General features: G+C 48.8%; 1 protein-coding gene across 2 annotated transcripts; it reads right to left on the bottom strand.

Moving 5' to 3' along the window:
• Positions 1-48,441: 48,441 nt before the first annotated feature.
• On the bottom strand, positions 48,442-136,851 carry LOC141078052 (phospholipid scramblase 2-like). Of its 2 annotated transcripts, XM_073564858.1 has the most exons (8): positions 136,705-136,851; positions 87,063-87,116; positions 83,966-84,132; positions 61,215-61,242; positions 60,778-60,959; positions 60,353-60,514; positions 59,535-59,663; positions 48,442-48,794 (listed from the first exon to the last, which is right to left on the bottom strand). In XM_073564858.1, the coding sequence occupies exons 2-8, from the start codon at positions 87,073-87,075 to the stop codon at positions 48,735-48,737; spliced, it is 741 nt and encodes a 246-aa protein (XP_073420959.1). In that variant the 5' UTR covers positions 87,076-87,116; positions 136,705-136,851; the 3' UTR covers positions 48,442-48,734. The 2 variants fall into 2 exon arrangements, with proteins under 2 accessions (XP_073420959.1, XP_073420958.1); XM_073564857.1 differs by lacking the exon at positions 87,063-87,116 and having other exon boundaries at positions 136,705-136,841.
• Between the last annotated feature and the right edge of the window lie 7,328 nt (positions 136,852-144,179).

The following is a 144,179-nucleotide window of genomic DNA, read 5'->3' as shown; positions in this document are numbered from 1 at the left end:
AAAATTGGACACAATATTCCAGATGAGGTCTGACCAAAGAGGAGTAGAGGGAAATAATTACTTCACGTGATCTAGACTGTATGCTTCTGTTAATACATCCTAGAATTGCATTTGCCTTTTTTGCTGCTGCATCACACTGTTGACTCATATTCAGTCTGTGATCTATTAGTATACCCAAGTCTTTTTCACATGTGCTGTCACTTAGCCCTATTCCTCCCATTCTGTATATGCTTTTTTCATTTTTATTGCCCAGAAGTAGTACTTTGCATTTCTCCCTGTTAAAAACCATTCTGTTAGTTGCTGCCCACTTCTCCAGTTTATTTAAATCTTTTTGAATCCTCTCTCTCTTCTCTAGTATTAGCTATCCCTCCTAGCTTTGTGTCATCAGCAAATTTAATCAGTTTACCCTCAATTCCTTCATCTAAATCATTGATAAAGATGTTGAACAATACAGGGCCCAGGACAGAGCCCTGTGGTACCCCACTTGAGACATTCTTCCAACTGGATGTGCAGCCATTTACAACCACTCTTTGGGTCCGATCACTAAGCCAGTTATGAATCCACCTAACAGTTGCCTTGTCCATTCCATACTTAGTCATTTTTTCAATAAGGATTGTATGAGAGACTTTGTCAAATGCTTTGCTGAAGTCAAGATATACTATATCTACAGCATTTCCTTGATCCACCCAATCAGTAATACCGTCATAGAAGGAAATTAAATTAGTCTGACATGACTTATTAGTTACAAACCCATGCTGAGTCTGTTTAATCACTTCATTCTTATCCAGGTATTGACATACATGTTGTTTAATAATTTGTTCAAAGATCTTTCCTGGTATAGAAGTCAGACTCACCGGCCTATAGTTGCCTGGGTCCACCTTCTTCCCCTTTTTGAAGATAGGAACAACATTTGCTCTTCTCCAGTCTTCTGGCACTTCTCCTGTTCTCCAAGAATTTTCAAAGATTATGGAGAGGGGTTCCAATATTTCTTCTGCTATCTCCTTCAGTACTCTGGGGTGTAATTCATCTGGACCTGGAGACTTGAATTCATTTAGGTTAGCTAAGTGTTTCCTCACTATCTTTCTGTTTATAGATATCCTGGATATCCAGGTTACCTTCCTGCATTGTAATAGCTCCAAAAAGTTAGTGATACTATCCCTTTCAAATCTTTGGTCACATCCTTTTAGTTTTGTTTAAAAAAACAAACAAAATAAAGTTCACCAAACACTCCATTTGACAGTTGTGTAGGCCACATTATCTCCTATTAAAGTGTAGTCCACACACACACTTCATAAAATTAGTGTTTCTTATACCTGTAACCAGCTGTTCAGGAATAAGCACACTAAGGCCCCCCTTTGTACTTTTCTGCCTATCTTTCTCAGTCTAGCAAGATGAAGAAGGCAGGGAGTAAGGCACGAGGCCGTGGGCGTGGAGTTTCAGCAGGGAGAGGACGTGGGGATTCTGCAGGGAGAGGACGTGGGGATTCTGTGCCTGCTGTTGGCACCAGTGAGTCAGCAGCCCCCACTTTTACCAGGCAACAGTCCTTTATGCGCAGCTTTGTAGGACCTCGCCGTACCCCACTGCTGCGGGAGGAACAAATTGAAGCCGTTGTCGGATGGATGGCAGCTAACGCATCGACTTCAATGACTTCCACATTCTCTCAGGGCCAGAGCACTGAAGAGCAACCATCTATCTCTTCACCACCTGCCAAAGTGCCTAGGCAGTCAGAGAGCCCTGGACAGGAGCTATCACAGTCTCTACGTCTGTTCTCTGAATCTGTTGGCTTGGAAAGAGGGGGCCAGCCAAGCAGCATTCAAGAATGTGAAAAAGAGGGAGTATGCAGTGATGCGCAACTTCTTTGTCCCTCAGAATCTGAAGAGGCGGGTGGGCCAGTGCCTATGGTCAGCACACCTCAGTACGCATCAGATGATGACGACACTCAGGTGCCACTTTCTGGTGCATACGGTGCTGGCGAGACAACCCAGGAGAAGCAGGTGTTTGAAGAGGGGAGTGTAGATGATGAGGTCCTTGACCCATCATGGTGTGAGGAACAGGGAGGTGGTGGGAGCAGCTCTGAGGAAGAGATTCCCCGAACGGCCAAAACAGGAGGGAGAGGGAGGGGGCAGACTTGGTTGCCTGTAGCCTCCACTTCGGCAACCGTTAGGAGCATTCCTCTTTCAAAAGACAAAACGGGCGCTCCCAGGACTTGCAGTGCGTGGTCCTTTTTTGACACAATTGCAGATGACATTTGCTTTGTCAAATGCAAGCTGGGTCATCAGAAAGTCAAAAGAAGGAAAAATGTCAGCAACCTCAATACCACAAATATGTGGAAACATGTGCGGACCAAGCACGAGGTAGAGTTACACAGACACACTGAAGACGTAGGCCATCCTACAGCACCACCTACCACCTCTTCAGCTCGTGTTGGGGCCTCTTCCTCCAGCTCACACACAGCTGGTTCGGCTTCCTCACAGGATCGCCAAGGAAGAACCTCTGGCACTGTTGTCCAGAGACCCAGTGACATTCCACCCACAGCACCATGTTCCCAGTCATCCTCACACTCCCAGGCCACTCTACAGCCATTGGTAGCACAGGCATGGGAGAAAAGGCGGCCATACTCGGCAAACCATCCCTGAGCACAGGCTCTGAATGCTGGCATTGCCAAACTACTGGCCCTTGAAATGCTCTCACTCAGGCTGGTGGAGACTGACACCTTCCGGGACTTCATGGCATTGGCATACAAAACACAAGCTGCGGAGACACCATCACATGTTTCTCAACGCAAGCAATGACTAGCCAGGTCTTTCTCCGGGAAGGAACAACCACGGGAAGGGCAGTCTCCAATGAAGGAAACCACCTATGCCAAAACATGGTATCCATCCACAGACAGCTGTTTCGGGGTATTGCCCCTCATCAGTGTGGAGTAGGAAACTGGCTAGTAGGAGCAATGCCTAGTAAAGACTGTGAAAAATGAGGATGAATGACCTCATGGAGATCAACATCCAACACTGCGGAGACACCATCACATGTTCCTCAACGCAGTGATTCTAGGGCAATGCCCCCATCCCTTATGGGAAATATGCAAAAACATACAAAACACAAGCTGCGGAGACACCATCACATGTTTCTCAACGCAAGCAATGACTAGCCAGGTCTTTCTCCGGGAAGGAACACCACGGGAAGGGCAGTCTCCAATGAAGGAAACCACCTATGCCAAAACATGGTATCCATCCACAGACAGCTGTTTCGGGGTATTGCCCCTCATCAGTGTGGAGTAGGAAACTGGCTAGTAGGAGCAATGCCTAGTAAAGACTGTGAAAAATGAGGATGAATGACCTCATGGAGATCAACATCCAACACTGCGGAGACACCATCACATGTTTCTCAACGCAGTGATTCTAGGGCAATGCCCCCATCCCTTATGGGAAATATGCAAAAACATACAAAACACAAGCTGCGGAGACACCATCACATGTTTCTCAGCGCAAGCAATGACTAGCCAGGTCTTTCTCCGGGAAGGAACACCACAGGAAGGGCAGTCTCCAATGAAGGAAACCACCCATGCCAAAACATGGTATCCATCCACAGACAGCTGTTTCGGGGTATTGCCCCTCATCAGTGTGGAGTAGGAAACTGGCTAGTAGGAGCAATGCCTAGTAAAGACTGTGAAAAATGAGGATGAATGACCTCATGGAGATCAACATCCAACACTGCGGAGACACCATCACATGTTCCTCAACGCAGTGATTCTAGGGCAATGCCCCCATCCCTTATGGGAAATATGCAAAAACATACAAAACACAAGCTGCGGAGACACCATCACATGTTTCTCAACGCAAGCAATGACTAGCCAGGTCTTTCTCCGGGAAGGAACACCACGGGAAGGGCAGTCTCCAATGAAGGAAACCACCTATGCCAAAACATGGTATCCATCCACAGACAGCTGTTTCGGGGTATTGCCCCTCATCAGTGTGGAGTAGGAAACTGGCTAGTAGGAGCAATGCCTAGTAAAGACTGTGAAAAATGAGGATGAATGACCTCATGGAGATCAACATCCAACACTGCGGAGACACCATCACATGTTTCTCAACGCAGTGATTCTAGGGCAATGCCCCCATCCCTTATGGGAAATATGCAAAAACATACAAAACGCAAGCTGCGGAGACACCATCACATGTTTCTCAACGCAAGCAATGACTAGCCAGGTCTTTCTCCGGGAAGGAACACCACGGGAAGGGCAGTCTCCAATGAAGGAAACCACCTATGCCAAAACATGGTATCCATCCACAGACAGCTGTTTTGGGGTATTGCCCCTCATCAGTGTGGAGTAGGAAACTGGCTAGTAGGAGCAATGCCTAGTAAAGACTGTGAAAAATGAGGATGAATGACCTCATGGAGATCAACATCCAACACTGCGGAGACACCATCACATGTTTCTCAACGCAGTGATTCTAGGGCAATGCCCCCATCCCTTATGGGAAATATGCAAAAACATACAAAACACAAGCTGCGGAGACACCATCACGTTTCTCAACGCAAGCAATGACTAGCCAGGTCTTTCTCCGGGAAGGAACAACCACAGGAAGGGCAGTCTCCAATGAAGGAAACCACCTATGCCAAAACATGGTATCCATCCACAGACAGCTGTTTCGGGGTATTGGTTTCCTACTCCACACTGATGAGGGGCAATACCCCGAAACAGCTGTCTGTGGATGGATACCATGTTTTGGCATAGGTGGTTTCCTTCATTGGAGACTGCCCTTCCCGTGGTTGTTCCTTCCCGGAGAAAGACCTGGCTAGTCATTGCTTGCGTTGAGAAACATGTGATGGTGTCTCCGCAGCTTGTGTTTTGTATGTTTTTGCATATTTCCCATAAGGGCTGGGGGCATTGCCCTAGAATCACTGCGTTGAGAAACATGTGATGGTGTCTCCGCAGTGTTGGATGTTGATCTCCATGAGGTCATTCATCCTCATTTTTCAGTCTTTACTAGGCATTGCTCCTACTGGCCAGTTTCCTACTCCACACTGATGAGGTGCGAAGTTTCCTGAATACGTTGAGTGCTGTCTCTTGGCCTTCCGGCATCGCCACTTCGGTGGATTAAGCCGGTCGCTGCTTTTGGGAGATAGCCAGGAGGTTTCGGGGAGGAAATCCTTGGAGCTGTGGACGATGGGAGTCCGACTTCAATTCTCTGGGACTGGTGATAGCCGGGTCAAAAATGGATTCAGGATTGACATCACTGAAGATAAGAAGTTGCATTTTTCCCTGGGATATTTGGTCAACATGGTGCTTTATGAAATCCTGAAGATTCGGAAGTCCGATATAATATGCCTGCAGGAGTTTAGGAGAGAAGGCAGGTATGTACTGGTGCTATCTTCTATGGCGGCTTGCCAGAATTTGTTTACTGCCCTGAAAAATGGAGTGGCAAATCCTTTGCTGGAAGGTCTTACCTTTACTGTGCTGTACTCTAAGGGAGATATCCCACTTGTAGTTTTCATGCACATCCCTTTTGTTTCCCTGGAGGACATTGCTTTATTTTTGAAAAGACATTGCATTTATGTTCAGTACTCCCACAGGGTCCTGAATGGAGAAGGGCTCTGGACTGGGAAGTACAAATTTTTTGTGAGATTTGGGATGGATCCCCATGGCCCGGGAAGCATCCATTACCCCCCTCTTAATTTTTCAATTGGGAAAAATACTGTTTTTTTGTTCTTTCCAGATGCCCCGATGTATTGCAGGAGGTGTAAAAATTTCGGGCATACCAAGGATAGTTGCAAGGAGATGCCAACTTGCAGGAATTGCAATGCTTCTGGCCATATGGCAAAAGACTGCACAAATCCTGTTATGTGTAATGCTTGTGGTGAGGAGGGCCATAAGTATCGGGACTGTAAGGCCAGGATCAGTCCTCGGTCTTACGCTGAGGTCTCAGGTGGGGCAGCTGCACCCCCTGCTGCTGTTGTTGACATTCCACAGGTTTCAGACCCGGAACTTTTTGAGGAACCTGAAATCATGGATGCACATGAGGAGGCCCTGCCCCAAACGGAGTCTCCCAGCCCAGAGGTGGCAGTTTTGGAAACTACTGATGTTGAATGTGAGCTCCCTCTTCAGTCTGATGTCTGAGGGGAGGGGGAGTTGGAGAGTACTCTTGGCAATACCCCCAGTGTATCTTGGTTTGCTACTGAGGAGGAGTTGGCCAGTTGTGGAGATCAAGGTGACTTCACTCTTGCGAGGTCCTCTGAGGATGAGGAGCCTGGAAATTCCTGTAAGAAGCCCAGAACAGATTTGGCAGACTCCGGTGAAGTTGGTTTAAGTCCGGTGAGCGAACGTAGTTACCCTCAGAATGTCTTCTCTCCTGACACCATTGCTTTTTTAGGCATTCCCGCAGACGTAAACAGATTCAAGGAGTTGCAGTTCCAGATGGAAGACGAAAACGGCTGAAGAGGAAGTGGCGTGTTTGTCGTCATGTAAATAACACAGTCATGTTATGGCTCCCCAAGCTGGTTGGGGCATTGCGTCCCTGAATGTCAGGCAAATTAGATCCAAATTCAGGAGGGCAATCGTTCTAGATTATATTAAACAGATGAATGCTCACATCTTTCGTCTTCAGGAATGTGGGATTGTGGACGCTCCAAGCGATAAGGACTGGCCTTACGGACAGCATGCATGGTCTGGCTCATGTGTTAATAGGAATGATGGTGTAGGGATATTAATGGGTAACAGGGAGATTAGTTTAGATAGCTACATGGTGGTAGAGGTGGGTAGATGTATAATTACACATGTTAGCTATAGGGGGTGGCGGGCTAGAATTATTAATGTGTACTGTCCATCAGTACACGACAGGAAAAAGGAGCGTCTGGCTCTTTTGGAAAAATTAAGTTTGTTTCTTCCGGGCAAAATGCCTACAGTTTTAGCTGGAGACTTTAATTGCACCACAGATGGGAATTGTGACATAACTGGTAAAAAGTTATCCAATCTTATTTCTGATTTTTCCCTTCTAGATGCTGCTGCTCTGAAATTTGGCATCCCACCACTGCCAACGTACCATGCTGATAGGGGTGGTATTGCATCCAGGATAGATAAAATGTTGTTTTCCAAAAATATGTTGTGTATGAATTTTGAACAAAATACTGTACCTTTTTCTGATCATGAGTGTTTGAGAGGTGCGTTTAGTGCGATTGATGACCGTGTGTATGGGGATGGGGTTTGGAAGCTGAATGTAAGATTGTTAGAAGATGAGGATGTGATGAATGAATTAAAAATAAAGTATAAAGAGTGGAGAGTATGTAAGAGGGATTTTGCGTGTGTACTGGAATGGTGGGACTGGGTTAAGGTGTGCTGCAAAAAATTCTTCAAAAAGTGGGGCTATAAAAAAGCTGCTATTTATCGGAGTAGATTTAATGATTTAAACAGGCGCTTAGACTGGTTAAGGAAGTGTGGAGAAAGTGGCATGGATGTGTCTGATCTGCTGGCTGAGACAAAGAGTGAATTAAAGAGTGTTATGGATGAAAAAGGGAAAGAAATCATCTGTCGCACCAAAATAGAACATCTTGAGAAAGATGAAAAGTGCACGAGGTTCTTTTTTAAGAAAATGAATGGGAGAAAGGTTGATATGGATGAAATCCTGGATAGGAATGGTTTGTGTGTGTCAGGTGACAATGTGATAAAGGAGGTGAATAGGTTCTATAGCAAGTTATATGATAAAAAATGGATTGATTCTGGTCTTGTCTCAGAAGTGCTGAATGGGTTAGAGAACAAGTTGGATAGTGGAGAATGTGATATTTTGAATGAGGACGTAATTATGGAAGAAGTAGAAAATGTGATGAGGAGTGCTAAAAAGAATAAGACTCCAGGTAAAGACGGATTGCCGGTAGAATTCCATGTGAAGGCGTGGGATATTCTGGGTGCTGATGTGACTGAGATATGTAAGTATATGTGGGAGAGTGGTAAGTTGTGTGAATCAATGAAAGAGGGGGTGGTTGTGCTTGTGCATAAGAAAGGTGAGAGAAAGTGTTTAGAGAATTGGAGACCTATAACATTGCTGAACGCAGATTACAAAATCTACAGCAAATTGTTGGCGCATCGTATGCGTGAGGTGATTGGTAGTGTTGTGGATGAGGATCACGTGTGTGCTGTGCCTGGAAGAAGTATGAGTGATAACTTATTGTTATTAAGGGATTTGATTGGAGACTGCATGGGAAGGAAACGGAAGTGTATGGTTCTGTCAATTGATTTTGAGAACGCGTTTGATAGGGTCTCGCATTTGTTTTTGTTTAAAGTTCTGGATAGAATGGGATTTCCTCAAAAATGTGTGAATGGGATAATGTCTTTGTATGATTGTGTGTCAAGTGAGTTTCTTGTTAATGGGTGGTTGAGTGAGAAAGTGAATATAAAGTCTGGTGTAAGGCAGGGGTGTCCCATGTCCCCTGTCTTGTTTGTTTGTGTGATTGAACTTTTGTTGTGCTTGGTGAGACGTGATAAAATGATGCGAGGTTTGTTGGTACCTGGGAGTGGTGGGAAGCATGTGAAAGTTCTTGGATATATGGATGATGTTGTGGCTGTGAGTGAAAGTGTTGCGTCTATGAGTAGGGTTACGTTGCTTCTGGAGTTTTTCTGTGGTGCATCTGGCTTTAGAGTGAATTGGAATAAATGTAGTTTTAAATGTTTTGGGGATGACAGGGTTAAAATGGAGGGGGTAAAGTGTGAGGAGGGTGCTATCAATGTGCTGGGAGTATTATTTAATAAGGACTTGGAAGGTAAGGAGAGCTGGGAAGAGTGTGGATTGCGCATAGAGCGTAAGTTACATTTTTGGCGACTGAGAGACTTGACCTTGAGTGGTAAGATTTTGGTCATAAAAGCGGTGATTCTTCCGATTTTGCTTTTTATTGCAACAGTTTTTCCACCATCATGTAGGAAAATAAAAAGAGTGGAAAAGTTAGTTTTTACTTTTTTCTGGAGCAGTAAAATAGAGAAACTTAAGAGAGAGAGTCTTTTCAAGGCGTGTCACCATGGTGGCATGGCCTCTCCAAACATTGAGATTTTTCTGGGGCTTCAGTATATCAAAACTGTTGTTATTTTGCTGAATAAAGGAAATAAGGGAGCGTATATGGCAAGTTATTCTGCTGGCTGGATGTTCTATGGCTTATGTTGGAGAAAGAGGGATGCGAGAGTGCCTGTTGCTTTCCAGTGTCCGGTCTGGTATGAGGTGATTGAGAAGTTTGTGAGGAAGCATGATTTGCTGAGTGTGCCGATGAATGATTTTAGAATGGCTAAGAATGTGATGAAAATAATAAGTAAGAATGATGTGGAATGTAATATTGTGGGGTTGAGAGGGAATGAAGTTTCGGTTGCATGGAAGAGCTTGGAAACGCACGGGATGTCTAATAGACAAAGGGATATTGTATGGATGTCCTTGCACAATATTTTGCCTGTGCGACAGGTTCAGAAGAGACGAGGTCTGACCAGAGCGGATGGGTGCCCGAGGGAAGGATGTGGTGGATGTGAGACTGTGTGGCATACTATGTGGGATTGTGATTACGCGTGCAGTGTGTGGAAGTGTGTAGGTGGGTTGTGTAAGGAGTTAGCAGGTGTGAGTTTTATTGACTGGCGTGTTGCGATGTTTGGAATTGGTGCATGTGGTCGTGTGAAAAATAGAATCCTATGGTTAATTATGACTTGTGTGATGCAGAGCTTGTGGGATGTGAGGAATTTAGGAATTTTCAAAGAGAAGCATGTATCTGTGAATAAGTGTGTCGGGCTGATCCTTTCTAGATTATACTTGATTTATAAATTAGACAGTGAAGGCGGTGGTGGTTCTGATGCAGAGGGTGTCTGGAAATTTCAAAAATGGCAGCACCTGATCAAATATCAGTGAATTTTAGTGATGTTTATTGATGTTCAGGATGTCTGTGTGTATACCCTTGGTTTGTTATACTAAAATAAATATGAACCATGATGATGAGAGTTGAAACAACGACGTTTAAGTTGATGAGCTTATATTGAGTTGTTTATAACTAACCTGAATGGTTTAAAAAAAAAAAAAAAAAAGAAACAGCTGTCTGTGGATGGATACCATGTTTTGGCATAGGTGGTTTCCTTCATTGGAGACTGCCCTTCCTGTGGTTGTTCCTTCCCGGGGAAAGACCTGGCTAGTCATTGCTTGCGTTGAGAAACGTGATGGTGTCTCCACAGCTTGTGTTTTGTATGTTTTTGCATATTTCCCATAAGGGATGGGGGCAGTGCTCTAGAATCACTGCGTTGAGAAACATGTGATGGTGTCTCCGCAGTGTTGGATGTTGATCTCCATGAGGTCATTCATCCTCATTTTTCATGGCATTGGCAGTCCCACAATACACCGTGCCCAGCCGCTTTTATTTCAGCAGGCAAGCCGTCCCTGCCCTGCAAAAATGTGGAGGGAAAAATAAAACATGCGCTACTAAACGCCGTCAGTAGCAAGGTCCACCTGACCACCGATGCGTGGACCAGTAACCATGGACAGGGACCCTCACTGCCCATTGGGTCAATGTTGTGGAGCCGGGTACAGATCTGGAGAGTGGTGCTCTACGTGTTCTGCCAACTCCACGGATTGCAGGAATCCAGTCTGTACACATTGACTCCTCCTCCTACTCCAGTTCCTCAGATTCAGCGCAGCAGGAGCCTGTTATGACCGATATGAGCACAGCCGTGGCCAAACGTCAACAGGCCGTACTCAAATTAATTTCTTTGGGGAATCGAAGCCACACAGCGCAGGAGCTCTGGAATGCCATCAAGCAGGAGAGCGACGTGTGGTTTGTGCCAGCAAATCTCCAGCCGGGCTGGGTAGTGTGTGACAATGGCCGAAATCTGGTGGCAGCTCTGGGCCTAGGCAACCTCACTCACATCCCATGTCTGGCACATGTGCTCAACTTGGTAGTGCAGAGCTTTCTGAGGGACTATCCGGATCTTGATGCACTGCTGCACAAGGTCTGCATAGAGTGCGCTCACTTGCGGCGTTCCAGCACGGCAAGATCGCGCCTCGCTGCTCTGCAGCGACGATTTGGCCTTCCGGAACATCGCATCATATGTGACCTACCCACCAGGTGGAATTCAACGTTACATATGTTGGAGCGGTTGTGTGAGCAGCAGGCAGCAGTCATGGAGTACCAGCTGCATCAGGCGCAAAAAGTCGCACTGTGCGCTGGTCACACTTCAGCACCACTGAGTGGGCCTCTATGAAGGACATCTGCCTCGTTTTGCGTGCCTTCGATGATTCCACGCGGATGGCGAGTGCAGATGATGCACTAGTCAGCATGACTGTCCCCCTTATCTGCCTGCTTCAAAAAACACTGCAAGCACTAAGGGAGGAGGTTTTGGAAGAGGTGGAGGAAGAGGAGTCACAAATGCCATCTGCTTCTGGACAGTCTGCACTACGTGGTTCCTCACAAAGGCCATGACAGGGGACACTTTGTAAGGAGGATGAGGAGGACTCAGTGGAGGAGGAAGACATCTCTCCAGAGGAGGGAGGTACACAAAGCTCTATTCAGTATGTACAGCGAGGGTGGGGTGATGCAGAGCAGGCAGAGATGACGACTCAAGCAGGGGACATCGTTTCTTTGGCAGTTGGGAGTCTGCAGCACATGGTTGATTTCATGCTGCAGTGCCTGAGAAACGACCGCCGCATCGCCCACATTCTCAACAGGACTGATTATTGGGTGTACACCCTCCTAGATCCTCGCTACCGGGACACCTTACAAAGCTTCATACCACCGTTGAACCGGGAGCGTAAACTGCGGGAGTACCAAGATACACTGGTGCAGTCCATCAAGTTTTCCATTCCACCCGACAGCAGTGGTGCTAGTGCTTTACAAAGAAGCTCTGTGCGTCGAGGCAGTGGAGGAACCTCGGCACAAAGAGGGAGCAGAGGCAGCGCCTCAGCACAAGGCAAGACCAGAATTTGCCAGTCCTCTACCAGAATAAATAATTGGTTGGCAACAGTATCCAGGTCTCCTGTTGTGCTCATGTTTCTACCACCTGAACTGTAATCCCTGGGCTTCAACACAGCCAGTTGTCGCTCAGAAGTGCCATCTGCACAGAGAAAAACACTTGCTCCTGTGTTAGTGGGGTTCAGTAACGCCAGCTGCTCCCCTGCTGTGTAGACGGCAAAGTCTCCTGCTCCGTCCACATTCAAACTACTACTGATTTTTAAACGTGCTCCACTATGGCCTCTGGTTCCACTGTCTCTAGTTTTTCCCATGGCCTCCAAACCCGCCAGTTACTGCTCAGAAGTGGCGTCTGCACAATCCACACTTGTTCCTGTGTTACTGGGGCTCAGTCACGTCAGTTGATCCACTGATATGTGTCCGGCAATGTCTCCTGCTCTGTCCACATTCCCATTACTAGTAGTGGGAATGTGGACAGAGCAGGAGACATTGCCGGACACACATCAGGGGATCAACTGACGTGACTGAGCCCCAGTAACACAGGAACAAGTGTGGATTGTGCAGATGCCACTTAAGAGAAGTAACTGGCGGGGTTGGAGGCCAGGGGAAATACTAGAGACAGTGGAGCCAGAGGCCATAGTGGAGCACGGTTACAATCAGTAGTAGTCTACAACCTATATAAAACTTGCTGCAAGTTGGCCTCCGCCTGCTGCATGATTGATCCTGGGCTTCAACACAGCCAGTTGTCGCTCGGAAGTGCTGTCCGCACAGAGAAAAACACTAGCTCCTGTGTTAGTGGGGTTCAGTAACGTCTGCTGTTCAACTGCTGTGTGGAGAGCAATGTCTCCTGCTGCCTGTACATTCAAAAACCATCAGGCCTCTGCCTGCTCCATGCTTGATCTTGGGCTCCAACAACGCCAGTTGGTGTTCAGAAGTGCCGTCTTCACAGAGAAAAACGCACTAGCTCCTGTGTTAGTGGGGTTCAGTAACGTCAGCTGTTCCCCTGCTGTGTGGACGACAAAGTCTCCTGCTGCATCCAAAATCACACTACATCTTATTTTCTTCTCGCTCCAAGTAGGCCTCAGCCTGCTGCATGATTGACCCTGGGCTCCAACATCGCCAGTTGCTGCTCAGAAGTGTCTTTGGCACGGGTACTCCCTCCTGCCCAGCCTGGTTCCAGCACGCCTGCTGTTTCCGGGTAGTGTCAACGTCACTTTGCCACCAATACGTTGTCTTGTCGTGTTGTGGTCGGGTTAGCCGAGTCTATGGTGCCTGCAGTTTTGGTGCTTCCTATGTGGGCTGCGGGTTCTGGTAATAAAGGCTGGTTCCGTAGTGCCAATAGGACAAGCACCCCCTGTTGGACTGTGGGTTTCGGTAACTGAGTCCTGCTCGCGGCCTTGCAACTTTGTTTATTATGGGTACCTTGTGCCACCCATCCGGGTTCCAGCACCGTTAGCTGGTTCTCGGCAGTGCCTTTGGCCTAGGTGCCTCCTTCTCAGTATCCGAATTCCAGCACCATCAGCTGGTCCTTGGTAGTGCTTTGTAGCACAGGTACCTCCCGCTTATTAACCGTGTTCCAGCACCGTCAGCTGGTCCACGGTTGTGCCATTGGCTCTTGTTCCTTCAGCTGCCACTCTGGGTTCCAGCAGCGTCAGCTGGTTCTCGCTAGTTCCATTGACTCTTGTAGCTTCTGCTACCCATCCGGGTTCCAGCACCGTCAGATGGTTCTCGGCAGTGTCTTTGGCACGGGTATCCCCTCCTGCCCAGCCTGGTTGCAGCACACCTGCTGTTTCCTGGTTAGTGTCAACGTGACTTTACCACCAATACGTTGTCCTGTCGTGTTGTGGTCGGATTAGTCGAGTCTATGGTGCCTGCAGTTTCGGTGCTTCCTATGTGGGCTGCGGGTTCTGGTAATAAAGGCTGGTTCCGTAGTGCCAATAGGACAAGCACCCCCTGTTGGACAGTGGGTTTAGGTAACTGCGTCCTGCTCGCGGCCTTGCAACTTTGTTTATTATGGGTACCTTGTGCTACCCATCCGGGTTCCAGCACCGTCAGCTGGTTCTCGGCAGTGCCTTTGGCCTAGGTGCTTCCTTCTCGGTATCCGAGTTCCAGCAACGTCTGGGTACCTCCTGCTTAGTAACCGTGTTCCAGCACCGTCAGCTGGTCCACGGTTGTGCCATTGGCTCTTTTTCCTTCTGCTGCCCCTCCGGGTTCCTGCACCGTCAGCTGGTCCTCGCTAGTTTCATTTGCTCTTGCAGCTTCTGCTACCCATCCGGGTTCCAGCACCGTCAGCTGGTTCTCGGCAGTGCCTTTGGCCTAGGTGCCTCCTTCTCAGTATCCGAGTTCCAGCAACGTCTGCTGGTCCTTGGTAGTTCCATTTGCTCTTGTAGCTTCTGCTACCCATCCGGGTTCCAGTACCGTCAGCTGGTTCTCGGCAGTTCCTCAGCCTTCTTGTACCTTCTGCTACTTTTGTCAAGTTCAAGCTTGTGGAAATGGTTTTTGGTTCTCACTCTGGATCTCCCTGATGATGACCCTGAAGACGAGGACCCTGAAGACCACACTGAAGAATACCAAAAAGATGACCCTGAAGAAGATGACCAAGAGGACAAAGAACATGAAGACAACCACCAAGATGCGGAACAACAAGAGACAGAAGACCAAGAAGCAGAAGAACATTAAGCATAAGACTAATAATCAGAGCAAATGATATTATCTAAATTATAAGCAGAAGAAGACTAAGCAGTGTATGGGGTGAGTCCGTTCCTCCTCGTGGTGCCCCCGGAAAATGGCTGCTGCTGCAGGCCAAACTGAACGCGGACAAATCCTGTTGTAAATCTTTTGTGACAGGCAGAACGGAAGGTGTAATCTTCAAACTGTTATAGATAACAACTACAGGAATGCCTGACACAAATAAGAATATGATGAAGAAGAAGAATAGGAAGAAGATGAAGAAGTAGAATATGAAGAAGAATAATCGTTGAATAAGAAGAATATGAATAATGTACAAAAAAAGAATAATAGGAAGAAGGTGAAGAAGAAGAAGATGAATAAGGTGAAGAAGAAGTTGATGAAAAAGATACTGCTGCTTCTGAGGATCAAGAAGGAGAAAGTGTGGGAGAAGTAAAAAAGAAGGTGAAGAGCATGGAAGTAGTGAAACATACATATCTGACAAAATATAAAAGAGGTTAACATAGTCAATATCTTTGTAACTCCGAACGTCTTTAAAAAAAAAAATTAATTCCTGCTATTCCATTTGATTGGGCTAAACCTCTATGCCTTTAATGTCTCCTCCACCTCCCCCAATACAGTCTACATTATTATTAGTTGTTTTTCTTCATGTAGAATTAACCTACAAGGAAAGAAAGGTTTTTTTTAATTCCGATATTTCTGTTCCATTGACTTGAATGGGACTTCCGGGATCGGAATTGGCAATACCCGATACTTTTTTTTATATCGGCCGATCCAATCCGATCCGATATTTTTCAATATCGGGTGGTATGGCTCAACACTACACATGATATTAATGCAAGTGTGATTGCTGGCTCTGCTATAAAAGAGTCACAGGTGTTGCAATCAGTGTTGGTGATAGTGTTCATTTCAACCATCCTTGGTGGAGGAAGGATCTAGAGAGAGGTCCTGGCAGCACTGTCTTAGCCCTGGTGTGAAAAGAGTCATAGGGGATTTCCTTAGCTCTGACAGAGCTTGGAGGCAGCGATTCAGGAGGAGAGCTGCATGCTGGTGGTGGACTCTGTTGCCAGGAGCAAGTGCAACAGAGTAAAGCTAAGTGGTGTTTCCCTGTTTGCGTTTTTCCTTAGTGTGTATTAGTGCAGCGTTGGGGCCAGTGCCTGCGCCACCCAGCTCCCTAGCAAGGGATAGGTGTAGGGTGTGCTAGGGCGACAGGTTCGTCATCGGCGCCCGGTGCAGAACCGGCATAGGGAACGTTAGGAGCGTTAGGGATACTGACTCAGGGGAGTGGAGGAGGTCTCCACGTCCCCTTTCCCTATCGCAGGGCCCACCGTTGTAACTGTTTCCCTACCCCTTGTCTTGTTTTAGTTACCGGCCTACGAGCCGTGTCACACAGGACAATATCACGTGCCGCGTCCTGTTGTTTTAGATACCGGCCTGCTGGTCACGTCACACAGGACGGGTCCACATGACAGGGTCCCAATTAGGAATGGTCCTCTGTATGTGACAGAGGACATTATTCAACTCACTTTGAGCTGAATTAGGTGCAGTGATTGAGATAAGGGATTTTTGTTATCTTCTCTGTGTAAAATCAAATGACCACTGAAAAGTGAAAGAAAAAAAAAATCCCTGAATGAGCAGGCATGAATGAATCATCACACATCATTTTGTGTCAAGAGATTGTTACCTTTCTAGTTCTTGTGGGAGATCCCGGACAGATGCGTTATAGATATTTCAAATCTACATCTGAGACTGAATTGAGTAATGATATAGTTCTGTTATATGTGGCATTACATTGTAAAGTTTCCTGGATGCATTTGGCCAGTAAAGGGCAAGGCTCGGTTACTCACATTATACAGTTACCTGCTCTTATAGTGAAATCCCGTGATTTTGAGGGTTTTTGTAGAAATTGATTTTGATTAAGTCTAAAGAACTACTGCATTCTGTTAGAGTGAAGGACACTACTTTTCTAAAATTCTGATGGGAGGGGGGAATGAAAGAGCTGCGTGGTTCTCCTCTCCTCTCCGTTCTTATCTCCGCTCAAGGTCTAATGGGAGGATTCACGGAGCTGCGCTCAAGAGTCTCTGTGTTTCTGTCCTTGGCGTAAATACTCACTAGGAGATATGTGCATTTTAAAGCAACAGTACTTAATTGAATATGCCATACAACAAGGCCTAAAAAGACTTCAAACAAAAAGATAAAGGAAGTATGAGCCACAATTTCATAACAGACATTCAATTAAAACCAACATTTATTTGGTCATGAATAAAATACATACTCATTGTATAAATCACAAAAGATAGAGATACACGGTGCACAATATAACCACTAACAAGGGTTTATTTATGTCTTGTCTTTATTTAACTTTGTTGGTTTTAATTTTCACTTTTTTTTATTTTTTAGGACTCTTATTATTTTTCAAATATGGAGAAACTTGTACCTGTCTTGTCCGAAGAATTGAGGGACTCTATCTAAGGGCACCTTTAACCTTATTTGAAGGAGGATTAAGAAGAGGAGAAAGAAGGAAAATATGGAATTTTTTGCCAAAAAATGTTTTTCCCTCCTGTCTTCACAGGAGGATCTTTTAAGTGTATAAAGAAAATATTTCCCTATTCTATCCACTATATTGTGGGACCTTGTTTTTCGGATAGTATGCTAACAATGGGGCAATATTCTTGTAGAGCTGGTTTCAGTTCTTTTTTTAAAAAATAGCGAAAAAAATTTTTTCCTCCTGTTTCACAGGGGGATATATGTAAGCAAATGTACACTTATATATACACATGTATTAGATTTTTTGTCTTTTCTTATGTTGCTTATATATTTTTTTTGTGGGACCCTATGTTGGGTAGTATGTCACTAATGGGGGTGATATTTTTGCAATGTGAGGTAGTAAGAATTTTTCAAAATTATTCATTCATTCATTTTGGCACTTTTTGGTGTCATAATACTAAATTTATTGCACTACAAGACTAGAACACAGTATATTTGTGGATTTTTTATTTATTTTTTTCAAAAAAAAATTTCAAAAATATTTTGTATTATTTATTCACAGTTTATTTCATGCACACATGATTTCGTATTTTCACATAATTTGGTTGAAATTAACACATTTGATTTCACCTACACTGAGAAGTACTTTCACTTATTATTGTATGTGCAGCACTTATGTACATTGCATACTTATCAAACACAAGCTTATCATTTCATGGTGATGGAATGAACTTCCCATGTTGCGGTTAATCTGCTTTAGCACTGTGCACTTTTACACAATCTCTGTCATCCTTCTTTTTTCACCTCCTTCCTTCAGCTCATGGCGGTGTGCGCTTGTAATCATTGCCGGTCAGTGCGTCACTATGACAACGCGTCCTAAGCGTGGCCCTCCCCCTTCCTTGCCCTGACGAGTCGGGCCGAGGAATCATGGTTTGATCACGTGGGACGCTGAGTCCTCTGACGTCACCTCACCGGCGATGTGAAGCAAGTGTCACTACAGACCACCCAGGTAATAGGAGACATGACTATAAATAGATCATAAAGCAACACTTGACATATACTTACCCCCCTATTGAAGAAGCTCATGCGAAACGCGCGTCGGGGAACGGCTGCCACTAACAGGTCAGGTATTCACATCAAGCTGCCATGTTTATTTAATGTGCTGGTTCTTCACTGTTATTATGGGCTTTTCCATACAGAGACATGCTTTACCATGGTTGAAGACGATTGAGTTTAACTATATCTGAGGCTGTTTATTTGTATACTGCCACTAGGCAATTTATACATAATCACATTAATGATATTTATATCTCATTGCACTTTGCACATAGCACTTTAAGAAAGAGATATATATATTCCTTTGACAAACAACTCTCAGCCTGTTCATTTTTGCCCTTAAGCAGTTGTCCTGGGTAACTTCAGCTTGCAGCCCATATTTAACATATTTTTCTGGCAGTTTCTTTTATTAGTCCTTTTGGAATCAAATGCCAAATATTGATCACAGTATCTGGGGACAATATCATTAATTTTTATATTTAAGAGTGGTGCACAAGTGTCATAAGCATATCGCATGATGTTATCATTAGTGCATATTTTCTGTAGACATACATCCTGTGCAATATAGTAATACTATATAAAATTACATTTTTCCCTGAATTTGTCCATTGTGATACCCTTGTTAGTGGTTATATTGTGCACCGTGTATCTCTATCTTTTGTGATTTATACAATGAGTATGTATTTTATTCATGACCAAATAAATGTTGGTTTTAACTAATTGAATGTCTGTTATGAAATTGTGGTTCATACTTCCTTTATCTTTTTGTTTGAAGTACTTAATTGAAGTGGAATGAAATTTTGTAAGTTGAATAAAATATGGTGCCTAATTTGGAAGGAAATTGTAAGTGATTGCTTGGTCATTAATGTGGTTGAACCTGCTTCTAGTTGTGTGATTGATTTATAGCAAATTGTGGATCAACAGAGGAGGTAGCCGACTGTATGGCTGATAAAGTAGGTTAGAGGCCTATCACACCTGGGCCTTCTTACTTTAGTCAGCGGGGTTTTTTGTTGTGGGTGAGAGGTGAGGGCAAGGAGCCTTCTGGATACACATTGGCAGGCTCACTCTGACTTGCTATGCATTTCAGAAGAAAGGTGAGCTGTCTAAGTTGAAGCAGCCTTCCCACAATTCATGGAGCTGGGCTGGAAGGTAAAAGGCCTATTCCTATTCTAGCCATCTGATCTAACGGGTGAGAGGCAGAGAGCCTTCTTGTTACATCCTGTGGGTTTACCGGGTGAGAGGCAAGGAGCCTTCCCGCTACACCTTGGCAGGCTTGCTAAGTGTGGCCTGTAAGACAAAGGTCCAGGCACACAGAGGGGCATTACAGCAGAAAGGTGAGCTGTCGGGAGAAAAGGTTGAAGCCATGGCAACTTTTTCGGTGTATAGTCGGTGCCCCCAATGGGATCCAAAACAGCTATGTAAATTGAAAAAGACAGAGAAGAAAGGAAGCAGTGAAAACAAGTGGGACCAATATTGAAAAAGGCAAAAATACCAGAGTGTGAATGTTTGGATGTACAAAAAAGCACAGACTAGGGAAGAAAATAGCAAGTGAATGAATGATGTTTGAGAATGTGCAGCAGTGTGGAAGGTGTATTATGAATGTTTTGATTGACAAAGTGTAACCAGAGACCCAGACAAAAGAGATGGACTTGTAAGCACTGTGACCAGACTCAGACAAACCCAGACTGAATAGCTACTTGTGTGACCTGTGCTACTGACCTAAGCGAGTTGCGCTAAATCCTGTCCAGACAAGATCATAAGAAGCTGACATAATAGTGTGGATAGTGGGGACATTGACCTTTGAGGAGTAAGCTGACAGTAGACATCAGGCGACCAACCGCATCAGGACCTAGAAGGGCGACTAGAATAAGAAAGATACAGGTGTATTATCCCTGGAGCCCCTCTGACCAGCTAGCTTTGTTGAAGCAGTTGCCTGACCCTGAGGACCAATCATTCCCATTTTACAGACACATAAAGGAAGTACAGCAGACATATAAGTGTACCTGGGCAGACCTAGAGAGGTTGGTGAGTTTAAAGGCAGGTGACGCACTAGGACATATAATTAAGACACACTCAGATGTGACAAAGAATCAGGCTTGGGGCATGGATGATAAATCTGCACGATCTGGGGAGACGTACTGTGAGTCACTAAGACAACGGGCTACAGTGGAACAATCAGAGCACTCTGTACTCCTGACTAACGTGACACAGCAAAGAGGAGAGAGTGTAGAGAGGAGAGAGGGTAGAGATGTACTTTGGACGGTTACAGCTGAAATGGGCAGACATGGGGTACATTTGCATAAACCCACTTGATGTTAGAATACTGGTGAATGCATTCATTGACGGTATGAACAAAGACTTACGAGACGCAGTACAGACAGCCAGACCTGAATGGAGACATGTAGATCCAAAAAGACCTCCTTAAGGTAGCTAAAGAAGTTGAGCAAACAAGGACGGTAAGATGACCTGTTATGTATGCTGGAGCACAAGGAAAAAAGTGGAGACGTAATAAGGGACCTAAGGACATAGAAACAGTGAGGTGCAGGAATTGTGGTACTTACAAAACTTATTGTTAGTGGCAATACCCCTATGAATTTACTGTCATGATTACATTGAAAGAAGGAACCACTCCTCCTTGTTTAAAGCAATGCCCCTTGAGCCTAGCCAAATCAATGGCCCCAGCAGAGATATTAGAGAGAATGTTAAGGCAGAGGTTCTGGTGCAAAGATCTTCCCCCTGCAACACCCCTTTGTATCCCATTAGGGAAAAAGGACTCAAGGGTTTGCTGACACTTACAGAAAGGTTCATGACTTAAGGGCTATTAACCCCTTCACCCTCAAGGGTGGTTTGCACGTTCATGACGGGCCAATTTTTACAATTCTGACCACTGTACCTTTATGAGGTCATAACTCTGGAACGCTTCCATGGATCCCGGTGATTCTGACAGTGTTTTCTCGTGACATATTGTACTTCATGATAGTGGTAAAATTTCATTCAAATAACTTGCGTTTATTTGTGAGAAAAACGGAAATTTGGAGAAAATTTAGAAAATTTCGCAATTTTCCAATTTTGAATTTTTATGCCCTTAAATCACAGAAATACGGCGCACAAAAAACTTGATAAGTAACATTTCCCACATGTTTACTTTACATCAGCACAATTTTGGAACCAAAATTTTTTTTTGTTAGGAAGTTATAAGGGTTAAAAGTTGACCAGCGATTTCTCATTTTTACAACACCATTTTATTTTTACGGACCACATCACATTTGAAGCCACTTTGAGGGGTCTATATGATAGAAAATACACAAAAGTGACACCATTCTAAAAACTGCACCCCTTAAGGTGCTCAAAACCACATTCAAGAAGTTTATTAACCCTTTAGGTGCGTCACAGGAATTTTGTTTGAATATTTTAAAAAAAAATGAACATCTAACTTTTTTTCACAAAAAAAATACTTCAGGTTCAATTTTTTTTATTTTACCAAGGGTAACAGGAGAAATTGGACTGCAAAAGATATTGTGCAATTTGTCCTGAGTACGCTGATACCTGATATGTGGGGGGGAACGACTGTTTCGGCGCATGGCAGAGCTCAGAATGGAAGGAGCGCCGTTTGACTTTTTCAATGCAAAATTGGCTGGAATTCAGATCGGACGCCATGCCACGTTTGGAGAGTCCCTGATGTACCTAAACAGTGGAAACCCCCTACAAGTGACTCCATTTTTTAAACTAGACTTACAGAAGTTTATAACGTACAGCGGTACAATTAAAAAATCATATTTTTTCCACAAAAATGATCTTTTCACCCCAATTTTTATTTTCCCAAGGGTAACAGGACACTAAAAGTTATTGTGCAATTTGTCCTGAGTACGCTGATACCCCACATGTGGGGGTAAACCACTATTTGGGCGCATGGCAGAGCTCGGAAGGGAAGCAGCGCCATTTGACGTTTTTGGCTGGAATTGAGATCGGACACCATGTCATGATTGGAAAACCCCTGATGTACCTACACAGTGGAAACCCCCCACAAATGACCCCATTTTGGAAACTAGACCCCCTAAGGAACTTATCTAGATGTGTGGTGAGCACTTTGAACCCCCAAGGGCTTCACAGAAGTTTATAATGCCCGGGCATGAAAATAAAAAAATCGTATTTTTTCCACAAACATGATCAATTAGTCCCCAATTTTTTCATTTTCCCAAGGGTAACAGGAGAAATTGGACCCCAAAAGTTGTTGTCCAATTTGTCATGAGTACGCTGACACCCCATATGTGGGAGAAAACTACTGTATGGGCACACGTCGGGGCTCGGAAGGGAAGTAGTGACGTTTTGGAATGCAGACTTTGATGGAATGGTCTGCGGGTGTCATGTGCGTTTGGAGAGCCCCTGATGTGCCTAAACTATTGAAACTCCCCACAAGTGACCCCATTTTGGACACTAGACCCCCCACGGAACTTATCTAGATGTGTGGTGAGCACTTTGAACCCCCAAGTGCTTCACAGAAGTTTATAACGCTCGGACGTGAAAATAAAAAAATCATTTTTTTCCACAAAAATGATATTTTTGCCCCCAATTTTTTATTTTCCTAAGGGTAACAGGAGAAATTGGACCCCAAAAATTGTTTTGCAATTTGTCCTGAGTAGGTTGATACCCTACATGTGGGGGTAAAACACTGTTTGGGCGCATGGCAGAGCTTGGAAGGGAAGGAGCACCATTTGACTTTTTCAACTCAGAATTGGCTGGAATTGAGATCAGTCGCCATGTTGCATTTGGAGAGCCCCTGATGTGCCCAAACAGTGGAAACCCCCAATTATAACTCCAACCCTAACCCCAACACACCCCTAACCCTAATCTCAGCCCTAACCCTAGCCCTAACCCTAGCCCTAACCCTAACCCTAACCGGAAAATAGAAATAAATACATTTTTTTAATTTTATTATTTTCCCTATCTAAGGGGGTGATAACGGGGGTGTGATTTACTATTTATGGCGGTTTTTATATTTGGCAGCTGTCACACACTAAAAGACGCTTTTTATTGTAAAAATAGTTTTTGCATCACCACATATTGAGAGCTATAATTTTTTCATATTTTGACCCACCGAGTCATGTGAGGTCTTATTTTTTGCGGGACGAGTTGACGTTTTTATTGGTACCATTTTCGGGCATGTGACATTTTTGATCGCTTTTTATTCCGATTTTTGGGACACAGAATGAACAAAAACCAGCATTTCATGAATTTCTTTTGGGGGGGGGCGTTTACACCGTTCCACGTGCGGTAAAATTGATAAAGCGGTTTTATTCTTCGGGTCAGTACGGTTACAGTGATACCTCATTTAGGTCTTTTTTTATGTTTTGTCGGTTTTATGCAATGAATACTATTTTATATAAAAAATAATTATTTTTGCATCGCTTTATTCTGCGAGCTATAACTTTTTTATTTTTTCGCTGATGACGCTGTGTGGCAGCTCGTTTTTTGCGGGACAAGATGACGTTTTCAGCGGTACCATGCATATTTATATGCGTCTTTTTGATCGCACGTTAATACACTTTTTGTTTGGCGGTATGATAATAAATCATTATTTTTTGCTTCGTTTTTTATTTTTATTTTTTAAGGGGTTCGCTAAAGGGGTTAACTAATGGGACAGTTTTATAGGGCGGGTCGTTACGGACGCGGCGATACCTAATATGTGTACTTTTATTGTTTTTTTTTTATTTCCAAAAATGGATTTATTGGGGGAATTTTTTTTTTTTTTTCTAATTTATTTGGCGATTTTTTTAAAATTATTTTAACACTTTTTTTTACTTTTTTTTAAACTTTATTACACTGTCCCAGGTGGGACATCACTGTCCTGTGACAGATCGCTGATCTGTCACATCACAGATCACTATGACAGATCAGCGATCTGTCACAGGCAGTGCAGAAGGCTTCCTCATGCCTGCGCTTTGCAGGCACTGAGGAAGCCAGCTTCCTGCAGGCCCCCGAAGACCCCCGTCGCCATCTTGGATTCGGTGGCCTCCAGGAAAGGAGCCCCTCGCAGCAGCGCTGCACATTGCGCTGCTGTGGGGGGCTCAGGGAAGCACGGAGGGAGCCCCCTCCCTGCCGATGCTTCCCTTTAACCCCCGGTACACCGCGATCATGTTTGATCGCGGTGTGCAAGGGGTTAACGTGTCGGGGGCGGTCACGCATTGTGCCGGGTGTCAGCTGTGATAATCAGCTGATCGCGGTAGACGTACTATCCCGTCCATGGGCATAGGGGTCCGGGTCCCATGGACGGGATAGTACGTCGGATGTCAGGAAGGGGTTAATGATGATACAGTGAGTGTGACCTCAATCGTCCCTGATCCGCACACTATACCGTCACAGATCCCAGTGATGTCAGAATGTTTCACAGTCATTGATTTAGCAGGTGCATTCTTCTCTGTACCCCTGCACCCTGACTGTCAGTATCTTTTTTCTTTACTCAAACGTGAACAATATTGTTGGACAGTCCTCCCACAAAGGGGGAAAGAAATCCCCCGCCATCTATTCAGCAGCGATGGCAGGGGTCCTTGAGTAGTGGCCATCACCTCATCCGCTGATTGTACTATTACAGTACGGGGATGACCTTTTGCTGTTCTGCCCGGACCAGAGGTCCTGCAGGGAAACCACAGTCTCCTTGCTATGTTTTTTTTTAGCAGGAAAGGGCTGCAAGGTGACAAATTACAGTATTACAAACAAAAGGTGACATTTTTGGGACATTATATTGCCGAAGGTACCAGACACCTAACAGGAAACAGGCAATTCACAATCTCCCTCTACCCAGGTCACATCAGCATCTACGCACCTTCCTAGGCTTGGTGACCTCCTGCAGGCCTTGGATAAGCTGCACTACTACCAGGAAAGGCATGTGAGATCACACTGACGTTTCCGTTGACAATCTATTCCCCACATGACATCCATGCCATACTCGTACAAGTTCAGCCAAAACATCTGTCTATGGCCAGACAGCTCTGACTTGAGTGCGCCCTACTAATTCCTGAGTATGTCACCCTCAAAAGGTGTAACGTTCTGAATCCAGCCGCCCTCCTGCCTGTGGATTCAGAAAAGGGGGAATTGGTGACCGCACTAGAGAGTGAGGTCTTCCTCTGACATGACTGCATAGAACTGATGAGTCAGGAGACAGTCGGGTTTGCACACGTTCATGAAAAACCTGTTCCTAATGCAGACTTTGAGGGGTTTTTTTTGTAGATGGCTCCAGATACCACCAGGATGGACGATTCTACACTGGATATGCAGTAGTATCCTCACATGAGGTAATCCGAGCGGAACCACTCTCTCCTCACATGTCGGCGCAGGAGGCAGAGTTGAAGGCACTCACTGAGGCGTGTAGAGCCGCTGCAGGTAAAGTCGCTAATATTTACACTGATTCGAATTATGCATGGGGAATAGCCCATGATTATGGCCCTATCTGGAGAAGCAGAGCGCTCCTTACATCAGCCGGTCAGCCCATTAAAAATGCAGAGCTGGTGAAACAATTGATGGAGGCATTGATGTTACCAGTCCAGGTTGGCATTGTCAAGGTAAAAGCACACACAAAGGTGACTCCGTGGAGGTAGAGGGCAATAGAAGGGCGAACGAGGCTGCTAAAGGAGCACAAGGCGGCCTAGGGAGCAGTGGACGGTGGCGAGGAGTCAGCGTATTCCAGCCACACTGAAATCCCTCCAGCAACTGGCTGCCCAAACAGAGAAGGTACACCGGGGGAGACTGGGAGCAGAGCTGAACTCAAATGGAGTATGGGAGAATATGGATAAAATGTGCCCACCAAAGTCCCTGTTCCCAATCATAGCGCAAGCAGCACATGGCCCCAATCACACCTCAAAAAGTCACATGTGTGCCATGGTAGAAGCCTTCTGGATCGCTCCTGGTTTCAGTTACGCAGCCGCAAAACTTGTACAATCATGCCTCATCTGTGCACAGCACAACCCAGGTAAAACAGTAAAAGTCCCTGAGAAAGCGACACCTAGGCCTCTCTACCCGTTTCAGAGACTGCAGATTGACGACATACAGCTACCAAGGCAGGAGTGTATGCAAATATCCTAGTATGTGTAGATCTCTTCTCTGGTTGGCCGGAAGCCTATCCGGTAAAATGTGCAAATGCTAAAATGACTACAGACAAACTGATGAAAGAACTGATCTGCAGGTATGGTGTCCCAGAAGCCACAGAAACAGATAGGGGTACACACTTCACGGGAGAAATAATGAGGGAAGTCATGCAGGCCCTGGGTGCACAGCAAGCATTTCATACACCATATAGGCCACAAAGTAGTGGGAAAGTGGAAAGACTAAATGGGACACTTAAACTGAAAATTCAAAAGGCCATGGCACACACAGGAAAGAGCTGGATAGGGCCATGGCAGACAGGAAAGAGCTGGGTAGAGCCATGGCACACACAGGAAAGAGCTGGATAGGGCCATGGCAGACACAGGGAAGAGCTGGGTAGAGCCATGGCAGACAGGAAAGAGCTGGGTAGAGCCATGGCAGACACAGGAAAGAGCTGGGTAGAGCCATGGCAGACACAGGAAAGAGCTGGGTAGAGCCATGGCAGACACAGGAAAGAGCTGGGTAGAGCTATGGCAGACACAGGAAAAAGCTGGGTAGAGCCATGGCAGACACAGGGAAGAGCTGGGTAGAGTCATGGCAGACACAGGGAAGAGCTGGGAAGAGCCATGGCAGACACAGGGAAGAGCTGGGAAGAGCCATGGCAGACACAGGGAAGAGCTGGGTAGAGCCATGGCAGACACAGGAAAGAGCTGGGTAGAGCCATGGCAGACACAGGAAAGAGCTGGGTAGAGCCATGGCAGACACAGGGAAGAGCTGGGAAGAGCCATGGCAGACACAGGGAAGAGCTGGGAAGAGCCATGGCAGACACAGTAAAGAGCTGGGTAGAGCCATGGCAGACACAGGGAAGAGCTGGGAAGAGCCATGGCAGACACAGGGAAGAGCTGGGTAGAGCCATGGCAGACACAGGAAAGAGCTGGGTAGAGCTATGGCAGACACAAGAAAAAGCTGGGTAGAGCCATGGCAGACACAGGGAAGAGCAGGGTAGAGCCATGGCAGACACAGGGAAGAGCTGGGTAGAGCCATGGCAGACACAGGGAAGAGCTGGGAAGAGCCATGGCAGACACAGGAAAGAGCTGGGTAGAGCTATGGCAGACACAGGAAAAAGCTGGGTAGAGCCATGGCAGACACAGGAAAGAGCTGGGTAGAGCCATGGCAGATACAGGAAAGAGCTGGGTAGAGCCATGGCAGACACAGGGAAGAGCTGGGTAGAGCCATGGCAGACACAGGAAAAAGCTGGGTAGAGCCATGGCAGACACAGGAAAGAGCTGGGTAGAGCCATGGCAGACAAAGGGAAGAGCTGGGTAGAGCCATGGCAGACACAGGGAAGAGCTGGGTAGAGCCATGGCAGACACAGGAAAGAGCTGGGTAGAGCCATGGCAGACACAGGAAAGAGGTGGGTAGAGTCATGGCAGACACAGGAAAGAGCTGGATAGAGCCATGGCAGACACAGGGAAGAGCTGGGTACAGCAATGGCAGACACAGGAAAAAGCTGGGTAGAGCCATGGCAGACACAGGAAAGAGGTGGGTAGAGTCATGGCAGACACAGGGAAGAGCTGGGTAGACCCATGGCAGACACAGGGAAAAGCTGGGTAGAGCCATGGCAGACACAGGGAAGAGCTGGGTAGAGCCATGGCAGACACAGGATAGAGCTGGGTAGAGCCATGGCAGAAACAGGAAAGAGCTGGGTAGAGCAATGGCAGACACAGGGAAGAGCTGGGTAGAGCCATGGCAGACACAGGAAAGAGCTGGGTAGAGCCATGGCAGACACAGGGAAGAGCTGGGTAGAGCCATGGCAGACACAGTAAAGAGCTGGGTAGAGCCATGGCAGACACAGGAAAGAGCTGGGTAGAGCCATGGCAGACACTGGGAAGAGCTGGGTAGAGCCATGGCAGACACAGGAAAGAGCTGGATAGAGCCATGGCAGACACAGGATAGAGCTGGGTAGAGCCATGGCAGACATAGGAAAGAGCTGGGTAGAGCCATGGCAGACACAGGAAAGAGCTGGGTAGAGCCATGGCAGACACAGGAAAGAGCTGGGTAGAGCCATGGCAGACACAGGAAAGAGCTGGGTAGAGTCATGGCAGACACAGGGAAGAGCTGGGTAGAGCCATGGCAGACACAGGGAAGAGCAGGGTAGAGCCATGGCAGACACAGGGAAGAGCAGGGTAGAGCCATGGCAGACACAGTAAAGAGCTGGGTAGAGCCATGGCAGACACAGGGAAGAGCAGGGTAGAGCCATGGCAGACACCGGAAAGAGCTGGGTAGAGCCATGGCAGACACCGGGAAGAGCTGGGTAGAGCCATGGCAGACACAGGGAAGAGCTGGGTAGAGCCATGGCAGACACAGGATAGAGCTGGGTAGAGCCATGGCAGACACAGGAAAGAGCTGGGTAGAGCCATGGCAGACACAGGATAGAGCTGGGTAGAGCCATGGCAGACACAGGGAAGAGCTGGGAAGAGCCATGGCAGACACAGGAAAGAGGTGAGTAGAGTCATGGCAGACACAGGAAAGAGCTGGGTAGAGCCATGGCAGACACAGGAAAGAGCTGGGTAGAGCCATGGCAGACACAGGAAAGAGCTGGGTAGAGCCATGGCAGACACAGGATAGAGCTGGGTAGAGCCATGGCAGACACAGGGAAGAGCTGGGAAGAGCCATGGCAGACACAGGAAAGAGGTGGGTAGAGCCATGGCAGACACAGGGAAGAGCTGGGAAGAGCCATGGCAGACACAGGAAAGAGCTGGGTAGAGCCATGGCAGACACAGGAAAGAGGTGGGTAGAGCCATGGCAGACACAGGGAAGAGCTGGGAAGAGCCATGGCAGACACAGGAAAGAGCTGGGTAGAGCTATGGCAGACACAGGAAAAAGCTGGGTAGAGCCATGGCAGACACAGGAAAGAGCTGGGTAGAGCCATGGCAGATACAGGAAAGAGCTGGGTAGAGCCATGGCAGACACAGGGAAGAGCTGGGTAGAGCCATGGCAGACACAGGAAAAAGCTGGGTAGAGCCATGGCAGACACAGGAAAGAGCTGGGTAGAGCCATGGCAGACAAAGGGAAGAGCTGGGTAGAGCCATGGCAGACACAGGGAAGAGCTGGGTAGAGCCATGGCAGACACAGGAAAGAGCTGGGTAGAGCCATGGCAGACACAGGAAAGAGGTGGGTAGAGTCATGGCAGACACAGGAAAGAGCTGGATAGAGCCATGGCAGACACAGGGAAGAGCTGGGTAGAGCCATGGCAGACACAGGAAAGAGCTGGGTAGAGCCATGGCAGACACAGGAAAGAGGTGGGTAGAGTCATGGCAGACACAGGGAAGAGCTGGGTAGACCCATGGCAGACACAGGGAAAAGCTGGGTAGAGCCATGGCAGACACAGGGAAGAGCTGGGTAGAGCCATGGCAGACACAGGATAGAGCTGGGTAGAGCCATGGCAGACACAGGAAAGAGCTGGGTAGAGCAATGGCAGACACAGGAAAGAGCTGGGTAGAGCCATGGCAGACACAGGGAAGAGCTGGGTAGAGCCATGGCAGACACAGTAAAGAGCTGGGTAGAGCCATGGCAGACACAGGAAAGAGCTGGGTAGAGCCATGGCAGACACTGGGAAGAGCTGGGTAGAGCCATGGCAGACACAGGAAAGAGCTGGATAGAGCCATGGCAGACACAGGATAGAGCTGGGTAGAGCCATGGCAGACATAGGAAAGAGCTGGGTAGAGCCATGGCAGACACAGGAAAGAGCTGGGTAGAGCCATGGCAGACACAGGAAAGAGCTGGGTAGAGCCATGGCAGACACAGGGAAGAGCTGGGAAGAGCCATGGCAGACACAGGAAAGAGCTGGGTAGAGCTATGGCAGACACAGGAAAAAGCTGGGTAGAGCCATGGCAGACACAGGAAAGAGCTGGGTAGAGCCATGGCAGATACAGGAAAGAGCTGGGTAGAGCCATGGCAGACACAGGAAAGAGCTGGGTAGAGCCATGGCAGACACAGGAAAGAGCTGGGTAGAGCCATGGCAGACACAGGAAAGAGCTGGGTAGAGCCATGGCAGACACAGGGAAGAGCTGGGAAGAGCCATGGCAGACACAGGAAAGAGCTGGGTAGAGCTATGGCAGACACAGGAAAAAGCTGGGTAGAGCCATGGCAGACACTGGGAAGAGCTGGGTAGAGCCATGGCAGATACAGGAAAGAGCTGGGTAGAGCCATGGCAGACACAGGGAAGAGCTGGGTAGAGCCATGGCAGACACAGGAAAAAGCTGGGTAGAGCCATGGCAGACACAGGAAAGAGCTGGGTAGAGCCATGGCAGACAAAGGGAAGAGCTGGGTAGAGCCATGGCAGACACAGGGAAGAGCTGGGTAGAGCCATGGCAGACACAGGAAAGAGCTGGGTAGAGCCATGGCAGACACAGGAAAGAGGTGGGTAGAGTCATGGCAGACACAGGAAAGAGCTGGATAGAGCCATGGCAGACACAGGGAAGAGCTGGGTACAGCAATGGCAGACACAGGAAAAAGCTGGGTAGAGCCATGGCAGACACAGGAAAGAGCTGGGTAGAGCCATGGCAGACACAGGAAAGAGGTGGGTAGAGTCATGGCAGACACAGGGAAGAGCTGGGTAGACCCATGGCAGACACAGGGAAAAGCTGGGTAGAGCCATGGCAGACACAGGGAAGAGCTGGGTAGAGCCATGGCAGACACAGGATAGAGCTGGGTAGAGCCATGGCAGACACAGGAAAGAGCTGGGTAGAGCAATGGCAGACACAGGAAAGAGCTGGGTAGAGCCATGGCAGACACAGGGAAGAGCTGGGTAGAGCCATGGCAGACACAGTAAAGAGCTGGGTAGAGCCATGGCAGACACAGGAAAGAGCTGGGTAGAGCCATGGCAGACACTGGGAAGAGCTGGGTAGAGCCATGGCAGACACAGGAAAGAGCTGGATAGAGCCATGGCAGACACAGGATAGAGCTGGGTAGAGCCATGGCAGACACAGGATAGAGCTGGGTAGAGCCATGGCAGACACAGGAAAGAGCTGGGTAGAGCCATGGCAGACACAGGATAGAGCTGGGTAGAGCCATGGCAGACACAGGGAAGAGCTGGGAAGAGCCATGGCAGACACAGGAAAGAGGTGAGTAGAGTCATGGCAGACACAGGAAAGAGCTGGGTAGAGCCATGGCAGACACAGGAAAGAGCTGGGTAGAGCCATGGCAGACACAGGAAAGAGCTGGGTAGAGCCATGGCAGACACAGGATAGAGCTGGGTAGAGCCATGGCAGACACAGGGAAGAGCTGGGAAGAGCCATGGCAGACACAGGAAAGAGGTGGGTAGAGCCATGGCAGACACAGGGAAGAGCTGGGAAGAGCCATGGCAGACACAGGAAAGAGCTGGGTAGAGCCATGGCAGACACAGGAAAGAGGTGGGTAGAGCCATGGCAGACACAGGGAAGAGCTGGGAAGAGCCATGGCAGACACAGGAAAGAGCTGGGTAGAGCTATGGCAGACACAGGAAAAAGCTGGGTAGAGCCATGGCAGACACAGGAAAGAGCTGGGTAGAGCCATGGCAGATACAGGAAAGAGCTGGGTAGAGCCATGGCAGACACAGGGAAGAGCTGGGTAGAGCCATGGCAGACACAGGAAAAAGCTGGGTAGAGCCATGGCAGACACAGGAAAGAGCTGGGTAGAGCCATGGCAGACAAAGGGAAGAGCTGGGTAGAGCCATGGCAGACACAGGGAAGAGCTGGGTAGAGCCATGGCAGACACAGGAAAGAGCTGGGTAGAGCCATGGCAGACACAGGAAAGAGGTGGGTAGAGTCATGGCAGACACAGGAAAGAGCTGGATAGAGCCATGGCAGACACAGGGAAGAGCTGGGTAGAGCCATGGCAGACACAGGAAAGAGCTGGGTAGAGCCATGGCAGACACAGGAAAGAGGTGGGTAGAGTCATGGCAGACACAGGGAAGAGCTGGGTAGACCCATGGCAGACACAGGGAAAAGCTGGGTAGAGCCATGGCAGACACAGGGAAGAGCTGGGTAGAGCCATGGCAGACACAGGATAGAGCTGGGTAGAGCCATGGCAGACACAGGAAAGAGCTGGGTAGAGCAATGGCAGACACAGGAAAGAGCTGGGTAGAGCCATGGCAGACACAGGGAAGAGCTGGGTAGAGCCATGGCAGACACAGTAAAGAGCTGGGTAGAGCCATGGCAGACACAGGAAAGAGCTGGGTAGAGCCATGGCAGACACTGGGAAGAGCTGGGTAGAGCCATGGCAGACACAGGAAAGAGCTGGATAGAGCCATGGCAGACACAGGATAGAGCTGGGTAGAGCCATGGCAGACATAGGAAAGAGCTGGGTAGAGCCATGGCAGACACAGGAAAGAGCTGGGTAGAGCCATGGCAGACACAGGAAAGAGCTGGGTAGAGCCATGGCAGACACAGGGAAGAGCTGGGAAGAGCCATGGCAGACACAGGAAAGAGCTGGGTAGAGCTATGGCAGACACAGGAAAAAGCTGGGTAGAGCCATGGCAGACACAGGAAAGAGCTGGGTAGAGCCATGGCAGATACAGGAAAGAGCTGGGTAGAGCCATGGCAGACACAGGAAAGAGCTGGGTAGAGCCATGGCAGACACAGGAAAGAGCTGGGTAGAGCCATGGCAGACACAGGAAAGAGCTGGGTAGAGCCATGGCAGACACAGGGAAGAGCTGGGAAGAGCCATGGCAGACACAGGAAAGAGCTGGGTAGAGCTATGGCAGACACAGGAAAAAGCTGGGTAGAGCCATGGCAGACACTGGGAAGAGCTGGGTAGAGCCATGGCAGATACAGGAAAGAGCTGGGTAGAGCCATGGCAGACACAGGGAAGAGCTGGGTAGAGCCATGGCAGACACAGGAAAAAGCTGGGTAGAGCCATGGCAGACACAGGAAAGAGCTGGGTAGAGCCATGGCAGACAAAGGGAAGAGCTGGGTAGAGCCATGGCAGACACAGGGAAGAGCTGGGTAGAGCCATGGCAGACACAGGAAAGAGCTGGGTAGAGCCATGGCAGACACAGGAAAGAGGTGGGTAGAGTCATGGCAGACACAGGAAAGAGCTGGATAGAGCCATGGCAGACACAGGGAAGAGCTGGGTACAGCAATGGCAGACACAGGAAAAAGCTGGGTAGAGCCATGGCAGACACAGGAAAGAGCTGGGTAGAGCCATGGCAGACACAGGAAAGAGGTGGGTAGAGTCATGGCAGACACAGGGAAGAGCTGGGTAGACCCATGGCAGACACAGGGAAAAGCTGGGTAGAGCCATGGCAGACACAGGGAAGAGCTGGGTAGAGCCATGGCAGACACAGGATAGAGCTGGGTAGAGCCATGGCAGACACAGGAAAGAGCTGGGTAGAGCAATGGCAGACACAGGAAAGAGCTGGGTAGAGCCATGGCAGACACAGGGAAGAGCTGGGTAGAGCCATGGCAGACACAGTAAAGAGCTGGGTAGAGCCATGGCAGACACAGGAAAGAGCTGGGTAGAGCCATGGCAGACACTGGGAAGAGCTGGGTAGAGCCATGGCAGACACAGGAAAGAGCTGGATAGAGCCATGGCAGACACAGGATAGAGCTGGGTAGAGCCATGGCAGACATAGGAAAGAGCTGGGTAGAGCCATGGCAGACACAGGAAAGAGCTGGGTAGAGCCATGGCAGACACAGGAAAGAGCTGGGTAGAGTCATGGCAGACACAGGGAAGAGCTGGGTAGAGCCATGGCAGACACAGGGAAGAGCAGGGTAGAGCCATGGCAGACACAGGGAAGAGCAGGGTAGAGCCATGGCAGACACAGTAAAGAGCTGGGTAGAGCCATGGCAGACACAGGGAAGAGCAGGGTAGAGCCATGGCAGACACCGGAAAGAGCTGGGTAGAGCCATGGCAGACACCGGGAAGAGCTGGGTAGAGCCATGGCAGACACAGGGAAGAGCTGGGTAGAGCCATGGCAGACACAGGATAGAGCTGGGTAGAGCCATGGCAGACACAGGAAAGAGCTGGGTAGAGCCATGGCAGACACAGGATAGAGCTGGGTAGAGCCATGGCAGACACAGGGAAGAGCTGGGAAGAGCCATGACAGACACAGGAAAGAGGTGAGTAGAGTCATGGCAGACACAGGAAAGAGCTGGGTAGAGCCATGGCAGACACAGGAAAGAGCTGGGTAGAGCCATGGCAGACACAGGAAAGAGCTGGGTAGAGCCATGGCAGACACAGGATAGAGCTGGGTAGAGCCATGGCAGACACAGGGAAGAGCTGGGAAGAGCCATGGCAGACACAGGAAAGAGGTGGGTAGAGCCATGGCAGACACAGGGAAGAGCTGGGAAGAGCCATGGCAGACACAGGAAAGAGCTGGGTAGAGCCATGGCAGACACAGGAAAGAGGTGGGTAGAGCCATGGCAGACACAGGGAAGAGCTGGGAAGAGCCATGGCAGACACAGGAAAGAGCTGGGTAGAGCTATGGCAGACACAGGAAAAAGCTGGGTAGAGCCATGGCAGACACAGGAAAGAGCTGGGTAGAGCCATGGCAGATACAGGAAAGAGCTGGGTAGAGCCATGGCAGACACAGGGAAGAGCTGGGTAGAGCCATGGCAGACACAGGAAAAAGCTGGGTAGAGCCATGGCAGACACAGGAAAGAGCTGGGTAGAGCCATGGCAGACAAAGGGAAGAGCTGGGTAGAGCCATGGCAGACACAGGGAAGAGCTGGGTAGAGCCATGGCAGACACAGGGAAGAGCTGGGTAGAGCCATGGCAGACACAGGAAAAAGCTGGGTAGAGCCATGGCAGACACAGGAAAGAGCTGGGTAGAGCCATGGCAGACAAAGGGAAGAGCTGGGTAGAGCCATGGCAGACACAGGGAAGAGCTGGGTAGAGCCATGGCAGACACAGGAAAAAGCTGGGTAGAGCCATGGCAGACACAGGAAAGAGCTGGGTAGAGCCATGGCAGACAAAGGGAAGAGCTGGGTAGAGCCATGGCAGACACAGGAAAGAGCTGGGTAGAGCCATGGCAGACACAGGGAAGAGCTGGGTAGAGCCATGGCAGACACAGGAAAAAGCTGGGTAGAGCCATGGCAGACACAGGAAAGAGCTGGGTAGAGCCATGGCAGACAAAGGGAAGAGCTGGGTAGAGCCATGGCAGACACAGGGAAGAGCTGGGTAGAGCCATGGCAGACACAGGAAAGAGCTGGGTAGAGCCATGGCAGACACAGGAAAGAGGTGGGTAGAGTCATGGCAGACACAGGAAAGAGCTGGATAGAGCCATGGCAGACACAGGGAAGAGCTGGGTACAGCAATGGCAGACACAGGAAAAAGCTGTGTAGTGCCATGGCAGACACAGGAAAGAGCTGGGTAGAGCCATGGCAGACACAGGAAAGAGGTGGGTAGAGTCATGGCAGACACAGGGAAGAGCTGGGTAGACCCATGGCAGACACAGGGAAAAGCTGGGTAGAGCCATGGCAGACACAGGGAAGAGCTGGGTAGAGCCATGGCAGACACAGGATAGAGCTGGGTAGAGCCATGGCAGACACAGGAAAGAGCTGGGTAGAGCAATGGCAGACACAGGAAAGAGCTGGGTAGAGCCATGGCAGACACAGGGAAGAGCTGGGTAGAGCCATGGCAGACACAGTAAAGAGCTGGGTAGAGCCATGGCAGACACAGGAAAGAGCTGGGTAGAGCCATGGCAGACACTGGGAAGAGCTGGGTAGAGCCATGGCAGACACAGGAAAGAGCTGGATAAAGCCATGGCAGACACAGGATAGAGCTGGGTAGAGCCATGGCAGACATAGGAAAGAGCTGGGTAGGGCCATGGCAGACACAGGAAAGAGCTGGGTAGAGCCATGGCAGACACAGGAAAGAGCTGGGTAGAGCCATGGCAGACACAGGAAAGAGGTGGGTAGAGTCATGGCAGACACAGGGAAGAGCTGGGTAGAGCCATGGCAGACACAGGGAAGAGCAGGGTAGAGCCATGGCAGACACAGTAAAGAGCTGGGTAGAGCCATGGCAGACACAGGGAAGAGCAGGGTAGAGCCATGGCAGACACCGGAAAGAGCTGGGTAGAGCCATGGCAGACACCGGGAAGAGCTGGGTAGAGCCATGGCAGACACAGGGAAGAGCTGGGTAGAGCCATGGCAGACACAGGAAAGAGCTGGGTAGAGCCATGGCAGACACAGGAAAGAGCTGGGTAGAGCCATGGCAGACACAGGATAGAGCTGGGTAGAGCCATGGCAGACACAGGGAAGAGCTGGGAAGAGCCATGGCAGACACAGGAAAGAGGTGAGTAGAGTCATGGCAGACACAGGAAAGAGCTGGGTAGAGCCATGGCAGACACAGGAAAGAGCTGGGTAGAGCCATGGCAGACACAGGATAGAGCTGGGTAGAGCCATGGCAGACACAGGATAGAGCTGGGTAGAGCCATGGCAGACACAGGGAAGAGCTGGGAAGAGCCATGGCAGACACAGGATAGAGCTGGGTAGAGCCATGGCAGACACAGGAAAGAGCTGGGTAGAGCCATGGCAGACACAGGAAAGAGCTGGGTAGAGCCATGGCAGACACAGGATAGAGCTGGGTAGAGCCATGGCAGACACAGGATAGAGCTGGGTAGAGCCATGGCAGACATAGGGAAGAGCTGGGTAGAGCCATGGCAGACACAGGAAAGAGCTGGGTAGAGCCATGGCAGACACAGGATAGAGCTGGGTAGAGCCATGGCAGACACAGGATAGAGCTGGGTAGAGCCATGGCAGACACAGGGAAGAGCTGGGAAGAGCCATGGCAGACACAGGAAAGAGGTGAGTAGAGTCATGGCAGACACAGGAAAGAGCTGGGTAGAGCCATGGCAGACACAGGAAAGAGCTGGGTAGAGCCATGGCAGACACAGGAAAGAGGTGGGTAGAGCCATGGCAGACACAGGAAAGAGCTGGGTAGAGCCATGGCAGACACAGGAAAGAGGTGGGTAGAGTCATGGCAGACACAGGAAAGAGCTGGGTAGAGCCATGGCAGACACAGGAAAGAGGTGGGTAGAGTCATGGCAGACACAGGAAAGAGGTGGGTGTAGAGCCATGGCAGACACAGGGAAGAGCTGGGTAGAGCCATGGCAGACACTGGGAAGAGCTGGGTAGAGCCATGGCAGACACAGGAAAGAACTGGGTAGAGCCATGGCAGACACTGGGAAGAGCTGGGTAGAGCCATGGCAGACACAGGGAAGAGCAGGGTAGAGCCATGGCAGACACAGGAAAGAGCTGGGTAGAGCCATGGCAGACACAGGGAAGAGCTGGGTAGAGCAATGGCAGACACAGGAAAGAGCTGGGTAGAGCCATGGCAGACACAGGAAAGAGCTGGGTAGAGCCATGGCAGACACAGGAAAGAGCTGGGTAGAGCAATGGCAGACACAGGAAAGAGCTGGGTAGAGCCATGGCAGACACAGGGAAGAGCTGGGTAGAGCTATGGCAGATACAGGAAAGAGCTGGGTAGAGCCATGGCAGACACTGGGAAGAGCTGGCTAGAGCCATGGCAGACACTGGGAAGAGCTGGGTAGAGCCATGGCAGACACAGGAAAGAGCTGGGTAGAGCAATGGCAGACACAGGAAAGAGCTGGATAGAGCCATGGCAGATACAGGAAAGAGCTGGGTAGAGCCATGGCAGACACTGGGAAGAGCTGGGTAGAGCCATGGCAGACACAGGAAAGAGCTGGGTAGAGCAATGGCAGACACAGGAAAGAGCTGGGTAGAGCCATGGCAGATACAGGAAAGAGCTGGGTAGAGCCATGGCAGACACTGGGAAGAGCTGGGTAGAGCCATGGCAGACACAGGAAAGAGCTGGGTAGAGCAATGGCAGACACAGGAAAGAGCTGGATAGAGCCATGGCAGACATAGGGAAGAGCTGGGTAGAGCAATGGCAGACACAGGGAAGAGCTGGGTAGAGCCATGGCAGACACAGGGAAGAGCTGGGTAGAGCAATGGCAGACACAGGGAAGAGCTGGGTAGAGCAATGGCAGAGACAGGAAAGAGCTGGATGGAGTGCTTGCCTCTTGCACTCTTTTCAGTCAGACACACTCCAAATAGAAACACAGGCTTGTCTCCCTTTGGAGTCCTGTTTGGTAGTGCACCAAAGACTGGTCTGTACTTCCCACAGGAGCTGCAAATGCAACACGGTTCTAGGACAGCCTATGTCCAGGCCTTGCAGGAAAACCTTAATGTGGTGCATAAACATGTGTTCTCATCCATTCCAGATCCTAATGAAAGTGCAGATGTGTGTGGGGAAGGTGACTTGATGGACAGACTTGACTGGAAGTAGGAGGGATGTATGCACTACAGACGGAGATTGGTAATGACAGAAAGGTGACAGCAGGGAAAGACAGAAAAGGGAGTGCAGTACCGAAATTTGACCACAAGATGGCAGGGGGGAGTGTAGTTCAGGACTTAACATCAGCTTATGGCTACAGAAACTGCTTAGTCATGATGGACGGGGAGATAGGAACCCAGAAGGGAAATTCCCAGTGAGAGAGGGGATAAATAGGACTGGTTGGGGTTCCAGAGGCTAGGCTAGTCCCGGGAGGAGCTCAACAGAGGAGGACTCAGGACAGAAGACGGAGAACGGTAAAGAGCTCGACCAGGGAACTAACAAGAGAAGACAGTCAGGGCGGTGGCCCTGACATGACATACCGCAGGACAGACGAGGCCCCCGGGGGTACCGATAGGACGACGACCTCGGGCAGGTGAAGCGCTGGCAGTAGATTGGTCTAGGACAGCCCCAGCGAAAGATCCGCAAGGGTCATCACGACTAAAGGAAAGGTGAAAGGTACCCGGGCCTGGAAACGAGGAGCTGTAAAGGAACTGCGGGGCATGGCTATGGTCGTCAGGAGGACGGCCAATAAAATCGGACCTGTTACAACTGAAATCTGCCTCCGTCTCATCTTTGCATCGTCTGGTCGCGGTAAGCAGTGGACCACCCCCCAATCCGGCCCCCTACCACATGTGTATCAGCTGAATCCAGGTGATTGGGTGGTTATACGGAGACACGTGAGAAGGAGCCTGGACCCACGATTTGATGGCCCCTTCCAAGTCCAGCTGACCACATCCACTTCAGTAAAGCTTGAGGGAAAGCCCACCTGGATCCACGCCAGTCACTGCAAGAAGGTCCTGTCAACAGCAGAATGACTGTTCTCCTCATCACCTTGCTGGCAGTGACAGGGTTACTGCACTCTACAGAGACACAGGACAAACTCTTAAATGCTGATTGGGACAACAAACCTATTCGGCATCATGCTCTTCTCATAAAGGACATGGAACCCGAAAGACTGTTGGATCTGTACACACAGCCCAGTATCTGCGAGGACTATGCCGTACTTGGCCTTACCTCTGCAGCCATGGGAGGTATTAACCCCACACTGCATACATAATGAGACTTGGACTCAATCTAGATTTTGGGGAAAAGATGTTCCCCGTGATACATCTGCCTCATTGGCTATAATCGGATGGGCCACTAATCCCTGGTTTCATGGTAGATCAGAGGTAGGGTATCACGCTGATCTGATTACATATGGTAGATCCAGGGCTGCCACTAGGAATTTCGGGGCCCCATACTGGCAAAATTTTCGGGGCCCCTTGAAACTCCGCCCAGGCTCCACCCAGCCCTGTCTCCACCCCTCGAACCTTCCAAAGTCCCACCACTCTCTCTTGGAACAACTCCACTTCTGCACCATGTCCTCACAAATCACACATTAACAGTTCCCATCACCACATACATAGCCAGCAGCTTTTGTTTTGGCCAAAAGATTTTTTAATCCGCCACCACGACAAAGTAGACTCTTTTGGTCGGGCCCTACTCTACTGTAACTTACTAAACATTTGCTAAAATATCCAATACAATTTCGGAATATTTTTATTTATTTTTCCATTTTTAAAAATTACCAATAATGCCAGAAACAAGGGACAAATACCACCGGACCATGACCAGTCACCATATTACCACCACATGGTGAACTAAAATCCCATATACAAGGAACAAATACCATCACGCCATGACCAGACCACATTTTACCACCACATAGTGACCGGGGCCCCACTCCGGGCCCACTCTGCTCATCAGGCCCCATCCAGTAAGGGCAGTAATGCCCTGATAGCGGCCCTGCTTAGGTCAGTGGGTTTGGGAAGGATACTTATATTATAAAGTTTTTGGTAATATTAGGAATTATTAAGGTATATAAAAGAATTGTCCAGCTGAAAAAAGTGTATGGCCGGGGTCACACGAGTGATGATTCTCTCATGTGAGAGAATCAGCTTAATTATACTACTGACACTCAGCTCAAACTCTCATCCAAGTGTCATCTGATTCTCTTGCATGAAATAATCGGAGCACATTGAGAAGACAGGGAACTTAATTTCTCCATCTTCTCCATTGTCTGAGGTCGTGGATTCAGACTGCACTCAGCTGACAGCTGAGTGCAGCCTGATGTTTCACACGCATCCATAGATTTCAATGGGTCCGTGTGATCCGAATTCCAAAGCCACTCACGGCGTGCTGCAGATTATTTTTCCACAGACGAATTCGGTCTGTAGAAAAAATCACAGATCTGCGATGCCCCATAGTATAACACTGTGCTGAGTGTTATGCAGTAAAACATCACATAGCGCTCAGCCGTGTTATACGCTTGTGTGAGCGAGGACTGAGAGCCTTCATTCCCCTGCAGATCTTCTCTCATCAGCCTCTCATGCTGGAGTCCGGCCTCAGTTACTTTTCTGTAATACTGTGGAATTTTTGCAGACTTTTAGGGTCTGTGCACACGTTGCGGATTCTGCTGCGGATTTTTCCACACAAATTTCACTGAATCCGCCAGTAAAATGACCTGCGTTTTACCTGAGGATTTTCTGCAGATTTTGTGCAGATTTCCACAGCGTTTTTACACTTGTGGATTCCTATAATAAAAGATGTGTAAAAATGCTGCGGATCAGCCAAAGAATTGACATGCTGCAGATTTAGAGCCGCAGCATGTGCACAACAGTTTTGGTTTTAGATAGCCTTTTGGGCTATGCGCACACGTAGTGAAACGTGCTGCGGATTTTTCTGTGCGGATTTGGAAAAATCCACAGGTCAAAAGTCCTGTGGTTTACCTGTGGATTAGCCCTGCGGTTTCACACCTCACAATGGAGAAGGTGTGAAACCACTGCGGATTCCGCACAAAGAATTGACATGCTGCGGATTTGAACCCGCGGAAAAATCCGCAGCATGCACACAGCGTTTTTCATTTTCCATTGAAAACAATGGTACTGTACGACGCAGCTTAGCTGCGGTTCCAGAGCCAAAACCCCTGCGGATCCGCAGCAGAATCCGCAACCTGTGCACATGGCCTAAGGGTACAACGCAGCAGAATCTGCAATGTGTGCATATACCCTAACACAGTGGTCCCCAACCTTTTTTGCACCAGGGACCGGTTTCAAGCAAGACCATTCTTCCATGGCCCGGCAGGGCGGGGATGGAGGTGTGGCAGGGGCGGGGCTTTGGTCATAAGGGGGCGGGGCTATGGACACGGTTGTAGTGTAGCAGTGCATACTTATAATTAAATAACATTTATAATGTGACTCAACTCACCATAGGTTTTGAATGAGTGCTCCATCACCCCCTTCTCCCCATCATTGCCTTCACCCCTTCACTCCCCTCTCCCCATCATTGCCTTCACCCCATCACTCCCTTCTCCCCATCATTGCCTTCACCCCATCACTCCCCTCTCCCCATCATTGCCTTCACCCCATCACTCCCTTCTCCCCATCATTGCCTTCAGCCCATCACTCCCCTCTCCCCATCATTGCCTTCACCCCATCACTCCCTTCTCCCCATCATTGCCTTCAGCCCATCACTCCCCTCTCCCCATCATTGCCTTCACCCCATCACTCCCCTCTCCCCATCATTGCCTTCACCCCATCACTCCCTTCTCCCCATCATTGCCTTCAGCCCATCACTCCCCTCTCCCCATCATTGCCTTCACCCCATCACTCCCTTCTCCCCATCATTGCCTTCAGCCCATCACTCCCCTCTTCCCATCATTGCCTTCACCCCATCACTCCCCTCTCCCCATCATTGCCTTCACCCCATCACTCCCTTCTCCCCATCATTGCCTTCAGCCCATCACTCCCCTCTCCCCATCATTGCCTTCACCCCATCACTCCCTTCTCCCCATCATTGCCTTCACCCCATCACTCCCCTCTCCCCATCATTGCCTTCACCCCATCACTGCCGTCTCTCCATCACTCCCCTCATGGCCTTCTCCTCATGTCCCCATCTCCTCCAGGGCCAGGCTACACAAACACAGACCAACACACACACACACACACACATATTATACCTACACACAGACACAGACACCACCTCTCTCCTCTCACCTGCCCGCCGCCCGCGCTTCCTCGCTCTGACACAGCGGCCGCGCTCTCCTCTCTGTGTCAGTCAGAGACAGGAAGCGCGGGCGGCGGGCAGGAAGCTGGACGGGTCCTTGCAGCTCCGCTCCTGCTATTCCCTCTTGCAGGCAGCGGAGCTGCTTGAATCGCTCCCTGCCGCCGCTACACACGCCGCCCCAGCCCCCGCTACGCCACTGACCGCCCCTGGCTCCCCTTGTGTCCGCGGACCGGCAAGGGCACTGCAGCGGCCCGGTGCTGGGCCGCGGACCGGCGGTTGGGGACCCCTGCCCTAACATATGCTGTGTTTGTGATTATAGTGTGTGGTTGTGTTACATAACATCTCTGGGAGATGCTATAAATCCTGATGAGCAGTGTCCTGGCCCCCTGTCCCCTCCAGAGAAGGATAAGGCTGCTGTGCCCCCTCTGCCCCTGACAGGACACCACAGCTCCATTCTGAAGACTGAAGTTTTTTTACATAAGATTAGAGAGTAAATGCAGGGAATCCTGAGAGGGGGCTGCTGTGTCCTGTCAGGGGGCAGGCTGTGCTCAGCGGTCTTATGCTTCTCTGTAGGAGGTGAGGGGGGCACTCAGCTCTGCTGTTATCTTGGTCTATAGCTGATACAGGCAGGGGTCAGACTCAGGACATAGCAGCGTCCTTCCTTGGTGAGCGGCTGCTGTGCTGATAGTGTGACTGACGCTGTCACTGAGCACACAGCCCACTCACTGAGGATCCATCTGCTACAGGGACTGGACTAGATCCTGGCAAGACACTGGCCATACAACACAGGCTCAGACACTCACCGGGGGACTGAGGGCTGCACTGCTGCTCAGTGACTCACTCCAGACTGTGTGATGGGAGAATACTATATCTGCACTGCACTAAGCCCGCGCTCAGCCAGGATTAGTTGCTGGAAAGTCCCACCCTCGTGTTGCTCAGCACTGGCTGCCTCTCCCAGCTGTCTGTCACAGTGACTCCTGCTCCCTCCACACACACAGAACGCCGGTTTATGAAAATTCTGAGCATGGGGCCCCTCCAGCTCCCGGGGCCCCTTACACCAGTAAGGCTAGTAATGCCCTGATGGCGGCCCTGGGTAGATCAGAGGTAGGATATCACGCTGACCCAATTACATATGGTAGATCAGAGGTAGGGTATCACGCTGACCCGATTACATATGGTAGATCAGAGGTAGGGTATCACACTGACATGATTACATATGGTAGATCAGAGGTAGGATATCACGCTGACCCGATTACATATGGTAGATCAGAGGTAGGATATCACACTGATCTGATTACATATGGTAGATCAGAGGTAGGATATCACGCTGACCCGATTACATATGGTAGATCAGAGGTAGAATATCACGCTGATCCGATTACATATGGTAGATCAGAGGTAGGATATCACGCTGACCTGATTACATATGGTAGATCAGAGGTAGGATATCACGCTGACATGATTACATATGGTAGATCAGAGGTAGGGTATCACACTGATCTGATTACATATGGTAGATCAGAGGTAGGATATCACGCTGACCCGATTACATATGGTAGATCAGAGGTAGAATATCACGCTGACCTGATTACATATGGTAGATCAGAGGTAGGATATCACGCTGACCTGATTACATATGGTAGATCAGAGGTAGGGTATCACGCTGACCCGATTACATATGGTAGATCAGAGGTAGGATATCACGCTGACCCCATTACATATGGTAGATCAGAGGTAGGATATCACGCTGACCCCATTACATATGGTAGATCAGAGGTAGGATATCACGCTGACCCGATTACATATGGTAGATCAGAGGTAGGGTATCAGGCTGACCCGATTACATATGGTAGATCAGAGGTAGGGTATCACACTGATCTGATTACATATGGTAGATCAGAGGTAGGATATCACGCTGACCCGATTACATATGGTAGATCAGAGGTAGAATATCACGCTGACCTGATTACATATGGTAGATCAGAGGTAGGATATCACGCTGACCCGATTACATATGGTAGATCAGAGGTAGAATATCACGCTGACCCGATTACATATGGTAGATCAGAGGTAGGATATCACGCTGACCCGATTACATATGGTAGATCAGAGGTAGGATATCACGCTGACCCGATTACATATGGTAGATCAGAGGTAGGGTATCAGGCTGACCCGATTACATATGGTAGATCAGAGGTAGGATATCACGCTGACCCGATTACATATGGTAGATCAGAGGTAGGATATCACGCTGACCCGATTACATATGGTAGATCAGAGGTAGGATATCACACTGACATGATTACATATGGTAGATCAGAGGTAGGATATCACGCTGACCCGATTACATATGGTAGATCAGAGGTAGGGTATCACACTGACCCGATTACATATGGTAGATCAGAGTTAGGATATCACGCTGACCCGATTACATATGGTAGATCAGAGGTAGGATATCACGCTGACCTGATTACATATGGTAGATCAGAGGTAGAATATCACGCTGACCTGATTACATATGGTAGATCAGAGGTAGAATATCACGCTGACCCGATTACATATGGTAGATCAGAGGTAGAATATCACACTGACATGATTACATATGGTAGATCAGAGGTAGGATATCACGCTGACCCGATTACATATGGTAGATCAGAGGTAGGATATCACGCTGACCTGATTACATATGGTAGATCAGAGGTAGAATATCACGCTGACCTGATTACATATGGTAGATCAGAGGTAGGGTATCACGCTGACCTGATTACATATGGTAGATCAGAGGTAGGGTATCACGCTGATCTGATTACATATGGTAGATCAGAGGTAGGGTATCACGCTGACCCGATTACATATGGTAGATCAGAGGTAGGATATCACGCTGACCCGATTACATATGGTAGATCAGAGGTAGGATATCACACTGATCTGATTACATATGGTAGATCAGAGGTAGGATATCACGCTGATCTGATTACATATGGTAGATCAGAGGTAGGATATCACGCTGACCTGATTACATATGGTAGATCAGAGGTAGGATATCACGCTGATCTGATTACATATGGTAGATCAGAGGTAGGATATCACGCTGACCTGATTACATATGGTAGATCAGAGGTAGGATATCACGCTGACCCGATTACATATGGTAGATCAGAGGTAGGATATCACGCTGACCTGATTACATATGGTAGATCAGAGGTAGGATATCACGCTGATCTGATTACATATGGTAGATCAGAGGTAGGATATCACGCTGACCTGATTACATATGGTAGATCAGAGGTAGGATATCACGCTGACCTGATTACATATGGTAGATCAGAGGTAGGATATCACGCTGATCTGATTACATATGGTAGATCAGAGGTAGGATATCACGCTGATCTGATTACATATGGTAGATCAGAGGTAGGATATCACGCTGATCTGATTACATATGGTAGATCAGAGGTAGGGTATCACGCTGACCCGATTACATATGGTAGATCAGAGGTAGGATATCACGCTGACCTGATTACATATGGTAGATCAGAGGTAGGATATCACGCTGACCTGATTACATATGGTAGATCAGAGGTAGGGTATCACGCTGACCTGATTACATATGGTAGATCAGAGGTAGGATATCACGCTGACCCGATTACATATGGTAGATCAGAGGTAGGGTATCACGCTGACCCGATTACATATGGTAGATCAGAGGTAGAATATCACGCTGACCTGATTACATATGGTAGATCAGAGGTAGGGTATCACGCTGATCTGATTACATATGGTAGATCAGAGGTAGGATATCACGCTGACCTGATTACATATGGTAGATCAGAGGTAGGATATCACGCTGACCTGATTACATATGGTAGATCAGAGGTAGGGTATCACGCTGACCCGATTACATATGGTAGATCAGAGGTAGGATATCACGCTGACCTGATTACATATGGTAGATCAGAGGTAGGGTATCACGCTGACCTGATTACATATGGTAGATCAGAGGTAGGATATCACGCTGACCCGATTACATATGGTAGATCAGAGGTAGGATATCACGCTGACCCGATTACATATGGTAGATCAGAGGTAGGGTATCACGCTGACCCGATTACATATGGTAGATCAGAGGTAGAATATCACGCTGACCTGATTACATATGGTAGATCAGAGGTAGGGTATCACGCTGATCTGATTACATATGGTAGATCAGAGGTAGGGTATCACGCTGACCTGATTACATATGGTAGATCAGAGGTAGGATATCACGCTGACCCGATTACATATGGTAGATCAGAGGTAGGATATCTCTCTGACCCCATTACATATGGTACTTTTTAGATAACCCTTTTGCACCCAATGTATCTTCATAGGGTCTTTAAGGGAGAGGAAGGGACAGTTGCCGATGAGTGGGCTCGCCACTGCGCAGGATTGAGGGTCCAACCTCCGCTAGTAGGCAGGGAGACAGTAGTAACACACTAGTGATTGCTTTCTCCCTCCTTCCTTTGTGGTTGACGTTCTTGGTGTTGGGGTGACATTTATGGTGTTATTATACATATTTTCAGTTTTATAAGAGGTATATATAATTTGGTATTATTCGGTGAATTTGGCTTTTCTTTGGGAGCTAACATTTGATGTACGGTGATTCAGCGGTTGGGCCCCACTCTTATATTTTGTCCTCTAGAGAGTGATCACCATGATGAAGTGACGCCGTGCACTGTAACTGGCGCCGTGCACTGTAACTGGCGCATACAGTTTATGTCAGGGAACTATACTGTCAGAAATGGCGTCTCCATCTCCATGGTCGTCTCCTGATATTAAAAAGGTCCACATGGCAGTAGTTTAGCTACCGGAGGGAAGGGTGGACAGAGGATGCGGTCGCCACCCCGGCCCACCAGGAGCTACGCTACCCTTAACTGTATCTGTGTACGCAGCACTGTTCAGTAGACGTCTACCCCTTCCCAGCTACAGACCTCCAGGGAGGCTCATATTAGCCTCTTCTCCACTGCAGACCACCAAGGATGCTGACATTAACCCCTTTCCTGCTACAGACCATATCACTGAAGCCATGGAGGTTTGGGGAAGCTAGGATTGTGACCCTCCGCTCACATGATCCCCATGGATATGTTAGGAGAATCCAGGTTGGGACCATCCGGTCACCTGGCTCCATGTAAATGTTCAATCACGTACTTCAATGGACTGTCATCTTCCTAAGCTTTTGTTCCCTCCTTTCTGTGTGCATGCCACAGTTGGGGGTAGTCGGCCCTGGAAGCCCCAGAATCACAGCTGCTGTGATCCCGGTGAGTCACCGGAAGGGTGACGCTCTGTAATTTGCGCCATCTTGGGATATTTTGCTGGGACCGTTCTATATGTTATTGTCTATTTTGCAGTTTAATAAAGTATTGCCCCATTGTTTTACCATCACCCTCTGTTGTCTGAGTAGCGTTACGCCCATGGTAATCGGAGAGTGGGCTTTAGGTGGGATGAGCCCTGGTCCATGTGCCAGACGACAACTAGAGCACCCGCTGACCCCTGTGTCGCCACACTGACATTGACGACTTCCCTGCTACAGACCACCAGGAACGCTGACATTAACCCCTTTCCAACTACAGACCACCAGGGATGTGGACGTTAGCCCATTCCCAGCTCTAGACTACCAGCAGTAACCCCACAATCAGTGTAAATCACGACCCCATCCCCCATGATCACTCACCTCCCGCACAGGAGGAACAATGGGACAAGACCTAACTAACATGCAGGAGGCCGATCGGCCATATGGAATCTGGTACTTGTAGTGCACACCATAAACTCCCATTCATTCCTCTGAGAGGCGCCATATCAGTCAGGAGATACCGCATTTATTCAGATGGAGGATACAGCGCACAAATAATACAGCTCATTATAACTGCCAGGAACGCAGGTTGTCAGACGCTTCTCATCGTGCATTAGTCGTTTTGAATAGTTTTCTTCTAGATGTCAGCGATTTGTGGCCACCACCCCCTGAGCGCCCGTGGCACATGGCCAGGAGTGGTGGGGTGTGATGCTCTGCGGAGAAGCCGCCACCGGGTACATGTGGCTGAGGAGACTGCGATAATATTGAAATATGTAACAGGCGTTTACTCATATGACATTTAGGAATTGTGTCGCGCTCGTCTCTGCAGATTCCTCCTGGACACTTTAATGAAATGATCCTGAAAACAAGGAAAAATATCATTAAAATAAGAAAGTGCAACTATGGGAAAAAAAGAGGATATAGGGGAAAGGAGGAGAGGGGATGAGTAAGAGGAGAGAGGATGATGAGGACAGAGAAGGGGAGGAGATGAGGAAGAGGAGGGGAGGACATGAGGAAGAGAGGGACAGAAGAGAGGATGAAGAGGAGAGAGGAATAAGAGGAGAGGGGATGAGGAAGAAAAAGAGAGGAGGGGAGGAGATGAGGAAGAAAGGTAGAGGAGGAGAGAGGAATAAGAGGAGATGAGGAAGAGAAAGAGAGGAGAAGAGAGGAGATGAGGAAGAGAGGAGGAGGAGAGAGAAGGGGATGAGATCAGGAAGAAAGAGAGAGGAGGGGAGGAGATGACAAAAAGGGAGAGGATGAAGAGAAGTATAAGAGGAGAGAGAAGGGGAGGAGATGAAAAAGGAGGAGGAGGAGAGAGCAGGAAGAGGAGAGTGGAATAAGGGGAGATGAGGAAGAGAAGGAGAGGAGAAGAAATGGGAAAGAGAGAGGAGGGGAGGAGATGAGGATGAGAGGGGGAGAAGGAGGAAAGAGGAGGGGAGGAGATTAGGAAGAGAGGGAGAGGATGAAGAGGAGAGAGGAGATGAGGAAGAGAGGAAGATGAGAAAGAATAAAAAGGAGAGAGGAGGAGAGGAGATGATTACGAGAGAGAGGAGAGAGGAGAAGAGGGGAGGAAATGATGGAGAGGGGAGGGGGAGGGGAAAAAGGAGAGATGAGATGAGTAAGGGGAGAGGAGAAAGAGAGGAGAGGAGTGGAGGAGATGAGGAATAGTGGGGGAGGAGGAAGAGAAGAGAGGAGGGGAAGAGATGAGGATGAGAGGGAGAGGATTAGAAGACAAAGAGAGGGAGAGGAGGGGAGGAGATAGGAAAGAGAGATAGAGGAGAGAGGATGAAGAGGAGAGAGGAATAAGAAGAGAGAGAACAGAAGAGAGGAAGAAGAGGAGAGAGGAGGGGTGGAGGTGAGGAAGAGATGGAGAGGATAAGAGGAGGAAGAGGAGAGGAGGAGGAGATGAGGAGAAACAAGGAAGAAGAGGGGAGGAGATGAGGAAGAGAGGGAGAGGAGTGGAGGAAATGATGAAGCGTGGGACAGGAGTAAATCAGGAAGAAAGGTAGAGGAGGAGAGAGTAGGGGAGGAGATGAGGAAGAGCAGGAGAGGAGGATATGAGGGAGAAGGAGAGGAGATGAGGGAGAGAGGAGATAAGAAAGATAGGGAGAGGAGAGAGAATGAAGAGGAGAAGAATAAGAGGAGAGGGAAGAGGAGGAGAAGAGGAAGAGAGGAGCAAATGAGAGAGAAAGAGGAGGAGAGAATATGAAGAGGAGAGAGGAAGAAGAGGAGAGGGGAGAAGAGGAAGAGATGGAGAGGAAAAGAGAAGAGGAAGAGGAAAGGAGGAGATGAAGAGGAGAAATGAAGAAAAGGAGAGCGGAGGGGTCAAGATGAGGAAAAGAGGGAGAGGAGTAAGAGAGGAAGAGGAGTGGAGGAAATGAGGAAGAGTAGGAAAGGAGGAAGAGGAGAGAGCAGAGGAGGAGATCAGGAAGAAAGGGAGGAGAGAGAGGAGTAAGAGGAGAGAGGACGGGTGCAGAGGAGGAAGAGAGGAAGAGAAGGAGAGAGGATGAAGAGGAGAGCGGAGGGGTGAAGATGAGAGAGGAGTAAGAGCTGGATAAGAGGAAGAAGAAAGAGAGACAGAGGAGGAGAGCTTGAGAGAGGAGGAGAGAGAACAAAAAAGAGGAGGAGAGAGAGGAGATGAAAATGAAAGTGGAGATATTAGAGTGAGAGACAGAGGGGAGTGCAAGAAAGAGGAGGACAGAAAGGAGGAGAGAAAAAGGAGAGGGAAGAGCGAAAAAGGAGGAGAGAGGGGAGAGAGTTAGAGGGGGAAGAGAGGAAGATGAGGAGAAAGTGGAGAGAGGAGGAAGAGGAGGAGAAAGAGCACAGGAGGAAAAGGTAAAAGAGTAAAAGAATAAAGAGAAGAAAGAAGAGTAGGTGAAAGAGACGGGAGAATGGAGAGATGGAGAAACAGGGTAGAGATAACGTGAAATAGGAAAAAGATGGAAGAGGAGAAGAGTAGGGATAACACAGAGGAGGAATAGGAAGAGAAAGAAAGAAGAGGAGAAAGAGGAAAGAGATGGAAAAAGAGGAGAAAGAGGAAGAAGGAAGAATAGGGAAAAGGAGGAAGAAGAGAAATGAGGAGAAAGATGAAAAAGAAGGAAGAGGAGAAGTAAAAAGAGCACAAAGAGAAGTAAAAGTTACACAGACCGTGCAACACACAACATATGTCCAACACCCCTTAGCAGCTATCGTTCAGTATATCCACATAAATATAATATAGGTATCACTAACCACACAATCATTAGGCAATTACTAAGGCTTTTTATCAAATCGTGCAAAAATTATCCCCTTATTTCTGGAGACAAAACAGTTCCTATGTTTTCAATGTGAAGACTTTCTGACTTGTTTTCACCAAGCCTTTTAATAATTAGCTCTAGTTTCAGAATGGTTTCGTACTGTCTAGCACTATAAAGCACACTGGGCAGCCACGAGACGAGTGACTGTGCAGTGACGGCAGCAGAAGTAGCACCATAGAGATGACAGGCAAAGAAAAGCTTGGCAGTTTAGGGCCAGCAATGACCACTCCGGCAGCAGCAGAACTTCAGTCTAGATGACATGATGGACAGTGAGTACCGCAGATGACCAGTAGAGTGTGGTCCATCGGCACTGGTGGCAGCAGAATAGTGTAGATGCCAGTCAATGGTTAGGCAGGCAGATGAGATGACTGAATCTGTTTGCTGAATTCGCCAGGTTGTCGCAATGGCAGAAAAAAAAAATCTGGACCATCATGTCTAATATACTGTGGGTGCTGCTTCTGTGGCGCCCTGTGTCTTTATCACCACAAAAGGGTTAAATTTAAATATGTACTGTTTTGTATGTGTCTTCTGAGCAATGGGAGTTGCGCTTTCTCTGCTAGAGACCACAACACACACACACAATTTGCCGCACTCCCTTACTTGTCTGAAGCTTAGAGCTTTGCAGACATACCCTAACTGGGAGGGGGAGGGGCCGAGTTGTTGTTTTCAGTGAAGAAGAAGGGAAAATAATGCTTGGAAGCCATGTTAAGACATGTGCTCGATCCAGGAGTACAGCTAAAGAAACAACAGGGAACCAGCCCCTAGACCATCCATGCTTTCAGAGCAGGGTGGTAAGCTGAAAGACTGTGTGGGATTATACAACCAGCAGAGAAGTGTTTTCCCTCGGAAATACTGCAATAACCTAGGATCAGTGAAGGATGGTGCAAGTGGGAACTTGAGCTGCTTCACAAAGGATTCAAGCTGCAAGTTGCTGAAGGAGAAATACAGAGTGAGTAGAGGCAATACTGGGAAGTTCTAAACTCCGGGAAGCCTTGGTCCCAGAAGGGATTAGAATAGCAGGAAGCATACACTGAGTCACAGCAGGGAAATATAACTCCCATTCTCCAGAGCAGACTGTAACCTGGTGAGAGTTGTAACATCTCCTCTGAACTGCACCTGAACTGCAGTAAATGATAACGTGACTTTCCTTGTCTCCTGCCTTATTACTCCGTGCCTTCTACTTGCATCACAATCTCTGGGGGTCTGCCTGATTGGAGAGGGTTTAACATTTGCACTGCCATCACCATCTACCCCCCCAGGGATCATCTGCAGTGTTGGTTATACTACAGTCGAACACTCCAACTGGCATCACAAATCACTACATAAACTTTATCCCCATCCAATTCAACCCCTTTTACATGACCGCCTGGGATTACAGACCGGGTCACTGCCACTGTGACATTTCCCATTGAAGTTAACGGGCCCAGTGCCAAGTATCCCACGGCCTCTGGGGCGCATCACTTCCTCGGCCACTTGCAGCCCTAACACTGGCAAGGGCATGAAACGCTGTGTGGATCACAGAGGGTTCTGCTGTCAGTTAGTCATGTGGATGGCTCACATTTGCCCGGCGACCTCTTTGCAGGCCAATCAGCAGAGCTTTTTTTTTACCCATTTTTCATCACATTAGTGACTCTTATTATTTTGTCTGCTCTATTATACATATGTTTCTTGGATACATTGACGATCTCCAGACGGATTCTGTTCTGTTTCTTTTCCCTCTATCATCTTGCCCGCACCGCAGCTTTTCTTCATCATTTCACTCTGCGCTTTTTATGTGTCTTTTACGTTTGTCTCCATTTTTACATAAGCTTTATCCTCCGCATTTATTTAGTATCTTGTCTCTTTAATCTTGTGCACATTGTACTCTGATATGAAGTGATCTCTTTTTATTTTCTTGCTTTATGGCCGTGACTGAGGTCCACAGATGACTGATCACTGGCCATTATACACACTGGAGCCATCAGCTGACACTTCTGTAAAATTACATTTGATTTTCGGTTTGCATCTCTTGGAGAGCCATGGCTATTTTCTTTTACTCTTCTGGCCACCATGACCACTGCCTTTCTCAAGTTTGTATTTTTCTGAAAGAAATCTTGACCTTTTAAACTCAGGCCATTTACTATGGTTGCAGTGTGGGTTATTCTGCATAACTGTAAGGTAGCAGGAATAATCCAGTTATTATCACTCACGACAATTCCAAGTTGCGGATAACAATGCGAGACGAGCGGGGCGAGAAGTGGGACAACGACAACTCGAGACGAGTGGGGACAGTGTCATGGTTCCACCCTTCAGGGTGTCTTGGATGCAGTTACTGACAGCTCGGCCGTCCAATCCGGTACAGGGGCGTGCTGAGCTGTCAGTGTGTTGCTTGACAGTTCAACCAGCCAATCTGCGACTGGGAGGTGGTAGCTGTATCAGGTGTTCACTATCACGGGTAATTGCAATGGCTACTTATCTGAGCAGCTTCTCCCAGACGTACATTCATTTTGTGAGGTTTGCTCTCTCCTGTGCCTTGTGCTCTGTCTGCTTGATGTATTGCCTGACTTTGGACTTTGTTCTGACCATCTGCCTGTTTAACCCCTTAAGTTCTGATCTGTTAACCTCCCGGTACTCTGATCTCGGAACGTTACCTGACTACACTTTTGTCTCTTCCTTCTTTATGACATACCCTCATGGCTTATGACCTTGGACTCCCTGACAACTCCAACTCATGGCTTGGCCATGAGAAGTGACTAGCGTCATACTACGTCTGGCCGCTACATTTTCTTTTTCGCTAGTATGGATCCTTTTCACACGCTTTGTGACCAGGTGGCGAATTTGATGCAGACGACTCAGGATCTGGCGGAGGATTGCCAGAGTCTGGAATGTTCGCAATATCAGTTGCAGGGTCAGATAAATAACTTGATGAAGACCTCCCATAGCCCCCTACTGCCGGCAGTGGCTGTGACGTCAGTACCCTCTGATGTTCAGTTGGTCTCTCCCGAACCTGTTATAACCCGCCCTGATAAATTTTCGGGAGAGAAAGACCAGTTTAGGTAATTCAGGGAGAGATGTAAGTTATTTTTTACACTGCGCCCCTGGTCATCAATGGAGGCGCTTCAGCGGGTGGGAATAATCATGTCACTTCTGCGAGGGGGTCCTCAGACCTGGGCATTTTCTTTATCCCCACAAGCCACAGAAAGGTTTTCTGTTGATGCCTTTTTTTGACAGTTTAGGTCTGATATATGACGAACATGGCAGAATCCAGGTTGCGGAGCCTAAGATCATGAACCTGGCACAGGGGGGTAGCGCAGAAGAGGACTACTGTACTGAGTTCCGGCAGTGGTCCACAGAAGTTCTATGGAATAATGCTGCTCTCAGGTGCCAGTTCCAAAGAGGCCTTTCCGAGACACTCAAGGACGCTCTGGTCCTCCATGATGCCCCTTGTTCTCTGATGGAAGCCATGACTCATGCCATATGAATGGACCGCAGAATCCGTGAGACATAGTGAACAGCAGGCCGCATGTACTACTCCCCCAGAGCAGGTCCATTTACCCGAGGATAGAGTTGCCAGTCTTTGAGTTGTAGAGAGAAGACGGAGACAAGATCTTGGAGTCTTTCTATACTGTGGTCTCTCTGGACATTTTCTTAAGAATTGCCCAACTTGTCCTCAAGCTATCAAACCACTGGGACAACGTCTGAGTCTGGGTGACGGCCGAGGTGGTAACCCAGACTCCCAGGTACCTTTTTCTTCCTCTGATAAATTAGATGATTTCCTTCGAGAACCAGGTGTTATCAACATTGGGGTTCATTGACTGTGGGTCTGCTGCTAAGTTTATTGATTCGGGACTGGTTCTGAAGTTAGGTTTTAGGGATAGTTAGTTTAGAAAGACCTATTCAAATCAACGCCCTTGACAAGACACCGTTAGATCACAATATGGTTGAGAGAGCAACGGCATATTTCACTCTCCAAGTGGGAGCTCTCCACTCTGAATCCATCTCCTGTTTTGTGTTGGATATCTTACCTGCTGGATTGGTACTGGGATTTCCATGGCTGCAGATTTACAATACAGTTATTGATTGGTATCAGAAGGCGATTGTGAAATGGAGCCCCAAGTGTAACAAAAAATGTCTAAAAATGTGCAAAAATGCTCCGCTAGTATGGAGGGTCTTCCGGGGTACCTGAAGGACTTCGGAGATGTGTTCTCGGAAAAAGAGGTGGAGATACTACCTCCCCATCGTCCCTATGATAGTGCTATTGATCTTATTCCTAGTGCCAAGTTGTCAAAAGCTCGCTTTTACAATTTGTCGGGGCCTGAATGAGCCGCCATGAAAGAATATGTTAACAAAAGTTTACAGAAGGGTCATATCCGTCCTTCCTTCTTCCACTTTAGCTTCTGGATTTTTCTTTGTTAAATAGAAAGATTGGGGTCTCCGTTCTTGCCTTGATTTCCGAGAAATAAACATGATCACGTTTAAAAATACTTACCCACTTCCACTCATCCCCGATCTATACAATCAGCTTCTGGGGGCCAGGGTGTTTTCTAAACTTGATCTAGAGGGGCTTACAATTTGATATGCATTCGGAAGGGTGATGAGTGGAAAACAGCATTTTTAATGTCTAAGGGTCTTTTTGAAAACCTTGTTATGCCTTTTGAATTATCTAATGCACCTGCTGTTTCAACATTTTATGAATGATATTTCTCTGCTTTCATTGGAAGATTTGTTGTGATTTACCTCAAAGACATTTTAATTTTCTTGCCAGATTTGGACACTCACCAGGAACATGTCCGTGTTGTGTTACAGAGGCTAATGGAAAACTCTCTGTTTGCTAAATTAGAGAAATGGTTTTTTTCTGTGACAGAAATCTCTTTATTGGGGTTTATCTTGTCAGCAGAAGGGTTTAAGATGGACCCTGGGAAGGTGCAGGCCACAATTGATTGGGTGCAACCTCGTGATCTTAAGGCTTTGCAGTGTTTTCTGGTATTCACCAACTATTATAGAAAATTTATCAAGGGGTTTTCACAGATTGCTAAATTATTTATTGACCTTACACGTAAGGGGGTGAATCTCAAGGTTTGATTGCCGGGTGCAATCAGGGCTTTTGAAAGATTAAAAGAGTGTTTTATGTCAGCACCCATTCAGATCCAGCCTCATCTTCAAGAACCGTTCATTGTGGAGGTGGATACTTCGGAGATCGGGGTGGGGGCAGTTTTATTTTAGGGGCCCAAAAGTATGACTAACCTGCGTCCATGTGCTTTTCTTTCTAAAAAATTTTCACCGGCAGAGAGAAATTATGATGTGGTAATCGGGAGTTACTTGCTGTCAAATTGGCCTTTGAGAAATGGAGGTATTTTTTGGAGGGGGCGGTTCATCCAGTTATGGTTATCACGGATCACAAGAATTTAGCTTACATTGAATTGGCTAAAAGGATAACTCCTAGACAGGCCAGATGGTCCTTGTTTTTCCTCTCGATTTAATTTTTCCATTACATTCAGGCCTGGGGCTAAGAATGTGAAACGTAATGCTTTATCTCGTAGTCTAGATTCCATTTCTGCTCCAGAACCCCCATCCTCCATTATTCCTCAGGGTATTGTGGTGTCTATGGTAACCTCAGAATTGGAAGAGGAGAGATCCTGGGTCCCAGTTCGAAATGTGAAGGTCGATCGGTTAGTCAGCGCCTTCCATCTAAAGTTTCCTGTGAAGCCTGGGGGGTCCGGTGGCCCGCCCTAAAAGAGGGGGTACTGCCACGGTTCCACCCCTCATGGTGTCTGGAATGCAGTTACTGACAGCTCGACATTCCAATCCAAGCTGTCAGTGTGTTGATTGACAGCTCTACTAGCCAATCTGTGACTGGGAGGTGGCGGCTGTCTCAGGTGTTCACTATCCCAGGTAATTGCAATGCCTACGTAACTGAGCAGCTTCTCCCAGACCACTGCCAGACGTACATTCATCTTGTGAGGTTTGTGCTCTGTGCTCTCCTGTGCCTTGTGTTCTGTTTGTTTGATCTGTTGCCTGACTTAGAATCATAGAATCATAGAATCGTAGAGTTGGAAGGGACCTCCTGGGCCATCTGGTCCAACCCCCTGCTCAAAACAGGATTCGCTAAATCATCCCAGTCAGATGTCTGTCCAGCTTCTGTTTGAAGACTTCCATTGAAGGAGAACTCACCACTTCTCGTGGCAGCTTGTTCCACTCATTGATCACTCTGTCAAAAAGTTTTTTCTAATATCTAATCTGTGTCTCCTCCCATTCATTTTCATCCCATTGCTTCTAGTCTTTCCTTGTGCAAATGAGAATAAAGTTGATCCTTCTACAATGTGACAGCCCTTTAGATATTTGTAGACAGCTATTAAGTCTCCTTTCAGTCTTCTCTTTTGCAAACTAAACAATCCCAAATCCTGCAACCTTACCTCATAAGACAGGGTTTGCAGACCGGTCACCATTCTGGTTGCTCTTTTCTGAACTTGCTCCAGTTTGTTGATGTCTTTTTTAAAATGTGGTGCCCAAAACTGGACACAATATTCCAGATGAGGTCTGACCAAAGAGGAGTAGAGGGACATAATGACTTCACGTGATCTAGACTGTATGCTTCTGTTAATACATCCTAGAATTGCATTTGCCTTTTTTGCTGCTGCATCACACTGTTGACTCATATTCAGTCTGTGATCTATTAGTATACCCAAGTCTTTTTCACATGTGCTGTTGCTTAGCCCTATTCCTCCCATTCTGTGTATGCTGTTTTCATTTTTATTGCCCAGATGTAGTACTTTGCATTTCTCCCTGTTAAAAACCATTCTGTTAGTTGCTGCCCACTTCTCCAGTTTATTTATATCTTTTTGAATCCTCTCTCTCTCTTCTCTAGTATTAGCTATCCCTCCTAGCTTTGTGTCATCAGCAAATTTAATCAGTTTACCCTCAATTCCTTCATCTAAATCGTTGATAAAGATGTTGAACAATACAGGGCCCAGGACAGAGCCCTGTGGTACCCCACTTGAGACATCCATCTGTGTAAACCCCTTCAGCTCTGATCCGTTAACCTCCCAGTACTCTGACCTTGGAATGTTACCTGACTATGCTTTTGTCTCTTCCTTCTGTTTATGACTTACCCTCCTGGCTTCTTACCTTGAACTCCCTTACCACTCCGACTCACAGCTTGGCCGTGATAAGTGACTAGCGTCACAGAAAGAAGTGGGAGAATGACAACTCGAGACGCGCGGGGCAAGAAGTGGGAGAATGACAACTCAAGATGAGCATGGTGAGAAGTGTGAGGATGACAACTCGAGATGAGCATGGCAAGAAGTGGGAGGATGACAACTGGAAAAGAGAAAGATGAAAAGTGAGAAGATGACAACTGGAGAAAAGCGGGGAGAGAAGTGAGAGGATGACAACATGAGATGAGCGGCGCGAAAAATGGGGGGACGACAACTCAAGATGAGCATGGTGAGAAGTGAGAGGACAACAACTCAAGATGAGCTTGGCAAGAAGTGGGAGGACGACAACTGGAGACGAGCAGCGCGAGAAGTGTGAGGACGACAACTCGAGGCGAGTGTGGCAAGAAGTGGTAGGAATACAAATCGAGACGAGCGGGACAAAAAGTGGGAGAATGACAACTCGAGATGAGCATGGTGAGAAGAGAGAGGACGACAACTCGAGGCATAAAGAGTAGACAAAGCACTTATTACAAAAATAAAGAGACCTTTTATATTTAAAGTGAAAAAAGTAAAAAATGTCCACATGCCTTTACCGAATCGGTTGGGAGCAGAATATGTAGGTGGAATTCTCTTCCACAAGTGAGCGAGCATGACTGCCCGCTGTACTCGGGCACCTTGTGTAGCTTGTGACACTCTTGTCACCTTGGAATAGTGCAGTCAGTCATTGAGCTGTCATAAGCTGTACAGCTAACAGTCCTGCTTCTAGACTGGGATCACACAACACGTCCTTTACTGCCATGGCTCAATGCCGTACAATTTTTCTCAGCACATGAGGACTGCATGACCAGTTACTTCCTCCATAGCTGGTCACTATCATTATTCAGTGGCCACAATAAGTCTGAGCTCTGACCTGCGGAACAGTCTTATGGCTCCACCATGTGTGGGGATGGTGGGCACTGCTAGGCCAGTGACAGAGGGCACAGTGGACATGGCCAGTCATAGAGTGCACAGCTGAACAGGTCACAAAGGCCGCATTGTGGGTGAAATTTTTAGAACACAAGCTTAATTCATGTAATGAAGCTATCAGATGTCCATCAACATCTGCTTCAAGATGCAACACTCAACTCGCCCTAGCGAAAACCACAATCCAACATGGAGGCAACTACTCACCAGGTACAGGGAGGAGCCCAATAATATTGCCTTCAGCGTCACTTCCAGGTCCAGCGGAAAGGAGACAAAAATTTGATCACTCTCCATCTTGATCATTCCCACGACATGCTGCTCATCATGAGACTTTACCTGGAAGAGCGACGGAGAGATTTGTCTCTTGACACCTGCCACCCTAAATGGGGCTGGAGTGAAGGTGGGGGTGAGCACGGCCTGGCCCGTAGCTCAATCTATCAGTGTCATCCTGCAGGGGATGGTGCAGACTCATAGCTCCCTTCTGTCTGTACCACCATTCAGGGGCCAGGGAAGGCTCATAGCTCCCTTCTGTCAGCATTACCCTGTAAGGGTGGAGTCATAGCTCCCTTTTTTCTATCACTGTGCTGGGGTAGGGGTGTAGATACCTTCTGTCTGTATCATTCTGCAGGAGCAGAGTCATAGCTTCCTTCTGTCTTTCACCCTGCAGGGGCGGGCTCACAGCTCCCTTCCATTTATATCACCCTGCAGAGGTAGGGTCACGGCTCCCTTCCATTTATATCACCCTGCAGGGGCGGGGTCACGGCTCCCTTCCATTTATATCACCCTGCAGGGGTAGGGTCACAGCTCCCTACCGTTTATACCACCCTGCAGGGGCGGGGTCATGGCTCCCTTCCATCTATATCACCCTGCAGGGGCGGGGTCATGGCTCCCCTTTGTATGTATCACTCTGCAAGGGCGGAGTCACAGCTCCCTTCTATCTATATCACCCTGCAGGGGCAGGTTCATAGCTCCCTTCGGTCTATGTCACAGGGGGCTGGGCACACACTGAGTACTATGTGACTTACCTCAAAAGTGACGTTGCCAAATATACTGTTCTGGAATCGGGGTCCCAGGATAATCAGAGTCACCTCCTTGGAGGAATTCATGATGGACAGGTGGGTCACCATCAAGTTATTATGCACCTTGACAAATCCAACTGGACACCCTGGGGGACAGTGCACCTCCATCTACAGGAGGAGGAACATGGTGTCAGGAGTAATTGGTACTGTGACCATCAGAGGGCGCCACACATTTGATGACAGATCTCGTGTTGCCCTGTGGGGAGGTTCCTCAGGAGGTAATAGCAAATGCTCGGCCCTCTGATGTAATAAACAGGAGTGTTAGATGTGTATCTCTGGTCCATGTGGGCTGCTATGTGGATGGCTTTAGCTGAATAGTGTGGGAGGGTGAGGTGCCCTGACACCCAAGTCACTGTCTATGTAACCCTCACCTGATGGGTACAGGTGCAGCTGCAGTTCTCCAGCAGCTGCAGGACGTCATTGCCGCTGTTGTCCTTAATCTTCACGTCGTAGAGAGGTCCACAGCACACAACATCCTGAAACGCCTGGAATAGTCGCTGACCAACATGGTTCAGCACATCAAACGTGCAGTTCCGACCCTGTGACACCGTGACTGGTGGGAAGAGACACAAGGATGGATCAGTACCAGAACTCAGAAGACAGTTCACATGAGACAGGTAGGACCATATTCATGGACAGCACCCACTGTAGAAGGCACACACACAGCCATACCAGAGAAGACAACAGATCAGGAGAGATCCTTCATCTAAACCATGAGAGACACTAACCCACTAGACAGCAGGACTAACCAACAAACCACAGGACACCAGGGAACACATATATATATATATATATAAAATTTTCTTACATTTCTCTTTCACGATTAGCTGGTTAATCTGAAACAGAAAACTCAACATTAGTGATGACTCTGCACACGATGAACATATGGATGAGTGACATCACAGCTGAAAGGTCAGGCAAGAGAGACAGGAGGAGCGACAGGCAGACAGGGGAGACAGGAGGAACAGACAGGCAGAGGAGACAGGAAGAACAGACAGGCAGGGGAGACGAGAGGAGCAACAGACAGGCAGGGGAGACAGGAAGAACAGACTGGCAGGAGAGACAGGAGGAGCGACAGGCAGGCAGAGGAGACGGGATTAGCAACAGACAGGCAGGGGAGACGGGAGGAGCAACAGACAGGCAGGGGAGACAGGAGGAGCAACAGACAGGCAGGGGAGACGGGAGGAGCAACAGACAAGCAGGGGAGATGAGAGGAGCAACAGATAGTCAGGGGAGATGGGAGGAGCAGACAGACAGGCAGTGGAGACGCAACAGACAGGCAGAGGAGACGAGAGGAGCAACAGACAGGCAGGGGAGACGGGAGGCGCAACAGACAGGCAGGGGAGACAGGAGGAGCAACAGACATGCAGGGAAGACAGGAGGAGCAACAGACAGGGGAGATGGGAGGAGCAACAGACAGGCAGGGGAGACAAGAGGAGCAACAGACAGGCTCGGGAGACGGGAGGAGCAGACAGGCAGGGGAGACGGGAGGAGCAGACAGGCAGGGGAGACGGGAGGAGCAACAGACAGGCAGGGGAGACAGGAGGAGCAACAGACAGGCAGGGGAGACGGGAGGAGCAACAGACAAGCAGGGGAGATGAGAGGAGCAACAGATAGTCAGGGGAGATGGGAGGAGCAGACAGACAGGCAGTGGAGATGCAACAGACAGGCAGAGGAGACGAGAGGAGCAACAGACAGGCAGGGGAGACGGGAGGAGCAACAGACAGGCAGGGGAGATGGGAGGCACAACAGACAGGCAGGGGAGACAGGAGGAGCAACAGACATGCAGGGAAGACAGGAGGAGCAGACCGGCAGGGGAGACAGGAGGAGCAACAGACAGGGGAGATGGGAGGAGCAACAGACAGGCAGGGGAGACAAGAGGAGCAACAGACAGGCTCGGGAGACGGGAGGAGCAGACAGGCAGGGGAGACGGGAGGAGCAGACAGGCAGGGGAGACGGGAGGAGCAGACAGGCATGGGAGACGGAAGGAGCAGACAGGCATGGGAGACGAGAGGAGCAACACACAGGCAGGGGAGATGGGAGGAGCAGACAGGCAGGGGAGACGGGAGGGGCAACAGACAGGCAGGGGATATGGGAGGAGCAACAGACAGGTAGGGGAGATAGGAGGAGCAACAGACAGGCAGGGGAAATTGGAGCAACAGACAGGCAGGAGAGACGGGAAGAGCAACAGACAGGCAGGGGAGACTGGAAGAGCAACAGACAGGCAGGGGAGACGAGAGAAGCAGACAGGCTGGGGAGATGGGAGGAGCAGGCAGGCAGTGGAGATGGGAGGAGCAGACAGGCAGGGGAGATGAGAGGAGCAGACAGGCTGGGGAGACAGGAGGAACAGACAGGCAGGAGAGATGGGAGGAGCAGACAGGCAGTGGAGACGGGAGGAGCAGACAGGCAGGGGAGATGAGAGGAGCAGACAGGCTGGGGAGATGGGAAGAGCAGGCAGGCAGGGGAGACGGGAGGAGCAGGCAGGCAGGGGAGACGGGAGGAGCAGACAGGAAGGGGAGACGGGAGGAGCAGGCAGGCAGGGGAGACAGGAGGAGCAGACAGGAAGGGGAGACGGGAGGAGCAGACAGGTACGGGAGACGGGAGGAGCAGACAGGCAGGGGAAATGGGAGGAGCCGACAGGCAGGGGTGATGGGAGGAGCAACAGACAGGCAGGGGAGATGGGAGGAGCAGACAGGCATGGGAGATGGGAGGAGCAACAGACAGGCAGGGGATACGGGAGGAGCAGACAGGCATGGGAGATGGGAGGAGCAACAGACAGGCCGGGGAGACGAGAGGAGCAGATAGGCAGGGAAGACGAGAGGAGCAACAGACAGGCAGGGGAGACGGGAGGAGCAGACAGGCAGGGGAGACGGGAGGGGCAACAGACAGGCAGGGGATACGGGAGGAGCAACAGACAGGTTGGGGAGACGGGAGGAGCAACAGAAAGGCAGGGGAGATTGGAGCAATAGACAGGCAGGAGAGACGGGAGGAGCAACAGACAGGCAGGGGAGACGGGAGGCACAACAGACAGGCAGGGGAGACAGGAGGAGCAACAGACATGCAGGGAAGACAGGAGGAGCAGACCGGCAGGGGAGACAGGAGGAGCAACAGACAGGGGAGATGGGAGGAGCAACAGACAGGCTCGGGAGACGGGAGGAGCAGACAGGCAGGGGAGACGGGAGGAGCAGACAGGCAGGGGAGACGGGAGGAGCAGCAGCAGGGGAGATGGGAGGAGCAGACAGGCATGGGAGACGGAAGGAGCAGACAGGCATGGGAGACGAGAGGAGCAACACACAGGCAGGGGAGATGGGAGGAGCAGACAGGCAGGGGAGACGGGAGGGGCAACAGACAGGCAGGGGATATGGGAGGAGCAACAGACAGGTAGGGGAGATAGGAGGAGCAACAGACAGGCAGGGGAAATTGGAGCAACAGACAGGCAGGAGAGACGGGAAGAGCAACAGACAGGCAGGGGAGACTGGAAGAGCAACAGACAGGCAGGGGAGACGAGAGAAGCAGACAGGCTGGGGAGATGGGAGGAGCAGGCAGGCAGTGGAGATGGGAGGAGCAGACAGGCAGGGGAGATGAGAGGAGCAGACAGGCTGGGGAGACAGGAGGAACAGACAGGCAGGAGAGATGGGAGGAGCAGACAGGCAGTGGAGACGGGAGGAGCAGACAGGCAGGGGAGATGAGAGGAGCAGACAGGCTGGGGAGATGGGAAGAGCAGGCAGGCAGGGGAGACGGGAGGAGTAGGCAGGCAGGGGAGACGGGAGGAGCAGACAGGAAGGGGAGACGGGAGGAGCAGGCAGGCAGGGGAGACAGGAGGAGCAGACAGGAAGGGGAGATGGGAGGAGCAACAGACAGGCAGGGGATACGGGAGGAGCAGACAGGCATGGGAGATGGGAGGAGCAACAGACAGGCCGGGGAGACGAGAGGAGCAGATAGGCAGGGAAGACGAGAGGAGCAACAGACAGGCAGGGGAGACGGGAGGAGCAGACAGGCAGGGGAGACGGGAGGGGCAACAGACAGGCAGGGGATACGGGAGGAGCAACAGACAGGTTGGGGAGACGGGAGGAGCAACAGAAAGGCAGGGGAGATTGGAGCAATAGACAGGCAGGAGAGACGGGAGGAGCAACAGACAGGCAGGGGAGACGGGAGGCACAACAGACAGGCAGGGGAGACAGGAGGAGCAACAGACATGCAGGGAAGACAGGAGGAGCAGACCGGCAGGGGAGACAGGAGGAGCAACAGACAGGGGAGATGGGAGGAGCAACAGACAGGCAGGGGAGACAAGAGGAGCAACAGACAGGCTCGGGAGACGGGAGGAGCAGACAGGCAGGGGAGACGGGAGGAGCAGACAGGCAGGGGAGACGGGAGGAGCAGCAGCAGGGGAGATGGGAGGAGCAGACAGGCATGGGAGACGGAAGGAGCAGACAGGCATGGGAGACGAGAGGAGCAACACACAGGCAGGGGAGATGGGAGGAGCAGACAGGCAGGGGAGACGGGAGGGGCAACAGACAGGCAGGGGATATGGGAGGAGCAACAGACAGGTAGGGGAGATAGGAGGAGCAACAGACAGGCAGGGGAAATTGGAGCAACAGACAGGCAGGAGAGACGGGAAGAGCAACAGACAGGCAGGGGAGACTGGAAGAGCAACAGACAGGCAGGGGAGACGAGAGAAGCAGACAGGCTGGGGAGATGGGAGGAGCAGGCAGGCAGTGGAGATGGGAGGAGCAGACAGGCAGGGGAGATGAGAGGAGCAGACAGGCTGGGGAGACAGGAGGAACAGACAGGCAGGAGAGATGGGAGGAGCAGACAGGCAGTGGAGACGGGAGGAGCAGACAGGCAGGGGAGATGAGAGGAGCAGACAGGCTGGGGAGATGGGAAGAGCAGGCAGGCAGGGGAGACGGGAGGAGCAGGCAGGCAGGGGAGACGGGAGGAGCAGACAGGAAGGGGAGACGGGAGGAGCAGGCAGGCAGGGGAGACAGGAGGAGCAGACAGGAAGGGGAGACGGGAGGAGCAGACAGGTACGGGAGACGGGAGGAGCAGACAGGCAGGGGAAATGGGAGGAGCCGACAGGCAGGGGAGATGGGAGGAGCAACAGACAGGCAGGGGAGATGGGAGGAGCAGACAGGCATGGGAGATGGGAGGAGCAACAGACAGGCAGGGGATACGGGAGGAGCAGACAGGCATGGGAGATGGGAGGAGCAACAGACAGGCCGGGGAGACGAGAGGAGCAGATAGGCAGGGAAGACGAGAGGAGCAACAGACAGGCAGGGGAGACGGGAGGAGCAGACAGGCAGGGGAGACGGGAGGGGCAACAGACAGGCAGGGGATACGGGAGGAGCAACAGACAGGTTGGGGAGACGGGAGGAGCAACAGAAAGGCAGGGGAGATTGGAGCAATAGACAGGCAGGAGAGACGGGAGGAGCAACAGACAGGCAGGGGAGACGGGAGGCACAACAGACAGGCAGGGGAGACAGGAGGAGCAACAGACATGCAGGGAAGACAGGAGGAGCAGACCGGCAGGGGAGACAGGAGGAGCAACAGACAGGGGAGATGGGAGGAGCAACAGACAGGCAGGGGAGACAAGAGGAGCAACAGACAGGCTCGGGAGACGGGAGGAGCAGACAGGCAGGGGAGACGGGAGGAGCAGACAGGCAGGGGAGACGGGAGGAGCAGCAGCAGGGGAGATGGGAGGAGCAGACAGGCATGGGAGACGGAAGGAGCAGACAGGCATGGGAGACGAGAGGAGCAACACACAGGCAGGGGAGATGGGAGGAGCAGACAGGCAGGGGAGACGGGAGGGGCAACAGACAGGCAGGGGATATGGGAGGAGCAACAGACAGGTAGGGGAGATAGGAGGAGCAACAGACAGGCAGGGGAAATTGGAGCAACAGACAGGCAGGAGAGACGGGAAGAGCAACAGACAGGCAGGGGAGACTGGAAGAGCAACAGACAGGCAGGGGAGATGAGAGAAGCAGACAGGCTGGGGAGATGGGAGGAGCAGGCAGTGGAGATGGGAGGAGCAGACAGGCAGGGGAGATGAGAGGAGCAGACAGGCTGGGGAGACAGGAGGAACAGACAGGCAGGAGAGATGGGAGGAGCAGACAGGCAGTGGAGACGGGAGGAGCAGACAGGCAGGGGAGATGAGAGGAGCAGACAGGCTGGGGAGATGGGAAGAGCAGGCAGGCAGGGGAGACGGGAGGAGCAGGCAGGCAGGGGAGACGGGAGGAGCAGACAGGAAGGGGAGACGGGAGGAGCAGGCAGGCAGGGGAGACAGGAGGAGCAGACAGGAAGGGGAGACGGGAGGAGCAGACAGGTACGGGAGACGGGAGGAGCAGACAGGCAGGGGAAATGGGAGGAGCCGACAGGCAGGGGAGATGGGAGGAGCAACAGACAGGCAGGGGAGATGGGAGGAGCAGACAGGCATGGGAGATGGGAGGAGCAACAGACAGGCAGGGGATACGGGAGGAGCAGACAGGCATGGGAGATGGGAGGAGCAACAGACAGGCCGGGGAGACGAGAGGAGCAGATAGGCAGGGAAGACGAGAGGAGCAACAGACAGGCAGGGGAGACGGGAGGAGCAGACAGGCAGGGGAGACGGGAGGGGCAACAGACAGGCAGGGGATACGGGAGGAGCAACAGACAGGTTGGGGAGACGGGAGGAGCAACAGAAAGGCAGGGGAGATTGGAGCAATAGACAGGCAGGAGAGACGGGAGGAGCAACAGACAGGCAGGGGAGACGAGAGGAACAGACAGGAAGGGGAGACTGGAGGAGCAGCAGACAGGCACGGGAGATAGGAGGAGCAGACAGGTAGGGGAGACGAGAGAAGCAGACAGGCAGGGGAGATGGGAGGAGCAGACAGGCAGTGGAGATGGGAGGAGCAGACAGGCAGGGGAGACGGGAGGAGCAGACAGGCATGGGAGATGAGAGGAGCAGACAGGCAGGGGAGATGGGAGGAGCAGACAGGCAGGGGAGACGGGAGGAGCAGTCAGGCAGGGGAGACAGGAGGAGCAGACAGGCAGGGAAGACGAGAGGAGCAACAGACAGGCAGGGGAGACGGGAGGAGCAGTCAGGCAGGGGAGACGGGAGGAGCAGACAGGCATGGGAGATGAGAGGAGCAGACAGGCAGGGGAGATGGGAGGAGCAGACAGGCATGGGAGATGAGAGGAGCAGACAGGCAGGGGAGACAGGAGGAGCAGACAGGCAGGGGAGACGGGAGGAGCAACAGACTGGCACGGGAGACGGGAAGAGCAGACAGACAGGGGAGACGGGAGGAACAGAGAGGCAGAGGAGACAGGAGGAACAGAGAGGCAGGGGAGATGGGAGGAGCAGAGAGGCAGGGGAGATGGGAGGAGCAGACAGCCAGGGGAGACAGGAGAAACAACAGACAGGCAGGGGAGATATAAAGGGGACAGTATGAAATGAAAGGCTTGAAAGACACAGTACATGTACAAGGAAGACAATTTGTTAAATAAATGAGGCAGAAACTGGGTCAGACTGGTTCACCAGGACACCGGTGAAATGCATGGTGGGCCCCAGAGAGAGTGAGGAAGAAGGAAAAAAAATTGTAGGGACACAGGCCTTTTAAAACTGCAGGAGGCAGAGGGGAGCGCGGGTGCGTGCACGCAGGCCCGACCCACCACAATGACCAGGGCCGGCGGCACCACATGGCGAACCCAGGTAACGCTGGGTGCCCTGGGCGAACGGGGTGTGGGACAGACGCTATGGGGTCTGTGAGTCGGGGGAGCCCGGTGACAGCGCTGGTATGGGCCCCCCTCTACTCTCTAATACCTCTCCTGGTTCTCAGCATCTGTACTGTCTTTAGCGCCCTCTGACGCTGCGATGTCTCAGGGCAGAGGGAGCTATGACGTCATCACTGCACGCTCAGCCTCTCTCTCCTGGGCTTTGCAGAGCCGGGAGAGATGCTGAGTGTACCGGACCTGTGGCGGGAACGGGAGAGGTATTTGATTTTTTTTTTATGTATGCAGGAGAATGGTTCCCATAATACTGTATGGAGAAGCATTACATGTGGCCCATAATACTGCATGAAGGAGCATTACATGGGGTCCATAATACTGTATGGAGGAGCATGGGGCCCATAATACTATATGGAGGAGCATGAGGCCCATAATACTGTATGGAGCATTACATGGGCCCCATAATACTGTATGGAAGAGCATGGGGCCCATAATACTGTATGGAGGAGCATTACATGGGGCTCATAATACTGTATGGAAGAGCATGGGGCCCATAATACTGTATGGAGGAGCACTACATGGGGCCCATAATACTGTATGGAGGAGCATGAGGCCCATAATACTGAATGGAGGAGCATTACGTGGGGCCCATAATACTGTATGGAAGAGCATGAGGCCCATAATAATGTATGGAGGACTATGTGGTGCCTATAATACTGTGTGGAGGACTATGTGGTGCCCATATATTGTACTATACCTGTATTATTTATCTGTGCAGCAAGAATCGTGGCATGTGTTAAAGGGGCCCACTGATACTCTTTCGCCAGAGGGCTACAAAAACCTGGAGCCGACCCTGGCAATGACGAACATGAAGATGAATGCCGCCTGCTGCTATGACAGGGCGCTCTGCTCTTTGACCGGCCATGCATCGACGTCACATAGCAGTTACGTTAAATGACTCCTGTAGCCTTTGATAGGCCGGCAGACTTTCAATGTTACTGCTATGTGACCTCAGCGCATGGCCTGTCACAGAGCAGAGCACCCTGTCACAGGTGCAGTCAGCAGCCATTCTAACGACCACGCCGAATATGAAGCCACAAGAGGACGCCGGGGAGCGCAAGAAGGTGAGAATTCCCCTCCCCCTGTGATTGGGCAAGGAAGTGGCCATAGGGGCGGATAGAGGGGCCCAGGGAGGGGACATTATTAAAGTGAACACAGGGGCCTAGGATGGGGACATTATTACTCTAAGGGGCCCAAGATAAGGAGATTATTAAAGTGTATATTGGGGTCCAGGATGTGACATTAAATAAAGGCGCCCAGGATCTGGAACCTTATTAAATAAAAGGGTGACATAATTACGGTTTGGAGGTCTGGATGAGGAACATACATTATTGGTTTATGGTGGCAAGTGGGGACACAGTTACTGTAGAGGCCAATCAGGGGACATTATTACTGCTGTATTTTAATTTACTTTTGAGGTTACTGTCTTCCATGGGGGAGAACAAAAAGGGGTCCTGCTACTGTGCAGGGCGGCACTATGTCTTTTTTTCTTCATCTGATATATTGTAGAAGTTGGGGAAAATAGTGGGGAATGTGCTCTGGAAGCGATCAGCTATAGATAACTGTTATTTTCTGCAGAGACGAGTCATGGCTGGAAGAAGTGATGGCGGTCTGCACTGGATGAAGATGAAAGACTTCCACTAGAGACGTCACCAGTGAGTCAGTGTGTGACTTGTACACTTACACTATATACTGTGTACAGAGCTCCTCTGTGTAATGTCACTGGTGATCACTGTATTACCTGTACACTATATACTGTATACAGCGCTCCTGTGTATAATGTCACTGGTGACCACAGTATTATCTGTACACTATACACTATATACACAGAGCTCCTGTGTATAATGTCACTGGTGATCACTGTATTACTTATACACTATACATGATATACAGAGCTCCTGTGTATAATGTCACTGGTGATCACTGTATTACCTGTACAATGACACTGTATACAGAGCTCCTGTGTATAATGTCACTGGTGATCACTGTATTACCTGTACACTATGCACTATATACAGAGCTCCTGTGTACAATGTCACTGGTGATCACTGTATTACCTGTACACTGACACTATATACAGAGCTCCTGTGTATAATATCACTGGTGATCCCTGTTTTACCTGTACACTGACACTATATACAGAGCTCCTGTGTATAATGTCACTGGTGATCACTGTATTACCTGTACACTGACACTATATACAGAGCTCCTGTGTATAATGTCACTGGTGATCACTGTATTACCTGTACACTATACACTATATACAGAGCTCCTGTGTATAATATTACTGGTGATCCCTGTATTACCTGTACACTATATACAGAGCTCCTGTGTATAATGTCACTGGTGATCACTGTATTACCTGTACACTATACACTATATACAGAGCTCCTGTGTATAATGTCACTGGTGATCACTGTATTACCTGTACACTATATACTATATACAGAGCTCCTGTGTATAATGTCGCTGGTGATCACTGTATTACCTGTACACTATACACTATATACAGAGCTCCTCTGTATAATATTACTAGTGATCCCTGTATTACCTGTACACTATATACAGAGCTCCTGTGTAAAATGTCACTGGTGATCACGGTATTACCTGTACACTATATACTATATACAGAGCTCCTGTGTATAATGTCACTGGTGATCACTGTATACCTGTACACTGACACTATATACAGAGCTCCTGTGTATAATGTCACTGGTGATCACTGTATTACCTGTACACTATACACTATATACAGAGCTCCTGTGTGTAATGTCACTGGTGATCACTGTATTACCTGTACACTATACACTATATACAGAGCTCCTGTGTATAATTTTACTGGTGATCCCTGTATTACCTGTACACTATATACAGAGCTCCTGTGTATAATGTCACTGGTGATCACTGTATTACCTGTACACTATATACTATATAGAGAGCTCCTGTGTATAATGTCACTGGTGATCACTGTATACCTGTACACTGACACTATATACAGAGCTCCTGTGTATAATGTCACTGGTGATCACTGTATTACCTGTACACTGACACTATATACAGAGCTCCTATGTATAATGTCACTGGTGATCCCTGTTTTACCTGTACACTGACACTATATACAGAGCTCCTGTGTATAATGTCACTGGTGATCACTGTATTACCTGTACACTGACACTATATACAGAGCTCCTGTGTATAATGTCACTGGTGATCCCTGTTTTACCTGTACACTGACACTATATACAGAGCTCCTGTGTATAATGTCACTGGTGATCCCTGTATTACCTGTACACTGACACTATATACAGAGCTCCTGTGTATAATGTCACTGGTGATCACTGTATTACCTGTACACTATACACTATATACAGAGCTCCTGTGTATAATATTACTGGTGATCCCTGTATTACCTGTACACTATATACAGAGCTCCTGTGTATAATGTCACTGGTGATCACTGTATTACCTGTACACTATACACTATATACAGAGCTCCTGTGTATAATGTCACTGGTGATCACTGTATTACCTGTACACTATATACTATATACAGAGCTCCTGTGTATAATGTCACTGGTGATCACTGTATTACCTGTACACTATATACTATATACAGAGCTCCTGTGTATAATGTCACTGGTGATCACAGTATACCTGTACACTGACACTATGTACAGAGCTCCTGTGTATAATGTCACTGGTGATCACTGTATTACCTGTACACTATACACTATATACAGAGCTCCTGTGTGTAATGTCACTGGTGATCACTGTATTACCTGTACACTATACACTATATACAGAGCTCCTGTGTATAATATTACTGGTGATCCCTGTATTACCTGTACACTATATACAGAGCTCCTGTGTATAATGTCACTGGTGATCACTGTATTACCTGTACACTATACACTATATACAGAGCTCCTGTGTATAATGTCACTGGTGATCACTGTATTACCTGTACACTATATACTATATACAGAGCTCCTGTGTATAATGTCGCTGGTGATCACAGTATACCTGTACACTGACACTATATACAGAGCTCCTGTGTATAATGTCACTGGTGATCACTGTATTACCTGTACACTATACACTATATACAGAGCTCCTGTGTATAATATTACTAGTGATCCCTGTATTACCTGTACACTATATACAGAGCTCCTGTGTAAAATGTCACTGGTGATCCCTGTTTTACCTGTACACTGACACTATATACAGAGCTCCTGTGTATAATGTCACTGGTGATCACTGTATTACCTGTACACTGACACTATATACAGAGCTCCTGTGTATAATGTCACTGGTGATCACTGTATTACCTGTACACTATACACTATATACAGAGCTCCTGTGTATAATATTACTGGTGATCCCTGTATTACCTGTACACTATATACAGAGCTCCTGTGTATAATGTCACTGGTGATCACTGTATTACCTGTACACTATACACTATATACAGAGCTCCTGTGTATAATGTCACTGGTGATCACTGTATTACCTGTACACTATATACTATATACAGAGCTCCTGTGTATAATGTCGCTGGTGATCACAGTATACCTGTACACTGACACTATATACAGAGCTCCTGTGTATAATGTCACTGTTGATCACTGTATTACCTGTACACTATACACTATATACAGAGCTCCTGTGTATAATATTACTAGTGATCCCTGTATTACCTGTACACTATATACAGAGCTCCTGTGTAAAATGTCACTGGTGATCACGGTATTACCTGTACACTATATACTATATACAGAGCTCCTGTGTATAATGTCACTGGTGATCACTGTATACCTGTACACTGACACTATATACAGAGCTCCTGTGTATAATGTCACTGGTGATCACTGTCTTACCTGTACACTATACACTATATACAGAGCTCCTGTGTGTAATGTCACTGGTGATCACTGTATTACCTGTACACTATACACTATATACAGAGCTCCTGTGTATAATTTTACTGGTGATCCCTGTATTACCTGTACACTATATACAGAGCTCCTGTGTATAATGTCACTGGTGATCACTGTATTACCTGTACACTATATACTATATAGAGAGCTCCTGTGTATAATGTCACTGGTGATCACTGTATACCTGTACACTGACACTATATACAGAGCTCCTGTGTATAATGTCACTGGTGATCACTGTATTACCTGTACACTGACACTATATACAGAGCTCCTGTGTATAATGTCACTGGTGATCCCTGTTTTACCTGTACACTGACACTATATACAGAGCTCCTGTGTATAATGTCACTGGTGATCACTGTATTACCTGTACACTGACACTATATACAGAGCTTCTGTGTATAATGTCACTGGTGATCACTGTATTACCTGTACACTATACACTATATACAGAGCTCCTGTGTATAATATTACTGGTGATCCCTGTATTACCTGTACACTATATACAGAGCTCCTGTGTATAATGTCACTGGTGATCACTGTATTACCTGTACACTATACACTATATACAGAGCTCCTGTGTATAATGTCACTGGTGATCACTGTATTACCTGTACACTATATACTATATACAGAGCTCCTGTGTATAATGTCACTGGTGATCACTGTATTACCTGTACACTATATACTATATACAGAGCTCCTGTGTATAATGTCACTGGTGATCACAGTATACCTGTACACTGACACTATATACAGAGCTCCTGTGTATAATGTCACTGGTGATCACTGTATTACCTGTACACTATACACTATATACAGAGCTCCTGTGTGTAATGTCACTGGTGATCACTGTATTACCTGTACACTATACACTATATACAGAGCTCCTGTGTATAATATTACTGGTGATCCCTGTATTACCTGTACACTATATACAGAGCTCCTGTGTAAAATGTCACTGGTGATCACTGTATTACCTGTACACTATATACTATATACAGAGCTCCTGTGTATAATGTCACTGGTGATCACTGTATACCTGTACACTGACACTATATACAGAGCTCCTGTGTATAATGTCACTGGTGATCACTGTATTACCTGTACACTATACACTATATACAGAGCTCCTGTGTATAATTTTACTGGTGATCCCTGTATTACCTGTACACTATATACAGAGCTCCTGTGTATAATGTCACTGGTGATCACTGTATTACCTGTACACTATATACTATATAGAGAGCTCCTGTGTATAATGTCACTGGTGATCACTGTATACCTGTACACTGACACTATATACAGAGCTCCTGTGTATAATGTCACTGGTGATCACTGTATTACCTGTACACTATACACTATATACAGAGCTCCTGTGTGTAATATCACTGGTGATCACTGTATTACCTGTACACTATACACTATATACAGAGCTCCTGTGTATAATGTCACTGGTGATCACTGTATTACCTGTACACTATACACTATATACAGAGCTCCTGTGTGTAATGTCACTGGTGATCACTGTATTACCTGTACACTATACACTATATGCAGAGCTCCTGTGTATAATGTCACAAGATCACTGTATTACCTGTACACTGACACTATATACAGAGTTCCTGTGTATAATGTCACTGGTGATCACTGTATTACCTGTACACTGACACTATATATAGAGTTCCTGTGTATAATGTCACTGGTGATCACTGTATTACCTGTACACTATACACTATATATTGAGCTCCTGTGTATAATGTCACTGGTGATCACTGTATTACCTGTAGACTATATACAGAGCTTCTGTGTATAATATCACTGGTGATCACTGTATTACCTGTACACTGACACTATATACAGAGCTCCTGTGTATAATATCACTGGTGGTCACTGTATTACCTGTACACTGACACTATATACAGAGCTCCTGTGTATAATGTCACTGGGGATCACTGTATTACCTGTACTGTTGTGAGTTCATTTTCCCCTTTACCACTGAGGCCCGATGAACTCCCTCTTCTAGTAAAGAAAGATAGTGAGCCTGATTATCTAGCATCTGGGTCTAATGATGATGATTGGCTGAGTGGAGTTTCTGACTGGATATAAGGCTGTCCACGCCCTTCTGCTCTGCGGGTGATTTCTCTTTGGGATCCTTGGATACCAGTCTGAATTCCTGCTCTCCAAATGCTCTTCCGTTTGCATTTGTACGTTGTCTTTGTTTTGCTGGATTTCTGTCATTCCCTGCTGGGGTGAGCTGAATTCCTTTAGCTCTGTCTTCAGAAAATACCTGAGTGCTGATATAGTTTTTGAAGCCTAGCTGCTTCAGGGCCTTTTTCCATATCAGCTTGTTGGCTTATGTCTTTTTAGGGTTTTTTGCAGATTGCAGACAGCAGCTGTCCTATCCTGTCCTATTTTTAGTTAGCTTGGGCCCCATTGTTTGCTCAGCCTATCTTTCTATCTGTGTGTGTGTTTTTTCATCTTGCTTCACCGTCATTATATGTTGGGGGCTGCCTTTTACTTTGGGGTCTGCTTTGGGGCAGTTTAGATTTCCTTTTCTGTCTTTAGGCTATTTAGTTTCTCCGGCTGTGATCGAGGAGTCTAGGGCACCGTAGGAAACCCCCACGGCTACTTCTAGTTGTGTTGTTAGGTTCAGGGGTCTGCAATCTGATAGTTGCCAACTTCTTCGGTTTTCTGGACTTAGCTGCTATTTTTGTGTCTGCCTCCTATGGTGACTCATTCATAATAGAATCACCCGCCGAACCGCAGATCCTAGGGTACTCAATAACAGGAAAGAATTGTAAAAAAAAAAAAGTGTGTATATTTTTTCCTCTATATCTCTGAGGCCGTAGGGGGATTTTTTTTCTCTCAATGGAGATAAAGCAATTGTCTGATCGTGTGGAGCAGCTCGCTGTGGAAGTGCGGGGAATTTCCGCCTACCTTGCTCATTCACATACTGCTGAACCAAAGATTCCCACACCTGATGTATTTTTTGGGGATCGGTCTAAATTTTTGAATTTCAAAAATAATTGTAAATTATTTTTTGCCTTGAAGCCTAACTCGTCAGGGAGCTCCGCGCAGCAGGTTAAAATTGTCATCTCTTTGCTGCGTGGCGATCCCCAGGATTGGGCGTTTTCTTTGAAACCTGATGATCCTATTCTGACTAATGTGAACGCATTTTTTCAAGCCTTGGGGTTGTTGTATGACGAACCTAATGCCATTGATCAGGCTGAAAAGACCCTGCTGGCATTGAACCAGGGTCAAGATTCTGAAGAATCGTACTGTCAAAAATTCCGAAAGTGGGCGGTACTTACTACCTGGAATGATAATGCCTTGGCTGCTCTCTTTCGGAAGGGTTTGTCAGAAGCCGTAAAAGATACTATGGTGGGATTTCCTGTTCCCTCTGGTCTTGACGATTCTATGTCATTAGCCATTCAGATTGATCGGCGTTTGCGCGAACGCAAAACTGCACGAGTAGTGTTGCCACTTGTTGAACAAATGTCTGAACCTATGCAATGTGATAGAGTTTTGTCCAGAGAGCAGCGTCAGGAGTTCAGAAGGCGTAATAAGTTGTGTTTTTTCTGTGGAGATGCCTCGCATATTATTTCTGTCTGTCCTAAACGAGAGAAACGCTTTGCACACACGTTTTCTGTTGGTGGTGTTCAACCTAAGTTTCTTCTGGCTATTACTCTGATCTGCTCCCTGTCCACATTTTCCGCCAAGGCTTTTGTGGATTCGGGAGCAGCTCTAAACCTAATGGACTTGGATTTTGCTAAACGTTGTGGATTTCCGATGACACCTCTGCAGACGCCTATTCCTTTGAGGGGGATTGATGCTACTCCTTTGGCAAAAAATAAACCTCAGTTTTGGACCCAGGTGGTAATGCGGGTCGCCCCAGACCATCAAGAAAATTGCAGATTTTTGGTGTTGCATAATCTGCATGATACCATTGTTCTGGGGTTTCCCTGGTTGCAAATTCATAATCCAGTTTTGGATTGGAAATCTGTGTCTGTGGTGAGTTGGGGTTGTCGGTGTGCCTTTAGTGAGGCTCCGGTGTTTTCCACCTCTCCTCAGTCGCATGATGTTCCTGATTATTTGGCGGACTTTTATGATGTATTTAGTGAGAATGAGTCTGCGTCTCTGCCTCCTCATAGAAGTTATGACTGTCCAATTGAACTGAGCCCGGGGTGTAAATTCCCCAAGGGTCGGCTCTTCAATTTATCTGTACCCGAGCACGAGGCTATGCGATCCTATATTAAGGAGGCGTTGGAGAAGGGTCATATTAGACCATCCTCTTCACCCTTAGGTGCCAGTTTTTTTTTTGTAGCCAAAAAAGATGGATCATTAAGACCTTGTATTGATTATCGTGCCCTCAACAAAATTACTGTTAAATATCAGTATCCGTTACCCCTGATTTCGGATCTATTCTCTAGAGTTAAAGGTGCTTGTTGGTTTACCAAGCTTGACCTCAGGGGGGCGTATAATCTTATTCGCATTAAGCATGGGGATGAATGGAAGACGGCGTTTAATACTCCGGAGGGACATTTTGAGTACCTGGTGATGCCTTTTGGGCTCACTAATGCCCCTTCTGTCTTCCAGTGCTTCATGAACAATATTTTCAGAGATTTTGTCGATAAATTTTTGATTATCTACCTGGATGATATTTTGATCTTCTCCAAGGATTGGGATTCTCATGTGGAACATGTTCGGACTGTGTTCCGGATCTTGAGGGAGAATTCCCTGTATGTCAAAGGATCTAAATGCCTTTTTGGAGTACAGAGGATTTCTTTTTTGGGATTTATTTTGTCTCCGTCAACTATTGAAATGGACCCGGCCAAGGTACAGGCCATTCATGATTGGGTTCAGCCCACTTCTTTGAAGGCCCTTCAGAAGTTTTTGGGTTTTGCTAACTTTTATCGGAAATTTATAGCAAAATTTTCTAGTATTGCCAAGCCATTGACTGATTTGACTAAGAAGGGTGCTGATGTGTTAAATTGGTCTCCAGAGGCTGTTTCTTCCTTTCAGGAGCTGAAGCGAAGATTCACCTCCGCCCAGGTTTTGCGGCAACCTGATGTCTCACTTCCGTTCCAGGTAGAGGTGGATGCTTCTGAGATTGGTGCAGGAGCTGTTTTGTCCCAAAAGGATCCTGTAACATCTAAAATGAATCCCTGTGCTTTCTTTTCCCAAAAGTTCTCTCCATCTGAACGTAACTATGATGTGGGGAATCGGGAACTGTTGGCCATGAAATGGGCATTTGAGGAGTGGAGACATTGGTTGGAGGGAGCTAAGCATCAAGTCGTGGTCCTCACTGACCACAAAAATTTGATTTACCTAGAGTCGGCTAAGCGCTTGAACCCTAGACAGGCTAGGTGGGCCTTGATTTTTACACGTTTTGATTTTGTGGTTTCTTTTCTTCCTGGAACTAAGAATGTCAAGGCAGACGCCCTCTCTAGGAGCTTCTTTGCCGATTCTCCTGTGGTGACCAAACCTGCTACCATCTTAGGCGAAGGGGTAGTTCTTTCTGCCATCTCGCCCGATTTGAGACGTGCTCTGGAAGAGTTCCAGGAGGACAAACCTGAGCGTTGTCCCAGTGGGAAGTTGTATGTTCCTGACCAGTGGAAGAGGAGAGTGATGTCTGAAGTTCATTGCTCTGCTTTGTCTGGTCATCCAGGTATTTTTGGTACTAGAGATTTGGTGAGTCGGTCTTTTTGGTGGCCCTCCTTGTCTCGTGATGTCAGGAATTTTGTGCAGTCCTGTGGGACTTGCTCCCGGTCTAAATCGTGTTCTCGCTCTAGTGGGTTGTTGATGCCTTTGCCTGTCCCCAAGAGGCCATGGACCCATATTTCAATGGATTTTATCTCTGATATGCCTGTCTCTCAGAGAATGACTGTTATTTGGGTGATTTGTGATAGATTCTCTAAGATGGTCCATCTTGTACCACTCCCTAAGTTGCCGTCTTCCTCTGAGTTGGTACCCCTGTTTTTGCAACAGGTGGTTCGCTTGCACGGGATTCCTGAGAACATTGTATCTGACAGAGGAGTTCAGTTTGTGTCTAGATTTTGGAGAACTTTCTGTTCCAAGCTGGGAATTCAGTTGTCCTTCTCCTCTGCTTTTCACCCTCAGACCAATGGGCAGACAGAGAGAACAAACCAGACCTTGGAGTCATATTTGAGATGTTTTATTTCCGCTGATCAGGATGATTGGGTTTCATTTTTGCCCTTGGCCGAATTTGCTTTAAATAATAGAGCTAGTTCTGCCACTTTGATGTCACCTTTTTTTGTAACTTTGGGTTTCATCCTCGATTTTCTTCAGGGCAGGTGGAGCCCTCTGCCTGCCCAGGTGTTGACACTGTGGTGGAGAGAATGCACCAGATCTGGGATCAAGTGGTGGATAAGTTATCTCTCTCCCAGGAAAAGGCCCAGCGGTTTTCCAACCGACATAGGACCATTGGTCCCCAGTTTAAGGTTGGTGATATGGTGTGGTTATCATCAAAAAATATTGCTATGAAGGTGGCTTCTCCTAAGTTTAAGCCTAGATTTATTGGACCTTACAAGATTTTGGATATTATTAATCCGGTCTCTTTTCGTTTGGCTCTTCCTGTCACATTTAAAATCCATAATGTGTTCCATAAGTCTTTGCTGAAGAGGTTTGTTGAACCTGTTGTTCCTGGGGTGGCACCTCCAGACCCTGTATTGGTTGAAGGTAACATGGAATATGAGGTAGAGAAAGTACTGGATTCCCGTCTGGCTAGACGGAGACTCCAGTATTTGGTTAAGTGGAAGGGTCATGGTCAGGAGGATAATTCCTGGGTCTCTGCCTCTGATATTCATGCCAAAAGATTGGTGCGTGCCTTTCATCGGGCTCACCCTGATCGCCCTGGTGGCGTGGTTGAGGGTTCGGTGACCCATCAAGGGGGAGGTACTGTTGTGAGTTCATTTTCCCCTTTACCACTGAGGCCCGATGAACTCCCTCTTCTAGTAAAGAAAGATAGTGAGCCTGATTATCTAGCATCTGGGTCTAATGGTGATGATTGGCTGAGTGGAGTTTCTGACTGGATATAAGGCTGTCCACGCCCTTCTGCTCTGCGGGTGATTTCTCTTTGGGATCCTTGGATACCAGTCTGAATTCCTGCTCTCCAAAAGCTAAGTTTTCTGCTCTTCCGTTTGCATTTGTACGTTGTCTTTGTTTTGCTGGATTTCTGTCATTCCCTGCTGGGGTGAGCTGAATTCCTTTAGCTCTGTCTTCAGAAAATACCTGAGTGCTGATATAGTTTTTGAAGCCTAGCTGCTTCAGGGCCTTTTTCCATATCAGCCTGTTGGCTTATGTCTTTTTAGGGTTTTTTGCAGATTGCAGACAGCAGCTGTCCTATCCTGTCCTATTTTTAGTTAGCTTGGGCCCCATTGTTTGCTCAGCCTATCTTTCTATCTGTGTGTGTGTTTTTTCATCTTGCTTCACCGTCATTATATGTTGGGGGCTGCCTTTTACTTTGGGGTCTGCTCTGGGGCAGTTTAGATTTCCTTTTCTGTATTTAGGCTATTTAGTTTCTCCGGCTGTGATCGAGGGGTCTAGGGCACCGTAGGAACCCCCCACGGCTACTTCTAGTTGTGTTGTTAGGTTCAGGGGTCTGCAATCTGATAGTTGCCAACTTCTCCGGTTTTCTGGACTTAGCTGCTATTTTTGTGTCTGCCTCCTACGGTGACTCATTCATAATACTGTACACTGACACTATATATAGAGTTCCTGTGTATAATGTCACTGGTGATCACTGTATTACCTGTACACTGTACACTATATACAGAGCTCCTGTGTATAATGTCACTGGTGATCCCTGTATTACCTGTACACAGACACTATATACAGAGCTCCTGTGTATAATGTCACTGGTGATCACTCTATTACCTGTACACAGATACTTTGTACAGAGATCCTGTATATAATGTCACTGGTGATCACTCTATTACCTGTACACAGATACTTTGTACAGAGTTCCTGTGTATAATGTCACTGGTGATCTCTCCATTACTTGTATACTTACACTATACACTATATACAGAGCTCCTGTGTATAATGTCACCAGTGATCACTGTATTTCCTGTACACTGACACTATATACAGAGCTCCTGTGTATAATGTCACCAGTGATCACTGTATTACCTGTATATTGAAACTATATACAGAGCTCCTGGGTATAATGTCACCGGTGATCACTGTATTACCTGTACACTATATATAGCGCTCCTGAGTATAATGTCACTGGTGATCACTGTATTACATGTACACTGAAACTATATACAGAGCTCCTGCGTATAATGTCACCACTGGTAATATTAGTGTTATTAGTATTGTGGTTTAATGATCAGTAGAGTTGAGCGAAACAAGTCAGCCAGATTCATAAGTTGCCGACTTATGGCAAAGTCGGGTTTCGCCGACCGAAACCCGACCACGGCGTGAAGTCGGCCATGCGGTCGGCAAAACTAGCTCCAAAGTCGGATTTCCCAGAATGCTTGCACGTGACTCTTTTCAGCCACTGATCAAGGATGTACACTGTGGGCAACGAGATGACATGTGCAGCGTCTGGAGAGAGAGAGTTTTTGCGCACTTTAGAAAAGTGGTCCGGCATGTAGGTGTGTTTACTGTCCTCCACTCCCTGCCGACTTTGCATCTCCATTGACTTGCATTGGGTTTTGTGTTTCAGTCGGACCTTTGACTTTTCCCTATAGACGTCTGATTTCGTTCAACTCGACTTAAGAAAGTCTGGTTTCATGAAACCCGACTCGACCCTAAAAAAGGCAAAGTCGCTCATCTCTAATGATCAGTATTATAGTACTCTCACTATGTGATAGTAATATGTGATCTTATCATGATTTGGTGGTATTTCTCCTGTACGGGACAGTATTTGGTCACTATGTGGTCTGGTCATGATGTGACTGCAGTAATCCCCTGTATGCGGTATTATTCGGTCACTATGTGGTCTGGTCAGTGTGGCGGTATTTTTCCCCTGTATGTGAAATTATTCGGTCACCAAGTGGTGGTAATATGTGGTCTAGTCATGGTGTGGCGGTATTTGTTCCCTGTATGTGATATTATTCGGTCAACAAGTGGTGGTAATATGTGGTCTGGGCATGGTGCGGTGGTATTTGTCCCCTGTATGTGATATTATTCGGTCACCAAGTGATGGTAATATGTGGTCTGGCCATGGTGCGGTGGTATTTGTTCCCTGTATGTGATATTATTCGGTCTCCAAGTGGTGGTAATATGTGGTCTGGCCATGGTGCGGTGGTATTTGTTCCCTGTATGTGATATTATTCGGTCAAAATGTGGTGGTAATATGTGGTCTGGTCATGGTGTGGCGGTATTTGTTTCCTGTATGTGATATTATTCGGTCAACATGTGGTGGTAATATGTGGTCTGGTCATGGTGTGGCAGTATTTGTTCCCTGTATGTTATATTATTCGGTCACTATGAGGAGGTAATATGGTGTCTGGTCATGGTGTGGCGGAATTTGGTCCTTTTGTATGTGGTATTATTGGTCTTGGTATAGGGAATTGTGTTGTACATGGAGGTCACTTGTTCTATCTGATATCAATAAGGAGAAGATTCTTGATTTCCAATAGAGATTAAACACTTGGACGTTTAACACCTCCCTGTCCCGTGACTATTACACAGTAGCAAATATGCACTTCCAGTGGTTCTACGGTAAAAACAAGTAATCAACTATCCTAAGGTCATGTTCACACATTCAGTATTTGGTCAGTATTTTGTCTAAGTATTTGTAAGCCAAAACCAGGAGTGGGTGATATATACAGAATTGGTGACGTGTCTTTACAAGACTTTTCCTCTGATTATTCCACTCCTGGGTTTGACTTAGAAATATTGATGTAAAATACTGACCAAATACTGAATGTGTGAATGTGGCCAAAGGATAAGTTATAGATTGGTGGGGGTCCGACTGCTGGGACCCTGCAGCGATCTGCAGAATGTGAACACTTATCCCTATTAGTATGGACTCGACCACTGATCTATTCATCCCCTAAGGGGCTGCACTTGGCTTTTTCTGGAAGCCCCCAAAGAGGATGAATGGAGCTGCGGTCAGACATCCCACCTGCCGCTGCATTATAAAATGGGGATAAAAGTGTCCGTTCATGAATAAAAGTTCTTCATTCTTCCGATCGGTGCACTTTCCAATGGTCGGATTCCAACGATCAATAAGTTATCACCTAACCTGCGGATAGCACCCTTTAATGCAAACTACTGTAATTGTACATCCCAGTTATGGTGGCGCACAGTAGAGGTGCAGCCACCGCCTGTGCTTTACAGTCGACGCTCCACTATATCGGGGATAACGGCTAAGTTATTTGCATATAGCTGTAGGGTGGGCTGTAGGGTGGGCCCCTAGGGTCAATTCCCCCTGTAGGCCACAGACAAACCAGTCCGACCCTGGGGAAAAAGGGGAGAAAGATTTGTAGGCAAGCTACGAATATTTTGTGGATAAAGAGGAGACAGGCACATGAGAAGGTCAGGAATAGGACAGTGAGATGAGAAGGGCAGGAGGAAGAGAGACAGAGGAGATAGGCAGGCATGGGAGAAAGACAAAACATAGAGGGAGAAAGGCAGATAAGCCACAGGAGGCAGATAAAGAATGCAGGCAGGAGAGAAAGAATAGACAGGAATGGGAATGGAGACAGACATGCTGGGAAGGCAGTAAGAGAACACAGACGTCACAGTGCTTTTCTCCAATCACCTGAGGACATAGTTGGACTCCTCAGAGATCAACTCTGCTCTACAGCTGCTCATGGAGGACACTATGGGGAGCACACACAAGACAGAGACTTCTTGAGAGATGTGACAGATGACTTACCTGGAGAAGTTGCTCCATGCCGGATGGAAGCCCTTTCAATATTGGAGTGTCTAGTTCATAACTTGGTGGGGCAGATGGTGCACTTGTACTCGGGGGTGCATATGGTGCAATGAGATTATAGCTCGGAGGTTCATCTTCAAGAGGTTTAGTCTGAGGTGATGATGAATCTGCAAAGAGTTTGGAGACTCAATGTGAAATTTTGGAAACGTGAATGATCATGGTCATAAACTCATATTCTGCAATGGTTAATGCTCTACATTCCCTGTATATTCTATACAGTTATTCTCTTATTGTGCCAGCAAAGTGAAACCTTCCACATGTCATTGATGTCCAATACATAAAAAACTCTTATTCTTCTGTGCTGGCTCCTCACGTGATCAAACCTTCTTCTATTTAGATCAATTTACTCAACAAAATAGAGAAGAATCTTCTGTCCATAATAACTATTCTATTAGATGGACATCTCCAAGTCCTTCCATAAAATGGACATCTCTCGGTCCTTCTACAAGTGACATCTCCAAGCCCTTCTAAAAGATGGACATTTTCAGGCCCATCTACGAGATGGTTATTTTGAGGGAACTCTACAAAACAAACATCTCCAGGACCTTTTATGAGATGAACAACTTCATACCCTTCTATGAGATGGACATTTCCATGTCCTTTTAGGAGACAGACATCATTCAGCCCTTCTACAAGACAGGCATCTCCAGGCTCTTCCACGAGATGTACATTTCCAAGTTTCTTTATTTGAGATTAATCTCTCTAGATTGTTCTGTTAAAATATTGCTCTGTGTTTTAATTGAAAATTTTGGTAAATACAGACAAGAAGGGTAAGAACCTGCCCTCCACAAAAAAAAAATAAAGTCGCTATCTAGGTTCTTCTATTGCATAAATATCGCCAGGTTCTTCCATGAAGTGTACACTTTGAGGTTTTTCAACAAGATGGACGTTTCATATTTTTCCTATGACATAATTAGAATAAAATCACGCTCCAACAAATACATAAGACCTAACTAGTCTAACTTGGTCTGAAGAAGAGCATTGTGTACCTGAAACTTGTAACCAGTGTAGACTTTCACAAATAAAGGATCATTTGAATAAAATCCTAAGGATTGATGGATCTATTTAATGGATTGACAGCAACACTTCAGGCGTCATTTTTCTTCACTTTAATCACCTTTCCCAAAGGATGTTGGCACCTTCAGAAGTGAAATTCACACCAAAGACCAAAGGCTTAAGCAGTCATCATTGGTCTGACCCACCTGTAAATAGGGGTACTGTCACGATTCCTCCACCCAGTGTGGTAAATGGCAGCTTAGCCAACCAATCTGACGGTGGGGCGTGCTGAGCTGTCAGTGTTGTGAGTGACAGTCCAATCGCCCAAACTGGGGCAGGGATTTCCTTCAGGTGTCACTTGTTCTATGTGATTCCCTGGCTACTTAACTGTCTGTCTATCTCCGATTACTGCCAGTAGTACCCTTAGCCCAGCGTTCTGTCTCTGATCTATTTCTGCACTTCTTTGGATTTTGCCTCTGACCATCCGTTTCCCTAGCCCCTTTGTCTTGATCCGCTGCCTTCCTGGAATTCAGACCTTTGGACTGTGACCTGACCATGCCTTTGCCTTACCTCTTTTGTTTATGATGAGCCCATTGGTATCTAACCCCGGACCTCTTGGCTACTGTATAGGGCATAATAGGCTCTTACCCAACTCATGTAAGAACAAAACCGTTGGCACAACCCTGAGAATTGTAGGTGGTGCCCAAGTAGGATCCCAATCCGTGAACTAAATATATATAAACTTGGCACACACCAAAGGTTTCTGATGCAGAAAGGTGATTTTTAATTATACAACAGTACATACATACACAGACGTTTCGGTCTAGGACCTTCATCAATGTACGATATATTGTACTGTGAGATTCTTAGTGACTGGGCTTTGTGAGATAGACCAATCCTGTGAGGAGGCACATGAAGCCGTCCCACTGCGTGGTGGTTTGTGGAGTGTGGACGCAGTATCCGCCGCGAATCCCAAGAGGACTTGGGATTCGCGGCGGATACTGCGTCCACACTCCACAAACAACCACGCAGTGGGACGGCTTCATGTGCCTCCTCACAGGATTGGTCTATCTCACAAAGCCCAGTCACTAAGAATCTCACAGTACAATATATCGTACATTGATGAAGGTCCTAGACCGAAACGTCTGTGTATGTATGTACTGTTGTATAATTAAAAATCACCTTTCTGCATCAGAAACCTTTGGTGTGTGCCAAGTTTATATATACTTACCCAACTCATGGCTTGCCCATGAGTACTGACTAGTGTGACAGTTACAAGAACTTTAACACCTATATAAGTCAATTACATAAGTCAAACAGACACCTGTTGGGAACGTTTACTCTCCATTGATTAGTCTTTTTGTTAAGACGTATATTACACAAGGCACCATCCTCCGATTTTTATATTTCTATGAGTTGTGATCAGGTTCTTCCATGATGTGGACACCTCCAGGTTCTTTCATAAGAGGGACATCTCCACTTTCGTTCATCAGAAGGAAGCCTCTAGACTCTTCCAAGAGTTGGATATCTCCATTTTTTGCTCTGATATAATCGTCTGCAGGTTCTTTTATGAGATGAAAATCTTCAGGTTACTCAATAGGAAGAACATCTCCAGTGTCACCTAAATGACCTTTACTCCTGAGCATTACAGTTTGCAATAGTCAAGAAGACGATGACAGGTCTTTGTGGGATTAGGCGAGCAGATGAGTAGACGTCAATGCAGAATTCTGCACAATCACTGGACAATCAACGTGATTTATTGATGTAATTATTGTCCCTTCATAACGTTCTCCTGATGAAAACTGTGGAATCAGCTTTATCCAGCTGTTATGGCGCGGGTCCATTCTCCCGTACTATTGACCAGGCCTGATTTTCTTGTAGGCTACAGGGATTCCAGATCAGTAGAACGATTACTCATGAGATCCCCAGATGGACACTTGGAGTACGATGTAGAGTATCAGGGTGATCATATATAATCACATAATCTACAGTCAGGACACACAGTGATGAATGGAAGACCAGGAGCTCGGAAGAAAATTACCTTTGAACGACATGGGCAGGAGGCACAAGAGACCGGATCCAAACGTCTAAAGGTCTAAAAACACAAAAGACAAAGTGATAATGGGGGTTATACGGAGTAATAAAGGGGGTTATAGGGAGTAATAATGGGGGTTATATGGAGTAATAATGGCGGTTATATGGAGTAATAATGGGGGTATATGGTGTAATAAACGGGGTATATGGAGTAATAATGGGGATTATATGGAGTAATAATGGGGGGTATAGGGAGTAATAATGGGGGTTATATGGAGTAATAATGGGGGTATGCAGAGTAATAATGGGGGTTATATGGAGTAATAAACGGGGTATATGGAGTAATAATGGGGATTATATGGAGTAATAATGGGGGGTATATGGAGTAATAATGGGGTATACAGAGTAATAATGGGGGGGTATATGGAGTAATAATGGGGTATATGAAGTAATGGGGGTTATATGAAGTAATAAACGGGGTATATGGAGTAATAATGGGGATTATATGGAGTAATAATGGGGGGGTATATGGTGTAATAATGGGGTGTATACAGAGTAATAATGGGGGGTATACGGAGTAATAATGGGGGTATATGGTGTAATAATGGTGGTATATGGAGAAATAATGGGGGTTATATGGAGTAATAATGGGGGGTATATGGAGTAATAGTGGGGGTTATATGGAGTAATAATGGGGGTAATAAGGAGCAATAATGGGGGTATAAGGAGTAATAATCGGGGTTATATGGAGTAATAATGGGGTAATAAGGAGCAATAATGGGGGTATAAGGAGTAATAATGGGGGTTATATGGAGTAATAATGGGGTACACGAAGTAATAATGGGGGTTATATGGAGTAATAATGGGGGAATAAGGAGTAATAATGGGAGTAATAAGGAGCAATAATGGGGGTATAAGGAGTAATAATGGGGGATATAAGGAGCAATAATGGGGGTATACGGAGTAATAATGGGGGTTATATGGAGTAATAATGGGGATTATATGGAATAATAATGGGGGTATATGGAGTAATAATGGGGGTATATGGAGTAATAATGGTGGTATAAGGAGTAATAATGGGGAGTATATGGGGTAATAATGGGGGTTATATTGAGTAATAATGGGGGTATACGGAGTAATATTGGGGGTATATGGAGTAATAATGGTGGTATAAGGACTAATAATGGGGAGTATATGGGGTAATAATGGGGGTTATATGCAGTAATAATGGGGGTTATACGGAGCAATAATGTGGGCTATACGGAGTAATAATGGGGGTATATGGAGTAATAATGGGGGTTATATAGGGTAATAATGGGGGTTATACGGAGTAATAATGGGGGTTATATGGGGTAATAATGGGGGTATATGGAGTAATAATGGGGGTTATATGGGGTAATAATGGAGTATGCAGAGTAACAATGGCGGTTATATGGAGTAATAATGGGGGTTATACAGAGTAATAATGGGGGTTATATGGAGTAATAATGGGGGTATATGTAGTAATAATGGGTTATACGGAGTAATAATGGGGGTTATACGGAGTAATAATGGGGGTTATATGAGGTAATAATGGGGGTATATGGAGTAATAATGGGGGTATATGGGGTAATAATGGAGTATGCAGAGTAACAATGGCGGTTATATGGAGTAATAATGGGGGTTATACAGAGTAATAATGGGGGTTATATGGAGTAATAATGGGGGTATATGTAGTAATAATGGGTTATACGGAGTAATAATGGGGGTTATATGGAGTAATAATGGGGGTTAAACGGAGTAATAATGGTGGTTATATGGAGTAATAATGGGGGTATACGGAGTAATAATGGGGGGTATATGGAGCAATAATGGGGGTATGCGGAGTAATAATGGCGGTTATATGGAGTAATAATTCGGATTATATGCGGTATTAATGGGGGTTATATGGAGCAATAATGGGGGGTATATGGAGTAATAATGGGGTTATATGGAGTAATAATGGGGGTATGCGGCGTAATAATGGCGGTTATATGGAGTAATAATGGGGGTTATACGGGGTAATAATGGGGGTTATACGGGGTAATAATGGGGGTTATACGGGGTAATATTGGGGGTTATACGGGGTAATAATGGGGGTTATACGGAATAATAATGGTGGTTATACAGAGTAATAATGGGGGTTATTTGGGGTAATAATGGTGGTTATATGGAGAAATAATGGGGTTTATACGAAGTAATATTGTGGGTATATGGAGTAATAATGGGGGTTATACGGAGTAATACTGGGGGTTATATGGAGTAATAATGGGGGTTATACGGAGTAATATTGTGGGCACATGGAGTAATAATGGGGGTTATATGGGGTATATGGAGTAATAATGGGGTTTACATGGGGTAATAATGGGGGTACACGGAGTGATAATGGGGGTTATACGGAGTACTAATGGAGGCATATGGAGTAATAATGGGGGGTAAATGGAGTAATTATGGGGATATATGGAGTAATAATGGCGGTTATATGGTGTAATAATGGGGGTTATACGGGTAATAATGGGGTATACGGAGAAATAATGGGGGTATACGGAGTAATAATTGGGGTTATACGGAGTAATAATGGTGGTTATACGGGGTAATAATGGGGGTATATGGAGTAATAATGGGGGTTATATGGGGTAATAATGGGGTATGCGGAGTAATAATGGCGGTTATATGGAGTAATAATGGGGGTTATGCGGGGTAATAATGGGGGTTATACGGAGTAATAATGAGGGTATACGGAGTAATAAAGGGGGAATATAGAGTAATAATGGGGGTTATACGGGGTAATAATGGGGGTTATACGGGTAATAATGGGGGTTATACGGGTAATAATGGGGGTATATGGAGTAATAATGGGGGTTATATGGGGTAATAATGGGGGTATGCGGAGTAATAATGGCGGTTATATGGAGTAATAATGGGGGTATGCGGAGTAATAATGGTGGTTACATGGAGTTATAATGGGGGTTATACGGAGTAATAATGGGGGTATATGGAGTAATAATGGGGGTATATGGAGTAATAGTGGGGGTTATACGGAGTAATAATGGGGGTTATACAGGGTTATAATGGGGTTATATGGAGTAATAATGGGGGTTATATGGGGTAATAATGGGGTTATGCTGAGTAATAATGGCGGTTATATGGAGTAATAATGGGGGTATGCAGAGTAATAATGGGGGTATGCGGAGTAATAATGGAGGTTATATGGAGTAATAATTCGGGTTATATGGGGTAATAATGGGGGTTATATGTAGTATTAATGGGGGTTATACAGAGTAATAATGGGGGGTATATGGAGTAATAATGGGGGTAAGCGGAGTAATAATGGGGGTTATACGAAGTAATAAAGGGGGTTATATGGAGTAATAATGGGGGTATATGGAGTAATAATGGGTGTTATACGGAGTAATAATAGGGGTATACGGAGTAAGAATGGGGGTTATATGGGGTAATGGGGGTATATGGAGTGATAATGGTGGTTATACAGAATAATAATGGAGGTATACGGAGCAATAATGGGGGGTATATGGAGTAATAATGGGGTTATATGGAGTAATAATGGGGTAAAGCAGAGTAATAATGGGGGTTATACGAAGTAATAAAGGGGGTTATACGGAGTAATAATGAGGGTTATACGGAGTAATAATGGGGGTATACGGAGTAAGAATGGGGGTTATATGGGGTAATGGGGGTATATGGAGTGATAATGGGGGTTATACAGAATAATAATGGAGGTATACGGAGTAAGAATGGGGGTTATATGGGGTAATAATGGGGGTTATACGGAGTAATAATGGAGGTTATATGGGGTAATAATGGGGGTATATGGAGTGATAATGGGGGTTATACAGAGTAATAATGGGGGTATACAGAGTAATAATGGGGGTTATATAGAGTAATAATGGGGGTATATGGAGTAATAATGGGGGTTATATGGGGTAATAATGGGGGTATATGGAGTGATAATGGGTGTTATATGGGGTAATAATGGGGGTATATGGAGTGATAATGGGGGTTATACAGAGTAATAATGGGGGTTATACAGAGTAATAATGGGGGTATACAGAGTAATAATGGGGGCTATACAGAGTAAAAATGGCGGTTATACGGAGTAATAATTGTGGTTATACAGAGTAATAATGGGGGTATATGGAGTAATAATGGGGGTATACGAAGTGATAATGTGGGTTATATGTAGTAATAATGGGGGTTATATGGGGTAATAATGGGGGTATATGGAGTGATAATGGGGGCTATACAGAGTAATAATTGGGGTTATACGGAGTAATAATTGGAGTTATACGGAGTAATAATGGGGGTTATATGAAGTAATAATGGGGGTATATGGAGTAATAATGGGGGGTATACGAAGTGATAATGTGGGTTATATGTAGTAATAATGGGGGTTATATGGGGTAATAATGGGGGTATGTGGAGTAATAACGGGGTTATATGGAGTAATAATGAGGGTTATACAGAGTAATAATTGGGGTTATACGGAGTAATAATTGGGGTTATACGGAGTAATAATGGGGGTTATACGGAGTAATAATGGGGGTTATATGGAGTAATAATGGGGGTATATGGAGTAATAATGGGGGGTATACGAAGTGATAATGTGGGTTATATGTAGTAATAATGGGGGTTATATGGGGTAATAATGGGGGTATGTGGAGTAAGAATGGGATTATATGGAGTAATAATGAGGGTTATACAGAGTAATAATGGGGGTTATATGGGGTAATAATGGGGGGCTATATGGAGTAATAATGGGGGTTATATGGAGTAATAATGGGGGGTATGCGGAGTAATAATGGGGGTATATGGAGTAATAATGGGAGTTATGCAAAGTGAAAGTCCACACATCGCAGTTCCTGTAGGAGTCCACCCATCACTACACATCACAGGTTCTCCACGTTGACTAAACTGGCCAATTAACCCCTTTCGCCCACATGACATAGACGTTAAAGCCATTGAGCCCTCTCTGAAGCAATCATGGCCGCCGGGCACCCTCTGGGAGCCTCCACTGCTGCCATCTTAGTCCTCCCGCCTGCTCCAGAGTCATTCCTTGTCCTGGTCACAAGCGCCTCCGCTCCACACGCCTCGTGCACACGCGGCTCCGCTGCGCACACCTCGTGCACACGCGGCTCCGCTCTGCACACCTCGTGCACGCGCGGCTCCGCTGCGCACACCTCGTGCACGCGCGGCTCCGCTCCGCACACCACGTGCACGCGCGGCTCCGCTCCGCACACCACGTGCACGCGCGGCTCCGCTCCGCACACCACGTGCACGCGCGGCTCCGCTCCGCACACAGAAAACATTCAAAAGTCCATTTGGAACAGGCTGCCACGAGAAGTGGTGAGTTCTCCTTCAATGGAAGTCTTCAAACAGAGGCTGGACAGACATCTAACTGGGATGATTTAGCGAATCCTGCTTTGAGCAGGGGGTTGGACCAGATGGCCCAGGAGGTCCCTTCCAACTCTACGATTCTATGATTCTATGATTCTATGATGAATCGGCCAAAAACATCCTCAGAGCGACCGGCGATGGTGAAAACCGCTGGAAATCAAGGGTCCAACAACGATGGCGGCCTTGTTATTTGGGAGAACGGTTCTGACGCTCGGTGCTGCGGTCAGATCCCAGCGATCCTGAGGCGGTAGTTGTCACCAGCCCTCCAGCAGCAGTGTCGGAGGCCTCACACTCCGGTCGTACCCTACACACGGACCAGATCCTCTCTCCAGGGCGGTGACAATATCTCATTATAAATATGGAGAAAATCCAATAGAATCACCGCAATTAACCCTATTCTCCCCCATTAAAAAGAATAACAATATTCGCTGTCGCTACATCTGGAAAAGTCCGATCTATCAAAAAAAGCTTTTTTTCAGCCGCCACAACGCAAAAAAATAAAGTGCAACAAAAAGCAATAAAAATATTGTATCTCCCCTCCAATGGTATCACCAAAACGTCAGGTCCCGGGCGAGCACCACAAACCTTCACACCGCCCATCCACTGACGGATGGAGACTCAAGGGGTCTCGGAAAATGGGGACAAACGAAATGAAGTTTTCTTTTTTTATGGCAAATTAACAATTTTATTTCACCACCTCAATGAAAAAAACGTCATCCATGTTTGTTCTCCCCATGATTGCACAGACCCGGAGGGGATCATCACCAGGCCACGAATGGTGCAGAAACAACACCTCAGAAACGTTCCTCACAATTTCCACACATTTGGAATATTTTTCAAGCTATCAGATACATCACAAGACAAAATGGATGAGGTCACTCAGCAGTAGAACTTGTCCAACAAAAAAAAACAAGCTCTCCTAGGAGAGGATAAAACAGAAAATCGTCTGGAAGGGAAGGAGTTAACTGCAGCTAATGAGAGAGAAGCCTTCAGTTGTTTAGAATGACCTTGGGTTCCTTTGTGCAGCTTATTGTGCACCTTGTTTTTGGAGTGATAGTTGTTGGTCGCTCATGTGATAGATCGCTATCCTATAAATACAGTGGGGAAAATTAGTATGTTACACTGCCCACTCTGCAAGTTCAGCGGGGGCAGGAGTCGGGCCACAGGCTGGTATGACGTAGCGTTCAGTGGTGCGGGGGCTCTGCCGACATTTTGAGGAAGCCCACAGCCTCACACCTTCCATACTTTCTAATGTCATGGACTCTGGGAAAATGGCTGCCAGATGCAGCGCATGTGCAATTTACATTTCAGTAGTCGAGACCTCGGAAGATGAGATCTCAGTTCCAAGATCTAAATTTACGCATGTGACGCCTCGGTGGCCATTTTACCGAAGTCCACTGCATAGAAGAGTATTGAAAGGGCTTTCTCAAAATGTCAGAGGAGCCCCAGCACCGCCGAACACCTCGTCATACCAGCCTGGGGCCCACAGTCATCATCCGACTCCTGCCTCTGCCACCGTCAGAAGCTTCCGGCAGCAACAACCCTGGACCCCGCTCCATCACAGTTGGTAAAATCCACTGCATCTACAGTTCAGATTATAAGACTCACCTCCATTTTCCCAAAAAATTTTTGGGAAAAAAGTGTTTCTTGCAATCAGAAAATACGGTAATTAGTTAGCATTTTATTACATGAAATAAGTATTTGATACAATAGAAAAACAGAACTTTATATTTGTACAGAAACCTTTGTGCAGTTACAGAGGTTGGACGTCTCCTGTAGCTCTTGGCTAGGTTTGCACACACTGCGGCTGGGATTTTGGCCCCCTCCTCCATACAGATCTTCTCCAGATCTTCCAGGTTTCGAGTCACTGGGCAACATTGAGTTTCATCTCCCCCCAAAGATTTTCTATTTGGTTCATTTCTGGAGACTGGCTACAACCAAGCTCCAGGATCTTGAAATGCTTCCTACGGAGCCACTCCTTAGTTGCCCTGGCTGTTTGTTTTGGGTCATTGTCATGCTGGAGGACTCAGCCACGACCCATCTTCAATGCTCTTACTGAGGGAAGGAGGTTGTTGGCCAAAATCTCGCGTTACATGACCCCATTCATCCTCCCTTCAATACAGTGCAGTTGTCCTGTTCTCTTTGCAGCAAAGCACCCCCAAAGTATGATGTTTCTCCCACCATGCTTCATGGTTGGGATGCTGTCCTTGGGTTTGTACTGGGGCTCTTGGTAGGAATTAGAGGGAAACAGTGGGTGGTAGGGGCTCTTGAGTGGGGACTAGAGAGAGACATTGAGTGGCAGTGGCTTTTGAGTGGGGAGTAGAGTGAGACAGTGGGTGGTAGGGCTATTGAGTGGGGAGAGGTCACTGAATAACTGACTACTGAAGCATCCATCTATAGAGAACACAGTGAGGCCGGATGTTTACCAGCTCCAGGACCTTCCCGTCTGGGTAGGTGCCCACAATCAGGAACAGCAGCGTTTTGGACATCGCATTCTGCGACACAAGCACAGTAGATAGATTCTCTTTACCGCTGCGTACACTCCTCCGCACTGCGAGTTTACGAGCTGCAGCATGCTAATTCTCTGCAGTGGTTCCCGCTGCGTAGTTTCCTCCATAGCCAGTCATTAGATGCAATAAATCTGCATGGTTCATTCAGAACACCGAGTCCAGAACACTGCTAAGCCTGATGGTGCACCTAGCCTTACTCAGAAAACAGAACTGGGCCCCTGGCAGTCAGCTCCAGCCTGACAATGGCAGCTGGGCTGTGAGGAGGGAAGCAGGACATTGTGCACTTCACTCCTCGCTCCTTCCTGGGCAGGGTGGGCTAATCTCACTACTGGTCCCAGAGGGAGGCGCATGGTGATACTGCCACCTACTGGGCACAATAATTATCTGTCCTGCAGTGATGATTGTTGCTGCTGAAGATCCTGTGCCCCACCACCTCTCTTCTCCATGCTGCGCGGAGCCAGCTGAGGACGGGACGCTACCCACAACCTCCTGGGACAGCCCCACTAATGCAACACAGCGCAACATGGCACAGCCCAAACAATGCGGTACAGCCCCACCAATGCGCAACAGCCCCTCCAATGCGGCACAGCCCCACCAATGCGGAACAACCCCTCCAATGCGGAACAGCTCCTCCAATGCCGCACAGCCCCTCCAATGCCGCACAGCCCCTCCAATGCCGCACAGCCCCTCCAATGCCGCACAGCCCCACCAATGCGGCACAGTCCCACCAATGCGGTACAGCCCCACCAATGCGGAACAACCCCTCCAATGTGGAACACCCCTCCAATGCCGCACAGCCCCTCCAATGCGGCACAGCACCACCAATGCGGCACAGCCCCACCAATGCCGCACAGCCCCACCAATGCCGCACAGCCCCTCCAATGCCGCACAGCCCCACCAATGCGGCACAGTCCCACCAATGCGGTACAGCCCCACCAATGCGGTACAGCCCCACCAATGCGGAACAACCCCTCCAATGTGGAACACCCCTCCAATGCCGCACAGCCCCTCCAATGCCGCACAGCACCACCAATGCGGCACAGCCCCACCAATGCGGCACAGCCCCACCAATGCCGCACAGCCCCTCCAATGCCGCACAGCCCCACCAATGCGGCACAGTCCCACCAATGCGGTACAGCCCCACCAATGCGGCACAGCCCCACCAATGCCGCACAGCCCCTCCAATGCCGCACAGCCCCACCAATGCGGCACAGTCCCACCAATGCGGTACAGCCCCACCAATGCGGAACAACCCCTCCAATGCGGAACACCCCTCCAATGCCGCACAGCCCCTCCAATGCCGCACAGCACCTCCAATGCGGCACAGCCCCACCAATGCGGCACAGCCCCACCAATGCGGAACAACCCCTCCAATGCGGAACACCCCTCCAATGCCGCACAGCCCCTCCAATGCCGCACAGCACCTCCAATGCCGCACAGCACCTCCAATGCCGCACAGCCCCACCAATGCGGCACAGCTCCTCCAATGCGGTACAGCCCCACCAATACGGCACAGCCCCTCCAATGCGGCACAGCCCCACCAATGCGGCACAGCCCCACCAATGAGGCACATCCCCACCAATGCGGAACAACCCTTCCAATGCGGAACAGCCCCTCCAATGCGGCACATCCCCTCCAATGCGGCACAGCCCCACCAATGCGGCACATCCCAACCAATGCGGCACAGCCCCACCAATGCGGCACAGCCCAACCAATGCGGCACAGCCCCACCAATGCGGCACATCCCAACCAATGCGGCACAGCCCCACCAATGCGGCACAGCCCAACCAATGCGGCACAGCCCAACCAATGCGGCACAGCCCCTCCAATGCGGCACAGCCCCTCCAATGCGGCACAGCCCCACCAATGCGGCACAGCCCCACCAATGCGGAACAGCCCCACCAATGCGGCACAACCCCTCCAATGCGGCACAGCCCAACCAATGCGGCACAGCCCCACCAATGCTGCACAGCCCCACCAATGCTGCACAGCCCCTCCAATGAGGCACAGCCCCTCCAATGCGGCACAGCCCCACCAATGGAGCACATCCCCACCAATGTGGCACAGCCCCACCAATGCAGAACAGCACCTCCAATGCAGCACAGCCCCTTCAATGTGGCACATCCCCACCAATACGGCACAGTCCCTCCAATGCAGCACAGCCCCTTCAATGCGGTACATCCCCTCCAATGCGGCACAGCACCTCAAATGCGGTACAGCCCAACCAATGCAGCACAGTCCCACCAATGGAGCACAGCCCCACCAATGCGCACAGCCCCAACAATGCGGTACAGCCCCACCAATGTGGCACAGCACCACCAATGCGGCACAGCACCACCAATGCGGCACAGCACCACCAATGCGGAACAGCCCAACCAATGCAGTACAGCCCAACCAATGCGGCACAGCCCATCCAATGCGGCACAGCCCCACCAATGCGGCACAGCCCCACCAAAGCCGAACAGCCCCACCAAAGCCGAACAGCCCCACCAATGCCGAACAGCCCCTCCAATGCGGCACAGCCCCACCAATGCGGCACAGCCCCTCCAATGCGGCACAGCCCCACCAATGCGGCACAGCCCCTCCAATGCGGCACAGCCCCACCAATGCCGCACAGCCCCACCAATGCCGCACAGCCCCACCAATGTGGCACAGCCCCACCAATGCGGCACAGTTCTGCAGGACCTTCACATCCATCACTGCGGGTGCTGCAGGTCCTGAGCAGTAGATGAAGCGTGAAACAACCGCGGTGCCGGGGAACACTGAGTAATGGAGAGGAAGTGGATGCCTGTACGTTGACATGATGAGATGGCATATCACTAAGGGGGACACGAATACAGCAATGGACAAGCCAGGAGGGAGACGACCGGGTACAACATACGTCCCAACCGTCCCGGATCTGGCGGGACAGTCCCGATTTTGACCCCCCTCCCGCTATCCCGCTCGGGAGCATATTTTTCATTGCACAGAGCCACCACACTCCCCCATGCACCAACCCCATCCTCGCCCTCCCAGAGAGACCCACCGGCCACCGCAGCCCCTCACTGATAAATCCCAGCAATGACCTCGCTGGGCCCGAGGTCATGTGACCCCTGACTCCTCCCCTCCTGTGACCTCATCACAGGTCCTGTGTGCACAGCCCTCAGGGTATGTAGGACTGAGGACTCTGAGGTGCTGGTTGTCATGGTGCTGGATGAGGAAAGTTTATGTGTGGGGTCAGGAGGGGGTTACAGTTTGGATGTAGCAGAGGCACGTGTGTGTGCGAGGTGTACGGAGCGGAGTCGTGTGTGTGTACAAGGTGTACGGAGCGGAGCCGTGTGTGTACGAGGTGTACGGAGCGGAGCCGTGTGTGTGCGAGGTGTACGGAGCGGAGCCGTGTGTGTACGAGGTGTACGGAGCGGAGCCGTGTGTGTACGAGGTGTACGGAGCGGAGCCGTGTGTGTGCGAGGTGTACGGAGCGGAGTCGTGTGTGTACAAGGTGTACGGAGCAGAGCCGTGTGTGTGCGAGGTGTACAGAGCGGAGCCGTGTGTGTGCGAGGTGTACGGAGCGGAGCCGTGTGTGTGCGAGGTGTACGGAGCGGAGCCGTGTGTGTGCGAGGTGTACGGAGCGGAGCCGTGTGTGTGCGAGGTGTACGGAGCGGAGCCGTGTGTGTGCGAGGTGTACGGAGCGGAGCGGAGCCGTGTGTGTGCGAGGTGTACGGAGCGGAGCCGTGTGTGTGCGAGTTGTACGGAGCGGAGCCGTGTGTGTGCGAGGTGTACAGAGCGGAGCCGTGTGTGTACGAGGTGTACGGAACGGAGCCGTGTGTGTGCGAGGTGTGCGGAGCGGAGCCGTGTGTGTACAAGGTGTACGGAGCGGAGCCGTGTGTGTACGAGGTGTACGGAGCGGAGCCGTGTGTGTGCGAGGTGTACGGAGCGGAGTCGTGTGTGTGTGTACAAGGTGTACGGAGCAGAGCCGTGTGTATGAGGTGTACGGAGCGGAGCCGTGTGTGTGCGAGGTGTACAGAGCGGAGCCGTGTGTGTGCGAGGTGTACGGAGCGGAGCCGTGTGTGTGCGAGGTGTACGGAGCGGAGCCGTGTGTGTGCGAGGTGTACGGAGCGGAGCCGTGTGTGTGCGAGGTGTACGGAGCGGAGCCGTGTGTGTGCGAGGTGTACGGAGCGGAGCCGTGTGTGTGCGAGGTGTACGGAGCGGAGCCGTGTGTGTGCGAGGTGTACGGAGCGGAGCCGTGTGTGTGCGAGGTGTACGGAGCGGAGCCGTGTGTGTACGAGGTGTACGGAGCGGAGCCGTGTGTGTGCGAGGTGTACGGAGCAGAGATGTGTACGAGGTGTACGGAGCGGAGCCATGTGTGTACGAGGTGTACGGAGCGGAGCCGTGTGTGTACGAGGTGTACGGAGTGGAGCCGTGTGTGTGCGAGGTGTACGGAGCGGAGCCGTGTGTGTACGAGGTGTACGGAGCGGAGCCATGTGTGTACGAGGTGTACGGAGCGGAGCCGCGTGTGTACGAGGTGTACGGAGCGGAGCCACGTGTGTAGAAGTGTACAGAGCGGAGCCACGTGTGTATGAAGTGTACGGAGCGGAGCCGTGTGTACGAGGTGTACGGAGCAGAGCCGTGTGTGTACGAGGTGTAGGGAGCAGAGCCACGTGTGTATGAAGTGTACGGAGCGGAGCCGTGTGTGTACGAGGTGTACGGAGCAGAGCCGTGTGTGTACGAGGTGTACGGAGCGGAGTCGTGTGTGTGTGTACAAGGTGTACGGAGCAGAGCCGTGTGTATGAGGTGTACGGAGCGGAGCCGTGTGTGTGCGAGGTGTACGGAGCGGAGCCGTGTGTGTGCGAGGTGTACGGAGCGGAGCCGTGTGTGTGCGAGGTGTGCGGAGCGGAGCCGTGTGTGTACAAGGTGTACGGAGCGGAGCCGTGTGTGTACGAGGTGTACGGAGCGGAGCCGTGTGTGTGCGAGGTGTACGGAGCGGAGTCGTGTGTGTGTGTACAAGGTGTACGGTGCAGAGCCGTGTGTATGAGGTGTACGGAGCGGAGCCGTGTGTGTGCGAGGTGTACAGAGCGGAGCCGTGTGTGTGCGAGGTGTACGGAGCAGAGCCGTGTGTGTGCGAGGTGTACGGAGCGGAGCCGTGTGTGTGCGAGGTGTACGGAGCGGAGCCGTGTGTGTGCGAGGTGTACGGAGCGGAGCCGTGTGTGTGCGAGGTGTGCGGAGCCGTGTGTGTGCGAGGTGTACGGAGCGGAGCCGTGTGTGTGCGAGGTGTACGGAGCGGAGCCGTGTGTGTGCAAGGTGTACGGAGCGGAGCCGTGTGTGTGCGAGGTGTACGGAGCGGAGCCGTGTGTGTGCGAGGTGTACGGAGCGGAGCCGTGTGTGTGCGAGGTGTACGGAGCGGAGCCGTGTGTGTGCGAGGTGTACGGAGCGGAGCCGTGTGTGTACGAGGTGTACGGAGCGGAGCCGTGTGTGTGCGAGGTGTACGGAGCAGAGATGTGTACGAGGTGTACGGAGCGGAGCCATGTGTGTACGAGGTGTACGGAGCGGAGCCGTGTGTGTACGAGGTGTACGGAGTGGAGCCGTGTGTGTGCGAGGTGTACGGAGCGGAGCCGTGTGTGTGCGAGGTGTACGGAGCGGAGCCATGTGTGTACGAGGTGTACGGAGCGGAGCCGCGTGTGTACGAGGTGTACGGAGCGGAGCCACGTGTGTAGAAGTGTACAGAGCGGAGCCACGTGTGTAGAAGTGTACAGAGCGGAGCCACGTGTGTATGAAGTGTACAGAGCGGAGCCACGTGTGTATGAAGTGTACGGAGCGGAGCCGTGTGTGTACGAGGTGTACGGAGCAGAGCCGTGTGTGTACGAGGTGTAGGGAGCAGAGCCATGTGTGTACGAGGTGTACGGAGCGGAGCCGTGTGTGTACGAGGTGTACGGAGCGGAGCCGTGTGTGTACGAGGTGTACGGAGCGGAGCCGTGTGTGTACGAGGTGTACAGAGCGGAGCCGCGTGTGTACGAGGTGTACAGAGCGGAGCCACGTGTGTATGAAGTGTACGGAGCGGAGCCGTGTGTGTACGAGGTGTACGGAGCAGAGCCGTGTGTGTACGAGGTGTACGGAGCGGAGCCGTGTGTGTGCGAGGTGTACGGAGCGGAGCCGTGTGTGTGCGAGGTGTACGGAGCGGAGCCGTGTGTGTGCGAGGTGTACGGAACGGAGCCGTGTGTGTACGAGGTGTACGGAGCGGAGCCGTGTGTGTACGAGGTGTACGGAGTGGAGCCGTGTGTGTGCGAGGTGTACGGAATGGAACCGTGTGTGTGCGAGGTGTACGGAGCGGAGCCGTGTGTGCGCGAGGTGTACGGAGCGGAGCCGTGTGTGTACGAGGTGTACGGAGCGGAGCCGTGCGCGCGGTGTACGGATCGGAGCCGTGTGTGTACGAGGTGTACGGAGAGGAGCCCTGTGTGTACGAAGTGTACGGAGTGGAGCCGCGTGTGTACGAGGTGTGCGGAGCAGAGCCGTGTGTGTACGAGGTGTACGCAGCGGAGCCGTGTGTGTACGAGGTGTACGGAGCGGAGCCGCGAGTGTACGAGGTGTACAGAGTGGAGCCGTGTGTGTACGAGGTGTACGGAGCGGAGCCACGTGTGTAGAAGTGTACAGAGCGGAGCCACGTGTGTATGAAGTGTACGGAGCGGAGCCGTGTGTGTACGAGGTGTACGGAGCAGAGCCGTGTGTGTACGAGGTGTAGGGAGCAGAGCCATGTGTTACGAGGTGTACGGATCGGAGCCGTGTGTGTACGAGGTGTACGGAGAGGAGCCCTGTGTGTACGAAGTGTACGGAGTGGAGCCGCGTGTGTACGAGGTGTGCGGAGCAGAGCCGTGTGTGTACGAGGTGTACGCAGCGGAGCCGTGTGTGTACGAGGTGTACGGAGCGGAGCCGCGAGTGTACGAGGTGTACAGAGTGGAGCCGTGTGTGTATGGGGTGTACGGAGCGGAGCCGCGTGTGTACGAGGTGTACGGAGCAGAGCCGTGTCTGTACGAGGTGGACGGAGAGGAGCCGTGTGTGTACGAGGTGTACGGAGCGGAGTCACACGTATACCAGGTGTACGGCGCGGAGCCGTGTGTGTACAAGGTGTACGGAGCGGAGCCGCGTGTGTACGAGGTGGACAGAGGGGAGCCACGTGTGTACAAGGTGGACAGAGCGGAGCCGTGTGTGTACGAGGTGTACGGAGCGGAGCCGTCTGTGTTCGAGGTGTACGGAGCAGAGCCGTGTGTACGAGGTGTACGGAGCAGAGCCGTGTGTGTGCAAGGTGTACGGAGCGGAGCCGTGTGTGTGCGAGGTGTACGGAGTGGAGCCGTGTGTGTGCGAGGTGTACGGAGCGGAGCTGTGTGTGCGCGGTGTTTACGGAGTGGAGCCGTGTGTGTGCGAGGTGTACGGAGCGGAGTCACACGTGTACCAGGTGTACGGCGCGGAGCCGTGTGTGTACAAGGTGTACGGAGCGGAGCCGTGTGTGTGCGAGGTGTACGGAGCGGAGCCGTGTGTGTGCGAGGTGGACGGAGAGGAGCCGTGTGTGTACGAGGTGTACGGAGCGGAATCACACGTGTACCAGGTGTACGGCGCGGAGCCGTGTGTGTACAAGGTGTACGGAGCGGAGCCGCGTGTGTACGAGGTGGACAGAGGGGAGCCGCGTGTGTACAAGGTGGACAGAGCGGAGCCGTGTGTGTACGAGGTGTACGGAGCGGAGCCGTGTGTCTACGAGGTGTACGGAGCGGAGCCGCGTGTGTACGAGGTGTACGGAACGGAGCCGTGTGTGTACGAGATCTATGGAACGGAGCCGTGTGTGTACGAGGTGTACGGAGCAGAGCCGCATTTGTACGAGGTGTACGGAGCGGAGCTGTGTGTACGAGATCTACGGAATGGAGCCGTGTGTACGAGATCTATGGAACGGAGCCGTGTGTGTACGGGGTGTGTGGAGCGGAGCCGTGTGTGTGCGAGATCTATAGAATGGAGCCATGAGTGTACGGGGTGTGTGGAGCAGAGCCGCGTGTGTAAGGGGTGTACGGAGCGGAGCCACGTGTGTACGGGGTGTACGGAGCGGAGCCGTGTGTGTACGGGACATACGAAAAGGAGCCCTGTGTATACAAAGTGTACGGAGTGGAGTCGCATGTGTATGGAGCAAAGCCGTGTGTGTATGAGGTGTATGGCGCAAAGCCGCATGTGTACGAGGTTTACGGCGTCGAGCCATGTGTGTACTGAGTGGAGCTGTGTGAGTACGAGGCATACAAAGCGGAACCGTGTGTGTATTAATGTGTCTGGAGCCATGCGTGTACAAGGTGTATGGTGGGGAGCATTCATACCTCCCAACCGTCCCAGATCCAGCGGGACAGTCCCGATTTTGAGAGAGTGTCTGCCTCACTGCCCTGGCCGGGAGCTTACTTTTCCCGTGGATACAGGCGTACACGGCGGAGCCCCGAGGAGCACTTTAAAATTTGCACGTGACATTCCACCGGAAGTGACGTGCTAGAAGCTGACCGGAAATTAGGTAATTTCGGGAGGAGATTGTGACGGAACCATGGAGGCACTTCAGGGAATGCTTCAGATCTATCACCGTGTCCTCCTCCGACAGCATGATCGCCTTGGAATCAGGGATGCCGGCCATGTGAGTGGATCATGATATGTCCTGCAACCGGGAGGCTCAGGTGGGCACTACAATGGGAGCCCGGTTGCTATAGTATCTTTATAGAATATTTCTTTCTTTCTGGCTGTTTCTTTTTCTCTCTCTGTTCTTTCTTTCTCTCTCTGTTCTTTCTTTCTCTCTCTGTTCTTTCTTTCCTCTCTTTCTCTCTGTTCTTTCTCTTTCTATTCTCTTTCTTTATCTCTCTCTCCTTTCTTTCTTTCCCTCTCTGTTCTTTCTTTCCCTTCTTTCTCTCTCTGTTCTTTCTTTTACTTCTTTTTTTCCTTCTCTTTCTTTCCCCTCTTTCTTTCTCTCTTCTTTCTTTCTCTCTCTTTTCTTCCTTTCTTTCGCTCTCTGTTCTTTCCCTCTCTTTTCTTTCTCTCTCTTCTTTCTTTCCCCTCTTTCTCTCTCTCTCTGTCTGTTCTTTCTTTCCCCTTTTTTTCTCGCTCTGTTATTTTTTTCTGTCCCCTTTCTTTCTTTCTCTGTTTCTTTCTCTCTGTTCTTTCTTTCCCCTTTCTTTCTCTCTCTCTGTTCTTTCTTTCCTCTCTTTCTTTCTCTCTCTCTGGTCTTTCTTTCTCTCTGTTCCCTCTTTCTTTCTCTCTCTGTTTCTTTCTTTCTCACTGTTCTTTCTTTCTTTCCCCTTTCTTTTTTTCTTTTCTCTATCTCTCTGTTCTTTCTTTCTCTCTGTTCTTTTTTTCTGTCCCCTCTTTCTTTCTCTCTTTCTTTCTCACTGTTCTTTCTTTCTTTCCCCTTTCTCTCTCTGTTTCTTTCTTTCCTCTATCTCTCTGTTCTTTCTTTTTCTGTCCGTCTCTTTTCTTTATTTCTTTTTCTGTTCTTTCTTTCTTCCCCTCTTTCTTTCTTTCTTTCTTTCTTTCTTTCCCCTCTTTCTTTTTTCTGTGTCTCTGTTCTTTTTATCTGCCCCCCTCTTTCTTTCTCTCTCTCTTCTTTCTTTCTTTCTTTCTTTCTTTCTTTGTTTCTTTTTCTCTGTTCTTTCTTTCTTTCCCTTCTTTCTTTCTCTCTCTGTTCTTTCTTTCTCTGTTTTTTTCTCTCTGTTCTTTCTTTCTTTTCCTCAGTACCAGACACTGTGCCCATAATGACAGCCACTGTGCCCTCAGTACCAGTCAGTGTGATCAGAAGTGGTAAATGGGTGTGGTTGGGTGTGGACATGGGTGTGACTAGTTGTGAAATGGGTGTGGTCAGAGGTGTTGCCTAAAATTTGCTGCAGTGTGCGATTCAGCCTTTGTCCCTCTTTCCATTCTTCAAAAGTTGGGAGGTATGCATACACCGAGCAACCAACCACAGTGCTGCTGTCATATTAGAGAAATAGAAGCTGAGATTCTGGATTATCTCAATGAGAATAACTGTGTAACGCCATATCAGCATGGGATTATGAGGAATCGCTCCTGTCACACCAATCTAATCAGCTTTTATGAGGAGGTATGCTATAGACTGGACCAAGGTGAGTCATTGGACGTGGTAGATCTTGATTTTTCCAAAGCGTTTGATACCGAGCCACACAAGAGGTTGGTACACAAAATGAGAATGCCGGGTCTGGGGGAAAATGTGTGTAAATGGATATAATGGAACTAGAGCGAGTAAAAAGGAAGGAAACAAAATTAATAAAGTTGATGGGGAACTACAATACCCAGAGAGATTAGCAAAATTAGGATTATTTAGCCTAGAAAAAAGACGACTGAGGGGCGATCTAATAACCATGTATAAGAATATAAGTGGACAATACAAATATCTCTCCGAGGATCGTTTTATATCAAGGAAGGTGACGGTCACATGGGGGCATTCTCTGCGTCTGGAGGAGAGAAGGTTTCTCCACCAACATAGAAGAGGATTCTTTACTATTAGGGCAGTGAGAATCTGGAATTCCCTGCCTGAGGAGGAGGTGATGGCGAACTCAGTCGAGGGGTTCAAGAGAGGCCTGGATGTCTTCCTGGAGCGTAACAATATTGTATCTTACGGTGATTAGGTTCTTTGGAAGGATGTAGATCTGGGGATTTATTCTTACGGAATATAGGCTGAACTGGATGGACACAGGGCTTATTTCGGCCTTGCTAACCATGTTACTGTAATGCTAAGTAGATATGATTTTGCGGAACATTCCAGAATCTCCCATTGCTACACTTGATGAGAAATCAGCCTGTCACAGCTGCAGATGTGATCTCTCCCCCCCCTTAGCAGCTGTGGGTGTCCTCTCTGCCTACAGCTATGTGTCTGCATTGGTAATAGGGCACTGGCCATTTCCTGTGTAGCTAAGGAATGTTGATTAGCTAAGTGAAAGACTGTCTTTGTTTGAAATCATGTGCCAATCCAGCTATGGGAAATATTAAAAGAAGTCATATCGCGAGAACCATATGTGACAGAGATATAAAAACCACATCTCTGCGTAGGGCACGAACCCATTATTCTGATCCCTAATTTTCACGGTTCTAAGACCCCCAGAAACTGAGATATGGATTACTCCCAAATGGTGTTTCATAACGACTGCATGTTTGGTTTTGTTTTATTGCATTCGATAAACTGGAAAAAATGATACCATGTACGTGCCTATACAAAGTCCCCCCCAGCTAGATATAGTCATTATAAGTTTTGCAGTAAAAATATAACTTCAAGAGTAGGGGGCTGAACCTCCCCAGCTGGCCCCTTCTGTAATATCACACAGCAGAGGCCATAAGGCATTCCATTGAACAAACCAGTCAGTTCCAGCTGCAGAGTCCATGCTGAAAGGACCCACCAGATGTCGGGAGATGTATGGCTGGCTGCCCATCCCCCAGCCACATGGCTTGCCTAAAGACCCTTAAGCAACTGTAAGTGTTGATCTATGTTAATTCTCTTTTATTTTATATTTGCAATGTACATATCTAATGTCTCAACTTTGTAACAACTTTTTATCTTTGTAATCACTGCCCTCTTTTGAGGAATAAATCGTAAATTTATCAGTCTGCCTTCATGCTCTAAAAAAACAAACTTCAGCGCCTTTTTTAGATAATTACGCTACTGATTGGGTTGGCTTTGAACCCCTCTGTTACAGAACCACTCAGCACCCAGAATATGTTGTGCAGTTATATGGATGTATAATAGGTTCCATGTGAGATGCATGTCCCTAATGTATCAGCAGTGTCCACCCTCCCCCCACCTTTGTAATTCCCACAGTAAACATCCGCAGGCTCCGGCCACCTGCGGCTTTTGTAATGCATGTCTGGCCTGATGCTTGTCTATTGGCCGGCTGTTATGAGTTCATTTTCCCCTTCACCATTGAAGTCTGAAGAAATCCCTCTTCTGGTGAAGGAAGGTAGTGAGGCTGATTACCAAGCACCTGAGCTGGGAGAGGATGACTGGGCGACGGGGATCTCTGACTGGATATAAGGCAGCCGACGCCCTTCTGCCTCGCTGGTGATTTCTCTGTGGAATTCTAGGAGACCAGTCTGATTCCTGCTCCTCAAAAGCTAAGTTTTCTGCTTTGCCTTTTTGCATTTGTGTTTTGGTTTTAGTTTGCCTTGCTTTTCTGGATTCTGCCATTCCCTGCTGGGGTGAGCTGAATTCCTTTTTGTCTGTTTGCTCTGTCTTCAGAAAATACCTGAGTACTGACATAGTCTTTTTGAAGCCTAGCGTCCTCAGGGCCTTTTTCCCTGTCAGTCTGTTGGCTCTTATTTTGATAGGGTTTTTCGCGGATTGCAGACAGCAGCCTTCCTATCCTGTCCTATCTAGTTAGCTTGGGCCCCATCATTTGCTCAGTCTATCTTTCTATCTGTGTTAGTGTTTTTTCTTCTTGCTTCACCGTCATTATATGTTGGGGGCTGCCTATTGCTTTGGGGTCTGCTCTGGGGCAGTTTAGATTTCCCTTTCTGTCGTTAGGCTAGGCAGTTCTCCGGCTGTGATCGAGGGGTCTAGGGCATCGTAGGAAACCCCCACGGCTACTGCTAGTTGTTGTTGATAAGGTTCAGGGGTCTGCAATCCGATAGCTGCCAACTTCTCTGGTTTTCTGGGCTTAGCTAGCATTTCTGTTTTTGCCTCCTACGGTGACTCATTCATAACAGCCGGCCCTCTGTATCTGTGTGATATATTCTGTGTCCTGTGAGTAAAGTGTTGTCAGACTGGAAATACATGGAGAAGCAGTGATCTTTTATATGCGCCCATGCACTCAGAGGAATTCCAGCCAGAATCCTTCATTCAGACTGCAGCCAACGCAGAGCGGACCTCCGAAAACACGGGGTGGTACTGAAAGAGGTACCCATGCTTGGTAGACCCCGATACACTGGTGGCAGCGGCGGGATATGATACCCCTTCTACAGGAGGAAAGGAATGAATGGAAAACAACTACCAGAAGTTAAAGAGGACTACATTATAAAAAGATCTGGCCCGAGGGTTGATCGCCAGCAACAAAACAAAAGCGGATTTGATAGCAGCCATCATGGAACACGACAGTGCAGCGCCCCCCAATGTGAACGTGGAGGAGACCGAATTCCAGAGGGAGGTAAAGAACAGACTGGCGATCTATGGCCCAAACCCTGCAGTAGAGATCATACGAGAGGTGATGGCTGATGTGCGTACTGATCTGAAGGAAAAGATGGCCTAGCGGACCAGGATAGAGCTAGCCAAGATGGAGATGGCAGAGCGGACCAAAGTGGAGCTGGCCAAGATGGAGATGGCAGAGCGGAGAGAGGAGAGTCAGCGAGCAGGGGGAGCTCTGGCCTTCGACCAGGTACCTTCAACAGTAAGCCACAAAAAGATCCAGTACAATGCCTTCCGACAGTTGGGGGAGGCAGAGGAAGACATTGATGGCTTTCTGCAGGACTTTGCGTGGCAGTGTGCCCTTCATCAAGTAAAGCCGGAGGAACGGGTTCAGATTCTGGCCAGCAAGCTGACAGGCCGGGCAGCGGACGCCTATCGCACGGTACCTGATGAGGACTGTATGGACTATGAGCGGATCAAAGAAGTGATCTTGGCCCGGTATGCGCTGACACCAGAGGCCTACCGCCAAAAGTTCCGCGGACTTATAAAATGCGTAACCGATACCCACGCTGAATGGGCCTGTAAATTACGGCGGTCACTGCTACAGAGAGTACAAGGGAGCCAAGCAACCACTAAGGAGGACGTCCTCCAGCTCTTCCTGTTAGAACGATTCTTTAATGGACTAAACCCCGAGACACAGGAATGGCTTCGGGACAGGCGGCCAACGACTCTTGAGGAAGCCGCTCTTCTGGCCGATGAACATCATGATGCCAGGAGGCCGCAGTTGTCCGGATCAAAGGTCGTCACTAGGGGCCCGCCCATGGACCTGGAGGGCCCCAAACCACCGAAGATTGTAGGAGGACCAGCTAGAAACCCGGCCTACCACAGTCCCCCTGGGGCGCGATGCCACACCTGCCGTCAGCTGGGCCATCTGCAAAGACAAAGTCCCAACCGGACTCAGCATACTCAGTGGCCAAAGGCGGGAACAGCAACCTTCAGCCGGGCTGCTGTACACTGCTACCAAGGCGAAGCTGACCCGGCATTCGGGGCTACGATTAACCAAGGGGTGGAAGAGATGGAGGAAGTGCTGCATGAAGTAGACCCCGTGCAGGCAGCCCGGGCAGATAATCGACAACTGCATCGACAGGTCATGTGAGTTAATGGGAAACGTATGCAGGGACTAAGAGATTCTGGGGCAACTTTAACCCTTGTGAAGCCTCATCTCATCCGGGACCAAGAGAAGACGGACCGGACAGTGGCAGTCCATGTAGCAGGGGGAGCCATACATCAACTGCCCACTGCCAGGATTCAACTGAACTGGGGAGTCGGGGATGGCCTTGTTGAGGTCGGCTTGATGGAGGATTTACCTGCAGACGTCTTGCTGGGAAATGACTTGGGGCCCATGTTGTCTGCATTCTCGGTGGCCCCTCTGGCTGAGACCTATCCTGTGACCACCCGGAGACAAGCTCGAGCTGCGGAGGCGGAATCATACTCAGAGGAGGCCCAGGTAAGACATTCCAGCCCTACACGTATTCACATAGCCAGACACATTTCTTGGGCCACCCCAGATGAATTTAAGAGGGAGTTACTTGAGGATCCTTATTTAGAGGGATATCGTGGGAAGGCACAGGAGGGGAGAGGAGTACTGGAAGGGGAACAGTTTGTATGGAAGCAGGGACTCCTCTACCGGATCACAGAGCAGCACCACACAGGGACGAGCCCCACTATAAAACGACAGCTGGTAGTTCCCAAGAAGTATAGGCAGGAGCTACTGCGAATCTCTCATGATATACCCTTGGCCGGGCACTTCGGCATCAGTCGCACCAGGCATCGTCTGACACAAAACTTCTTTTGGCCGGGGGTAACCTATGATGTTCGTCAGTACTGCCAGACCTGTGACAGTTGTCAGCGCATTGGCAAGAGGGGGGATCGATGCAAGGCCAAATTACGCCCCCTCCCCATTGTGGAGGAACCATTTAGCCGAGTAGCGGTCGATCTGATAGGGCCGTTAGCCAAACCCAGTCCGTCAGGGAAAAGGTATATATTGACAGTGGTAGTGTCAGAGACACCGCACTACACTTGCTCATAGAGCCAGAACGCGTGTCCTGAGTAAAGAAGCAGTGCTAAAAGTTACCAGGGGAGCAGGGCAGCAGAGGCGACAATGCGTGCTTCAAGCTAATAGTGTCAGGGTCCAGTCAGCGCTGGAAAGTAAAGAGGCACGGGACCTGCGGACACTGAAAATGAGCAAGCTTGCACAGGACCTATGGTCATGTGACTGCAAGGGGGCGTGGCTTAGCGTCCTGCTTTCAGATATGACAGGACACCATACAACTCAGTCAGGCAAAACGGAGGTCACAACAGTACGGGCAAACGAGGCACAGGAGGGACAAACAGACGGGTAGTCAGACAAAGCCAAAGGTCATACACAAGAGGGCGACGTGGTACCAAGGGGACTAGCAGAGAGAAGTCGGGTCACAAGTAGAGAGTCATACACGAGAGGTAGCGCAGTACAAGAGGGTCAGGCAGAACTCGTAACAGAGACAGAACCGGATCAAAACCACACAAGCAAGCAAGATATCAGGCACAAGGCACACGTATACAAGAGGTCACTTAACTCAGCCGAGGGCAGGAGTATAACTGACAGCGGACCCAGGTCCAGTGAGCAGTAAATAGCCTCCTTCTGCCAGAGAGAGGCAGCACAATTAACCCATAGTCTAACCAGGACGGGTCAAAGCAAAATCCCGTCCTGGATCATGACAGGCAGATTATGCCACACGGTATCCAGAGGCGGTTGCGTTACCTAACATACTGGCAGAGACGGTGGCGGCTGCACTGCTCCAGGTTTTCTCACGGGTTGGATTTCCCCGGGAGATTATCTCGGACCAGGGTACCCAGTTTACAGCAGAGGTGACCAACCAACTGTGGAAGCTGTGCGGCGTAAAGTCCATTAGAAGCGCCCCGTACCACCCACAAACCAATGGGTTGTGTGAACGCTTTAACGGAACATTAAAACAGCTCATTGGGACTTTTACCAGGACCTACAGGGACTTGGAGAAATTCCTGCCACACCTCCTGTTTGCCTATCGGGAGGTGCCCCTAGAATCCACGGGGTTCTCCCCGTTCAAGCTGGTATACGGGAGACGGGTAAAGGGACCCCTAGACTTAGTGCTGGAACACTGGGAAGGGGAGGGCCTCATAGAAGGGGTACCTATTGTACACTATGTGCTGGAATTCCGGGACCGCCTACAGGAGCTGACTCAGGCTGTACGTGAGAACATGCAGGCGACCCAGCGGCGCCAGCGCATATGGTACGATCGGAGGGCCAGAGAGTGCACTTTGGAAATAGGAGGGAAGGTCCTGGTGCTAGAGCCCACCAAGCAGAACAAGTTCCAAGCTGCATGGCAGGGGCCCTATCAGGTAGTGGGGAGAATAGCCGACACAACCTATAATGTCGCCGATTGTGACGACCCCAGGGTTATCCGCATGTTCCACGTGAATATGCTGAAGCCCTACTGGGAGCGCCCTGAAGAGGTAGTGGCCATCTGTGCACCTGAAGCAGAGGATTTAGCCGGACTTCTCTTGCCGGATGTCTTAGGGGAAAGGACTCAGTCTAAAACATGGGACCAGGTACACTTGAGTGAAGACCTATGCCCCCGGGAGAGATAGCAGGCGGAGGCGTTGTTGAGGCTGCGACAGAGGATGTTTTCAGAGAGACCGGGGTACACTCGCCTGGCACAACACAAGGTTGAGACCCAGGATCAGCCCCCCTACGACAAAACCCCTTCCGCGTCCCTGAGTCTGTACGAGAGGGGATGCGACAAGAGATACAAGAGATGTTGCGTTTAGGGGTCATTGAAGAGTCAGATAGTCCCTGGGCATCCCCTGTAGTGTTAGTGCGCAAGAAGGATGGGACTACACGGTTTTGTGTAGACTATCATAAGCTCAATGAGAAAACAGTGACGGATGCATATCCCATGCCGCGTGTGGATGAGTTGTTAGACCGGCTGGCGGGGGCAAAGTATTTGACCACCATCGATCTATGCAAAGGCTACTGGCAGATTCCCCTTAGTCCTGACGCTATTCCCAAGTCGGCATTTGTCACCCCGTTCGGCTTATTCCAGTTTCGAGTTATGCCATTCGGGATGAAGAATGCCCCGGTGACCTTCCAAAGGCTGGCTGACCGGCTTCTGGATGGTCTCCAGGACTATGCTTGTGCCTACCTGGACGACATCGCCATCTACAGTGCGACATGGGAAGAGCATCTAAATGAGACAGTATTGGACAGGATCCACCAGGCCGGAATCACCCTGAAGCCAAACAAGTGTCACGGGGCAAAGCAGAGGTTCAGTATTTAGGGCATTGGGTGGGAAGTTCGAAACAGCGACCAGAACCATCCAAGATTGAGGCCATAGCCAAATGGCCCATCCCACGCACTAAAACCCAGGTCATGGCGTTTCTAGGGACAGCGGGGTATTACAGGAAATTCGTTCCCAATTTCAGCAGCGTAGCCAAGCCCCTCACTGATTTGACCCGTAAGAACCAACCCCCACCAGGTAACCTAGACCTCAGAGTGTGAGGAAGCCTTCCGCCAACTAAAGGAAGCCCTCACCAGTACCCCTGTATTGGCTGCACCCGATCCAACTAAACGTTTCCTGGTTCACACAGACGCTTCTATGTTTGGATTGGGGGCAGTACTGAGCCAAGTCGGGCCGGACGGCCATGAACACCCGGTAGCTTACCTGAGTCGGAAACTACTGCCCCATGAAGTAAGCTATGCGGCCATCGAGAAGGAGTGCCTGGCGGTAGTATGAGCACTCAAGAAGTTGCAACTATATTTGTATGGACGACAGTTTTCCCTCCTAACGGACCATAATCCCCTAGTCTGGCTTAATCGGGTCTCCGGAGACAACGCCAGATTGCTGCGGCGGAGTTTAGCCCTACAACCTCTGGACTTCACCATCCACCACAGACCCGGCAAACAAAACGGTAACGCCGATGGACTAAGTCAACAAACGGAACTTGTACCAACCCCATAGACTTCGGTCATCCCCAAACCAATCCGTTGAGGATCAGACTGTGTATGCTGATCGCGTCACTGAAAAGGGGGAGCCGTGTTACAGAACCACTCAGCACCCAGAATATGTTGTGCAGTTATATGGATTGTGATGTACAATGTCTGTGAGGTATGAGGTTTTGTCCACAAAATATGATGTTTTCTGTTGTAACTTTCCAGAAAGATCCGGCAGATATGACAATCCAGGCTGCTAGCTCTGCAGCTTCATCCCTCCTCCCTTCACACACACACAGAGCAGTGCCACCCCCCCTCCTCTACAGCCTGTGTTTGCACTAGTAATAGGAGACCCCCCTGCTGCTACAACCATTTGTTTCCTTCTCTCCTCTTCAGAGCGGGAAAAACTTCTTTGTTTGAAACGAATAAAACTATGAGAGACTATACCATAAGAACCAAATACACTAGAGATATGAAAATCACATTTTTGTAATCCGGGCGGTCACAGCGTCGCTGCCGTGGTTCTGGCGAAGCGTAATCCTTTCAGAACCTGAGATATGTGTTCCAGCTAAACGGTGTATCAGAACTACTGCATATTTGGTCTTGAATTATTGTACTCAACAAATCACAACCAATGATGCCCTATATGTGTCTGTGCGGGCTGCCCCCACGGAGTTATGATTAGTATAAGTTTTCTAGTGTAATTCTACATCCAAAGGAGAGAGGTGGGATTAACCCAGCATGCATCTCTCCGTGATGTCACATAGCAAGTCTATAAAGCATTTCCTGGACAAAACCAGAGCAGAACAGCTCAAGTCGTCGTGCTAGAAAGATCCCCAGATGAGCGGAGAAGTGCAGCTCCGCCTCCACCCACCTTAGCTGCATGGTCTGCCTAAGGAACAATATGGAACTGTGAGTGTACTCTCTTTGTTTTCTCCACTTTTATTTTATACCTGTACTGTACATATTTTATGTCTCAATTTTATAGCAACTTTTATCTGTAATCACTGTCCTCTTTCGGAAAATAAATGAAATAATTATTTAGATCTGTCTCTATGCTCTAAGACTCGAACTATACGCCTTTGATAGATAATCGCTACTAATTCAAGGGGTTTGCCACGGACCCTCTTAATTTAACACTGTGAATTAAGTAACCGTGACTGGTGGCAGCACGTTGTGCACGGCTATTGCGGCTTGCTGGCAGTCTAGAAGGGTCTTATATAGCTGAATGAGGGGCTGCGGCCACAGCTGATAATTCCCTTACTGCAGAAGCCTAATTGCCGGTTCACAACAGGCAGCCCGTCCGGCGACTAATTATCCTAGGTGCAGTTCCCTGACTGACCTGAGGGTAAGGGGGGCGCCGGAGAGCTGCGAGTTCCAAAGTGGAACTGAGAAACTGGGATATACATAAATCCCCGCAGTACTTGGAAGATTGATAGCAGTGGTGGGGCATCCAAATTAAACTCCCCCTGCGGCAAATTGTAGAGCGAGATTAGCTTGCTGGATATTTTTGGTCACATGGTGCCAGTATTGGGATAACTAAGATAAGCCCCACTGTGCCTGTGATAGCCGTGTGCCGGCATTGTGTCACGCCCCTCCGTCCGCTGATACACCGGTGTCAGTGGTGGGATTGTGACATAGTGGTGACACAGGGTCCGCTGTCCGTCGCGTTTTGGTGGCAGCGGGACCCCCGTTAGTGTCGCCCGTAAGTGGACGAACGGCGGTGGGCTGTTCGTCACATATTGGTGGCAGCGGTGGGATAATCCTAGAGCATTAGTGATTTGGTTTGAGCAATCATTCCTCTCACTAAAAACCTGCACGGTTCCTGCGGGAATCCTGCATCATAGGTTTTGGAGAACAGACTCAGTGGTTACTAGTTCTGAGACATTTGTGTGTACGTACAAGTATTCCCTCCCATTTCTTCGTTTTTCTTTTTCTATCTTTTATTTGGCAACCATGGCGGCAAAAGGAGAACCTTGGTACAACCGGCAGACAAAGGAAGTTCTTGCTGGGTTATGCACGTACCAAGGCCTTGACGCCAGGAACAAAAACAGAGCTCAAATGATCGCGGCTCTAGTGCAGCTGGACAACGACCAGAATCCAGCGAGCGCAGAAGTTGGCCCAAGTGACAATGGGGCTGCAGCAGAGGCTCCACTCATGAGCGCGGGGCCCACATTCAATCAGAGCACGCTGGACCCCTACCTGCAAGCGGCCTTGGACGCACTCCCTGCCGAAGACCGTGACGGACGTCTGCAGCTGATCCAGCAAGCTCGAGAGAGAGCAGAGCAGCGAGCCGAGCGGGAGGCGGAGAGACGCGAGCGCCAAGCTGAGGCTGAGAGAGCAGAGCAGCGAGCCGAGCGGGAGGCGCAGAGGGCCCATGAACTGGAGGTACTCCAGCGGGGTGGGAATGCCCCCACAGCCCGAAGCAGTGAGCCCAGCAGCGTCCAGACTCCTAAACCCCGGCCAGAGCATTTTCCCGTGATGGAAAAGGATGGGGACTTGGACACATTTCTGCGAGCCTTTGAGAAAGCCTGCAGACAGTACCAGCTGCCTAGCTGGCTAAAAGGCAAAGCCCTGGAGGCATTTGCTTCTCTTCCGCCAGAAGCCGATGACGACTATGACGCCATAAAGCAGGCGCTGATCGCCAAATACCGGCTGACACCTGAGGTATACCGAAAGAAGTTCCGACACCTCCAACGTGGCCCACACGATAGCTACAGTGATGTGGTGCAAGGACTCAGGACCCACTTTGACCAGTGGATCCATGGACTGTCCGTTGAAACCTTTGAGCAGCTACGGGACCTGATGATCAAAGACCAGTTCCTGCATCTCTGCCCAGCTGAGGTCCGACAGTTCATCCTGGACCGCGAACCAACGAACGCGGACAAAGCGGCGCAGATCGCTGACAACTACGAGGCCAACCGGAAGCCCGAGACGCGGAGGACAGTCACGACCAGCTGGAGAGGGGGTAAGCAGGCAACCAACCCCAGTGCCCCAGCTAGCCGTCCCTCCGGAGGCCCAGTCCCTGTTTCCAACAACAGGCCGGCTACTGACAGTCGCCTGTGTCACCACTGCAAGCGGCCTGGTCACTTCTCTTACACCTGTCCGGATAGGCCGAAGTACCCCCCAGCCAAGGCCCCCGGGCCCAACGCCTCTGTTCTTTTGGTGGGAGGTGTGGTTGGGAAGGCTGACGACAACGTTCAACCTGTTCAGGTGGGGGCCCGTCTTGCTACAGGCCTCAAGGACACCGGGGCTGAACGAACCCTCATCCGTCCTGGACTGGCGGCCCCTGAAGAGTTTGTTGAGGGGAAAACCCTGACTGTCACCGGGATTGGAGGCACCCGTTGTCCCTTGCCAGTGGCACGAGTTTTTCTTGACTGGGGTGCCGGGAGCGGGTTGAGGGAGGTGGGAGTGTCTGAAAACCTGCCCACTGATGTTTTATTGGGGACTGACTTGGGGCGGATGGTTGCATACTACGTCCCTGACACCCTTCCCCGAACTGATAATAAGGGTAACGTTAACCCTGATGATGATGATGATGACGGGAAACTGAATGTGTTACCTGCTAATGCCTTGATGAGTAATGATGCAACTAACAACCATTCTTTCCCCAGGTATGATGCTGATGTGAATGTGCCAAAGCAAACTGATAACCATTCTTCCCCTAGGAAGGATGATGATGAGGTTGATGTATCTGTGCCGACTGAACCCGTTAACCCTTTCTTTGAAGCGGTAGATGTGTCCACAGGTACCGAAGTGCTCAGCCCCGTCACTCTGCGGAGTGAGACGGCTGAGGAACCCCTGGCAGGAGTAAGCAACGGTGCTCAAGAGAATGGGGAGGTGCATGGGGACCATGAGGAAGGTAATGCCATGCAGTTGACCAGTGCCACCGAGGAAGGTAACTGGCCCATAAGTAGCCCTGCTCCTGAAGTGTTGGGGGTGGATGGGGAGGTAGAGCCCAAGCCAGCACCGGCTGGTGGGTCTGTAGAAATCCCCAGGGAGACAGCATACATAGCAGCTGTCACACGCAGTCAGAGTGCCCAGATCGCAGGTAACGCACTGTCTTCTGGACCCTCTGCTGCTACAGGAGAGACTGAACCAGAGGTGAACCCAGAGCCGGTTCCAGAGGGTCCCAGTAAAGAGGGGACCCTGACGTCACTTCTGGCAGCCTCCAGCATGGAGTTCCAGGCTGCTCTGCACACAGATGCCAGCCTGGAGAAATTGAGAGGTCTCGCCGAGACGCCCACCTCCAAGTCTGATAAGGAGAGGGTGTTCTGGGAACGAGGAAGGTTGTACCGGGAGATAGTACCCGGAGATCCTAAAAAGGAGTGGTTGAGGGGAAGACAGCTGGTCGTCCCCTATCAGTTCAGAACTGAGTTGTTGCGGATTGCCCATGAGATTCCCCTCGCTGGACACTTGGGGATCAGCAAAACAAAGGCACGGCTGTCTCAACACTTCTATTGGCCCAAGATGGGGACAGATGTAACACACTACTGCCGCTCCTGCGCCACCTGTCAAAAAGTGGGTAAGGCGGGGCCTGCTCTTAAGGTTCCCCTTATTCCTTTGCTGGTGATAGAGGAGCCTTTCCAGAGAATCGCGGTGGACATTGTAGGACCGCTGTCCGTCCCCAGCAGCTCCGGAAAGCGATACATTCTCACCGTGGTAGACTACACAACCCGGTACCCAGAGGCAGTAGCTCTGTCTTCAACCAGGGCAGATAAGGTGGCGGACGCACTGGTGACCATCTTTTCAAGAGTAGGATTTCCCAGGGAGATGCTTACCGATCAAGGGCCCCAATTCATGTCTCGCCTAATGGAGGCTCTCTGTGAGAAAATGCAGGTGACGCAGCTGGTATCGAGTCCGTATCACCCACAGACTAATGGTTTGTGTGAACGTTTCAACGGTACCCTCAAACAGATGCTCCGCATACTGGTTGAGACCCAAGGGCGCGACTGGGAGCGGTACCTCCCACACCTGCTGTTCGCTTACAGAGAAGTTCCGCAGGCCTCGACCGGGTTCTCCCCCTTCGAGCTCCTGTATGGCAGGCGAGTCCGGGGACCCCTTGGGTTGATAAGAGAATCCTGGGAAGATGAGCCAAACCCCACAGAAGTGTCCATCGTGGATTATGTCATGTGCTTCCGTGACAAGATGCAGACCTTGACGCAGTTGGTGCATGACAACATGACGCAGGCTCAGGCTGACCAGAAGCGCTGGTACGACCAGAACGCCCGGGAGAGGACCTACCAGGTGGGTCAAAAGGTCTGGGTGCTGGTCCCCGTACCAACGGATAAGCTTCAGGCAGCCTGGGAAGGCCCATACGTCGTCCACCAACAGCTCAACCCGGTCACCTACGTGGTCACGCTTGACCATGCTCAGGGTAGGCGCAAGGCCTTTCACGTCAACATGCTGAAGGCGCACTACGAACGTGAAGCTTGCGTCCTACCGGTCTGCAATCTGCCAGAGGATGGGGAGGAAGATCCCCTCCTGGACATGCTGGCCCAGGCCAAGGCCAATGGGTCCATTGAGGACATGGAGATAAGTGGTTCGCTCACCGTGTCCCAGCGGTTGCAGTTGATGGCCACCCTGAAACTCTTCCGGCCCGTGTTCACCAACCAACCGGGGAGGACGGAGTTAGCGGTTCATGAGGTGGACACCGGGAATCACGCCCCATTACGGCGAACACCCTATCGTATCTCTGAAGCGGTGCAACAAGTCATGCGCCAAGAGATCGATGAGATGTTAAGGCTGGGGGTGATTCGACGGTCAAAAAGCGTGTGGGCTTCACCTGTAGTCCTCGTGCCTAAAAAGGATCGAACCACCAGGTTCTGCATGGACTACAGGGGGCTCAACGCCATCACAACCTCTGATGCCCACCCAATGCCGCGCATCGAGGATCTGCTCGAGCGGTTGACAAACGCCAACTACATATCCATCATGGATTTGAGTCGGGGATACTGGCGGATTCCCCTGAGCCCTGAGGCGCAGGAGAAATCCGCCTTTATCACCCCCTTTGGACTGTACGAGTCCACGGTCATGCCCTTCGGCATGAAGAATGCCCCTGCCACTTTCCAGCGGATGGTCAACCACCTGCTTCGGGGACACGCAGTGGCGTACTTAGACGATATTGCCGTCTTCAGTTCCACCTGGGAGGAACACCTCCAGCACCTCCAGGAGGTGCTCAAGCGTCTTCACCAGGCAGGCCTGACCATCAAGCCGGGGAAGTGCCAGATAGGCATGCACAAGGTCCACTACCTGGGGCACCGGGTAGGCGGGGGTTCCATGAGTCCGGAGCCAGAAAAAGTGGACGCAATCGTGTCCTGGCCCACCCCCAGGACCAAGAAACAGGTGAAGTCCTTCTTGGGCACTGCAGGGTACTATAGGCGGTTCGTACAGGACTATAGCGCCCTTGCCAAACCCTTGACTGACCTCACCAAGCAGAGGCTACCCCAAACAGTCAACTGGACAGATGACTGTGAGGCGGCTTTCCAAGCTCTGAAAGCAGCCCTCTGCAACTCTCCAGTGTTGAGAGCAGTCGACAGCAGTCGCCCGTTTCTGGTACAGACCGACGCCAGCGAGTTTGGCCTCAGTGCTGTGCTTAGCCAGGTCGACTCGGGAGACCAAGAACACCCTGTGTTGTACCTGAGCCGGAAACTTTTGCCGAGGGAAGTGGCATACTCGACCATCGAGAAGGAGTGTCTGGCCATGGTGTGGGCACTGCAACGTTTGCAGCCCTACCTGTACGGGCGCGCCTTCACGGTGGTAACTGACCACAACCCTCTGAGCTGGTTGCACACAGTGTCCGGAACCAATGGAAGGTTGCTCCGCTGGAGCCTTGCCCTTCAACAGTACGACTTCATTGTAAAACACAGGAAGGGCAGTGAAAACGGCAATGCCGATGGGTTGTCCCGCCGGGGCGAATCCGCTGAGGTGCGCATGGCAGATTACCGAGAGGTAATGCCTCCTTAGCACCCTCTTAAGGGGGGAGGTGTGATGTACAATGTCTGTGAGGTATGGGGTTTTGTCCACAAAATATGATGTTTTCTGTTGTAACTTTCCAGAAAGATCCGGCAGATATGACAATCCAGGCTGCTAGCTCTGCAGCTTCATCCCTCCTCCCTTCACACACACACAGAGCAGTGCCACCCCCCCTCCTCTACAGCCTGTGTTCGCACTAGTAATAGGAGACCCCCCTGCTGCTACAACCATTTGTTTCCTTCTCTCCTCTTCAGAGCGGGAAAAACGTCTTTGTTTGAAACGAATAAAACTATGAGAGACTATACCATAAGAACCAAATACCCTAGAGATATGAAAATCACATTTTTGTAATCCGGGCAGTCACAGCGTCGCTGCCGTGGTTCTGGCGAAGCGTAATCCTTTCAGAACCTGAGATATGTGTTCCAGCTAAACGGTGTATCAGAACTACTGCATATTTGGTCTTGAATTATTGCACTCAACAAATCAAAACCAATGATGCCCTATATGTGTCTGTGCGGGCTGCCCCCACGGAGTTATGATTAGTATAAGTTTTCTAGTGTAATTCTACATCCAAAGGAGAGAGGTGGGATTAACCCAGCATGCATCTCTCCGTGATGTCACATAGCAAGTCTATAAAGCATTTCCTGGACAAAACCAGGGCAGAACAGCTCAAGTCGTCGTGCTAGAAAGATCCCCAGATGAGCGGAGAAGTGCAACTCCGCCTCCACCCACCTTAGCCGCATGGTCTGCCTAAGGAACAATATGGAACTGTGAGTGTACTCTCTTTGTTTTCTCCACTTTTATTTTATACCTGTACTGTACATATTTTATGTCTCAATTTTATAGCAACTTTTATCTGTAATCACTGTCCTCTTTCGGAAAATAAATGAAATAATTATTTAGATCTGTCTCTATGCTCTAAGACTCGAACTATACGCCTTTGATAGATAATCGCTACTAATTCAAGGGGTTTGCCACGGACCCTCTTAATTTAACACTGTGAATTAAGTAACCGTGACTGGTGGCAGCACGTTGTGCACGGCTATTGCGGCTTGCTGGCAGTCTAGAAGGGTCTTATATAGCTGAATGAGGGGCTGCGGCCACAGCTGATAATTCCCTTACTGCAGAAGCCTAATTGCCGGTTCACAACAGGCAGCCCGTCCGGCGACTAATTATCCTAGGTGCAGTTCCCTGACTGACCTGAGGGTAAGGGGGGCGCCGGAGAGCTGCGAGTTCCAAAGTGGAACTGAGAAAGTGGGATATACATAAATCCCCGCAGTACTTGGAAGATTGATAGCAGTGGTGGGGCATCCAAATTAAACTCCCCCTGCGGCAAATTGTAGAGCGAGATTAGCTTGCTGGATATTTTTGGTCACATGGTGCCAGTGTTGGGATAACTAAGATAAGCCCCACTGTGCCTGTGATAGCCGTGTGCCGGCATTGTGTCACGCCCCTCCGTCCGCTGATACACCGGTGTCAGTGGTGGGATTGTGACATAGTGGTGACACAGGGTCCGCTGTCCGTCGCGTTTTGGTGGCAGCGGGACCCCCGTTAGTGTCGCCCGTAAGTGGACGAACGGCGGTGGGCTGTTCGTCACATGGATGTATAATAAGTTCCATGTGAGATGCATGTCCCTAATGTATCAGCAGTGTCCGCCCTCCCCCCACCTTTGTAATTCCCACAGTAAACATCCGCAGGCTCCGGCCACCTGCGGCTTTTGTAATGCATGTCTGGCCTGACGCTTGTCTATTGGCCTGCCCTCTGTATCTGTGTGATATATTCTGTGTCCTGTGAGTAAAGTGTTGTCAGACTGGAAATACATGGATAAGCAGTGATCTTTTATATGCGCCCATGCACTCAGAGGAATTCCAGCCAGCATCCTTCATTCAGACTCCAGCCAACGCAGAGTGGACCTCCGAAAACACGGGGTGGTACTGAAAGAGGTACCCCAGCTTTGTAGACCCCGTTACACCCTCTATTAAGTCTATACCTTAAGCAGAGAAATCGGGAGCTGGTGGAGGCGTGGTGTGTTCAGTTGGTTGGGCTAGCTGGCAGTACAGAAGGGTCTTATATGCTGAATGCCTTATCTCTTCTTCCCACAACCGCATACAAGACTTCTCCCGTGCTTCCCCCATACTCTGGAACTCTCTGCTGCAACACATCAGACTCTCACCATCATCGGAAACCTTCAAGAAGAACCTGAAGACCCATCTGTTCCGACAGCCTACAGCCTGCAATGACCCTCGGTCTACTGAACCACCGCACGACCTGCTCTACCCTCTCCTACTGTATCCTCACCCATCCCTGTAGACTGTGAGCCCTCGCGGGCAGGGTCCCCTCTCCTTATGTACTTGTGTGTCCCTTGTCTTACACATGTTTACTATTCTTGTCTATATTTCCCCTTTTCACATGTAAAGCGCCATGAAATAAATGGCGCTATAGAAATGCATAATAATAATAATGGGTGGCTGAGGCCAAAGCATTGATAATTCCCTTACTGCAGCGGTCTAATCGCCTGTGCACAACAAGCAGCCCGTCCGGCGACTAATTATCCTAAGTGCCGTTCCCTGACTGATCTGAGGATAAGGGGGGCGCCGGAGAGCTGCAAGTTCCAAAGTGGAACTGAGAAAGTGGGATATACATAAATCCCCGCAGTTCTTGGAAGGTTGTTAGCAGTGGTGGGGCATCCAAAATACCCCCCTGTGGTAGATTGTTAGAGCAAGATTAGCTTGCTGTATTTTTGTCACATGGTGCCTGTGGTGGGATAACTAAGATAAGCCCCCACTGTGCCTGTGATAGCCGTGTGCCGGCAGTGCGTCGCTTCCCTCTGTCCGCTGACATATTGGTGGCAGCGGTGGGATTGTGACAGTTACTATGAGCAATGATTGGTTGCTGTGGTCAATAAAGCCGTTCTCCAGGTCAGACATTCCTCACACATGATAGAAAACACCGTGTGCACAACTGAAGGGGTGCCGAGGTAGGTTCCCAAACCAGGTATATAGCAAATGAAAACCTGGCACTCAACTTAGGATCCACAGTACAAGCACCACTACACTGTAACTGGTATGCACCACTACGCCGTGACCTAAATGTATACACAGCCACATATCTCTACAACATGACCTGAATGTATACACAGTACAAGCACCACTAAACCATGACCTGTATACACAGAGTCCAGACACAACACCATAACCTGTATACAAACAGTCCAGACACTACTACACCATAACCTGTATACACACGGCCCAGACACCACTACACCATAACTTGTATACACACAGTCCAGACACCACTACACCATAACTTGTATACACACAGAAAAGACACCACTACACCATAACCTGTATACACACAGTACAGACACCACTACACCATAACCTGTATACACACGGCCCAGACACCACTACACCATAATCTGTATACACACAGTCCAGATATTACTATACCATAACCTGTATACACACAGAAAAGACACCACTACACCATAACCTGTATACACACAGTACAGACACCACTACACCATAACCTGTATACACACGGCCCAGACACCACTACACCATAATCTGTATACACACAGTCCAGATATTACTATACCATAACCTGTATACACACAGAAAAGACACCACTACACCATAACCTGTATACAAACAGTACAGACACCACTACACCATAACTTGTATACACACAGTCCAGACACCACTACACCATAACCTGTATACAAACAGTACAGACACCACTACACCATAACTTGTATACACACGGCCCAGACACCACTACACCATAACTTGTATACACACAGTCCAGACACCACTACACCATAACCTGTATACACACAGAAAAGACACCACTACACCATAACCTGTATACACACAGTACAGACACCACTACACCATAACCTGTATACACACGGCCCAGACACCACTACACCATAATCTGTATACACACAGTCCAGACACCACTACACCATAACCTGTATACACACAGAAAAGACACCACTACACCATAACCTGTATACACACAGAAAAGACACCACTACACCGTAACCTGTATACACACAGTACAGACACCACTACACCATAACCTGTATACACACAGAGTCCAGACATTACTACACCATAACCTGTATACAAACAGTACAGACACCACTACACCATAACTTGTATACACACAGAAAAGACACCACTACACCATAACCTGTATACAGACAGTACAGGCACTACTACACCATAACCTGTATACACAGAGTCCAGACACCACTACACCATAACCTGTATACAAACAGTACAGACACCACTACACCATAACCTGTATACAAACAGTACAGACACCACTACACCATAACCTGTATACACACAGAAAAGACACCACTACACCATAACCTGTATACACACAGTACAGACACCACTACACAACCTGTATACACAGCCCAGACACCACTACACCATGACCTGTATACACACAGAAAAGACACCACTACACCATAACCTGTATACACGCATGACCGCGTACGGCCAATATGGGTTTTTTTCTTACCGAGAAACCATCTTATGCCCACCCGAACTGGTAGGCAACACCAATTTACCTTTAAAATAACAACACTACACAAAATAATATTTTTGGATAATTTTGGCCACAGCGGCTAGTTTATTAACAAACAAAACATAACCATGTTTAACAATAAATATTAAATATTAATATGTCATATGTAATGACATGAAGGGGAGGGTTCTTGGAGCCCATAAAATCTGGCTTAAAATATTTTGGCAAAAATTGTCCAACGATAACTCCAACCGCCAAGTTACCCCCAGCCGTACACCACCAGCTCGAGGGCACCATAAATCCCGTTCCGGGAAGGCCAACCACCAAACAGCTCCCAGGGTAAAACCCCCGTCCAGAGCCCGTAACCAAAATGCCAGATCACCCACAGAATTTAACTGTCCGGAATTTTACCTAAAATTCCTTTTTACGCTGAATCAGCGTCAACTCCAAGAACCCCACCCCCCGCCACACACGAACAGCCCTGACCACCTCAGGCTCGTGAGTGCCCCAACACCGCCACAGCCCTCTCAATTCCTTCTTGCATTGCAAGTGACCACAAATCCATCCCTATCTCATTCAAATGAACCCCATCATTTCTCCAAAAATTACCCACCCCAGCTTCCAATTCGAAATGTCGCACGCTTATACCCCCATTCCTTGAAACCAAACTCGACACAGCCCTATTCAACTTCACCCTAGCCCTATTGATACCCTTCATAGATCGGGCAGCTCTCCATGTCAGCCTTGGGACGATATCCGACCATACAGTAACGACCCCAGGAAAAGACGACCACAACCGAAGGAAGTCAAACCGGATATCCCTGATCAACTCCCTAACAGGTCTAACGCCTAAATCATTCCCTCCCAAATGCACCACCAAGATGTCGGGCGCTTTATCCAAACGAGCAAACTTGGCAAACTCAGGTAACGCCCTGCTCCACACCATCCCCCGAAAACCCAACCAACGAATGACGACCAGGTCCCTGTTAAAACCAAGCTGCCTGCCATCCGGCCTCACGTCTGCCCGAAGCGCACCCCAATGAACGAACGAGTGTCCAAGAATCCAAGCCAAGTAGGGTTGCCGACCTGAAATACATAACCACAACAACATCGTTAAATCCCCCCAGTCCGAGCCATGCCGCTCCAATCAATGACGTACATATGTTCGGTAGCAGCCCGAACTCCAACGACCAATCCGCTTAATCGCGGCCTCCCCCATTCCAAGGCTATCCGCCTCAGATGCTGCCCCAATCCTAAAGGAATGTGATCCATACATGCCTGGTGGAAGGCCCAACTCTCCCAACCTCCTTTTTAGCAGCGCAATAAACTGAAAACGAGACAAGAACGACCCGTCTTCGTGGCACAACAATGGGCCGTCCCGGCCACAAACTCCAATACAATTCCAAACAGCTTTTTGGGCACATCAACGCACCCCCCACGCTCCCCAACACCACACGCTTCCCTTTCCTGAGCTGATCAGTTTTCGAACGCCGAATCCAAAAAGAAACACCTGACGACCCCAATTCAACATCCTCCGCAAGCAGGCCACCTGCCCTGCCCCTACTGAGCGACACTAGTTCACCCAACCTCATCGCCCCAAGAACGCCAGAGAAAAAGCTAATTTGAACAATGCCGACTCAAAAGTAGAACAGCAAACCACCTCCAGGACTCCACCTAATTGTTCCAAAATACTAAAAGAGATTGGTCGACGCCTATCAAAAACCCGGTTACACCTCCGAAAACCTTTGAGAGCCTGCTTGACCCGAAAATCCTTCGTCACATCCACCGAACCCTCCAACTTAAAGCCAAAAGCAAGGCCAGCCATAAATTTGTTAACCCTTGAAACAGACCATCGCAGTTCCTCTGCCCTACCAACCAAAAACAAAACCCCCGACGTCTTCTCCTCTACAGACCCCAAACCTCCCCAATGGGACTCCCAACTCCGCCATATTTTCCATGATGCCTCGTACGACGCCCAAGTCTGGCTTGTAACAGACTCCCGAATTAACCTTCCTGCTCCTCCGTAACAATCCGCCACAAGTGAGAAGGGCATTCCGTTCCGGAAATCTCCGCACCTGGTGCCAGCTCCCGAAACCGCTCCCACTGTAAACGAGACAAAGCATCCGCTATAGAATTTTGCACTCCTGGCACATGCACAGCCGAAATCCACGCATTCAATGCCAGACACCGCAAAACGAATTCTCTCATGAGCTTAACAACCGGGGGGGAAGAGGCGGACAAAGTGTTGATTACTGACACCACACTCATATTGTCACAGTGAAACCTAACTCTGCGGTTCTCAAACATTTCACCCCATATTAATACCGCCACGACAATGGGGAACAACTCCAACAAAGCCAGATTTTTTGTGAAGCCTCTCTGCCGCCACCAATCCGGCCAGCTACCAACGCTCCAACGCCCCTTACAAAAAGCCCCGTAACCAACGCCACCTGCCGCGTCCGTATAGATTTCGCAATCAAAATCATTCAATATCTCTTGTTGAATCAGAGATCTACCATTGTAAGTCTCCAAAAATCGCTGCCACACCGCCAAATCATCCCGGTGCTCCTTTTTTAACCGGATAAAGTGGTGCGCCGACCGAGCTCCCGCCGTCGCGCCCGACAACCGTCGGCAAAAAATCCGGCCCATGGGCATAATCCTGCTGGCAAAGTTCAACCTGCCTAGAAGTGACTGTAATTCTTTTAACGTCACTTTACGCAATCTCATGATTCGCCGCACCTCCAGCCTCAGCAACGACAATTTGTCCTCCGGTAACCGACATTCCATTTTTTCAGAGTCAATCAGTATACCCAAAAAACTTAAGACCGTGCAAGGACCCTCCGTCTTATCTCTTGCCAATGGTACCCCAAAAAACTCCGACACCCATTCCATTGCGGCCAACGTATTCTGACACAAAACCGAATCCGGTGGGCCTATGAACAAGAAATCGTCCAAATAATGAATCACGGACGAAACACCAGCAACGTCCTTAACCGCCCATTCCAAAAAAGTACTGAACGTCTCAAACAGTGAACACGAAATTGCACAACCCATTGGCAAACATCTATCCAAATAATAACCTCCGTTCCAAAAAACAACCCAACAAGGGGATGCTATCCGGGTGTACCGGTAGCAGCCTGAAGGCAGACTCAATGTCAGTTTTTGCCAACAAGGCCCCCTTACCGTACCTGCGAACCCATTGCACCGCCGTGTCAAAGGAGGTATAAACAACCGAACATAACTCCTGATCAATGCCGTCATTTACCGACAACCCCTTTGGGTAAGACAGATGCTGAATCAACCTGAATTTATTTGGTTCCTTCTTGGGAACAACCCCCAATGGGGAAACAACCATTCCTTCCACAGGAACCTCCGTAAATGGACCTGCCATCCTACCCAATTCAACTTCTTTCAGTATTTTGGCACTCACCACCTCAGAATGCAGTTCAGCCGACCTCAAATTCTTAACCGAAAAGGGGACCGTATGGCTAGGAGAAGGGATTATAAAACCATCCGCAAAACCATCCCGTATCACACCAGCCTTTTCTTGATCAGGGTACCTACTTAGAAAGGGGGCCATCTTTTGAAGCCGCACCGGTGTCTCCCCCTTGACCGGCCGCCACTGCTGGCTTCCCCCTTGTTTTCCTAAAACATTTGGATGCTCCATGCGAACTACCGTTGCAATGGGAGCAAACATGCTTAAACTTGCAGGTACTGCCATACTTGCATTGACCGTCGTTAATCTGCCAGCACGCTCCTGATTTCTCTTTTCCCCCTGACGCCCCTTGACTGCCACTCCCTTGTGCGGCCTGCTGATTGCCACTCCCTCCGCCACCAAGAAAGGGCTGCCCATACCTAACCGGTGCCATCACCTTTAACCAAAGCCCGATATCCTTTTGGTCCCACCGAATCTCCGGCCGCACCGCCTTCCGCTGCCTAAATTGCTCATCATAACGCAGCCATGCCTGACCCCCATACGTACGGTGAGCCTCCCCAATCGCATCCAGATAGCAAAACAAGCCAGAACAATTGCCCGGAGACCTCTCTCCAATCACACTCGCCAATATCGCAAACGCCTGCAGCCAATTGACAAATGTCTGTGTGATCAACTGCCATCTCCGCTTTTCGTCCTCCTCCTTCTTACTATCGTCCTTCTTTCCCTTATCCAAATTAAACTTTTCCAATGGAAGAAGGGAGAAAATCTCCACAAACTCATCCCGCCAAATCTTCTCTTTCACTTCTTTCTTCAAATGTGCACCCAAAGGCCCCTCAAAACACACATATACCTCCCCTTTCGCTCGGTCATCCAATCTCACCGAATCCCCTTTTTCCGTTTCTGTCTGGACCGACACAGATATACCCGCCACTGGTATTTGGCCGCCTCCAACCGGCCTCCTTGCCTCGCTCGCCACGTGCGCCCCTGCCCCCATCCCCGGGATCCATGCCCCCGCTGGCGACACCGCGGACACGGGTACTCCCCCTGCAGCTGCTCGCACCCCTCCCACAGGCCCCAATGCGTCCCCCGCCAAGGCTGGGCCATGCCCCGCCCCCGAGATCCCCGCTCCCGCTGGTGACATCCCAGACCCGCACACCATCCCACTTTGCAGCCTCTGCAACATTTGCGACACGCTAAGCAAAAGATCCCGCAGGCCGGGCGCCTCCGCTCCATTCGCTCCCCCCATCCCCCTCACGCCCGATTCAAACCCCCGACTCACACCCGCTACATCAGATACAGCCCCTATGGGCGACAGACAAAACATGGACTCATACTCACCAAGCTGCGCGGGTGCTGTGTCCCCGCCAGCCGGACATCCGGAATCCTGCCGCTCTCCGTCCTGCCGTTGCTCGCTGTTGGAGTCAGAATCTTCTGTGCCGCTTGGCTGCCCCAGGCCCGCGCCCCTGGCCTCCTCGTCACCAGGGGGGACCGGAGCGCCCGCAGCACCACGCACCTCCGACCTCAACCCTGATCTCGAGCGAGTTCGCCCGCGAGACCCAGGCAGGTTTGCCTGGTCCGATCCACGACCCCTGCCAGACAGCACGTCCTTGCTGCCCGCCGCTCCCCCCGCCATCTGTTGAGCGCCAGGGCCTGGCAGCAGGGCATCCCATTCCTGCTGCCCGCCCGCCGAAGTCCTCCTCCTTGTGGTCCCTCTTGCAGGGCCCCCCCTACGGCCTCCACTAGGGGTGCCCGCTGCTCCCGGCGTCCCTGACACCGTCTGTGCCGGCCGCCGCTGTCCTCCCGGCCTGCACCGCCGCTGGTCCGTCCCTCGACGAATCTTCCCTCCTCCCGGGAGCGCCGCGGGCCCGAGCCGCCGCGCTGCGACAGGCCGCACTTCCGGTGCGGCCCTCACTTCCTGCCCAGGCCGCACCGTGGTGACCCGCCGCCTCCGAGCGCCAGCCGGCCGGCTGGGCGGATTCCTGCCGGAGCTGGGGCAGCGTGGAGAAGCCGCGCCGCTGCACCCAGCCTCCGCAGGGTCCCCGGAGTGGCTCCGGAGCCTGCGCCTGCCGCGCGTAGCTACCTCCGGGGAAAGTCTCTCTGGGGGTCGCGTCCTTCTCCTGCCCACGCTCTCCTGGGTCCCGGCCTCACGAAGCAGCGAGGACAGCTGCGCCTGGAGCCAGCCTCCCCTCCTGGACCTCGCCACATCCTGCAGCCTGCCTACGAGCGCCTCCACCGACTCCATCAAGACCGGACGGCGAAGTGTGGGATCAGGATCCTCTGGTAGGTCTTCCCTCGGCGTTCTCTTCCAGCCAGAATGCGGTTTTTCCCGCACTTTCCTCACCCCAGTATCATCTGTCCCTCCCCCATACTCCTCCCATCATCTGGCTCACCCAATCCCCTCCCAATCCACCCCTATTTCAAAAACCATGACCTGCCCAACGCAGTCATGGGGGGCCTCCATCTAGCTGGGCTTACTTCCAGCCCCCTCCTGTCCAGACACCACTACACAACCTGTTTACACAGCCCAGACACCACCACACCATAACCTGTATACACACAGTCCAGACACCACTACACAACCTGTTTACACAGCCCAGACACCACCACACCATAACCTGTATACACACAGTCCAGACACCACTACACAACCTGTTTACACAGCCCAGACACCACCACACCATAACCTGTATACACACAGTCCAGACACCACTACACAACCTGTTTACACAGCCCAGACACCACCACACCATAACCTGTATACACACAGTCCAGACACCACTACACAACCTGTTTACACAGCCCAGACACCACTACACCATGACCGGTATACACACAGAAAAGACACCACTACACCATGACCTGTATACACACAGAAAAGACACCACTACACCATTACCTGTATACACACAGACCAGACACCAATACACCATAACCTGTATACACACAGTACAAACACGACTACACCATAACCTGTATACACACAGTCAAGACACTACTACACCATGACCTGTATACACACAGAAAAGACACCACTAGACCATAACCTGTATACACACAGACCAGACACCAATACACCATAACCTGTACACACACAGCCCAGACACCACTGCACCATAACCTGCATACACACAGTCCAGACATTACTACACCGTAACCTGTATACACACAGTCCAGACACTACTACACCATGGCCTGTATATACACAGTCCAGACATTACTACACCATAACCTGTATACACACAGCCCAGACACCACTACACCATAACCTGTATACACAGCCCAGACACCACTACACCATAACCTGTATACACACAGTCCAGACACCACTACACCATAACCTGTATACACACAGCCCAGACACCACTACACCGGAATCTGTATACACACAGTCCAGACATTACTACACCATAACCTGTATACACACAGTACAAACACTACTACACCATAACCTGTATACACACAGTCAAGACACTACTACACCATAACCTGTATACACACAGCCCAGACACCACTACACCATAACCTGTATACACAGCCCAGACACCACTACACCATAACCTGTATACACACAGTCCAGACACCACTACACCGTAACCTGTATACACACAGTCCAGACACTACTACACCATAACCTGTATACACAGCCCAGACACCACTACACCATAACCTGTATTCACAGCCCAGACACCACTACACCATAACCTATATACACAGCCCAGACACCACTACACCACAAACTGTATACACACAGTCCAGACATTACTACACCATAACCTGTATACACAGAGTCCAGACTCTACTACACCATAACCTGTATACACACAGTCCAGACACTACTACACCATAACCTGTTTACAGAGCCCAGACACCACTACACCATAACCTGTATACACAGAGTCCAGACATTACTACACCATAACCTGTATACACACAGTCCAGACACCAGTACACCATAACCTGTATACACGCAGTCCAGACACTACTACACCATAACCTGTGTACACACAGTACAGACACCACTACACCATAACCTGTATACACACAGTCCAGACACCACTACACCATAACCTGTATACACAGTACAAACACTACGACACCATAACCTGTATACACACAGCCCAGACACCACTACACCATAACCTGTATACACACAGTCCAGACATTACTACCCCATAACCCGTGTCATGATCCAGGCAGGATCTGACAAGTTAAATGGACAAAGTGAGCTTTTTTTTCCTTTGGCTTGGTGCCAAAGTGGGTTGATTGCCCCCGGTGGCCATTACACCATAACCTGTATCCACACAGTCCAGACACTACTACATGATAACCTGTATATACACAGTCCGGACATTACTACACCATAACCTGTATACACACAGCCCAGACACTACTACATGATAACCTGTATACACACAGTCCGGACATTACTACACCATAACCTGTATACACACAGCCCAGACACTACTAAATGATAACCTGTATACACACAGTCCAGACATTACTACACCTTAACCTGTATACACACAGCCCAAACACCACTACACCAAAACCTGTATACACACAGTACAGACACTACTACATAACCTGTATACACACCTCAGACACCACTACACCATAACCTGTATACACACAGTACAAACACTACTACACCGTAACCTGTATACACACAGAACAGACACCAATACACCATAACCTGTATACACACAGCCCAGACACTACTACACCAGAACCTGTATACACACATTCCAGACACCACTACACCATAGCCTGTATACACACAGTCCAGACATTACTACACCATAACCCGTATACACACAGAAAAGACACCACTACACCATAAACTTGATACATACAGTACAAACACTACTACACCATAACCTGTATACACACAGCCCAGACACCACTACACCATAACCTGTATACACACAGACCAGACACTACTATACCATAACCTGTATACACAGAGTCCAGATACCGCTACACCATAACCTGTATACACACAGCCCAGACACCACTACACCATAACCTGTATACACACAGCCCAGACACTACTACACCATAACCTGTATACACACAGTCCAGACACTACTACACCATAACCTATATACACAGAGTCCAGACATTACTAAACCATAACCTGTATACACACAGCCCAGACACTACTACACCATAACTTGTATACACACAGTCCAGACACTACTACACCATAACCAGTATACACACAATACAGACACCACTACACCATAACCTGTATACACAGAGTCCAGACACCACTACACCATAACCTGTATACACACAGTCCAGACACCACTACACCATAACCTGTATACACAGAGTCCAGATATTACTATACCATAACCTGTATACACAGTATAGACACCACTACACCATAATCCGTATACACAGAGTCCAGACATTACTACACCAAAACCTGTATACACACAGTCCAGACACCACTACACCATAACCTGTATACACACAGTCCAAACACCACTACACCATAACCTGTATACAGACAGTCCAGACATTACTACACCATAATCTGTATACACAGAGACAAGACATTACTGCACCATAACCTGTATACACACAGTCCAGACACTACTACACCATGACCTGTATACACACAGTCCAGACATTACTATACCATAACCTGTATACATACAGTCCAGATATTACTACACCATAACCTGTATACACACAGTCCAGACACTACTACACCATGACCTGTATATACACAGTCCAGACATTACTACACCATAACCTTTATACACACAGCCCAGACACCACTACACCATAACCTGTATACACACAGCCCAGACATTACTACACCATAACCTGTATACACACAGCCCACACACCACTACACCATAACCTGTATACACACAGTACGGACTCCACTACACCGTAACCTGTATACAGACAGACCAGACATTCCTACACCATAATCTGTATACACACAGTCCAGACATTACTACACCATAACCTGTATACACACAGCCCAGACACCACTACACCATAATCTGTATACACACAGTTCAGACATTACTACAACATAACCTGTATACACACAGCCCAGACAACACTACACCATAACCTGTATACACACAGTACAGACATTACTACACCATAACCTGTATACACACAGCCCAGACACCAATACACCATAACCTCTATACACACAGTCCAGACACCACTACACTGTAACCTGTATACAGACAGTCCAGACATTACTACACCATAATCTGTATACACAGAGACAAGATATTACTGCACCATAACATGTATACACACAGCCCAGACACTACTACACCATGACCTGTATACACACAGTCCAGACATTACTACACCATAACCTGTATACACACAGTATAGACATTACTACACCATAACCTGTATACACAGTCCAGACATTACTACACCATAACCTGTATACACACAGTCCAGACACTACTACACCATGACCTGTATATACACAGTCCAGACATTACTACACCATAACCTTTATACACACAGCCCAGACACCACTACACCAAAACCTGTATACACAGCCCAGACACCACTACACCATAACCTGTATACACACAGCCCAGACACCACTACACCATAACCTGTATACACACAGCCCAGACATTACTACACCATAACCTGTATACACAGCCCACACACCACTACACCATAACCTGTATACACACAGTACGGACTCCACTACACCGTAACCTGTATACAGACAGTCCAGACATTACTACACCATAATCTGTATACACACAGTCCAGACATTACTACACCATAACCTGTATACACACAGCCCAGACACCACTACACCATAATCTGTATACACACAGTCCAGACATTACTACAACATAACCTGTATACACACAGCCCAGACAACACTACACCATAACCTGTATACACACAGTACAGACATTACTACACCATAACCTGTAAACACACAGCCCAGACACCAATACACCATAACCTGTATACACACAGCCCAGACACCACTACACCGTAACCTGTATACACACAGTCCAGACACTACTACACCATGACCTGTATACACACCGTCCAGACACCACTACACCGTAACCTGTATACACACAGCCCAGACACCAATACACCATAACCTGTATACACACCGTCCAGACATTGCTATACCATAACCTGTATACACACAGCCCAGACACCACTACACCATAATCTGTATACACACAGTCCAGACATTACTACACCATAACCTGTATACACACAGCCCAGACACCACTACACCATAATCTGTATACACACAGTACAGACACTACTATACCATAACCTGTATACACAGAGTCCAGACACCGCTACACCATAACCTGTATACACACAGTACAGACACCAATAAACCGTAACCTGTATACAGACAGTCCAGACTCCACTACACCATAACCTGTATACAAACAGTACAGACACCACTACACCGTAACCTGTATACAGACAGTCCAGACACTACTATACCATAACCTGTATACACACAGTCCAGACACTACTACACCATAATCTGTATACACACAGTCCAGACATTACTACACCATAACCTGTATACACACAGTCCAGACATTACTACACCATAACCTGTATACACACAGAACAGACACTACTACACCATAACCTGTATACACACAGTACAGACATTACTACACCATAACCTGTATACACACAGCCCAGACACCACTACACCATAACCTGTATACACACAGTCCAGACACCACTACACCGTAACCTGTATACAGACAGTCCAGACACCACTACACCATAACCTGTATACAGACAGTCCAGACATTACTACACCATAACCTGTATACACACAGTCCAGACATTACTACACCATAACCTGTATACACACAGTCCAGACATTACTACACCATAACCTGTATACACACAGTCCAGACATTACTACACCATAACCTGTATACACAGTCCAGACATTACTACACCATGACCTGTATATACACAGTCCAGACACCACTACACCATAACCTGTATACACACAGTCCAGACATTACTACACCATAACCTGTATACACACAGTCCATACATTACTACACCATAACCTGTATACACACAGTACAGACACCACTACACCGTAACCTGTATACACACAGTACAGACATTACTACACCATAACCTGTATACACACAGCCCAGACACCACTACACCATAACCTGTATACACACAGTACAGACACCACTACACCGTAACCTGTATACAGACAGTCCAGACACCACTACACCATAACCTGTATACAGACAGTCCAGACATTACTACACCATAACCTGTATACTGACAGTCCAGACATTACTACACCATAACCTGTATACACAGTCCAGACACTTCTACACCATAACCTGTATACAGACAGTCCAGACATTACTACACCATAACCTGTATATACACAGTCCAGACACCACTACACCATAACCTGTATACACACAGTCCAGACATTACTACACCATAACCTGTATACACACAGTACAGACACCACTACACCGTAACCTGTATATACACAGTCCAGACACTTCTACACCATAACCTGTATACACACAGTCCGGACACTTCTACACCATAACCTGTATACACACAGTCCGGACACCTCTATGGGTTCCTTACTTTTCTTTCTCTTCTTGTCCTTTTCTCTGAGCAATGTGGAGCACAACAGGACGTTGCGTAGTTGATTAAGGACTGGAGACCTTAATCTAGAAACACAGCACATGTCACTGTGCCAAGATGCATACCAGGGGCGTAGACTGGAAGCTGAGTGCGCAGCCTCTATCAAAGGGGGTCAGTCGCTCCACAGACTAATGAAAACCTGACCAGAGGAGTGGTACTGTGCAGTGTATATATATACAGGAGGAGTGGTACTGTGCAGTGTATATATACAGGAGTGGTACTGTGCAGTGTATATATATACAGGAGGAGTGGTACTGTGCAGTGTATATATACAGGAGGAGTGGTACTGTGCAGTGTATATATATACACAGGAGGATTGGTACTGTGCAGTGTATATATATATATATACACAGGAGGAGTGGTGCTGTGCAGTGTATATATACACAGGAGGAGTGGTACTGTGCAGTGTATATATACAGGAGGAGTGGTACTGTGCAGTGTATATATACAGGAGGAGTGGTACTGTGCGGTGTATATATACAGGACGAGTGGTACTGTGCAGTGTGTATATACAGGAGGAGTGGTACTGTGCAGTGTATATATACAGGAGGAGCGGTACTGTGCAGTGTATATATACAGGAGGAGTGGTACTGTGCAGTGTATATATACAGGAGGAGTGGGACTGTGCAGTGTATATATACAGGAGGAGTGGTACTGTGCAGTGTATATATACAGGAGGAGTGGTACTGTGCAGTGTATATATACAGGAGGAGTGGTACTGTGCAGTGTATATATACAGGAGGAGCGGTACTGTGCAGTGTATATATACAGGAGGAGTGGTACTGTGCAGTGTATATATACAGGGTGATTGGTACTGTGCAGTGTATATATACAGGAGGAGTGGTACTGTGCAGTGTATATATACAGGAGGAGTGGTACAGTGCAGTGTATATATACAGGAGGAGCGGTACTGTGCAGTATATATATACAGGAGGAGTGGTACTGTACAGTGTATATATACAGAAGGAGTGGTACAGTGGTACTGTACAGTGTATATCATAGAATCATAGAACCGTAGAGTTGGAAGGGACCTCCTGGGCCATCTGGTCCAACCCCCTGCTCAAAGCAGGATTCGCTAAATCATCCCAGTCAGATGTCTGTCCAGCCTCTGTTTGAAGACTTCCATTGAAGGAGAACTCACCACTTCTCATGGCAGCTTGTTCCACTCATTGATCACTCTAACTGTCAAAAAGTTTTTTCTAATATCTAATCTGTGTCTCCTCCCATTCAGTTTCATCCCATTGCTTCTAGTCTTTCCTTGTGCAAATGAGAATAAAGTTGATCCTTCTGCAATGTGACAGCCCTTTAGATATTTGTAGACAGCTATTAAGTCTCCTCTCAGTCTTCTCTTTTGCAAACTAAACATTCCCAATTCCTGCAACCTTTCCTCATAAGACAGGGTTTGCAGACCAGTCACCATTCTGGTCGCTCTTTTCTGAACTTGCTCCAGTTTGTTGATGTCTTTTTTAAAATGTGGTGCCCAAAACTGGACACAATATTCCAGATGAGGTCTGACCAAAGAGGAGTAGAGGGAAATAATGACTTCACGTGATCTAGACTGTATGCTTCTGTTAATACATCCTAGAATTGCATTTGCCTTTTTTGCTGCTGCATCACACTGTTGACTCATATTCAGTCTGTGATCTATTAGTATACCCAAGTCTTTTTCACATGTGCTGTCACTTAGCCCTATTCCTCCCATTCTATATATGCTTTTTTCGTTTTTATTGCCCAGATGTAGTACTTTGCATTTCTCCCTGTTAAAAACCATTCTGTTAGTTGCTGCCCACTTCTCCAGTTTATTTAAATCTTTTTGAATCCTTTCTCTCTCTTCTCTAGTATTAGCTATCCCTCCTAGCTTTGTGTCATCAGCAAATTTAATCAGTTTACCCTCAATTCCTTCATCTAAATCGTTGATAAAGATGTTGAACAATACAGGGCCCAGGACAGAGCCCTGTGGTACCCCACTTGAGACATTCTTCCAACTGGATGTGCAGCCATTTACGACCACTCTTTGGGTCCGATCACTAAGCCAGTTATGAATCCACCTAACAGTTGCCTTGTCCATTCCATACTTAGTCATTTTTTCAATAAGGATTGTATGAGAGACTTTGTCAAATGCTTTGCTGAAGTCAAGATATACTATATCTACAGCATTTCCCTGATCCACCCAATCAGTGATACCGTCATAGAAGGAAATTAAGTTTGTCTGACATGACTTATTAGTTACAAACCCATGCTGACTCTGTTTAATCACTTCATTCTTATCCAGGTATTGACATACATGTTGTTTAATAATTTGTTCAAAGATCTTTCCTGGTATAGAAGTCAGACTCACCGGCCTATAGTTGCCTGGGTCCACCTTCTTCCCCTTTTTGAAGATAGGAACAACATTTGCTCTTCTCCAGTCTTCTGGCACTTCTCCTGTTATCCAAGAATTTTCAAAGATTATGGAGAGTGGTTCAGAAATTTCTTCTGCTATCTCCTTCAGTACTCTGGGGTGTATATATACAGGAGCAGTGGTACTGTGCAGTGTATATATACACAGGAGGAGTTGTACTGTGCAGTGTATATATACAGAAGGAGCGGTACTGTGCAGTGTGTATATGCAGGAGGAGTGGTGCTGTGCAGTGTATGTATACAGGAGGAGTGGTACTGTGCAGTGTATATATACAGGAGGAGTGGTACTGTGCAGTGTATATATACAGGAGGAGTGGTACTGTGCAGTGTATATACAGGAGGAGCGTTACTGTGCAGTGTATATATACAGGAGGAGTGGTACTGTACAGTGTATATATACAGGAGGAGTGGTACTGTGCAGTGTATATATACAGGAGGAGTGGTACTGTGCAGTGTATATATACAGGAGGAGTGGTACTGTGCAGTGTATATACAGGAGGAGCGTTACTGTGCAGTGTATATATACAGGAGGAGTGGTACTGTACAGTGTATATATACAGGAGGAGTGGTACTGTGCAGTGTATATACAGGAGGAGCGTTACTGTGCAGTGTATATATACAGGAGGAGTGGTACTGTGCAGTGTATATACAGGAGGAGCGTTACTGTGCAGTGTATATATACAGGAGGAGTGGTACTGTGCAGTGTATATACAGGAGGAGCAGTACTGTGCAGTGTATATATACAGGAGGAGCGGTACTGTGCAGTGTATATATACAGGAGGAGTGGTACTGTGCAGTGTATACATACAGGAAGAGTTGTCCTGTGCAGTGTATATATACAGGAGGAGTGGTACTGTGCAGTGTATATATACAGGAGGAGCGGTACTGTGCAGTGTATATATAGAGTAGGAGTGGTACTGTGCAGTGTATATATACAGGAGGAGTGGTACGGTGCAGTGTATATATACAGGAGGAGTGGTACTTTGCAGTGTATATATACAGGAGGAGTGGTACTGTGCAGTGTATATATACAGGAGGAGTGGTCCTGTGCAGTGTATATATACAGGAGGAGTGGTACTGTGCAGTGTATATATACAGGAGGAGTGGTACTGTGCAGTGTATATATACAGGAGGAGCGGCACTGTGCAGTGTATATACACAGGAGGAGTGGTACTGTGCAGTGTATATATACAGGAGGAGTGGTACTGTGCAGTGTATATATACAGGAGGAGTGGTACTGTGCAGTGTATATATACAGGAGGAGCGGTACTGTGCAGTGTATATATACATGAGGAGTGGTACTGTGCAGTGTATATATACATGAGGAGTGGTACTGTGCAGTGTATATATACATGAGGAGTGGTACTGTGCAGTGTATATATACAGGAGGAGTGGTACTGTGCAGTGTATATACACAGGAGGAGCGGTACTGTGCAGTGTATATATACAGGAGGAGTGGTACTGTGCAGTGTATATATACAGGAGGAGTGGTACTGTGCAGTGTATATATACAGGAGGAGTGGTACTGTGCAGTGTATATATACAGGAGGAGTGGTACTGTGCAGTGTATATATACAGGAGGGGCGGTACTGTGCAGTGTATATATACAGGAGGAGTGGTACTGTGCAGTGTATATATACATGAGGAGTGGTACTGTGCAGTGTATATATACAGGAGGAGTGGTACTGTGCAGTGTATATATACATGAGGAGTGGTACTGTGCAGTGTATATACACAGGAGGAGCTGTACTGTGCAGTGTATATATACAGGAGGAGTGGTACTGTGCAGTGTATATATACAGGAGGAGTGGTACTGTGCAGTGTATATATACAGGAGGAGTGGTACTGTGCAGTGTATATATACAGGAGGAGTGGTACTGTGCAGTGTATATATACAGGAGGGGCGGTACTGTGCAGTGTATATATACAGGAGGAGTGGTACTGTGCAGTGTATATATACATGAGGAGTGGTACTGTGCAGTGTATATATACAGGAGGAGTGGTACTGTGCAGTGTATATATACATGAGGAGTGGTACTGTGCAGTGTATATATACATGAGGAGTGGTACTGTGCAGTGTATATATACAGGAGGAGTGGTACTGTGCAGTGTATATATACAGGAGGAGTGGTACTGTGCAGTGTATATATACAGGAGGAGTGGTACTGTGCAGTGTATATATACAGGAGGAGTGGTACTGTGCAGTGTATATATACATGAGGAGTGGTGCTGTGTGTGATGTACAATGTCTGTGAGGTATGGGGTTTTGTCCACAAAATCTGATGTTTTCTGTTGTAACTTTCCAGAAAGATCCGGCAGATATGACAATCCAGGCTGCTGGCTCTGCAGCTTCATCCCTCCTCCCTTCACACACACACAGAGCGGTGCCACCCCCCCTCCTCTACAGCCTGTGTTCGCACTAGTAATAGGAGACCCCCCTGCTGTTACAACCATTTGTTTCCTTCTCTCCTCTTCAGAGCGGGAAAAACTTCTTTGCTTGAAACGAATAAAACTATGAGAGACTATACCATAAGAACCAAATACCCTAGAGATATGAAAATCACATTTTTGTAATCCGGGCGGTCACAGCGTAGCTGCCGTGGTTCTGGCGAAGCGTAATCCTTTCAGAACCTGAGATATGTGTTCCAGCTAAACGGTGTATCAGAACTACCGCATATTTGGTCTTGAATTATTGTACTCAACAAATCCCAACCAATGATGCCCTATATATGTCTGTGTGGGATGCCCCCACGGAGTTATGATTAGTATAAGTTTTCTAGTGTAATTCTAAATCCAAAAGGGAGAGGTCGGATTAACCCAGCATGCATCTCTCCGTGATGTCACATAGCAAGTCTATAAAGCATTTCCTGGACAAAACCAGGGCAGAACAGCTCAAGTCGTCGTGCTAGAAAGACCCAGATGAGCGGAGAAGTGCAGCTCCGCCTCCACCCACCTTAGGCCTGTTTCACACTTGCTTTTTTTTGCAGCGCGTTTTTCCCGCAAAAAAACGCATTGAAAAACGCATACAAAAGCATACAACTGCTGCGTTTTTTTCAAGCATTTTTATGAGCATGCATGAAAAAAACGCAGCGTTTTTATGCGTTTGTATGCGTTTTTAGTGCGTTTTTACCGCGTTTGCGTTTTTTTCCAACATTAGGTGGCCCCTCACACTAACCCAAACCATGACTTTACTAACCCTAACCCTAACCCTGACCCTAACCCTAACCCTAACCCTGACCCTAACCCTAACCCTTAACCAAACCATACTTAACCCTAACCCTGACCCTAACCCTTAACCAAACCATACTTAACCCTAACCCAAATCCTAACTAACCTTAACCCTAACCCTAACCCTGACCCTAACCCTAACCCTGACCCTAACCCTTAACCAAACCATACTTAACCCTAACCCTGACCCTAACCCTAACCCTAACCCTAACCCTGACCCTAACCCTAACCCTAAACCCCCTTAACTAACCCTAACCCTAACCCTAACCCTGACCCTAACCCTTAACCAAACCATACTTAACCCTAACCCTAACCCTGACCCTAACCCTAACCCTGACCCTAACCCTAACCCTAACCCTTAACCAAACCATACTTAACCCTAACCCTGACCCTAACCCTTAACCAAACCATACTTAACCCTAACCCTGACCCTAACCCTTAACCAAACCATACTTAACCCTAACCCAAACCCTAACTAACCTTAACCCTAACCCTGACCCTAAGCCTAACCCTAACCCTGACCCTAACCCTTAACCAAACCATACTTAACCCTAACCCTGACCCTAACCCTAACCCTGACCCTAACCCTTAACCAAACCATACTTAACCCTAACCCTGACCCTAACCCTAACCCTGACCCTAACCCTAACCCTAAACCCCCTTAACTAACCCTAACTCTAACCCAAACCCCTAAATTCCATGATTAACAAAAAAAAACGCATGTGCAAAAAAAAGCATACATAAGCATGCCAATGCGCACATATGCGCACCCATAGACTTATATTGGGTGTCTTGCTGTAAAAAAACGCATTGCTCGCGCATGCGTTTTTTTGAGGCAAATCGGACGCACAAAAAATGCAACAAGTTGCATTTTGTGCGCCCGAGCGCATACCGCAAAAAAACGCATGCGCGGTAAAACGCGTACAAACGCGTGTGTATGCGCACATAAGCGCATCCCATGCAAAGTATAGGGAAAAAAAACGCATGCGCTATTTAGCGCTAAATTACCGCGAAAAAAAACGCAAATGTGAAACCAGCCTTAGCCGCATGGTCTGCCTAAGGAACAATATGGAACTGTGAGTGTACTCTCTTTGTTTTCTCCACTTTTATTTTATACCTGTACTGTACATATTTTATGTCTCAATTTTATAGCAACTTTTATCTGTAATCACTGTCCTCTTTCGGAAAATAAATGAAATAATTATTTAGATCTGTCTCTATGCTCTAAGACTCGAACTATACGCCTTTGATAGATAATCGCTACTAATTCAAGGGGTTTGCCACGGACCCTCTTAATTTAACACTGTGAATTAAGTAACCGTGGCTGGTGGCAGCACGTTGTGCACGGCTATTGCGGCTTGCTGGCAGTCTAGAAGGGTCTTATATAGCTGAATGAGGGGCTGCGGCCACAGCTGATAATTCCCTTACTGCAGAAGCCTAATTGCCGGTTCACAACAGGCAGCCCGTCCGGCGACTAATTATCCTAGGTGCAGTTCCCTGACTGACCTGAGGGTAAGGGGGATGCCGGAGAGCTGCGAGTTCCAAAGTGGAACTGAGAAAGTGGGATATACATAAATCCCCGCAGTACTTGGAAGATTGATAGCAGTGGTGGGGCATCCAAATTAAACTCCCCCTGCGGCAAATTGTAGAGCGAGATTAGCTTGCTGGATATTTTTGTCACATGGTGCCAGTGGTGGGATAACTAATATAAGCCCCACTGCGCCTGTGATAGCCGTGTGCCGGCATTGTGTCTCGTCCCTCCGTCCGCTGATACACCCGTGTCAGTG

This window comes from Dendrobates tinctorius, unplaced genomic scaffold (assembly GCF_039654945.1).
Source record: "Dendrobates tinctorius isolate UK_male_01 unplaced genomic scaffold, ASM3965494v1 ptg000495l, whole genome shotgun sequence".
Taxonomy (NCBI): Eukaryota; Metazoa; Chordata; class Amphibia; order Anura; family Dendrobatidae; genus Dendrobates; species Dendrobates tinctorius.
The sequence above is the reverse complement of the archived record's forward strand: the minus strand, read 5'-3'. Positions and strand labels throughout refer to the sequence as shown.

Coding starts and splice junctions, on each gene's coding strand:
- LOC141078052 (XM_073564857.1), bottom strand. CDS start 136,807: ATGTGCTGTGTTTCTAGATTAAGGTCTCCAGTCCTTAATCAACTACGC. Junction 84,133..136,704: donor GGACAAGAAGAGAAAGAAAA/GTAAGGAACCCA, acceptor AACTCTTTGCAG/ATTCATCATCACCTCAGACT. Junction 60,515..60,777: donor GCTGCACCTGTACCCATCAG/GTGAGGGTTACA, acceptor CTCCTCCTGTAG/ATGGAGGTGCACTGTCCCCC.